We start from the raw sequence: 144,179 nt of genomic DNA, 5'->3' as shown, positions 1-144,179 counted from the left end.
AGCTACTAACTACGGACCCGTAGGTCTGAAGTGGACTACTCACGAGTCATTGGAGAAGCCTTTCAACTCCAAAGTCCCCTCCGGCAGGGCACCGGGAAGGATCTCCAGATGAGATCTCGCGGAAACGGAAGCTTGCGGCGGCGGAAAAGTGTTTTCGTGGATGCCCTGATTTTTTCTGGGATTTTAGGGAATTTATAGGCCAAAGAGCTAGGGCAAGGGAGCTCCAGGGAGGCCACAAGCCTAGTCGCTGCCCCCCCTGGCCGCGGCGTTAGGGCTTGTGGGCTCCTTGTGGGCCTCCTGCCTTGACCCTCAAGTCCCCCGATCTTCTTCTGTTCTAGAAAAATTTATTTCGGGGATTTTATTCCGTTTGGACTCCAGTCCAAAATCAGATCTGAAAAGAGTCAAAAACACAGAAAAAACAGGAACTGGCACTTGGCACTGAATTAATAAGTTAGTCCCAAAAAAGATATAAAAGGTATATAAAACATCCAAAGTTGACAAGATAACAGCATGAAACCATCAAAAATTATAGATACGTTTGAGACGTATCAATACCATTTGTTCGTACTACTTCATGATTGTTTTGATTGAAGTGTTGACGTTTGAGACTTATTATTATTTGCTCGCTAGTTGATTATGCCATTGATATGAGTTTACCGTGAGACCTAGATGTCTTTTGCTTATGTGGTTTGCTTGTGATCTTGCTGAAGTTCTGGATATGAGTTAGACATAGTTGCAACAACAAGATCAAACAGAGTTCGTAAAAGTTTTTCTTTTGTCTCTTTCAGTTTGTCAACTGAATTGCTTGAGGACAAGCAAGGCTTTAAGCTTGGTGGAGTTGATACGTCTCCGTCGTATCTACTTTTCCGAACTCTTTTGCCCTTGTTTTGGACTCTAATTTGCATGTTTTGAATGGAACTAACGTGGACTAACGCTATTTTCAGCAGAATTTCCATGGTGTTGTTTTTGCAGAAATAAAAGTTCTCGGAATGACCTAATAATTTACGGAGAATTTTTGTGGAATATATAAAAAATACTGGCGCAAGAATCAGCGAAGGAAGTGGAGTGTGGACCCCACAAGCCCACCAGGCGCGCCCCCCCTGGCCGCGCCTGGCAGGCTTGTGGGGCCCACAACGCTCCACCGCCTCCAAATCCAGCTCTATTTAGCCGCTTTCGTCCGGAAAAAAATCAAGGAGAAGAGTTCATCGCGTTTTACAATATGGAGGTGCCGCCACCTCCTGTTCTTCATCTGGAGGGCAGATCTGGAGTCCATTCTGGGCTCAGGAGAGGGGAGATCGTCGCCATCGTCATCACCAACCTTCCTTCATCACCAATTCCATGATGCTCTTCACTGTTCGTGAGTAATCTCATCGTGGGCTTACTGGACGGTGATGGGTTGGATGAGATCTATCATGTAATCGAGTTAGTTTTGACGGGGATTGATCCCTAGTATCCACTATGTTCTGAGATTGATGTTGCTACTACTTTGCCATGCTTAATGCTTGTCACTAGGGCTCGAGTGCCATGATTTTAGATCTGAACCTATTATGTTGTCGCCAATATATGTGTGTTCTTGATCCTATCTTGCAAGTTGTAGTCACCTACTATGTGTTATGACCCGGCAACCCCGGAGTGACAATAGCCGGAACCACTCCCGGAGATGACCATAGTATAAGGAGTTCATGTATTCACCAAGTGTTAATGCGTTGGTCCGGTTCTTTATTAAAAGGAGAACCTTAATATCCCGTAGTTTCCATTAGGACCCCGCTGCCACGGGAGGGATGGACAATATATGTCATGCAAGTTCTTTTCCCTAAGCACGTATGACTACATACAGAATACGTGCCTACATTAGATTAACGAACTGGAGCTAGTTACTTATCTTTCCGTGCTATAACTGTTGCATGATGAATAACATCTGGCATAATCATCCATCACCGATCCAATGCCTAGGAGTCTTTTCCTACTGGTCCTTGCTACGTTACTTTGCTGCTACTGTTGTCACTGCTGCTACTGTTACTCTGTTGCTACTAGTGTTACTTTGCTGCTACTGCTGTCACTTTGCTGCTACTGGTTACTGTTGCTACTATTGCTATCATACTACCTTGCTACTGATACTTTGCTGCAGATACTAAATCTTTCAGGTGTGGTTGAATTGACAACTCAACTGCTAATACTTGAGAATATTCTTTGTCTTCCCCTTGAGTCGAATCAATAAATTTGGGTTGAATACTCTACCCTCGAAAACTGTTGCGTTCCCCTATACTTTTGGGTTATCAACTATCAAATATAGACTGAAGACTTTGAATATATTCAGTGAGAATTTGAGTATGAGTCATTTCATCATTCAATAGATCATGGCTTTTGTATAGCAGTTTATGAAGCTTTTCAATAGCACTTTGTTGCTTAGTGGCAGTGTCGGCAAATTTATAGTAACTGGGTTTTTGATAATCATCAGGTTCACAGTCAAAAGAATCATAGGAGGAAGTGTGGTTTGGTACCTTCGAACCTTTTGACATGAAGCAATAGGTGGGAGAGAAGTCATCAGCATATCCATGAGTGAAGTTGACGTTGTCATTTTATTCAAGGTTGAAGATCGACTTGCTGACGAATGTTGTAGTAAGTGCAAGACTTGCCACACCAGACTCTGACTCCACTTCAGAACCTTCCTCTTCATCACATTCCTCTTATTCTTCTTCAAAATCCATTTCCTTGCTAATGAGTGCCCGAGCCTTTCTCAAACTCGTCTCCTTGTGCGATGAGGACTTTGAAGATTTCTTATTTTTCTTCGAGTCATCAGAACTTTCATACTTGTATTTCTTATTTATTGATTCCTTCACCCAGCGAGGACAATCAGCAATATAGTGACCAGATTTCTTGCATTTGTGACAGATTCGTTTCTTGTAGTCTTCTCATGAAGATTCTGATTTCCTCATATCTCTTCTTGATGACTTCCCGATCTGGCCATGCTTAGTGAACTTCTGGAATTTCCTCACGAGCGTAGCAAGTTCCTGCCCAAGTTCTTCAGGATCACCAAGGCTGCAGTCAGATTCTTCTTCTTCACATGAGGAAACATCCTTTGCCTTTAGTGCATGAGGTCTTGAATAGCTTGGTCCATATAGGTCTCTCTTTTCTTCTTGTTGGAATTCATGAGTATTGAGTCTCTCAAGAATATCAGCGGGATCAAGCATCTTGTAGCCTCTTTGTTCTCGAATCATCTCAACCAGTGTGTCAAATGATGGATCAAGAGATCGTAGCAGTTTCTTCACAACTTCATGGTCAGTGATGTCTCTTGCTCCCAGAGCTTGCAATTCATTTGAGATGTCAGTGAGGCGATCAAAGGTGTCATGGCAGCTTTCATTATCAAGCCTCTTGAAGCGGTTGAAGAGATTACGAAGAACATCGACACGAGAGTCACGCTGTGTTGAAACACCCTCATTGACTTTGGACAACCTATCCTACATAAGCTTAGTTGTGCCCAAAGCACTGACTCTTCCATACTGACCTTTGCTCAGGTGGCCACAAATGATATTCTTCGCTTGCGAGTCGAGTTGCTTGAACTTCTTCACATCAGCGCAGAGATAATACGAGTGATGGAGGGAATGCCATTTTCCACAATATACCAGAGGTCGTTGTCGATTGCTTGAAGATGTATTTGCATCTTGGTCTTCTAGTAGGGGAAATCCTTTCCTTTGAAGGTAGGACATCCTACAGTAACCTTGATCATACATGTGGTCGACATAACTAAAACTCCAGGCGGTTAAACCAAAATCACACAGAACAAGGGAGTACCTTGCTTTGATAGCAATTGAAAGTGTGTTACATCGACTAGAGGGGGTGAATAGGCGATTTTTACAATTTCATCACCGAGGAAAATTCTAGTGAGGAAAATCCTCAGCCATGAACTGAGTGCAGCAGAAATAGTACTAAGTCAGAAGTGCAAAAACGTCTACAACAAAGTACTCAGCGTGAATTAAGAGAATCGGTTTACACAGGTCAAGAGTACATGATAAGCAGGTGAAGAATTTGAGGTGAGGAATTCAAAGAAAGTCTTCAGTCAAATTCTTCAAACAGTACCCATGAAACTCTTCAACATGCAATTGAGGAAATGAAGAGAGTTTAGGAAATAGAACCAGTAGCTCGACGAAGACATGTGTTGATGACCCAGTTCCAACTGTTGTGACACTTGTACGTCTGGTTTGGAGCGGCTTTGTATTGAAACCAAAGGACACACAATCTCGGGACACACAGTCCCTACCGTATTCTCCTTAAGCTAAGGACACCTAGTCCTCGCCCAACACTCGTGGTAAGTCTTTAGGGAAGACTTCCAAACCCTCACAAACTCGGTCACCCGGCGATCCACAATTGACTGTTGGATGCTCCAGACCATGACGCCTATCCGTCTGGAGGATGAACAGTTCTCAAAGGTAACAAGTGTCGGTTCCACACAGGAATAACTTCTTCAGTGATGCTCAAACACTTGGGTTTTGGTTTGGGTGTTTGGGGTATTTCCTCACTTGATGATTTTTGCTCAAAGGCTTTCAGGAATTTGGGTTGCTCTAAATGACAAGTGTAAATTTCTCTCAGAGCAGCCAACCAGCTAGTGGTTGCGGGGGGTGGCTATTTATAGTGTGGGAGCATCCCGGCATGATTTGACATAAATGCCCTTAATGATATGACCGTTGGGTGGATAAGATATGGGACAGGTGGCGCGTGGCGCGGCAATGGTCAGAACTTTCAACTGTGAAAGTCCTCATGTCTCTCATGTTCCTCACTTTGAGGATTTGGTAGGTGTAGGTTTGGGTTGAGCATCATGAGGAAAAAATTTCCATAGTTTTACCTCGACCACCTTTAACAGTGCGGTGTTCCTATGACTCAAGAGTAAAGAAAATGAAATAGAAAGAGTAAATCTTCAAGCTGCAAAATCTTCAGAGTATTTTCTTTGGGAACCACCGAATTCCTTATCTTCAATATCTTAATGAGGAATATCATTTTCTTTGCAATTTCTTCGCGATCAAAGTCTTCAAGGAATGACCAAAGTCTTCACCCGAAGACATACAATTTTAGGGGTCGATATTCATCGAATAACTCAAACTCCTCAGCGACTTATAGAGCATGTGTACACTCACAAATGTATCAGTCTCTTAATCTATAAGTCTTCAAACGGCCAAAATCACTAAGGGGTCGTAGATGCACTTACAACACGGTAAGATTAAATGTTGTTAAACATGGCTAGAGGTGAAGCATAAGTAAACTACACTATCTAGGCATTTTAAATGAGGTCGGGAACAACATATAGCATTTCTGAAATGACCCCATATGTTAATTTCGAAATAGGTGCAGATCTGAACTACTCATATTTTATAATTATTAAACAAAAAAATAAAGTGGACCATGTGATTCTACATGATCGATTTACATATATAGATCATGATAAACAGAGTTACGCTCTAAAAGATATGAGCAATACAAGATGATATGGTATGGATGAAAAATGTATGCAAATGAAAGCCAGAAGCATGTTAATCATGGATACAACAAGATATTATGAAACTACATGAAATTCTAGGCAAGTTTAAATGAGGTCGGAACAATGGATAACAATTCCAAAAAGTCCCCATATGTAAATTAAGATTTTGGTATTGTTCTACCTATAACACAATTTTGGAGTCATTAAACACCAAAATAAATGCAACCGCGTTATTCTACACATTTTTCTAGCCAAGTTACATATGTGGATCATTTTAATCGGAATTATGGTTAATTAGTTATGAAATAAATCATTTTAATAGAACATTAATGCAAATTACATGAAAACAACAAGTTAAATAAATTTAACATGTGTGAATATTGGTTATTGTGAATCTACACAAAATTCTGAACATTTTACATGTTCAAATCATTTTAATTTGATGCATGAATATTTAGTTATTAGCATTTTAAGAACATGCATTTTTGTGTAATTACTAAATGTCTTGAAAATTAGAAAATTCGCAAACGAAAAAAACATGCAACGGGCCTAGACTAGTGGGCGCAACATAACAGTATGACGCCATGGGCGAGGGATAGGGCGGTAGCAGCTCACCTTGCAGCTCGATGGGCCTGTCGGTGGAGGGGGGCAGCTAGGCGATGGGCTCCTTCCGCTGGGCCTTCCGGAGGCGCGGGACGAGGCCCACGCTAGTGCTGGGGGAAGCTGTTGGGGAACGTCGCAAGGGAAACAAAAAATTTCTTACGCGCACGAAGACCTATCATGGTGATGTCCATCTATGAGAGGGGAAGACGTACCCTTGTAGATCGCACAGCAGAAGCGTTAGTGAACGCGGTTGATGTAGTCGAACGTCCTCACGTCCCTCGATCCACCCCTCGATCTGCCCCACGAACCGTCCCGCGATCCGTCCCACGATCCGCTCCGATCTAGTGCCGAACGGACGGCACCTCCGCGTTCAGCACACGTACAGCTCGACGATGATCTTGGCCTTCTTGATCCAGCAAAAGAGACGGAGAGGTAGATGAGTTCTCCGGCAGCGTGACGGAGCTCCGGAGGTTGGTAGAGATCTAATCTCAGCAGGGCTCCGCCCGAGCTCCGCAGAAACGTGATCTAGAGGTAAAACCGTGGAGGTATGTGGTCGGGCTGTCGTGGCAAAAGTTGTCTCAAATCAGCCCTAAAACCCCACTATATATAGGAGGGAGGGAGGAGAGGAGGCAGCCTCAAAACCTAAAGGTTTGGCCGAAATTGGATGTGGAGGAGTCCTACTCCAATCCTACTTGGAGTAGGATTCCACCTTCCCACTTGGAAACTCTTTCCACCTTGTGTTTTTTCCTTCTCAAACCTTATGGGCCTTAGTGGGAACTTATTCCAGCCCACTAGGGGCTGGTTTATCTCTTCCCATAGCCCATGAGACCCCTTGGGGCGTGACACCCCTCCTGATGGTGCCCGGCACCCCTCCCGACACTCCTAGTACACTACCGATGAGCCCGAAACTTTTCCGGTAATGCACGAAAACCTTCCGGTAACCAAATGAGGTCATCCTATATATCAATCTTCATTTCCGGACCATTCCGGAAACCCTCGTGACGTCCGTGATCTCATCCGGGACTCCGAACAACATTCGGTAACCAACCATATAACTCAAATACGCATAAAACAACGTCGAACCTTAAGTGTGCAGACCCTGCGGGTTCGAGAACTATGTAGACATGACCCGAGAGACTCCTCGGTCAATATCCAATAGCGGGACCTGGATGCCCATATTGGATCCCACATATTCTACGAAGATCTTATCATTTGAACCTCGGTGCCAGGGATTCATATAATCCCGTATGTCATTCCCTTTGTCCTTCGGTATGTTACTTGCCCGAGATTCAATCGTCAGTATCCGCATACCTATTTCAATCTCGTTTACTGGCAAGTCTCTTTACTTGTTCCATAATACAAGATCCCGCAACTTACACTAAGTTACATTGCGGCTTGCAAGGCTTGTGTGTGATGTTGTATTACCGAGTGGGCCCCGAGATACCTCTCCGTCACACGGAGTGACAAATCCCAGTCTCGATCCATACTAACTCAACGAACACCTTCGGAGATACCTGTAGAGCATATTCATAGTCACCCAGTTACGTTGTGACGTTTGATACACACAAAGCATTCCTCCGGTGTCAGTGAGTTATATGATCTCATGGTCATAGGAACAAATACTTGACACTTAGAAAACAGTAGCAACAAAATGACACGATCAACATGCTACGTCTATTAGTTTGGGTCTAGTCCATCACATGATTCTCCTAATGATGTGATCCCGTTATCAAGTAACAACACTTTCCTATGGCCAGGAATGATCAACGAGCTAGTCAACTAGAGGCTTACTAGGGACAGTGTTTTGTCTATGTGTCCACACAAGTATTGTGTTTCCAATCAATACAATTATAGCATGGATAATAAACGATTATCATGAACAAAGAAATATAATAATAACTAATTATTATTGCCTCTAGGGCATATTTCCAACAGTCTCCCACTTGCACTAGAGTCAATAATCTAGTTCACATCACCATGTGATTTCAACGAATCCAACACCCATATAGTTATGGGGTCTGATCACGTCTTGCTCGTGAGAGAGGTTTTAGTCAACGGTTCTGAAACTTTCAGATCCGTGTGTTCTTTACAAATATTTATGTCATCTTATAGATGCTGCTACTATGTGTTATTCGGAAATACTCCAAATATCTACTCTACTACACGAATCTGTTTCACTACTCATAGTTATTCGGATTAGTGTCAAAGCTTGCATCGACGTAACCCTTTACGACGAACTTTTTAACCACCTCCATAATCAAGAAAAATTCCTTAGTCCATCAGTTACTAAGGATAAATCTTGACCGCTGCTAGTGATTCAATCATGGATCACTCTCTGTACCTCTCAACAGACTTTGAGTCAAGGCACAAATCAGGTGCGGTACCCAGCATGGAAAACTTCAGATTCTACGGCCAAGTCATAGAAGACGACCTTCGTCCATTCTCTTTATTCTGCCAGGGTCGGGTGTTGAGTCTTACTCAAATTCACACCTTACAACGCAACCAAGAACTCCTTCTTTGCTGATCTATTTTGAACTCCTTCAAAAACTTGTCAAGGCATGCATCTTGTTGAAACTTCTATCAAGCGCTTTCGATCTATCTCCATAGATCTTTGATGCTCAACGTTCAAGTAGCACAATCCAGGTATTCCTTTGAAAACTCCTTTCAAACAACCTTGTATGCTTTACAGAAATTCTACATTACTTCTGATCCACAATATGTCAACCACATGTACTTATCAGAAATTCTATAGTGCTCCCACTCACTTCTTTGGAAATACAAGTTTCTCATAAACCTTGTACAAACCCAAAATCTTTGATCATCTCATCAAAGTGTATATTCCAACTCCGAGATGCTTGCACCAGTCCATTGAAGGATCGCTGGAGCTTGCATACTTGCTAGTATCTTTAGGATCGACAAAACCTCCTGGTTGTATCACATACAATGTTTTCTCAAGGAAACCGTTGAGGAAACAATGTTTTGACATCCTATGTGCAATATTTCATAAATAATGCATCAACTACCAACATAATTCTAACAGACTTTTAGCATCGCTACGAGTGAGAAAGTCTCATCATAGTCAATTGTTTGATCTTGTCGGAAACATCTTTGCGACAAGTCGAGCTTTTCTTAATAGTGACTTATCACCATCATCGTCTGTCTTCCTTTTAAAGATCCATCTTTACTCAATAGTCCTATGACCATCAAGTAGTTCTTCCAAAGTCTACACTTTGTTTTCGTACATGGATCCTCTCTCGGATTTCATGGCCTCCAGCCATTTGTCGGAACCCGGGCCGACCATTGCTTTCTTCATAACTCGTAGGTTCACTGTTGCTCAACAACATGACCTCCAAGACAGGGTTACTGTACAACTCTGCAGTAGTACGCGACCTTGTCAACCTATGAGGCTTGTAGTAACTTGATCCGATGCTCGATGATCACCATCATCAGCTTTCACTTCAATTGGTGTAGGCGCCACAGGAACAACTTCCTGCGCCCTGCTACACACTGGTTGAAGTGATGGTTCAATAACCTCATCAAGTTCTACCACCCTCCCACTCAATTCGTTCGAGAGAAGCCTTTCCTCGAGAAAGGATCCGTTTCTAGAAACAAACACTTTGCTTTTGGATCTGAGATAGGAGATGTACCCAACTGTTTTGGATATCCTATGAAGATGCATTTATCCGCTTTGGGTTCGAGCTTATCAGACTGAAACTTTTTCACATAAGTGTCGAAGCCCCAAACTTTCAAGAAACGACAGTTTAGATTTCTCTAAACCTCAGTCTATACTGTGTCATCTCAACGGAAATACGCGGTGCCCTATTTAAAGTGAATGCGGTTGTCTCTAATGCATAACCCATAAACGATAGTGGTAATTCGATAAGAGACATCATAGCATGCACCATACCAAATAGTGTGTGGCTATGACGTTCAGACACATCATCACACTATGATGTTCCAGGTGGCATGAACTGCGAAATAATTTCCACATTGTCTTAACTGCGTACCAAAACTCGTAACTCAGATATTCAGTTCTATGATCATATCGTAGACAGTTTATCCTATTGTTACGACGAACTTCACTCCGAAACAGAATTGAACTTTTCAATATTTCAGACTTGTGATTCATTAAGTAAATACTCTTGTATCTGCTCAAATCGTCATTGAAGTAAGAACATAATGATATCCACTACGTGCCTCAACACCCATTGGACTGCATACATCAAAATGTATCACTTCCAACAAGTTACTATCTTGTTTCATCTCAATGAAAACAAGGCCTTGCTCATGTGGTATGATTTGCATGTCACTAGTGATTCAAAATCAAGTGAGTATAAAGATCCATCAGCATGGAGCCTCTTCATGCAATTTATACCAACATGACTCAAGCGGCAGTGCCACAAGTAAGTGGTACTATCATCATTGCCTCGTATCTTTTGGCACCAATATCATGAACATGTGTAACACTACGATCGAGGTTCAATAAACCATTGAAGGTGATTATTCAAGCAAATAGAGTAACCATTATTCTCTTTAAATGAATAATCGTATTGCAAATAACACGATCCAATCATGTTCATGCTTAACGCAAGCACCAAATAACAATTATTTAGGTTTAACACCAATCCCGATGGTAGAGGGAGTGTGCGACGTTTGATCAAATCAACCTTGGAAACACTTCCAACACGTATCGTCACCTCGCCTTTAGCTAGTCTCCGTTTATGGCATAGCTTTCATTTCGTGTTACTAATCACTTAGCAACCGAACCGGTATCCAATACCCTCGTGCTACTAGGAGTACTAGTAAAGTACACATCAACATCATGTATATAAAATATACTTCTTTCGACTTTTGGCAGCCTTCTTATCTACCAAGTATCTAGAGTTGCTCCGCCTCAGTGACCGTTCCCCTCATAACAGAAGCACTTAGTCCCGGGCTTGGGTTTAATCTGGGGTCTCTTCATTAGTGCAGCAACTGTTTTGTCATTTCATGAAGTATCCCTTCTAGCCCATGCCTTTATCGAAACTTAGTGGTTTACTAACCATCAACTATTGATGCTCCTTCTTGATTCTACTTTCGCAGTGTCAAACATCACGAATCGCTCAAGGATCATTGTATCTATCCTTGATATGTTATAATTCATCACGAAGCTCTCACCGCTTGGTGGCAATGACTTTGGAGAACCATCACTATCTTATCTGGAAGATCAACTCCCACTTGATTCAGGCGATTGTCGTACTCAGATAATCTGAGCACACGCTCAACGATTGAGCTTTTCTCCTTTACTTCGTGGACAAAGAATCTTGTTGGAGCTCTCATACCTCTTAACAAGGGCACAACCATGAAATCACAATTTCATCTCTTTAGAACATTTCTTATGTTCCGTGATGTTTCAAAACGTCTTCGGCACCTTGCTTCTAAGCCATTAAGTATTTTGTACTGAACTATCATGTAGTCATCAGAAACGTGTATGTCGGATGTTTACAACATCTACAGACGACGCTCGAGGTGCAGCACACCGAGTGGTGCATTAAGGACATAAGCCTTCTGCGCAACAACGAGGACAATCCTTGGTTTTATAGACTCGGTCTGCAAAGTTTGCTACTATCAACTTTCAACTAAATTTTCTCTAGGAACATATAAAAAACAGTAGAGCTACAACGCAAGCTACATCGTAATTCGCAAAGACCATTAGACTATACTCATGACAATTAGTTCAATTAATCATATTACTTAAGAACTCCCACTCAAAAAGTACATCTCTCTAGTCATTTGAGTGGTACAAGATCCAAATCCACTATCTCAAGTCCGATCATCACGTGAGTCGAGAATAATTTCAGTGGTAAGCATCTCTATGCTAATCATATCAACTATACGATTCATGCTCGACCTTTCGGTCTCATGTGTTCTGAGGCCATGTCTGCACATGCTAGGCTCGTCAAGCATAACTCGGGTGTTCCGCGTGTGCAACTGTTTTGCACCCGTTGTATGTGAACGTTGAGTCTATCACACCCGATCATCACGTGGTGTCTCGAAACGAAGAACTGTCGCAACGGTGCATAGTCGAGGAGAACACAATTTCGTCTTGAAATTTTAGTGAGAGATCACCTCATAATGCTATCGTTGTTCTAAGCAAGATGAGGTGCATAAAGGATTAACATCATATGCAATTCATAAGTGACATGATATGGCCATCATCATGTGCTTCTTGATCTCCATCACCAAAGCACCGGCACGATCTTCTTGTCACCGGCGTCACACCATGATCTCCATCATCATGATCTCCATCAACGTGTCGCCATCGGGGTTGTCGTGCTACTCATGCTATTACTACTAAAGCTACGTCCTAGCAATATAGTAAACGCATCTGCAAGCACAAACGTTAGTTTAAAGACAACCCTATGGCTTCTGCCGGTTGCCGTACCATCGACGTGCAAGTCGATATTAACTATTACAACATGATCATCTCATACATCCAATATATCACATCACATCATTGGCCATATCACATCACAAGCATACCCTGCAAAAACAAGTTAGACGTCCTCTAATTGTTGTTGCATGTTTTACGTGGTGACCATGGGTATCTAGTAGGATCGCATCTTACTTACGCAAACACCACAACGGAGATATGTGAATTGCTATTTAACCTCATCCAAGGACCTCCTCGGTCAAATCCGATTCAACTAAAGTTGGAGAAACCGACACTCGCCGGTCATCTTTGAGCAACGGAGTTACTCGTAGCAATGAAACCAGTCGCTCGTAAGCGTACGAGTAATGTCGGTCCGAGCCGCTTCGATCCAACAATATCGCGGAATCAAGAAAAGACTAAGGAGGGAAGCAAGACGCACATCACCGCCCACAAAAAACTTTTGTGTTCTACTCGAGATTACATCTACGCATGAACCTAGCTCATGATGCCACTGTTGGGAACGTCGCATGGGAAACAAAAAATTTCTTACGCGCACGAAGACCTATCACGGTGATGTCCATCTACGAGAGGGGATTTCCGATCTACGTACCCTTGTAGATCGCACAGCAGAAGCGTTAGTGAACGCGGTTGATGTAGTCGAACGTCCTCACGTCCCTCGATCCGCCCCGCGAACCGTCCCGCGATCCGTCCCACGATCCGCTCCGATCTAGTGCCAAACGGACGGCACCTCCGCGTTCAGCACGCGTACAGCTCGACGATGATCTTGGCCTTCTTGATCCAGCAAGAGAGACGGAGAGGTAGATGAGTTCTCCGGCAGTGTGATGACGCTCCGGAGGTTGGTGGTGATCTAATCTCAGCAAGGCTCCGCCCGAGCTCCGCAGAAACGCGATCTAGAGGTAAAACCGTGGAGGTATGTGGTCGGGCTGCCGTGGCAAAATTAGTCTCAAATCAGCCCTAAAACCCCCACTATATATAGGAGGGAGGGAGGGGAGGAGGCAGCCTCAAAACCTAAAGGTTTGGCCAAAATTGGAGGTGGAGGAGTCCTACTCCAATCCTACTTGGAGTAGGATTCCACCTTCCCACTTGGAAACTCTTTCCACCTTGTGTTTTTTCCTTCTCAAACCTTATGGGCCTTAGTGGGAACTTATTCCAGCCCACTAGGGGCTGGTTTATCTCTTCCCATAGCCCATGAGACCTCTTGGGGCGTGACACCCCTCCTGATGGTCCCCGGCACCCCTCCCGGCACTCCTAGTACACTACCGATGAGCCCGAAACTTTTCCGGTAATGCACGAAAACCTTCCGGTAACCAAATGAGGTCATCCTATATATCAATCTTCGTTTCCGGACCATTCCGGAAACCCTCGTGACGTCCGTGATCTCATCCGGGACTCCGAACAACATTCGGTAACCAACCATATAACTCAAATACGCATAAAACAACGTCGAACCTTAAGTGTGCAGACCCTGCGGGTTCGAGAACTATGTAGACATGACCCGAGCGACTCCTCGGTCAATATACAATAGCGGGACCTGGATGCCCATATTGGATCCCACATATTCTATGAAGATCTTATCGTTTGAACCTCAGTGCCAGGGATTCATATAACCCCGTATGTCATTCCCTTTGTCCTTCGGTATGTTACTTGCCCGAGATTCGATCGTCAGTATCCGCATACCTATTTCAATCTCGTTTACCGGCAAGTCTCTTTACTCATTCCGTAATACAAGATCCCGCAACTTACACTAAGTTACATTGCTTGCAAGGCTTATGTGTGATGTTGTATTACCGAGTGGGCCCCGAGATACCTCTCCGTCACACGAAGTGACAAATCCCAGTCTCGATCCATACTAACTCAACGAACACCTTCGGAGATACCTGTAGAGCATCTTTATAGTCACCCAGTTACGTTGCGACGTTTGATACACACAAAGCATTCCTCCGGTGTCAGTGAGTTATATGATCTCATGGTCATAGGAACAAATACTTGACACACAGAAAACAGTAGCAACAAAATGACACGATCAACATGCTACGTCTATTAGTTTGGGTCTAGTCCATCACATGATTCTCCTAATGATGTGATCCCGTTATCAAGTAACAACACTTTCCTATGGCCAGGAAACCTTGACCATCTTTGATCAACGAGCTAGTCAACTAGAGGCTTACTAGGGACAGTGTTTTGTCTATGTATCCACACAAGTATTGTGTTTCCAATCAATACAATTATAGCATGGATAATAAACGATTATCATGAACAAAGAAATATAATAATAACTAATTATTATTGCCTCTAGGGCATATTTCCAACAGAAGCTAGGTCGGCCTAGCGCTGGCCCACAAGGGCATGAGCGCTTGTCCTCGTCGGGCAGAGGACTGGTGGCGCTCGGAGCAGGCATAAGGCTGACGGTGGTGTGAAATCCGGCGACATGGGCGGCTTGTGGCACGGATCCATGGGGTCCGGCTGGATCTGAGTAGATCCGGGCACGGGGGATCCATTCCCGGCAAGGTGGAACACAAGCCGGCGGCGGTCAACTCCGATGGAGATATCCTACGTGTCTTCGACCATGCTCCTGCAGAGAAAAGAAGGGAGAGATAGAGCGGGGTTAGAGAGAGGGGGGAGGAAGAACGTGAGGGGGAGGAGGAGGGTAGCGAGGTCGATGCCAGGTCGGGTCCGGCGGGCACGGACGATGGTCCGGTGAGGTGGCGGCTCGGTGAGGCACGGGTGCAACGGCGACGCCAAGGGCAGGCGGCAACGCGAGCAGGATCTATGGGACCAGCGCTCGAGGGCACGTGCGGGTGGCTTCGATAGGCAAAGCAAGGAGGCGACCAGGGGGCGGCGCACTGATTGGATCAGGGGATCCCGAGGTGGGTGGCGGCGCGCGGATGGGACACGAGGAGGATTTTTAGGGATTAGGTCTAGGTGGTCTACATTTCGTATATAAATAGTAGGGTTCGGCTAGGCTTGGACCCTTCAATCTCGATCAGGCGGTTTGGAAAAATAGGTTAGGGAGACTATTTGAAAAATCAATGACAGTTTGGGTATTACGGGTTTGACCTAGACCCAATGGTCACGATCGTACATTTCAGGTTCTAGGAGATTTTCGGGCGCGCACGAGGGGTTTGTGCATTGTGTAGAGGGGGATAGGCATAGAAGAGAGGGAAAGCACATGCAGCCCGACAACCGCTTTTTTATAAAACAAAAATATCCGACGATTGACCGACTATAGTGTTGCTATATGTTTAACGGTTCGGGTATTAAACGGTCTCCGAATGCGACGAAATTTGGCAGGCGGTATACCTACACTATATTGAGACCGCACGCCAACTTTCAACCCATTGCGAGAATGTTTATAGACACTTTTCAAAACCATATTTTCTTGATGTTGCGGGCGCGTGCATGTGTGGTTAATCTTGAAATGGTCAACCACAAAAATGGAGAGAACCGGACACTAACAATGGATGCAAATTTTGAAAACAAATGAGGACGGAGTGCCGATGCAATGCAGATGATGTGCATGATGTGATGATGAATGCGACCACTACGCAACTCACATGACGACAACGAGATAAAAAGGGAATCTTCTGGAGAGTCGGTTTCGGATTGTCACAAATATTGATCCCACAAGGAGCATAGGAAATGGACTTAGTCTCTTGTAATGGTTTTTGATATCGCGCATGCATGTTAGTTGTGATCCAAAGCAAAGTGGAAAACTGTTTGAAATATTGATTGGTTTTTGTGAACATGACAATAAATGAAAGAGTAAAATAAAATGAGTATGTCACGTAAAGTAATTGTTGCTCGAATCAAGAGGGCTAAAGCGATTTTGGGGAGTCCAGATTCCCCACTAGTATGTGTTTAATGTGACCTATGCCTAAGCATAATTCGAAGTTTGGATTCTTAAGCCACTTTATATGTTTCTATAAATGTGCACATCGATGTACAAATACACGCATACATGCAATAGGCGTGTATCCCATACCCAGTACCGTTCATCCCCGCTATGATTACTAACCGGTAATTAATGGTTTCCCCATGGGCGCAAGTAAAGCGGTCTTCGTTTATCAGCTACTGAAATTATCCATGAAGTGGAGAGACAAGCCTTGTCATTATCGACCTCCGCATACCACCTTCACACCAATAGTAATAACCTTTGGTCCAAGGAAGGCATATGTTGGATGGTCGACTTCAACCCATATCGAGAAGTTCATTAACATAACATATAAACAGGATATCAAATCCTATCAACATTCAATTCTAAACATATTAGGTTTCTCCATCTCGCCGAGAACTAGGGAAATTACTCGCACATCAAAATCATGTACATCGCAGAATAAATCATGGTAAAATGGATGAAGTATCAAAGTAATACGAGAATGGATCCACACCGAGTAGTGTATTACAAAGAGATGGAGATGGGATGTTGATGTGGACGGATGGTGATGATGCCCTCTCGATGCAGTGATGCAGCGGTGTAGTCCCTCTATCAACCCCCCTCACGATCCTTCTAGAGGCCCGGGTTCTTTGTTCTGGATGAGTTTCTAGTGGTTGTGTGTACCTGATTCATGATCCGATTGCATGGGGGAGTTGTTGACCGGGCGGAGGCGGCAGTGCGAAATATGGCCGACGGTACGAGCGAGCACTCGTACCATGTGTCGTCTTTCACTCTAGACGGATCTGTGTGACCTCTCCCTTGTTCCAAGTGCTTGATTCCTTTATGACAACATCCCATCATGTTAATTGAAGTGATTTTATGACCATACCTTTTGCATTCTTTCCATAAAATCCCAAATGCTCCCGCAAGTGGCAACTTGACAAAAACATATAAAAGAGATGTGTGTCCAAATTAAAATACAAACAATCGTAACACCATAGAATGAAATAAGAGGCGTAAATAAACACAAAATTTGGACTCATCGGTAGCTTATAAACCAAAATAGTTCATGTACAACATCAAAATACACCGAGCGTTCCACGTGAGCCAGCTCAAGAAGCACTTGGGTCCCAGAGAAATCCACGGTCCAAATCTATAGTGCTAAATGCACATGGCATGCTTCATGTACCCGGTGATGGTACTCTAGGTATGATAAACTCATGTTTAGCGTCCAACAACTACTACAATCATGTCAGACGATTGTGCTCACTCGGAGCTATCACTCCTTGCTCAACGACTAGGATCACTGTCACTTAAGTACCATTGGTTAAACAATTTTGCTGCCCATTAAAAGTTATTGTGCCTAAATATAAGCCATGGTGTGGTTGGGTGGGCTTTATGATATTTCCCAGTTTGTGCGTGTGGATGATGAAACCCTAAGTAGATACAATGAAATACATCATATCATCCCCTCAATTTGGCCTTCTTCATTGATTTCTCTACACACAAACTGCTCATACATAGCTTAGATCGGATAATGCAATGTTTGGGTCTGACATTCTCGTCAAATGCAATAGCCACACCGATAGACAATGGATGATTGTATTTGATTGAATGGTAGGTACTAAGCAACACAAAAACCTAGGTAGCCTCATATTAGTTAGTTGATTCACCCCCTTACACACAACACGGCCACATATAGTTTCGGCTTACCGATTCTTACTTTAATCGATAGCCGAGTGCTAGCTCACACACATGACACACGAAACACCTTGACGGCCACATCGTTGGACGAGTCAGGGGCGTTGTCGTTGGGGCGCATGTAGCACTGGGAGCAGCAACATCGTGGTGCGGCTCAATAGTCATAGGACGGATAAGCCCCAAGAGTATCAAGCTCGAGGTTCGTCTCGGACATGGCGCGTTGCCCGAAGCGGCGGGGTGGAGGTGGTGCTCTCAATGAAGAGATTCTCGGCTTAAGCGATCAAACAAGAGCAATGTACTCAAATCAGCAAAATCGCCGGCCAAAATAGTAGCATGATTGGTGCTTTGTCTTTTTTGAAAAATAATCCCTTTTTGAGTTGAGGGGGTAAAATGTATCCAGTTTTTGAGTTGGGGGGATGATCTGGCCTGAAAGTATAGGTGGCATGTCAGGACTATGTCAGTACAAGAAATGCTGCAATAATGTTTTAGTCATCTATTTGCATCTCATCCGTCGATCTCCGATCCTACGACGTCAGAGCAACGTAAAATTTCACGCTTAACCGGAGCATTGTCAGCCGCAGATCTCTAGATGGACGGTCTCCAGCAATGACAAACACTTCTAAAAGTTATTGTTTTCTACTTTAGCTCTCAACATGTCGTTGTCTGTACTTTATGCTTTTGGACAATACTTAAGCCGACAATCCACGTGTAGAGAGGCATCTATAGTTGTATTTGGGCTTAGCCCTTAAGTCGCCATGTTCCGGTTGGCGAACCCTAGCTATTCTTCACCAAAATTGCAATGAAATCCCCAAAAATCCTTCCCTAAGGTTGCCAAATTTTCTGTTTTTTCCTGAAGTTGTCGACAGTCCTAGCAAGGTCCTGTCAATTGGTATCACAGCCAGGTTGTAGTCCTCGGCGGCAAATTGAGCCCCAGATCACATCTGGGCTCATATCTTGTACGAGGGTGGTGTAGGCAGCGGCGTTAGGCGGCACACGATAGCGGTAGATCATTCGGTAGCAAGATAGGTTGGACTAGTGGTTTCTGAATAACAATTCTTCACTGCAAAATCCCACCCACCCCACCCATCTAGTGCTACTTGTTCTCTCCGACGGCAGGCGGTGTTGGGTCGGCGAGCGGCGCACTCGGACAACGAGGTTTGGTTCTCGGGTCTCCCGTGTAAAATCCCTCCATCCCTAACCCAGTATCTCTTCGGATATGCTTTCACCAGGTGATGACCAACACAGATCCTGAAGACTTGCCGCTATCATTTTGGGGATACGCATTAGAAATTGCAACATTCACTTTAAATAGGGCACCATCTAAATCCGTTGAGACGACACCGTATGAACTATGGTTTGGCAAGAAACCTAAGTTGTCGTTTCTTAAAGTTTGGGGATGCGATGCTTATGTGAAGAAACTTCAACCAGAAAAGCTCAAACCCAAAGCATAGAAATGCGTATTCATAGGATACCCTAAAGAAACTATTGGGTATACCTTCTATCTTAGATCCGAAGGTAAAACCTTTGTTGCCAAGAACGGATCCTTTCTAGAGAAAGAGTTTCTCTCGAAAGAAGTGGGAGGAAAGTAGAACTTGATGAGGTAATTACACCCCCTCTCGAACAGGAAAGTAGCGCAGCGTGGGAAATTGTTCATGTGGCGCCTGCATCAACTGAAGAGGAAGTTAATGATAATGATCATGAAGCTTCGGATCAAGTTACTACTGAACCGCGAAGGTCCACAAGGGTACGCTCCGCACCAGAGTGGTACGGCAACCCTGTAATGGAAATCATGTTGTTAGACAACGGTGAACCTTCGAACTATGAAGAAGCAATGGCGGGCCTGGACTCCAACAAATGGCTTGAAGCTATGAAATCCGAGATAGGATCCATGTATGAGAACAAAGTATGGACTTTGGTGGACTTGCCCGATGACCGGCGAGCCATAGAAAATAAATGGATCTTCAAGAAGAAGTCTGATGCAGACGGTAATGTAACCGTTTACAAAGCTCGACTTGTCGCAAAGGGTTTTTGACAAATTCAAGGAATTGACTACCAGGAGACTTTCTCTCCCGTAGCGAAGCTGAAATCAGTCTGAATCATGTTAGCAATTGCCGCCTTTTATGATTATGAAATTTGGCAAATGGACGACAAAACAACGTTCCTTAACGGGAATCTTAAGGAAGAGTTGTATATGATGCAACCAGAAGGTTTTGTCGACCCTAAGGGTGCTAACAAAGTGTGCAAGCTCCAGCGCTCCATCTATGGGCTGGTGCAAGCATCTCGGAGTTGGAACATTCGCTTTAATGAGGTGATTAAAGCGTTTGGGTTCATACAGGTTTATGGAGAAGCCTGTCTGTACAAGAAAGTGAGTGGGAGCTTTGTAGCTTTCCTCATACTGTATGTGGATGACGTATTATTGATGGGGAATAATATAGAGATATTGGAGATCATAAAGGCCTATTTGAACAAGTGTTTTTCAATGAAGGACCATGGAGAAGCTGCATACATATTAGGCATCAAGATCTATAGAGATAGATCGAGACGCCTCATAGGTCTTTCGCAAAGTACATACCTTGACAAGATATTGAAGAAGTTCAATGTGGAAAACTCAAAGAAAGGGTTCTTGCCAGTTTTGCAAGGTATGAGATTGAGTAAGACTCAGTCACCGACCACGGCAGCAGATAGAGAGAAGATGAGTATTGTCCCCTATGCTTTAGCCGTAGGCTCTCTAATGTATGCCATGTTGTGTACCAGACCTGATATAAACCTTGCCATAAGTTTGGTAGGGAGGTACCAAAGTGATCCCGGTATGGAACACTGGACAGCGGTCAAGAATATCCTTAAGTACCTGAAGAGGACTAACGAAATGTTTCTCGTTTATGGAGGTGACGAAGAGCTTGTCGTAAAGGGTTACGTCGACGCTAGCTTCGACACAGATCCGGATGACTCTAAGTCACAGACCAGATACATATATGTTTTGATTGGTGGGGCAGTGAGCTGGTGCAGCAGCAAGCAAGAAGTCGTGGCATCATCTACATGTGAAGCGGAGTACATAGCTTCTTCAGAAGCGGCTCATGAAGGAATTTGGATGAAGGAGCTCATCACCGACCTTGGAGTGGTTCCAAGCGCGTCGGGTCCAATGACACTCTTCTATGATAACACTAGGGCCATTGCCATAGCCAAGGAGCCCAGGTTTCACCGGAAGACGAAGCACATCAAACGCCGCTACAACTCCATCCAGGACCATGTTCAGAGTGGAGTAACAGAGATTTGTAAAGTACACACGGATCAGAATGTTGCAGACCCGTTGACTAAGCCTCTTCCACGAGAGAAACATGATCAACACCATAATGCTATGGGTGTTCGATACATCACAATGTAACTAGATTATTGACTCTAGTGCAGGTGGGAGACTGTTGGAAATATGCCCTAGAGGCAATAACAAAATGGTTATTATCATATTTCCTTGTTCATGATAATCATCTATTGTTCATGCTATAATTGTATTAACAGGAAACAGTAATACATGTGTGAATAAATAGATCACAATGTGTCCCTAGCAAGCCTCTAGTTGGCTAGCTCGTTGATCAATAGATGATCATGGTTTCCTGATCATGGGCATTAGATTTCATTCATAACGGGATCACATCATTGGGAGAGTGATGTGATGGACAAGAGCCAATCCTAAGCATAGCACTAGATCGTATTGTTCGTATGCTAAAGCTTTTCTAATGTCATGTGTCTTTTCCTTTGACCGTGAGATTGTGCAACTCCCAGATACCGTAGGAGTGCTTTGGGTGTATCAAATGTCACAACGTAACTGGGTGACTATAAAGGTGCACTACGGGTACCTCTGAAAGTGTTTGTTGGGTTGGTACGAATCGAGATCGGGATTTGTCACTCCGCGTGACGAAGAGGTATCTCTGGGCCCACTCGGTAGAATATCATCATGAGCTCAATGTGACTAAGGAGTTAGTCACACGATGACGTGCTACGGAACGAGTAAAGAGACTTACCGGTAACGAGATTGAACAAGGTAGAGGTATACCGACGACCGAATCTCGAGCAAGTTCTATACCGACAGACAAAGGGAATTGTATACGGGATTGATTGAATCCTTGACATCGTGGTTCATCCAATGAGATCATCGTGGAGCAAGTGGGAGCCACCATGGGTATCCAGACCCCGCTGATGGTTATTGGCCGGAGAGGTGTCTCGGTCATGTCTGCCTGTCTCCCGAACCTGTAGGGTCTACACACTTAAGGATCGATGACGCTAGGGTTATAGGGAATTGTTATACGAGGTTATGGAAAGTTGTTCGGAGTCCCGGATGAGATCCCGGACGTCACGAGGAGCTCCGGAATGGTCCGGAGGTAAAGAATGATATATAGGACAGATGGTTTTGGACACCGGAAGTGTTTCGGGCGTCGCCGGTAACGTATCGGGACCACCGGGACCACCGGAAGTGGCCCCGGGGGTCCACCAGAAGGGGGCCACCACCCCGGGAGGCTAGATGGGCCAAGTGCGGGAGAGAACCAGCCCCTAGGTGGGCTTGTCAACCCCCCACACTCAGCCCATGGCGCAAGAAGAGGGGAGAGGGGGGAAACCCTAGCGCGGGTGGGCCTAAGGCCCACGAGAAGGGTGCCCCAGCCCTCCTCCCCTCCTGGCCATCGCACCTCCTCCCATCTAGGGCTGCCGCCCCTCCCAGGAGAGGGAAACCATCAAGGGGGCGCAGCCCCTCCCTCCCCCTATATATAGGGCACTTTGGGCTGTTGGAGACACCAATCTGGCTCTCCCTCGGCGCAGCCCTGCTCTTCCTTCTCCTCCTCTCTGCCGGTGCTTGGCGAAGCCGTGCCGGGAGACCTCGTCTCTCCATCGACACCACGCCGTCGTGCTTCCGGAGATCTTCCCCAACCTCTCCCTCCTCCTTGCTGGATCAAGGTGCGGGAGACGTCATCGGGCTGCACGTGTGTTGAACGCGGAGGTGCCGTGGTTCGGCACTAGATCGGAATCACACCGCGATCTGAATCGCCGCGAGTACGACTCCATCAACCGCATTCTAGCAACGCTTCTACTTAGCGATCTTCAAAGGTATGAAGATGCACTCACCCCTGTCTCGTTGCTGGTCTCTCCATAGGAAGATCTGAATATGCGTAGGAATTTTTTTGAATTTATGCTACATTACCCAACATCCTCTTCCATAATCATCAGAACAAATCAACAAAGCTTGAAATACATCCAAGAGCAAAAGTTAACTCAAGGAATTCAACACAAATTCTTGATCAAGCTGTTGGGGTACAAGTTCAAGGTGGAATACAAGAAAGGCGAAGAAAACAAAGTGGTTGATGCATTATCCAGGGTAAAGTATGCACTACAAACACTCTCTACAACAGTTGCAGTTCGTGTGTGGATCAAGGAAGTTGTCAAGAGCTACAAAAATGACCCTAAGTGCTCCAAATTGCTGGAAAACTCTCCATTGCACCCACTGGACACCCTCATATATATACCTTAACCAGTGGTGTATTGAGATATAAAGGAAAAATCATCATTGGCAATAATACTGAACTCACGCGGTCCATACTGAACTCCTTTCGCACTTCTGAGCAAGGTGGTCACTCACGGGAAAGAGCCACTTACTACAGAATTAAGATACTATTCACTTAGCCTGGCCTAAGAGAAGCAGTTGAATCTTTTGTCCAACAATGCCCTATATGTCAGCTCAACAAAGCTCATCATTCCCCCTCTCGTGGGCTGCTCCAACCACTTCCGGTACCTGATTTTGCTTGGACCAACATTTCCATGGACTTTGTTGAGGGTTTGCCAGTTTCTGACAACAAGGACCTCATCCTCGTAGTGGTGGATGGGTTCACCAAATATGCTCATTTCATAGATCTCAAACACCCCATCTCTCTCAAGGTTGTGTCCCAAGCTTTTACTCGCCACATTTTCAAACTTCATGGTCTCCCAGTAGTAATTGTATCCAACAGAGACAGAATTTTCACAAGTCAGCTGTGGCAACAACTTTTCAATGGAATGGGAGTTAAATTACACTTGAGCACATCCTACCACCCACAGACTAATGGTCAAACTGAGAGAGTAAACCAATGCCTTGAAAATTACTCGAGGTGCATGGCTTTTGCACACCCAAAGAAATGGCAAAAGTGGTTTTCCATGACAGAGTGGTGGTACAACACTACTTTCCACACTTCCCTCAAAATGACATCTTTCCAAGCACTCTATGCTAAACCACCTCCCTTAATTGGTGAACTTATGCTACCTCCTGCTGAAGAGGAAACAATAGAAGCTGCATTGGACAGAGATACCATTGCCCAATAGATCAAAGCAAATTTAGTGAAAGCTCGGGAAAGAATGAAAATGTTTCTTAACCAGAAAAGACCCAACAAACAATTTCAAGTGGGAGATATGGTTTATGTTAAGATTCAGCCCTACAGAAACACCAGTCTTAGCATTCACAGACATCTCAAACTGCATTCCAAGTGCTATGGCCCTTTCCGAGTTATGCAGAAGATTGGCCAGGTGGCCTAGAAACTTCTCCTACCACCAGGCTGTCAGTTGCACCCCACCTTCCATGCCAGTCAACTCAAAAAGCACCTAGGCCCTGATGCAGTTCCTAACCCAAATCCTTCTTTACCGGATGACCAAGGCAGAATCCTCATACAACGTGAAGCCATACTTGAAAGAAAACTCCTACCAAGAGTCTAGGGAAACATCAGCATTCCGGTGGTACAATGGCACATCACGTGTGTTCAGTTGGGGGATCAACTGTCATGGAATGGAATGGTTCCATTCCAGAGGAATGGGTCTGTTCCATTCGTGTGTTTGGTATGAGCAAATGAGTAGAACGGTTCGGTTCCGTTCCGTTGTTTGGTTGGAAGCACGTAATGAAAAATGGAATGACATAAAATTCAAATTTTCGGCAGCATTTCGTTTGTAACTTGAAGAAAGACAACATAAAAATAGATATTGACAAGTTTATAACAAATAAATGACAACACATAACATAGTTTCCAACAAGGTGCACATATAACAAGGTTCACATATGAAATTCCGAAAAGCATCAAAGTGCAATAGTCATACATGTCAAGTTCGCCATTGGTTGACAGCCACATTTTGTCAAGTTCACGTACAAAACCTCCAAAAGTAGCCAAAGTGCACATCACTCATGTGTCAAGTTCACATACTTGTCAACCATACAACCATATCGAATTTAGAAGTTCTTCACATACCTACTCACCCGAACACACTTGTTGATTTGGGTTAGTTTCATGAAGGCTCTTGCTATCTTGGGATTGTCCACAAGATGAGCATGGTAGTGGGCTAGGCGCTCTTCATCAAAATCTGGCAATACAGAGACTACATCCCAAAGGTCATCGGGTATGTCATCATCATCTCCACTAGACTTCGCAAGCGCTTTAGCCACAAGTTTGAAACCCATCTTTGAGAGTGATTACTAGTGGATCATCAACAATGTTTTTTACCTTAACCTTATTTTTGGGTGGTGCTTTGGGGTCAGAAGACTCACCAACATTTGGTGACGTTTTCACCTCAGCATTCTCCTCATCTTCGATATCAATAGAAAGAAGATTATTGCCAGACCTAGCACCCAACCCCTTAGCCCCGATTGTCCCATAAATGGAAGCCAAGGCATAATAGTGTTCAATTGGGGTATTCAAGAAGGGGGCATCAACTTTGTGGGTCTACAAAAAATGTTCAAAATGATTAGCATGATACAAACATAAAATGGCATGAGATTTGTGGGTTGAGAAGCATACCATACAATGCCTTGTATAGTGCTCCTCACTGAGCCTATTGTGCAAGTATCTTCATCCCATAGAGCTCCACTTAAATTCTTCAAGTTGACCACCTTTCCCCAAATCTTCCTCCACTTCTTGAGATGGTTTTTGACTTGATCTCCAGTGACGGGAAAGCTTGAATTGCTCGTCCAGAACAACAACACATTGTCTATGATGCACATCTCTAAATCCACTTGGAGTCCTCTTCCCATCAGCAACAAGACCAGCCAAAAAACCCAGCATGGTTTTCGTCATGGAATTGGTCCACACAATGATCCCAACTCTTCCTAAGCTTGCACTTACAGTGGTGACTTCAACACTTTCCATTTCTGTCCAGCCAACAAAAAGAAGGCAAAACCATGGCTTAAATATGGTAAATGGTACAATCTGTCCAGCCATCAAATAATTTCAAATATAATTTGATAAACATCACAAATACATGGTTTAAATATGGTAAATGGTACAATCTGTCCAACCATCAAATAATTTAAAATATAATTCCATAAACATCACAAATAAATGGTTTAAATATGTAAATGGTACAATATGTTCAGCCATCAAATAATTTGAGATATAATTCCATAAACATCACAAATACATGTTTAAATATGGTAAATGGTACAATTAGTCCATCCATCAAATAATTTCAAATATAATTCCATAAACATCACAAATACATGGTTCAAATATGGTAAATAGTACAATATGTCCAACCATCAAGTAGCTACATAGACATCACAAATACACGGAGTGTGCCACACTCATAGATTAACATACATGAGTTGCCTATCCTCCTACATTTGGGCTACCATTTGAAGCCTACGGTCTATCACAACACTAGTGTCACTTGCTTGTTGTCTTGATGTTCGAATTGGTTGGATGGTCCATATCACTTCCGGTATAATAAATTCATGAATCCCTTGTGATATTTCATAATTGTGAAGAACACAACAGGCTATAACAATGTCAACTTGTATCGGGAAAGTAAAGAATGGTTTGGCATCATCTAAAATTTTGAAACGCCTCTTGAGAGATCCAAAAGCCCTCTCTATCATCACCGGTAGAGATGAGTGCATAAGATTGAATAGCTCCTTATCATTTTGGATTGGATTGTTGCCCCACTCATTCAAATGGTATCTCACACCATCAAAAGGTGGTAAAAACCCGGGCTTGGCTCCATAACCGGCATTAACTAGGTAAAACTTTCCTAAAAAGTGAAAACAAAATCTGGTGACAATGGTTTCTAGAGGCAATAAGATATGGACAATAACTATCCAAGGCAACTTCTTACCTGGTGGTACTTGTAAGCCGCTCTCGCACGTTAATGCATCAGCTAAAGCGGTCGCATCGTGGGCTTACCCCTCCCAACCAGCCAACACATATGCGAAGTGGAGATCAAAATCTACCGCTGCCATCACATTTGAGTTGTAAAGGCCTTCCTACCACGAAAAGAATGTTTGACATCTCTGGTAACACCTGCTTACACATGTGTACCACCGATAGCTCCAATACAATCCTATATAGTGATAAGTATTAAATGTCATATCATATAACCAACATACCTAAGAAATAGTTTCTGAAATTACCTTAAAATATGGGTCAAATCGATGATTTCCTTCAATTTTTGCGGGGGTCTCCAATGATGGCGACTCTATATAATCATTACGAAGCTCGCCTATGGCATGAAGAGCCTTTCTAAAGTATATGCTGGTTGTACCATATGATCTACAAAAACTGGCTGACACCACCCTATTTTGAAGGTTATGCCCAATTGTATGCAAAAACATTGTTAATTGTTGCTCCACGCTAACATGTGGACTATCCTTTAGCAACTTGTGATCCATCATTTTGGCACACAATTTGAAAAACGCAGCTCTTTCAAACCTTAGCATGTTTTTACAGAAGACATATCATTTTGGCACACAATTTGAAAAACGCAGCTCTTTCAAACCTTAGCATGTTTTTACATAAGACATCGCTTTGACATTTTTTGGTTTAGATAATCGTATCTAATTTGATCTCTTTCATTGATTGGGCCATAGGTAATACGTGGTCTTCTCTTCCTTACTATAGCTCGAAAAATTACTGCCATTGCAGCTAGTGCAACAAAAACAACAACTCCTCTAACCAGCCTTTCTCTTTTGTTCATCTGCTTGGCCATCTACAAATTATGTAGACTATCAACATATATATTGCACTGGACAACAAATAAACATGAGCACTAGCATCATATACAGGAGCATCGGGTTATTTTATTTTCAAAACGGGAGAGTCTTCCCTCTGTCCAGCTGTTGTCGAGCTTCCTTCTATCAAGCTGCTGCAAAACGAGAGAGAAAAAGAGTTAGCAGAGTTAGCAGGCAATGGGGAAAGGAGGAAGAGGCCAACAGGGATGTGAGGAACCCGCTGGTGGGGAGAGGAGGGACCGACTGACGGGGAGAGGAGGGACCGACCGACGGGGATGGGAGGGACCGGCTGCCGGGGATGGGGCGAAACGACCGTCGCTGCCGCCGGGGAAGGAGAGGAGAGGAGGGAAGGGGGGAGGAGGTGAAAGGATCGATATGGTTGACTAGAGGGGGGGTGAATAGGCAACGACCACTTTTTAATTAATCTTAGCAAATTAGGGTAAACAACATATGGGTTCACAAGAATAGCAACAATGGGGTGAACCGTAATAAAGCTAACAACAAGAGCTACTAAGACAAGTAAGAGATAGACAAAAACATAAGCATACACAAAGTAAAGGTTAGAGATAACCACAAGTGGAACCAATGAAGACGAGGATGTGTTACCGAAGTTCCTTCCCTTTGACAGGAAGTACGTCTCCGTTGGAGCGGTGTGGAGGCACAATGCTCCCCAATAAGCCACTAAGGCCACCGTATTCTCCTCACGCCCTCACACGATGCAAGGTACTGTGATTCCACTATAGGTGCCCTTGAAGGCAGCGACCGAACCTTTACAAACAAGGTTGGGGCAAACTCCACACAAAGCTTGGAGGCTCCCATAAAGACCACGAAGCTTCACCACAATGGAATGTGGCTCCAAGGTGACCTCAACCGTCTAGGATGCTCAAACACCCAAGAGTAACAAGATCCGCAAGGGATTGGTGGGGGAATCAACTTTTCTCTTGGTGGAAGTGTAGATCTAGGCCTTCTCAACCAATCCCTAAAGAATCAACAAGTTTGATTGGCTAGGGAGAGAGATCGGGCACTTCTGATCTTAGGGAGCAACAATGGAGCTTGGGAGGGTAAGAGGTAGGGTTCCACAGCTAGAAGAACCCCTTATATAGTGGGGGGGAAACTCCAACCGTTTTCCCACTCACAGCCTGTGCCTAGCGGTACTACAGCTCGATGCAGCGGTACTACCGCTGGCACTCTAGCGGTACTACCGCTGGCTGCAGCGGTACTACCGTTGGGCCCATGGTAGTGCATAAGCACTACCGGGCCAACCACCGCCAAGAAAGTCTTCGCAAAAAGGTCCGTCGAAGTACAACCGCTAGGAAGGCGCTACTAAGCTTCTGGAGCGGTACTACCGCTGACCAGGGGTGGTACTACCGCCAGCTAGCGCTACTACCGTTGGCTGCAGCGGTACTACCGCTAGCACTCCAGTGGTACGACCGCTCGGGCTAGCGGTACGACCGCTAGGCACAGCGGTACTACCGCTGAGGGACCATTTGCTTAGACGAGATAAGCACAGAGGCGGGAGCCACTCCAAAGTTGCAGGTAAGGGGAAGGAAGATAAAGTGAGTGCGTGCAAAATTGATTCCACCCAAACCTTTCCACTACGGGTCCCCTCTTAATAGTATGGCGTTCCTATGACTCAAAAAAAGAGAATCGTAGAGTACACCGTGCTTCTGTTCCATGGAGAGAGGGGGCAAGTCGTCTTGTGCCGTTGACATGTGTTATCTGAAATCTTAACACACACGGTTAGTCCTTTGCGGTACTGTCATCAATCATCAAAATTACTTAGGCATAAACTATGCCCTAACAATCTCCCCCTTTTTGGTGGATTGATGACAATACCGGATTTGCACAGTGAATAGCATGTGGGCATAAAGATAGAGATATATAAAAACAAGGAGCATATGAATCACAGCATATGATGGAAATAAATCTCACACTAGTTCAAGTCTCACATCACCCAAAGCAAAGAGAGCAAATAAAAGCAAACCAAGTTCAAAGCAAACACGAAAGATAAGCAAAGCTAAGCAAAGTTCAACTCTCAAATCCAGCTCCTAGACTCTCTCCCCCTTAGGCACAAGACACCAAAAAGGGGCACGCCTAATGACACAGGTGGTCACTCCTCATCCTCATCATCCCCAGACCCGTCCGTGGCATCCGGATCGTCCTGCTCCTCCTCATGGTCCTCCTCAGACGCCTCCTCCTCTGCATCAGACCACTGATAACCTTGAGCCCGCATCCAAGTAGACTCTCGAGTGATGTCGTCCTCTGAGCCGCTGGAGATATGAACATCAAGTTTCCCTAGGACATGCTTGTGCCTCTGACGGTTCTCCTTCTGGGCCACATGAGTCTGATACTGTCCCTTGGCCTGCATATAGAAGAGAGTCTTCATTTTATCCTTCAGTTTCACTGCCCAAGATGGCATAGCAGAAGAGCGGGACTGAGAAGCGGTGCCTCTGTCAGCAGCAGTCTCTGTGTGAGTGTCCATGTGTTGAGATGAAGTTGATGGGTTGGCCCATTTGTCCTTGATGCGGAGCCTGATAGGATCGTGCAGAAAGTAATCAGCCTGAAGGTGGAACTCCTCAAGCAAATAGGTGTCGTGCCACTTCTTGCGAATATAGGCAAACAAGTAGGGCCCGTAGATGGGAACCTTGCACATCATGATGCAGTTCCAGAGCTCAGTGAACATCACGTCAGAAATATCGAGAGGGGCAGACTCCTTAGTCATAGCCTCCACACACAGCAGAAGCATCTCAGCCAGAGAACCATGCACCTCGTAGAAGTTGCCAATCCGAGGAAAGAGGGTGTTGTGGAAGATCTGATGCATGATATCCAGATGCTTGGGGAGCACACCTTTCTTCACATAAAGTTGTTGCAGCCTGTCCTTGGCGGGGGCCCTATCAGTGGAAGCTGGAGCATGAGGACGCGACCCAATAGGATTGTCAGCGCCCTGAAAGTCAACCTTGAGAAACTCCATGAATTCATGCCAGGAACCTGTCATCTTGTGAATACCAGTCATCCAAATCATGGTGCGCTCGTCATGAGGCGAGAAGTGAACGGTGACATAGAATTGGGCGACAACGTCTGGATCAAAGTCTTTCTTGAAGGAGATGATCTCCTTAATGCCAAGCTTGTCAATCAAAGAGAGAGCATCACCAAAGTAATCCGGGTTTCGCTGAAGGTGAGCCAAGTCAATCCACTGAACTGGAACAAAACTCTTCTTGAAGTTCTTGATGATGTCGCGATAGATCCTGCAGTGATCCGTTGCCCAAACATGCTCGACATCCGTGATCACAGCCTTCTCTTGGAGATAGTGATTTTTGGTGCGGAACCGCAGAAAATCCTTAGGGGGCATAGTGCGAACGTTGACCCCCTTGTCCTTGTGTGCTGCCTTCTTGAAGGACTTCTTTTTGGGTTGCAGACCGGAAGTGGCGGAGCCCTCTAGAGCCTCTTGATTGCGATATTGTTTTGACTCGGTGTCCCGTGGGGGGTTCGAGCAGCGAGCACCACCTGTGACACACAAGATACACAGTGAAAAAGAGCGACATAAGGAGTCAAGGCAATGAACAAAAAGAGGCATAAAAGTAAACTCACATTGCCAAGCAAATGAAAAGAAGAAAAAGAAAGTCCTCCTAGCGGTAGTACCGCTACCCTTGGCGGTAGTACCGCTACCCCTGGCGGTAGTACCGCTGGGGTCCTAGCGGTAGTACCGCTACCCCTGGCGGTAGTACCACTGGGGTCCTAGCGTATCACGCCCAAGATGCGACCCTATCCTCAATTTGGCACGAAGGCCTCGTCAGGGATAGAAGCGCATCTCATCGTGTCGCAAGAATGGATATCGTTACAAGTACATGTACTGAAAAGAAGAGATATATATATAGAATTGGCTTACACTCGCCACAAGCTACATCAGAGTCACATCAGTACATTACATAATCATCAAGAGTAAGAGCAGGGTCTGACTACGGACGAAAACAAACGAGAAAAGAAGAACAACGTCCATCCTTGCTATCCCAGGCTGCCGGCCTGGAACCCATCCTAGATCGATGAAGAAGAAGAAGAAGAGGCAACTCCAAATGAACAATCAACGCGCTCCCCCCAGCGTCGTCCTCCCCTCGCGCCGTCGTCTCCTCCCCTGCAATCCCCTTCTCTCCCTCCCAATTCCCCTCTTCCTGCCAGGTCGCCGCCCCCAGCCCCATGCCGTCGCCGCCATGCTACAGCCCCGTCGCCCGAGCAGCCACGCCGCCTCCCCGTCCCCGCGCAACCGCGCCATGGCTGTCGCCTCCCTGCCTTTCCTCCCTCGAACTGAGCGCGCCGCCGGCCGCCGTCTACTGCAGGAGACCTGCCGTCGCTGATCCTCCCTCGGCCGCGCCGCGTCCCCAGCCCCGCGTGCCCGACCTCGACATGGCGTCAACTCGCCGCGCCTCCCCCGCCGGTTTGCATCCTGCTGCTTCTGCCATGGCCGGCCTCCTCCTCCCCATGGAGCTGAGGAGCTGCGTCTCGCCGATGCCCGCCCCTGCTGCCGTCGCCATGTCGCCGACCCATGCCGGCCTCCTCCTCCTGATGTGCATGTTGTTGCCGTTGTTCTGCTGCTCCTGCTGTCGAGTGGTGTTGCGTTAGCGTGCCTGTAGCTGTTGTTGTCGTGTGCTTGCCTTGCCGCGGCTGCCTTGTTGCTGCTTGCGTTTGCCGCTGCCTTGCTTGCTGACCCATATCGCGATGCATTTTGCTGCCGAATGTTGCTAGCTATCTGATGCGTGTTGCTGCTGCTTGTAGTTTCCTACTAGGTTGTTAGTAGATGTTGCTTGCTAGCTGTTGTGCCGAGTGTTGCTACTAGTGATACACTCCGTAGCTCGATGTTAGTTGCTGCCGCTTATAGCCGTGGCCTCCGTCGCTTGCTTGTGGGGTTGTTTGCCGCCGCCGCGTGCGCCATTCCCTCCTTCATGGTTCCGACGAGACCCGAGTACCACGACGACAACTACGTCCTCGACTACCGACGCCGAAGACCCGAGAACCACGACGTCGAGCGAACGACTACCATGGACGAGACCGGTACCACGACTTCCATGACGTCCACGACGACCGCTGTTCCCCTTCACCGAACCGAACCGCTCCGATTCGCACGTGTCGAAGGTATACCGATGAGACGTGGCCGAGAACCGTATGCATGTGTTGTATGAGTTGAATGTATGTATGCACCGTATGTTGCCCGTTGCACGTTGTCCCTCTTATGTTGTGCCTCGACACATGGGAACCCGGTATCGGGATCACCCCATCTTTATTTAGTGTTCCCGCACGCGCACCCTATACGTTGGCACGATATCCCGACGAGTATCGGGATAGGAACGTTGCCGTGGCATCGTTTCCGTTTTGCCTCCATGGTTCCCTCTCGCTAGCCGTGGCGACACCTGTTTCTTTCTCTTCTTGCCCGTGATGTTTGAACTTGCATGCATGACGCATTCATGGCATATATCGTGTGTTGCATGCCTCTTGTGTCGTAGCTCCGTTCTATGTTTCGCGTGTTAACCGACTAGTATGACAGGTAGAATCATCGCTTCACCCTTGCCATGTTAACAACAATTTAATATTGTCGTGTAAATAATCGGGAGTGAACTAAGTAATTAATCGTGGAGTTTCAACGATATGTAACCCGTTGCATATCGAGCTTCACTTAATGTGTAGTGTTGTGTGTGGTGAATTGCCATGCCATCCCTTGCATCATTGAACTGATCATGCATCATATTAGGTTGTGCATCATGTGTGCATCGTGTGGTGAATATCTGCGTTGATGTTTGTTTCCGGTTTGCTTCACCCGATAGAGCTCCACAAGCGTGTCGGAATGTGAGGACCCGTTCGACTACGTTGGTTCGCCGACTTCTCAGAGTTGTTCTTCTTCCAAGCGGGATCTCAGGCAAGATGACCATTTCCCCAGATACCATTACTATCATTGCCATGCTAGTTATTTTGATGCTATCAATTATGTCTCGTTGCCTACTACAAGTTAAATCTCAGCCTCTCAACAATGCCATGATTACCTTCAACCTGTTCGACCTAGCAAACCACTGATTGGCTATCTTACTGCTTGCTTAATCCTGTTGTTAGCGTTGCTAGTTGCAGGTGTAGTTGCTTCCATGTGATAACATGGGTTCCTTGTCATATCACCATATTTAAATGCTATTTCATTTAATGGACCTATATACTTGGTAAAAGGTGGAAGGCTCGGCCTTTCTAGCCTGGTGTTTTGTCCAACTTTGCCCCCTTAGTTTTCGGCTACCGGTGTTATGTTCCATAAACGAGCGCTCCTAACACAATCGGGTTGTTATGGGGACCCCCTTGATAATTCGTTTCAGATTAAAGCTGGTCTGGCAAGGCCCAACTTTGGTACTACATTTTCCTAATAACTAATGAACTGCATAGGGAGTAATTAATCCGAGGATAATTTAATCAACCCCCGGGCCAGTGCTCCTCATGAGTGTTGATCCAAAATAGAGCAGCTTATTAATGCTACCCGGGGCAACTCGGCGTTTGGCGTGGTAACCATCGCTCATCCGTCGTGTCCTGAGAAGGAGGTACGTGACTCCTATCGGGATCGTTGACACGTCGGGCGGCCTTGCTGGATTAGTTTTACCTTTGACGAGATATATTGTGCATCAGGATTCCGGTGATGCTTTGGGTAATCTCAGAGTTGAGGTTTTCCACTAGGGAATCTGACGAGATCGCGAGCTTCGTGATTGAGGATTTCTATGCGGCTTGTGGTAACTTGTGATGGACTAGTTGGAGCACCCCTGCAGGGTTAAAATATTTTCGGAAAGCCATGCCCGCGGTTATGTGGCAACGTGGAAACTTTGTTTAACACTGGTTCTAGATAACTTGAAGTTAATTAATTAAAATATGCCAACTGTGTGCGTAACCATGACTGTCTCTTTCGTGAGTTCCTTCTCCGATCGAGGACACTGTGGAGTTATGTCTGACATAGGTAGGTGTTCAGGATCATTCATTTGATCATCAGTAGACACATCCGTTATGCGTAGATCTTCCCCCTCTTATTTCTTGTACTCGTAAGATAGCCACCAAATATATGCTTAGCCGCTGCTGCAACCTCACCGCTTAACCATGCCTCACCCATTAAGCTTTTCTAGTCTTGATACCTTTGGAAATGAGATTGCTCAGTCCCGTGTGGCTCACAGATTACTACAACACCAGTTGCAGGTACAGGTAAAGGTTACTTGACGTGAGCGTGTAGATTGTTCATTTGGAGTTGCTTCTTCTTCTTCTTCTTCATCGATCTAGGATGGGTTCTTGACCGACAGCGTGGGATAGCAAGGATGGACGTCGTTCTTCTTTTCTCGTTTGTTTTCGTCCGTGGTCGGACCCTGCTCTTCTTCATGATGATTATGTACTGTACTGTTGTGACTCTTATGTAGCTTGTGGCGAGTGTAAGCCAACTCTATTCATATATCTCTTCTTTTCAGTACATGTACTTGTAACAATATCCATTCTTGTGACACGACGAGATGCGCTTCTATCCTTGAAGAGGCCTTCGTGCCAAATTGAGGATAGGGTCGCATCTTGGGCGTGATAAGTTGGTATCAGAGCAGTACCGACCTAGGAGCCCCCTTGATTGATCGAACTTGGCCGAGTCGAGGCTAGTGAAAAACTACTTTGATTCTAGTTATATATCGGAGAGTAGGATTCTTTTTTCTCCTCTTCTATGCTCTGGTGAGGAATCTTGACGTAATTTAATTCTAATCCTCTTCTCACTCAAAAAAAATTTAGGATCACGCGGATATTCTTGGAATCTATATGATGTCGATGTGACGGAGTTCTGTCTTGGTGCCTCCTATCTGCTTTGAGTTTCAGGGGAGTTGAGCTCCAGGGGATTCTTGAGCACATCGTTATCATTTAGATTTCTTAGTATCTCAGAACGAAGGATGTTCGTAATTGCTTCAATACTAGTAGTGGCGAGATAACCCCGATGTCCCCAGTACTGGTGCAGATTGTTCTGGAGTACTGCCATACTTTGTATCGTTGTGATCACGAGGGTCTGTTTTAGATGAAGGTCCGAGATTCTGGTTGTGTGTTGGCGGATGTGATACAGGTGACGGGTTAGTATAGGAGTTGTGTGATTATTACTCCTTGTATCCGTGTACCAGATTGCATGACCAGTTATTTCGGGAATTCTTAGGTGGGAATTCAAGTAGTTACTTATAGGACGATCTTCCAACAAATTCGTGTTGCTTCGATGTCAAGTGGTGATTTCAGATCTTTTCTAAGAGGTGTTCTCATATTTTTATGAGAGTATTAATTCTTTTGCTATATCAATTATCATGTCAATTCCTTTTCAACCGGAGTCATCGTATCAATTCTTTTCAACCGGTGTGCTTCTCTTCAATGAATTCATTCCTCTCAAATTTTTGCAGATCATTCTCTCAATTCTTTCTGGAGTTGTCTCATCTGTCTCAAGTTGTATTTGTTTTTCCCCGCCCTCCCACCCTTTTTCTCAGGATTCAATTTTCATCCAAGAGTTTTCTCTTCTTTGTGCTTCCGTTGTCTGTTCTTTTCTCTCTTACCCGGTGATTCATTGTGAAGATTCTCACGAGATTCGTGTCATATTTGTTCATTCTTATCATCCTTACCGGTGAATTTAATTCAGCTATCCGTGTTCATCATATCCTAATTATCCTTGTAATTCTTTTTCATGTTGGAGATTCTTTTCAGCCTATATCTTGGTTATTCATTCCTCTCTTTTCTATCCGGAGTATTGAAGATATCTCGGAAGTTTCGTCTTATCAATTCTTTTAATTATTTCGAGGTTCTCAACCTCATTTAGTTCTCTTCATACCGGTGCAATGTCTCTCTTCTAAGGAATCTTTTCTAACGGTGGTTTCTTCGAGTGGGCCCATAACCCACATGTTCTTTCCGAGGATCTTATCTGGCTTTTGTAATCTTTCCCTGAGATCTCTAATTCTTTCAACTATGACGTAAGTATGATTTCCATCAGTCATATTTAATTCTTCAAGTTATATCCGAATTAATTCTCATATTTGGCTCAACCTTGCATTCTTCTTTATTCCGGAATGTCTCAATTACTCTTGGTGAGGTTCTTCTCGTCATTTTCTCCATTGAAGATTAGAAGGAGTGTTTCTCTCAAATCTTGGTCCGTTCTTTTGAAGATTCATCATTTCAGCTTTGTGCCATCATCTTATTTGTTCCAATCATGAGTGATTCATTTCTTGCTCTCCGGTGCATTTCTGAGTTGTTTTTATTTCTCGATCCTCCGAAGGCCGTCATTTTAGAAGACTCTTCGTTCTCAGCTTTCAGCTTTCATCCTCAATTCTTCTCCATTGTTGTCTCTCCGTTCGTCTCTCGATTATCCGGTGCCTTGTTCAAGTTTTCTCTCAGGTGGCTCATGAGCTCTTCATTCTCATGTTTCTCCATTAATTCGTGGTGTTCCCATTCAATTGTGAATTATTACCGGTGTTTCTTGCAACATTTCTTCTAGTTTGTGCTTTATCTATCTCTCTTTAATCTTTTCAAGAGGAATAAGTGCTATGCTAAATCCGTTGATTGTCGTCAATTTAACTTGATGAAGGATTAGCATAACATAATTCTTATTCTTGTTTCATCAAATGATTTCAATTCTTCTTCCGGAGTGGCTCATGATATCAATTCCTTTTTTCTCAGCTGTTATTATATTTTCTTTTCCGAAGTTCCAAGTTTTCTCAAGAATCTCTTTGTGAGGTTTCATCTAAATATTCGCAAGGTCATAATCTTATTCTTTTCTACCTTCTTATCTTTGCATCATCCTTTTGTTACGCAGGCTCGTCATGTTGGTTCTTCAAGGATGTGATTATTTTTTCTCAAAGTGTTCTTCAAGATTCTTGTTGGAGAACCTCAACTATCCTTTATCTTGCATTTATATGTGCAATTTTTCATTCTTTATCCTTTGAGGTGGTATTATAGCATTCTTGTTAGTGTAGGAGCCTCGAAGAGTTTTCCTTTAAAGAATGAGTTAATTAAATCCACCAATTCTATGTTCATGGGATATTTTCAACCCATGATTTCTTCATTGAGCTATTTTGGGATGGATTTCACCTAAAGCTTTTCCTATGGATTGTGCTATCATGGTGCTTGTCATTAATCCCAGTTCTCAATGTATCCTCTTGGTGTAAGAATTGTTCATATCTTGTTCTCCCAATCAATCCTTGTTTCTGTTAGTGGCTGGTTGTCACTTCATTAGTTTGAAAGGTTTCCATAAGCCCACTACTATCTTGTTCTTTTCGTTGTTGTTTTTCCAACAACTCCGTCCAATTCTTCTTCCAAGGATGCTTGTCAAGTTCATTGGAGTTAGTAGTTGTCATTCTCTCTTCATTCTCTTCTTCCGCTTGAGTTAGTTCCTATTCTATAGTTCTGGAGGCATTGTGATGTTGCTCTTTTGGGTCAATCTTGTTGCTCTATCAAGATCATGGTGTTCCCTTGATCTATTTAGTTGTTTGTTATGTATATTGTCTAATTGTCTCTTCTTATCGAATTTTTTGGCCCACACTACTGGAATCAGAGAATTTGCCATCTGCTATTTCTTTGTCGTCTGCTGCCTGATGGCAAAGACACTCTTTGCCATCAGCTACCCAAAACCTGACGGCAAAGAGCAGGATGATGGCAAAGAGTGTATTTGCCATCTGCTGCCTCTTTGCCGTCTACCAGCTGACGGCAAAGCACATGCAGGCGGACGGCAAAGAACCCACCCCACACCGCCCTCTAACCCATAACGGTCCACCTCTTTGCCGTCAGCCTGTTACCCCTTTGCCGTCGGGGGCAGACGGCAAAGCACCCACTAGACCTAACGTCGTCAACCCCCACCCCACCCCCTCCCCCCCCCCCCCCCGTAACAGCTCACCATAGCCCCTGACTCTCTCCCTGCACCGCCGCCGGAGCTCGTCCTCCCTCCTCCCTCCTCCCCGCGACCCGCCGCCGGAGCTCGCCCCTCCTCCTCCCTACGACCCCCTCCTCCACCATCGTGCCCCTGCTCCACCACCACCCCCCTCCTCTCCGTTCCCCTGCTCCACCACCGCCCCCGACTCTCTCCCTGCACCGCCGCCAGAGCTCGTCCTCCCTCCTCCCCGCGACCCGCCGTCGGAGCTCGCCCCTCCTCCTCCCTGCGACCCCCTCGTCCACCATCGTGCCCCTGCTCCACCACCGCCCCCTCCTCTCCGTTCCCCTGCTCCACCAGCGCCCCCTCTTCCCTGCGACCCCCTGCTCCACCACCGCCCCCTCCTCTCCGTGCCCCTGCTCCACCTTGCCGCCGGCATTTCCCCCAAGCTCCATCTCGTCGCTGACGTCTCCCCTAGCCACTTGTAAGTCCTCCGGCCCTCCTTTCCTCTCTTTGCCTCTTTGCTAAGGGTAATTTAGTTAAGTTCAGTGACTTAGGTTAATTTAGTTAGGTTCTTGTTGTTGTTAGGTTCTTACTTTAAGTTGTTTAGGTTAATTTAGTTAAGTTACTTAGGTTAATTTACTTAGGTTAATTTTTAATAGATTCTTAGGTTAAGTTACTTAGGTTAATTCTTATAAGGTTGCAAATTTTTCTTCAAGTTTCATATAGGCTATTTAAAGAAAAAAAACAGAATTGATTACAACTAGTTCCAAATATTGCGAAGAAAAAAGACCCTTGCATTTTGCTTCAAGTTCTATATTGTTCTTCCTATTATATGAAAAATTGAAGTGGACATGTCATATGTGGACATGTGATTTGGACACGTGATATTTCGAACTGGGACATGACATGCCGAAATTTCCCGTGAAAGGAGAAGAAAAGGAGAGGAGGAGGAGAAAAGGAGAGGAGGAGGAGGAGGAGGAGAGGAGAGGAGGAGGAGGAGAAGAAGAAGAGGAGAGGAGGAGGAGGAGGAGAAAAGGAGAGGAGGAGGAGGAGAAAAGGAGAGGAGGAGGAGGAGGAGAAGAGGAGAGGAGGAGGAGAAGGAGGAGGAGGAGGAGGCCAAGGACCTTCTAGTCCTTCTCCTCCTCCTCCTTCTCCTCCTTCTCCTTGATTTCTTCTTCTTCTCCTCCTCCTCCTCTTTCTTCTCCTCTTTCATATTATCCTTGCTTTAAATAACCCAACAATGACATAATTAGCCCATTTAGCTCCAAAATACCATAATAAGCTCAAAATGGCATAAGAACCTTGGTTAGCTCATGAATATTATATACTTAGCTTGTTTTCCTCTAAAATGGGATAATTAACCCATTTAGCTCCAGAAAGACATAATTAGGTAATTTAGCTCCAACAAGAGGAGAATAGGAGAAGAAATAGGCAAAATGAAAAGAAAGAAGAAGAAGAAGAAGAAGAAGAGAAGAAGGAGAAGGAGGAGGAGGAGGAGAAGGCCAAGGACCTTCTAGTCCTTCTCCTCCTCCTCCTTCTCCTCCTTCTCCTCCTTCTTCTTGATTTCTTCTTCTTCTCCTCCTCCTCCTCTTTATTCTCCTCTTTCATATTATCCTTGCTTTAATTAACCCAACAATGACATAATTAGCCCATTTATCACCAAAATACCATAATAAGCTCAAAATGGCATAAGAACCTTGGTTAGCTCATGAATATTATATACTTAGCTTGTTTTCCTCTAAAATGGGATAATAAGCCCATTTAGCTCCAAAAAGACATAATTAGATAATTTAGCTCCAACAAGAGGAGAAGAGGAGAAGAAATAGGCAAAAGAAAAGAAAGAAGAAGAAGAAGAAGAAGAAGAAGAAGAAGAGAAGAAAGAGAAGGAGGAGGAGGAGGAGGAGAAGGCCAAGGACCTTCTAGTCCTTCTCCTCCTCCTCCTTCTCCTCCTTCTCCTCCTTCTTCTTGATTTCTTCTTCTTCTCCTCCTCCTCCTCTTTCTTCTCCTCTTTCATATTATCATTGCTTTAATTAACCCAACAATGACATAATTAGCCCATTTAGCTCCAAAATATCATAATAAGCTCAAAATGGCATAAGAACCTTGGTTAGCTCATGAATATTATATACTTAGCTTGTTTTCCTCTAAAATGGGATAATTAACCCATTTAGCTCCAAAAAGACATAATTAGGTAATTTAGCTCCAAAAAGAGGAGAAGAGGAGAAGAAATAGGCAAAATGAAAAGAAAGAAGAAGAAGAAGAAGAAGAAGAAGAAGAAGAGAAGAAGGAGAAGGAGGAGAAGGAGGAGGAGGAGAAGGAGAGGAGGAGGAGGAGGAGGAGAAGGAGAAGGCCAAGGACCTTCTAGTCCTTCTCCTCCTCCTCCTTCTCCTCCTTCTCCTCCTTCTTCTTGATTTCTTCTTCTTCTCCTCCTCCTCCTCTTTCTTCTCCTCTTTCATATTATCCTTGCTTTAATTTCCACAACAATGACATAATTAGCCCATTTAGCTCCAAAATACCATAATAAGCTCAAAATGGCATAAGAACCTTGGTTAACTCATGAATATTATATACTTAGCTTGTTTTCCTCTAAAATGGGATAATTAACCCATTTAGCTCCAAAAAGACATAATTAGGTAATTTAGCTCCAACAAGAGGAGAAGAGGAGAAGAAATAGGCAAAATGAAAAGAAAGAAGAAGAAGAAGAAGAAGAAGAGAAGAAGGAGAAGGAGGCGGAGGAGGAGGAGAAGGCCAAGGACCTTCTAGTCCTTCTCCTCCTTCTTCTTGATTTCTTCTTCTTATCCTCCCCCTCCTATTTATTCTCCTCTTTCATCTTATCCTTGCTTTAGTTAACCCAAAAATGACATAATTAGCCCATTTAGCTCCAAAATGCCATAATAAGCTCAAAATGGCATAAGAACCTTGGTTAGCTCATGAATATTATATTCTTAGCTTTTTTCCTCTAAAATGGGATAATTAGCCCATATAGATCCAAAAAGACATAATTAGATAATTTAGCTCCAACAAGAGGAGAAGAGGAGAATAAATAGGAAAAATGAAAAGAAAGAAAGAAGAAGAAGAAGAAGAAGAAGAGAAGAAGAGAAGAAAAATACCTTCTCCTCCTTCTCCTTCTTCTCCTCCTCCTACTTCTCCTCCTTCTCCTCCTTTTTGATTTCTTCTTCTTCTCCTCCTCCTCCTCTTTCTTCTCCTCTTTCATATTATCCTTGCTTTAATTTCCCCAACAATGACATAATTAGCCCATTTAGCTCCAAAATGCCATAATAACCTCAAAATGGCATAAGAACCTTGGTTAGCTCATGAATATTATATACTTAGCTTGTTTTCCTCTAAAATGACATAATTGGAATATTTGTGTTGATCGGGTGGATTTACATGTGATAGTTGTCTCGTCGCTGTGAGGTATGCTGTGCGAAGACTTGCCCGTGCGTTATACGAGCACCGCCCCTGCATTCGTGGGTCAGTACAAATTTCATTTCCTCCCCGCCCCTTCATTTACTGTGGCTCGGTTTCTGGATGAAACTTTCTAGATTTAGGTAATTCAATTAATTTATCAGTATGCGTGACCAGTATGCGTCTCCCGTTCGAAAGGGCGACATCTATAAATATGCATGTCTTTGCATATTTATAACCGCCATCCTTTCGAATTGTCTAACATTATCCATGGACAGCCCGAGTATGTGTAGATTGGGTTCATTTTCTCGTATGTTGTGCTCTGGATCTGATGCGGAATTTCGTCAGTGCCTCCCCCGTTGTTCTCCGGATGCACATCCTCTCTGTTTATTGCGGAGACGTGTATCAGGAGAACAACGGGGAGGTGCTGCCGAAATTTTGCGTTGGATCCGGAGCAGAGCATGGGAAAACGAACCTAATCTACACATACTCGGGTGGGATTAGGACCTATCTTTACCTATTAGCGTGTAGGTTGCGTGGACGTAATAAAAATGGCGAACCTGATTAACAGATGAATATAAATGCTAAATTATATATAAATATATTTCTTCTGTCTTTAGTAGCTACGCAAGATGAGTGATCGTGCGTGGATGTATACCGGTCACCCTAGTCACAAAGAGATGGCGAAAGAATGGTTTGTAAAAACAAAGGAATTTGTGAAAGCCGCATTCGCAAATGGCCAAGAAAGAAACTATTGCCCCTGTCCTGGATGCGACAACTATAAAAAGACGACAGAGGCTGTAATGATTAAACACCTGCAGAGGAGGAGTTTTAAGCCTAATTATACGGTGTGGACATTTCATGGTGAGTCTATACAACGCACAAGAGCTGAGGTGGTCCGTCGTCGCACGGACGAGCATGGTACCGGGATCGAAGACATGGTGCAAGACTTTGATGATGCTCGGGATTCAGAAGATGAGATGGAGGAATCTGCAAAGGCCTTTTATGAAATGTTGGAGTCTTCAAAACTTGCTCTCCATGAGTACACTGAGCTCTGTCAGCTGGATGCAATTGCACAAGTAATAACTCTGAAGGCTCAGTTCAACTTGGGAAGAGAATGCTATGACGCGATGATGACACTATTTGGACGTTTCCTACCCAAAGGCCATGTCATGCCTGCAAACCTGTACCAGTCGGACAAAATACTTCGTGTACTTAAGATGCCCTATGAGAAGATAGATGCATGTGAGAAAGGATGTGTCTTATTTAGGAAGGAGTATGCACACTTGGACTATTGTCCCAATTGCGAGTATTGCAGGTATCTTGTGGTAGACAACGGTATGGGTGATAAGAGGCAGACCAAAATCGCAGTTAGTGTTCTTCGGTATATGCCAATCGTACCAAGACTTCAACGTCTTTTCATGGTCGAAGAGACAGCCAGACAGATGACATGGCACAAATTGGTCAAAAGAACCAAACTAGATGCGGATGGAAATAAGATGATGGTACACACATCGGATGGGGAAGCGTGGAAACATTTCGATGGATTGCATCAGGATAAAGCGGCAGATCCAAGGAATCCTCGAGTCTGCGCCGCCACGGATGGTTTTAATCCCTTCGGCATGACGGCAACCCAATACAGTTGTTGGCCTGTATTTGTCATTCCACTCAATCTCCCCCCGGGCAGATTATGCAAAGAAAGAACATATTTTTGACGTTGATAATTCCAGGGCCCAATTATCCGGGGAAGAATGTGAATGTGTACCTACAACCGCTTAAGGATGAATTGGAAGAAGCTTGGGAAAATGGGGTCAAGACATACGATGCCGCTAGAAAAGAAAACTTCAAAATGCATGTGTGGTACATGTACTCTATGCATGACTTGCCAGCGTATGCGCTATTCTCTGGATGGTGTGTGCATGGAAGGTTCCCGTGCCCCCAATGCAAGGCAGCTCTTCAGTTTCATTGGTTGCATGAGGGTCGGAAGTATTCTTGCTTTGACTTGCATAGACAGTTCCTGGATCCTGACCATCAGTTCAGAAAAGACAAGAAGAACTTTACCAAAGGTAAAGTTGTCAAAAACTTGGCACCACGTGCGTTCACAGGCCAACAGATCCTGGATCAGTTAAACGCCCTCGAGCCTGATCCAGAGCGTCCAAGGTATTTCAAGGGGTATAATTCAAAACACGCCTGGACTCACAAGCCATGCTTCTGGGATCTGCCTTACTTCAAAGACCTCCTTCTTCCACACAATATCGACATGATGCACACAGAAAAGAATATCGGAGAGGCTATTTTTGGTACATTGTTTGACATAGATGGGAAGACAAATATTAATATTAAGGCTACAGTCGATCAAGAGACACTATGTCATAGACCGTTACAAAACATGCGAGAAGGCAAAGGAAAGCATAAGTGGTCGAAGCCAAAGGCCTGGTTCAATCTTGGAAGGCCAGCTATGAGGGAAATTATCTTGTGGGTCAAAATGCACTTGATGTTCCCCGATGGGTATGCAGCGAATCTAAGAGGGGAGCGAGTCTTGAAAAATTAAAAATCTTTGGTCTCAAGAGTCATGATTGGCACATATGGCTAGAGCGGGTAATGCCGGTGATGTTACGTGGCTTTATTCCAGAGGATGAATGGCTAGTACTGGCGGAGCTGAGCTATTTCTTCCGTGTTCTTTGTGCGAAAGAATTGTCGCCTGGCGTGGTAGAAGACATGGAGGAGTTTGCACCGGAGTTGTTGTGCAAGTTAGAGAAGATCTTTCCACCGAGCTTCTTTAATCCAATGCAGCATTTGATTTTACATCTACCGACCGAGGCAAGATTGGGTGGGCCCGTGCAAGATCGTTGGTGCTATGCAACTGAGAGGATGCAGAAGACCCTTCGAGCTAAATGTAAAAATAAGCGTAGAATTGAAGCATCGATGGCTGAGGCATTCATTACTGAGGAGGTGGCAAACTTTGTGACAACACACTACGAAGCCAAAAATCATCATTTGCATAATCCGACGCCTCGGCACAATGATGCAGACCCTAAAAAGGTGGGTCCAACCTCAGCCTATTCAAAGGGAAGCTCGCACCAGCCGGTGCTTCGAAACCAATAACGTTGGATGTCAAAGAATGGCGGAACATTTCGTTGTATATCTTCAACAACCTAACAGAAGTGCGGCCGTACATCGAGTGAGTTCTCGGCACATTTTCCCGTAACTTCTAATTCATTTGAACTGCTCTTATTCCCGGATATTTCAAACAGCCGTTACGTCGTCAAATTCTCGGATGGAGTGGTGATCGAAAATGATTCCGTCAAAGAGTATGAGCTTCTGTCAAAGACAGGAGGCGGCTATCCCGGTTTCATCTCTTGGTTCAAACAAACAGTAATTATCAATAATGGACCATTTCATTCTTGGTCTAACTTGCGGCTAATGCAACAACCGTTTCGTATTAAACTTGTAGGCTAATTCAGAGTCTATGGACGCCGAATTGAGACAAGTCGCTAATGGTTTTGACTATAAGGTCCGTTCATTTGAGAAATACAACATCAACGGGTATCTCTTTCGTACCTTTGGCAAAGAGCTATCTATGCCTGACCGGAAATCTACACATTGTGGTGTCTCTGCTATCGGCGAAGGTGTTATCGAGTATTATGGAAGAGTTGAAGCAATTTATGAACTTCAATTCCATGGTGAAAACCCACTGAACGTCGTAGTCTTCAAATGTTATTGGTTCCAGCCGAAAAAGACTAGAAGGACTCATGAACATATAGGACTAGTCGAAATCAATCCAAACACCCATTTAGATGTTCCCGATGTCTATATTACGGCTCAACAGGCGACCCAAGTTTTCTATCTAACGTGGGCATGCCAAACGGATAAGAATCTGGAAGGTTGGTATGTTGTTTATGAAGTGCCGCCACATGTCAGACCACCTCTCCCAAATGAACAGGATTATGAACCTCTCATTAACCCAGACACATATGATGGAGAATTCTTCCAAGAAACACGTCTTTCCAAGAAACGTTTAAAGAACCGCCGTGCTTCACCCAAGAACATGGAAGTAGACAGCGACAATGAATCCGACTCCAGCCGTGAGCCAGAACCAGAAGACCTGGAACTCGTAGAGGTTACTGATGCGGATGACCTATCAATGCTTCAACGATTAAAGGAAGGCCTTTCACAACTTCACGCCGTTGAACCGGACGAGCACGTCATTCATGAAGACATGCGTGATAGTGATGATGATGATGCATTTATGTATGATGATTATTAGTTTGTAAGATTCACAACTTAAATTATATATATTTTAATCTTTATTATTCATGTACATATTATTATTCATGTCAATTATTCAATTTTTTTATCTTGTACTAATTTATTTTAATCTTTATCATGGCAGGTCACCAGGTGTGGAAAGATGGTGGGCGCTGGTCCAGATCGCTCGACGGGTTCTTCCTAGGCGCCCCGCACGAGGGGTGGTACTTCCCTTCCACCCCTATCTCTCCGTAGAGCCTTGGCAGACAGTCTGTCGACACCACCCGTGGGTTCTTCTTCGTCGGCGGCATGCCCACTGGGAGAGGTGCTGGTCGGGTAGGGAAGAAGGGGAAGGGTACAGGGAGAGGTGGTTGCCGCGGAAGATCCAGGAGGATTGTTGAGCCGTCCTCGCCACCACCACCAGCTCATTCACCCGAGCATAGGACTAGTATGGTCGACCCGTTTGCGAAGGAGGCTACGGGGACTCCGTTCCAGGAGCCTGTTGTTGACGGGCATTCATCCCATGAGACTCCGGTCCAGGAGCAGCCTCGGGTCGAGGTGCATTCGGCCCAGGAGCAGCCGGAGGAGACTACGGTTCCGGAGGCTTCACCCGACGTGGAGAGGCCCAGATGGGAGACCTGGCCGAATTGTACCGAGTTGCCGGATTGGACCGAGGGTCCGGGTGGCTCAAGGGGCGGGGATGGTGGGAATGAGCTTCCGAATAGTGAGGGCGATGTGCAGGTGGACGGGGCCACCGTGTACAAGCGTGGTAGTACACGTCTCCCGGTCGCCCCGGCTACCCGCGAGCAAAGGCCGGTGATTAAACCCGAAGGAGATAGGTAAGTACATTTACCCTTTTTTTAGCTTTTGCCTTCAAGTTTGTTCAAATATCTAATGTGTTGACCTTATCATACTGTAGGGGATGGGTACACCCTCTTGGAGTCCGCAGGCCGAACTCCGTCCTTGGTGTGCTTTGCCGGACAAATTTCCCGGGGTTTGTCACGTTGCCTGGTGAGGGTCAGGTTCCTACACTAGGATTTACCTGGGAGCACTACCAGGCTGCGTAGGCCCCGTCGGAGGAGATTATAGATGGTGTCTTGTGCCACACGAGCGCCGAGATGGTGATCAAGAGCTTTTGGGTAAATTATCCTTTTACAGAATCTAAAATTAACAATATAGCTAATTATTGTACTAATCGGTGTTTTCACGTTTGATTGCAGACCTTCTATAGGTGTGAGGATGGATATGAGGAGGAGGCGGCCAGGGTTCTCGAGGCCGAGTGTAGGCGGTTACTACAGAACTTGCGCCACGAGGCTCGACCGCAGGCTATTCGAGATTACTACGCCACGCGTGGTATTAAGAAGCAGAAGAAGGATTGCCGCGGAAAGTTTCTGAAGAAGGAGCAATACATGAAGGTAATTACCTATTCTTAAGTCCTTCTACGTAGTTTTCTTGATTTCATTCATAGGCGTAGCGTTGAAAATTCTTTCTAATAACTTACAGGTGCCCCCGAGATGTGTGCGGATAAGATGGATTGTTGGGAGGCGTTGGTTGATGAGTGGTGCACAGGCCGCTGGCGAGCCGTCCACGAGAATGCGAAGGATCGGCTTAGCCAAATGGTTGGTGTGCTACACCATCAAGGCAGCGCCAACTTACTTCAGTTTGGACGAAAGTGGGTATGTGATTTGCTTCATGATTCATGCAATTCATTCTTGATGCTAATATTTTGTTCCTCTCTTTTAGGCGCATCACAATAAGACTGAGATGCCACACTTGTACGACCTTTATGGCATGGCCCATACTGCCTCGTACAAGAAGGCGAAGGCATTCTCTGAGTCTGACCTAGATGATCCCAATAACTTCACCAACATATCATCCCACCAGAAGCTCGTGGCATACAGGGACGCGGGGAAGGCTACGAAAGGGGATGACTTTAACCCTAGCCAGGAACCTTTGGATCCAGAGCCGGTGATGATATCTGGTGGCGGGAGGCCCCATGGCTCGATAGCCATTGGAGATGGGATAATACGTTGTCCACTCACTCTTCCGGAGATCTAGGCGCGCCAGTCGAGCAGCTGTCCTGAGATAACGCGTCGTCCACGGCCAGTCGAACTTGCCATCGAGGTTAGTTGTACGGACTAAGAACACTTTCATCCATTTCATTATGTGTGTCACCATAGATCATTACTGTGGTAACGAGGAATGGTGTTTCAGGCTGCTCTTCAGAAAGAGAGAGTGGCAAACCAGGCTGCTCTTGAGAAAGAGAGATTGGCAAGCCAGGCTGCTCTTCAGGCTGCTCTTGATGAGAGGGACCAGACCACGGCACGATTGCTTGAGGAGGAGAGGGCCCGAAATGAGGCGGGTCAACGGGCCCTGTACGAGCTTTTTGTGGTATGTTTTTTTTCACATTAGCCAAATCATGTGTGTAATATCTGTTTCATTACTAACTAATACGACCCACTCTTCAGGGTCAGTGCGAGAAGAGCGGTCAAGTCCCTCCGCCGATGCCCGTCTTCTCTTCGATTGGCACGGTGAGTTTCATTATAAACTAGTATAAATAATTGAGTGTCATCATGCTAACTGAGACATTGAAAAATATCTTTTCTACAGAATAACTCCCGAGCGGCATCGCACGACCCTTATCTAGGGCAACCGTCTCCAAACGAAGCCGCCGCGAGCAACCGTGGTGTTTCTCTTCCTTGATGACCACTACAGTAAGTTTCTCCTCCAAAATTAGCTTGTTTTCCTCCAAAATGAGATAATTAGCCCATTTAGCTCCAAGAATACATAATTAGGTAATTTAGCTCCAACAAGAGGAGAAGAAATAGGAAAAATGAAAAGAAAGAAGAAGAAGACGAAGAGAAGAAGGAGAAGGAGGAGAAGAGGAGGAGGAGGAGGAGAAGGCCAAGGACCTTCTAGTCCTTCTCCTCCTCCTCCTTCTCCTTCTTGATTTCTTCTTCTTCTCCTCCTTCTCCTCTTTCTTCTCCTCTTTCATATTATCCTTGCTTTAATTTCCCCAACAATGACATAATTAGCCCATTTAGCTCCAAAATACCATAATAAGCTCAAAATGGCATAAGAACCTTGGTTAGCTCATGAATATTATATACTTAGCTTGTTTTCCTCTAAAATGGGATAATTAGCCCATTTAGCTCCAAAAAGACATAATTAGGTAATTTAGCTCCAACAAGAGGAGAAGAGGAGAAGAAATAGGCAAAATGAAAATAAAGAAGAAGAAGAAGAAGAAGAAGAGAAGGAGAAGGAGGAGGAGGAGGAGGAGGAGGAGAAGGCCAAGGACCTTCTAGTCCTTCTCCTCCTCCTCCTTCTCCTCCTTCTTCTTGATTTCTTCTTCTTCTCCTCATCCTCCTATTTCATATTATCCTTGCTTTAATTAACCCAACAATGACATAATTAGCCCATTTAGACCATAATAAGCTCAAAATGGCATAAGAACCTTGGTTAGCTCATGAATATTATATACTTAGCTTGTTTTCTTCTAAAATGGGATAATAAGCCCATTTAGCTCCAAAAAGACATAATTAGGTAATATAGCTCCAACAAGAGGAGAAGAGGAGAAGAAATAGGCAAAATGAAAAGAAAGAAGAAGAAGACGAAGAGAAGAAGGAGGAGGAGGAGAAGGCCAAGGACCTTCTAGTCCTTCTCCTCCTCCTCCTTCTCCTCCTTCTTCTTGATTTCTTCTTCTCCTCCTCCTCCTCCTCTTTCTTCTCCTCTTTCATATTATCCTTGCTTTAATTAACCCAACAATGACATAATTAGCCCATTTAGCTCCAAAATACCATAATAAGCTCAAAATGGCATAAGAACCTTGGTTAGCTCATCAATATTATATACTTAGCTTGTTTTCCTCTAAAATGGGATAATTAGCCCATTTAGCTCCAAAAAGACATAATTAGGTAATTTAGCTCCAACAAGAGGAGAAGAGGAGAAGAAATAGGCAAAATGAAAAGAAAGAAGAAGAAGAAGAAGAGAAGAAGGAGAAGGAGGAGAAGGGGGAGGAGGAGGAGGAGAAGGCCAAGGACCTTCTAGTCCTTCTCCTCCTCCTCCTTCTCCTCCTTCTCCTCCTTCTTCTTGATTTCTTCTTATTCTCCTCCTCCTCCTCTTTATTATCCTATTTCATATTATACTTGCTTTAATTAACCCAACAATGACATAATTATCCCATTTAGCTCTGAAATACCATAATAAGCTCAAAATGGCATAAGAACCTTGGTTAGCTCATGAATATTATATCCGTAGCTTGTTTTCCTCTAAAATGGGATAATTAGCCCATTTAGCTCCAAAAAGACATAATTAGGTAATTTAGCTCCAACAAGAGGAGAAGAGGAGAAGAAATAGGCAAAATGAAAAGAAAGAAGAAGAAGAAGAAGAAGAAGAGAAGAAGGAGATGGAGGAGGAGGAGGAGGAGAAGGAGAAGGCCAGGGACCTTCTAGTCCTTCTCCTCCTCCTTCTTCTTGATTTCTTATTCTCCTCCTCCTCCTCCTCTTTCTTCTCCTCTTTCATATTATCCTTGCTTTAATTTCCCCAACAATGACATAATTAGCCCATTTAGCTCCAAATTACCATAATAAGCTCAAAATGGCATAAGAACCTTGGTTAGCTCATGAATATTATATACTTAGCTTGTTTTCCTCTAAAATGGGATAATTAACCCATTTAGCTCCAAAAAGACATAATTAGGTAATTTAGCTCCAACAAGAGGAGAAGAGGAGAAGAAATAGGCAAAATGAAAAGAAAGAAGAAGAAGAGAAGAAGAAGAAGGAGGAGGAGGAGAAGGCCAAGGACCTTCTAGTACTTCTCCTCCTCCTCCTTCTCCTCCTTCTTCTTGATTTCTTTTTCTTCTCCTCCTCCTCCTCTTTCTTCTCCTCTTTCATATTATCCTTGCTTTAATTAACCCATTTAGCTCCAAAATGCCATAATAAGCTAAAAATGGCATAAGAACCTTGGTTAGCTCATGAATATTATATTCTTAGCTTGTTTTCCGCTAAAAATGACATAATTAGCTGAAAAACATCATATTTTGTTCTTCTTCTGACTTTCTTATTCACATTTTTGCAGATTGGATATACTACATGCATGGAAGCTGGCATTCATGGAGTTTAACAATGTCGATGGATGAACATTATATGTATATCATCTAGTTTTCATTTGAGTTGATGAACAATGTCGAACTATATGTATATCTATATATGGATAAACAGTGCAATACTTTGTATGTTGGTTCTTTCGATATATGAGGATGTACATTGATTTATATGTATATCATATATGTGTGGTGAATTATATATATGTGTTGGCAAGTATATGTGTGGTGAACTATATATCATATATGTGTGGTGAATTATATAAATGTGCTGTCAAATATATATATATATATATATGTGCTGTGAAATAATATATATATATATATCATATATGGGCTCTTTGCCGTCTGCCAGCTGATGGCAAAGACCTGTGCCATCAGCTGGCAGATGGCAAAGGTGCCACATGGCACCCAGCTGTGCATCCTGGGGTGTCTATATAGGCTCTTTGCCGTCAGCCTCCAGGGTGGGCAGACGGCAAAGAAGAGGGCACAGAGGAGGGGGAGGAGGAGGCAGACGGCAAAGAGTGGAGGGGGGGAGGAGGAGGAGGCAGACGGCAAAGATAAAGGGGTAGGCATACGGCAAAGATAAAGGGAGAGGGAGACGGCAAAGCCTCCGTTAACCCCTGTCGGCTGCCGTCTCGAGCACTTTGCCGACTGCTCCTAAGGAAAGCTGGCGGCAAAGAGCTTTGTCGTCTGCTTTGGGGGGAAGACGGCAAAGAAGGTCCTATGCCGTCGTAGGCTGTCGTAGAAATTTTGCCGGCCGTGAGAATCTTTGCTGTACGGGATTTTGTCTTTGCCGTGTGTGATGGCACACGGCAAAGAAGCTGATTCCTGTAGTGCCATTTTCCTACCGAAGTGCTGCCGAAATTTTCTGTGAATTCTTGCTTGTTTCTCTTATCAGTCCTCATCTCTTTGCAACCTTCAAGGATTGTTGGTTTCACTCGTTTGTCAAAGAAGCGACTAAGTTTTACCTCTTGTTCTTTCTCATCCTCTCCCCTTTCATTCTTGGATCTCGAGGCGAGATCCTCTTGTAGTGTAGGAGAGTTGTGACAGCCCGAGACCGACGCTCCAGAAGATTCTCCCTTCTTTTCCGTTTCCGTCGTGTGATTAGTTTTATTTGTTGCATCATCATTTAGTTTGCATCATCGCATCATGCATGGCATCTTGCATCGTCTGTCATGTGTGGTGTTTTGAGCGTTGCGCTTCGAGTGATCACCGAGTCGTAGAGCGATAGTAGTTCCCCCTCTCTCCCCTCTTATTTCATTTTTGAGGTTTGCTAAAGATTTCAGACTAACCCCCCTTTTAAAAGATTCGTCTTCTTTTAAAGAAAATCATTTTATTAAATGTGGGGGCAACCCCTAGGTTTTTTTTGTTATTTTTAAAAAAACTAGAGATCCTTTTATTTATAAAAGGGGTTTGAATTTTATTCTTTTGTAAACGGGTTTTCATTTTATTTCTTCAAAAGATTTTATTTTATTTCTTTTAAAAATGCCCAATTGTTTCTAATAGTTGGGAATATATTTTTTCAAAGGGGTAAAAAGCATTTATTTTATTTTATTTTTGTTAAAAGCCTTTTCTATATTTGAAAATTTCTGTTTTAAAAGTTTTTTTTTAAAACCCAAAGGGGTAGGACCCCAGGCCAAGGCCCAGGCCTCCCATCCCCTGCCCTAGCGCACGCGCTCCCCCAGTGTCGTCCTCCCCTCGCGTCGTCGTCTCCTCCCGTGCGATCCCCTTCTCTCCCTCCCGATTCCCCTCTTCCTGCTAGGTCGCCGCCCACAGCCCCATGCCGTCGCCGCCATGCTACAACCCCGTCACCCGAGCAGCCGCGTCGCCTCCCCGTCCCCGCGCAATCGCGCCATGGCTGTCGCCTCCATGCCTTTCATCCCTCGAACCGAGCGCGCCACCGGCCGCCGTCTGTTGCAAGAGACCTGTCGTCGCCGATCCTCCCTCGGTCGCGCCACGTCCCCAGCCCCGCGTGCCCAACCTCGCCATGGCGTCAACTCGCCGCGCCTCCCCCGCTGGTTTGCATCTTGCTGCTTCTGCCATGGCCGGCCTCCTCCTTCCCATGGAGCCGAGGAGCTGTGTCTCGCCGGTGCGCGCCCCTGCTGTCGTCGTCGTGCCGCCGACCCATGCCGACCTCCTCCTCCTGTTGTGCAAGTTGTTGCCGCTGTCCTGCTGCTCCTGCTGCCGAGTGGTGTTGCGTTAGCGTGCCTGTAGCTGCTGTTGCCGTGTGCTTGCCTTGCCGCTGCTGCCTTGTTGCTGCTTGCGTTTGTCGCTGCCTTGCTTGCTGACCCATGTCGCGATGCATTTTGCTGCCGAATGTTCCTAGCTATCTGATGCGTGTTGCTCCTGCTTGTAGTTTGCTACTAGGTTGTTAGTAGATGTTGCTTGCTAGCTGCTGTGCCGAGTGTTGCTACTAGTGCTAGACGCCGTAGCTCGATATTAGTTGCTGCCGCTTGTAGCTGTGGCCTCCGTCGCTTGCTTGTGCTGCTGTTTGCCTCCACCACGTGCGCCATTCCCTCCTTCATGGTTCCGATGAGACCCGAGTACCACGATGACAACCACGTCCTCGACGACCCCGACGACCCCGGAAACGAGTTCAACTACCAACGCCGAAGACCCGAGAACCACGACACCGAGTGAACGACTACCGTCGACGAGAACGGTACCACGACTTCCACGACGTCCACGACGACCGTTGTTCCCCTTCACCGAACCGAACCGCTCCGATTCGCACGCGTCGAAGGTATATCGATGAGACGTGGCCGAGAACCGTATGCATGTGTTGTATGAGTTGAATGTATGTATGCACTGTATGTTGCCCGTTGCACGTTGTCCCTCTTATGTTGTGCCTCAACACATGGGAACCCGATATCGGGATCACCCCATCTTTATTTAGTGTTTCCGCACGCGCACCCTATACGTTGGCACGATATCCCGACGAGTATCGGGATAGGAACGTTGCCATGGCATCGTTTCCGTTTTGCCGCCATGGTTCCCTCTCACTCGTCGTGGCGACACTTGTTTCTTTCTCTTCTTGCCCGTGATGTTTGTGTTGGGGAACGTCACATGGGAAACAAAAATTTTCCTACGCACACGAAGACCTATCATGGTGATGTCCATCTACGAGAGGGGATGAGTGATCTACGTACCCTTGTAGATCGTACAGCAGAAGCGTTAGAGAACACGGTTGATGTAGTGGAACGTCCTCACGTCCCTCGATCCGCCCCGCGAACAATCCCGCGATCAGTCCCACGATCTAGTACCGAACGGACGGCACCTCCGCGTTCAGCACACGTACAGCTCGACGATGATCTCGGCCTTCTTGATCCAGCAAGAGAGACGGAGAGGTAGAAGAGTTCTCCGGCAGCGTGACGGCGCTCCGGAGGTTGGTGATGACCTTGTCTCAGCAGGGCTCCGCCCGAGCTCCGCAGAAACGCGATCTAGAGGAAAAACCGTGGAGGTATGTGGTCGGGCTGCCGTGGAAAAGTCGTCTCAAATCAGCCCTAAAACCTCCGTATATATAGGTGGGAGGGAGGGGACCTTGCCTTGGGGCTCAAGGAGCCCCAAGGGGGTCGGACGAGTCCAAAGGGGGAGGATCCCCCCCCAAACCGAGTTGGACTTGGTTTGGTGGGAGGGAGTCCCCCTTCCTTCCCACCTCCTCCTTTTTTTTCTTTCCTCTTGATTTTCTTTCCCTTGGCGCATAGAGCCCTTTTGGGCTATCCCACAAGCCCACTAAGGGCTGGTGTGCCACCCTCAAGGCCTATGGGCTTCCCCGGGGTGGGTTTCCCCCCCCCCCCCGGTGAACTCTCGGAACCCATTCGTCATTCCCGCTACATTCCCGGTAACTCCGAAAACCTTCCGGTAATCAAATGAGGTCATCCTATATATCAATCTTCGTTTCCGGACCATTTCGGAAACCCTCGTGACGTCCGTGATCTCATCCGGGACTCCGAACAACATTCGGTAACCAACCATATAACTCAAATACGCATAAAACAACGTCGAACCTTAAGTGTGCATACCCTGCGGGTTCGAGAACTATGTAGACATGACCCGAGAGACTCCTCGGTCAATATCCAACAGCGGGACCTGGATGCCCATATTGGATCCTACATATTCTACGAAGATCTTATCGTTTGAACCTCAGTGCCAAGGATTCATATAATCCCGTATGCCATTCCCTTTGTCCTTCGGTATGTTACTTGCCCGAAATTCGATCGTCAGTATCCGCATACCTATTTCAATCTCGTTTGCCGGCAAGTCTCTTTACTCGTTCCGTAATACAAGATCCCGTAACTTACACTAAGTCACATTTCTTGCAAGGCTTGTGTGTGATGTTGTATTACCGAGTGGGCCCCGAGATACCTCTCCGTCACACGGAGTGACAAATCCCAGTCTCGATCCATACTAACTCAACTAACACCTTCGGAGATACCTGTAGAGCATCTTTATAGTCACCCAGTTACGTTGCGACGTTTGATACACACAAAGCATTCCTCCGGTGTCAGTGAGTTATATGATCTCATGGTCATAGGAACAAATACTTGACACGCAGAAAACAGTAGCAACAAAATGACACGATCAACATGCTACGTCTATTAGTTTGGGTCTAGTCCATCACATGATTCTCCTAATGATGTGATCCCGTTATAAAGTAACAACACTTGCCTATGGCCAGGAAACCTTGGCCATCTTTGATCAACGAGCTAGTCAACTAGAGGCTTACTAGGGACAGTGTTTTGTCTATGTATCCACACAAGTATTGTGTTTCCAATCAATACAATTATAGCATGGATAATAAACGATCATCATGAACAAAGAAATATAATAATAACTAATTTATTATTGCCTCTAGGGCATATTTCCAACAGTCTCCCACTTGCGCTAGAGTCAATAATCTAGTTCACATCACCATGTGATTCCAACGAATCCAACACCCATGGGGTCTGATCACGTCTTGCTCGTGAGAGAGGTTTTAGTCAACGGTTCTGAAACTTTTCAGATCCGTGCGTTCTTTACAAATCTTTATGTCATCTTATAGATGCTGCTACTACGTGCTATTCGGAAATGCTCCAAATATCTACTCTACTATACGAATCCGTTTCACTACTCATAGTTATTCGGATTAGTGTCAAAGCTTGCATCGACGTAACCCTTTACGACGAACTCTTTAACCACCTCCATAATCGAGAAAAATTCCTTAGGCCTTTAGTTACTAAGGATAATTTTTTGACCGCTGCTAGTGATTCAATCATGGATCACTCTCTGTACCTCTCAACGAACTTTGAGTCAAGACACATATCAGGTGCGGTACACAGCATGGCATACTTCAGATTCTACTGCTAAGGCATAGAAGATGACCTTCATCTATTCTCTTTATTCTGCCGGGGTCGGGTTTTGAGTCTTACTCAAATTCACACCTCACAACGCAACCAATAACTCCTTCTTTGCTGATCTTATTTTGAACTCTTTCAAAACCTGTCAAGGCATGCATCTTATTGAAACTTTCATTAAGCGCTTTTGATCTATCTCCATAGATCTTTGATGCTCAACGTTCAAGTAGCACAATCCAGGTATTCCTTTGAAAACTCCTTTCAAACAACCTTGTATGCTTTACAGAAATTCTACATTACTTCTGATCCACAATATGTCAACCACATATACTTATCAAAAATTCTATGGTGCTCCCACTCACTTCTTTGGAAATACAAGTTTCTCATAAACCTTGTACAAACCCAAAATCTTTGATCATCTCATCAAAGTGTATATTCCAACTCCGAGATGCTTGCACCAGTCCATTGAAGGATCACTGGAGCTTGCATACTTGCTAGTATCTTTAGGAACGACAAAACCTTCTGGTTGTATCACATACAATGTTTGCTCAAGGAAACCGTCGAGAAAACAATGTTTTGACATCCTACGTGCAATATTTCATAAATAATGCATCAACAACTAACATAATTCTAACAGACCTTTAGCATCGCTACGAGTGAGAAAGTCTCATCATAGTCAACTGTTTGATCTTGTCGAAAACATCTTTGCGACAAGTCGAGCTTTTCTTAATAGTGACTTATCACCATCATCGTTTGTCTTCTTTTAAAGATCCATCTTTACTCAATAGTCTTATGACCATCAAGTAGTTCTTTCAAAGTCTACACTTTGTTTTCATACATGGATCCTCTCTCGGATTTTATGGCTTCCAGCCATTTGTCAGAATCTGGGCCCACCATCGCTTTCTCCATAACTCGTAGGTTCATTGTTGCTCAACAACATGACCTGCAAGACAGGGTTACCGTACCACTCTGTAGTAGTATGCGACCTTGTCAACCTATGAGGCTTGTAGTAACTTGATCCGATGCTTGATGATCACCATCATCAGCTTCCACTTCAATTGGTGTAGGCGCCACAGGAACAACTTCCTGCGCCCTGCTACACACTGGTTGAAGTGATGGTTCAATAACCTCATCAAGTTCTACTACCCTCCCACTCAATTCTTTCGAGAGAAACCTTTCCTCGAGAAAGGATCCGTTTCTAGAAACAAAGACTTTGCTTTCGGATCTGAGATAGGAGATGTACCCAACTGTTTTGGATATCCTATGAAGATGCATTTATCCGTTTTGGGTTCGAGCTTATCAGACTGAAACTTTTTCACATAAGTGTCGAACCCCCAAACTTTCAAGAAACGACAGTTTAGATTTCTCTAAACCTCAGTCTATACTGTGTCATCTCAACGGAAATACGTGGTGCCCTATTTAAAGTGAATGCGGTTGTCTCTAATGCATAACCCATAAACGATAGTGGTAATTCGATAAGAGACATCACAGCATGCACCATACTAAATAGTGCGTGGCTATGACGGTTAGACACATCATCACACTATGATGTTCCAAGTGGCATGAACTGTGAAACAATTTCCACATTGTCTTAACTGTGTACCAAAAACTCGTAACTCAGATATTCATTTCTATGATCATATCGTAGACACTTCATCCTCTTGTTACGACGAACTTCACTCTGAAACGGTATTTGAACTTTTCAATATTTCAGACTTGTGATTCATTAAGTAAATACTCTTGTATCTACTCAAGTCGTCAGTGAAGTAAGAACATAATGATATCCACTGCGTGCCTCAGCACTCATTGGACTGCATACATCAAAATGTATCACTTCCAACAAGTTACTATCTTGTTTCATCTCAATGAAAACAAGGCCTTGCTCATGTGGTATGATTCGCATGTCACTAGTGATTCGAAATCAGGTGAGTACAAAGATCCATCAGCATGGAGCCTCTTCATGCAATTTATACTAACATGACTCAAGCGGAAGTGCCACAAGTAAGTGGTACTATCATCATTAACTCGTATCTTTTGGCACCAATATTATGAACATGTCTAACACTACAATAGAGATTCAATAAACCATTGAAGGTGAATATTCAAGAAAATAGAGTAACCATTATTCTCCTTAAATGAATAATCGTATTGCAATAAACACGATCCAATCATGCTCATGCTTAACGCAAGCACCAAATAACAATTATTTAGGTTTAACACCAATCCGGATGGTAGAGGGAGCGTGCGACGTTTGATCACATCAACCTTGGAAACACTTCCAACACGTATCGTCACCTCGCCTTTAGCTAGTCTCCGTTTATGCCGTAGCTTTCATTTCGTGTTACTAATCACTTAGCAACCGAACCGGTATCCAATACCCTCATGCTACTAGGAGTACTGGTAAAGTACACATCAACATCATGTATATCAAATACACTTCTTTCGACTTTCGCCAGCCTTCTTATCTACCAAGTATCTAGAGTTGCTCCGCCTCAGTGACTGTTCCCCTCATTACAGAAGCACTTAGTCTCGGGTTTGGGTTTAATCTTGGGTCTCTTTATTAGTGCAGCAACTGTTTTGCCGTTTCATGAAGTATCCCTTCTAGCCCTTGCCTTTCTTGAAACTTAGTGGTTTTACAAACCATCAACTATTGACGCTCCTTCTTGATCTCTACTTTCGCAGTGTCAAACATCGCGAATCGCTCAAGGATCATTGTATCTATCCTTGATATGTTATAGTTCATCACGAAGCTCTCACAGCTTGGTGGCGGTGACTTTGGAGAACCATCACTATCTCATCTGGAAGATTAACTCCCACTTGATTCAAGTGATTGTCGTACTCAGACAATCTGAGCACACGCTCAATGATTGAGCTTTTCTCCTTTACTTTGTGGACAAAGAATCTTGTTGGAGGTCTCGTACCTTTTAACAAGGGCACAAGCATGAAATCACAATTTCATCTCTTTAGAGCATCACTTATGTTTCGTGACGTTTTACAACGTTTTCGGCGCCTTGCTTCTAAGCCATTAAGTATTTTGCACTGAACTATCGTGTAGTCATCAGAAACGTGTATGTCGGATGTTCATAGCATCCACAGACGACGCTCAAGGTGCAGCACACCGAGTGGTGCGTTAAGGACATAAGCCTTCTGCGTAGCAACGAGGACAATCCTCGGTTTTACAGACTCAGTCTGTAAAGTTTGCTACTATCAATTTTCAACTAAATTTTCTCTAGGAACATATAAAAACAGTAGAGCTATAGCGCAAGCTACATCGTAATTCGCAAAGACCATTAGACTATGTTCATGACAATTAGTTCAATTAATCATATTACTTAAGAACTCCCACTCAAAAAGTACATCTCTCCAGTCATTTGAGTGGTACATGATCCAAATCCACTATCTCAAGTCCGATCATCACGTGAGTCGAGAATAGTTTCAGTGGTAAGCATCTCTATGCTAATCATATCAACTATATGATTCATGCTCGACCTTTCGGTCTCATGTGTTCCGAGGCCATGTCTGCACATGCTAGGCTCGTCAAGCTTAACCCGAGTGTTCCGCGTGCGCAACTGTTTTGCACCCGTTGTATGTGAACGTTGAGTCTATCACACCCGATCATCACGTGGTGTCTCGAAACGACGAACTGTAGCAACGGTGCACAGTCGGGGAGAACACAATTTCGTCTTGAAATTTTAGTGAGAGATCACCTCATAATGCTACCGTCGTTCTAAGCAAAATAAGGTGCATAAAAGGATTAACATCACATGCAATTCATAAGTGACATGATATGGCCATCATCATGCGCTTCTTGATCTCCATCACCAAAGCACCGGCACGATCTTCTTGTCACCGGCGTCACACCATGATCTCCATCATCATGATCTCCATCAACGTGTCGCCATCGGGGTTGTCGTGCTACTCATGCTATTACTACTAAAGCTACGTTCTAGCAAAATAGTAAACGCATCTGCAAGCACAAACGTTAGTTATAAAGACAACCCTATGGCTCCTGCCGGTTGCCGTACCATCGACGTGCAAGTCGATATTAACTATTACAACATGATCATCTCATACATCCAATATATCACATCACATCGTTGGCCATATCACATCACAAGCATACCCTGCAAAAACAAGTTAGACGTCCTCTAATTTTGTTGTTGCATGTTTTACGTGGTGACCATGGGTATCTAGTAGGATCGCATCTTACTTACGCAAACACCACAACGGAGATATATGAATTGCTATTTAACCTCATCCAAGGACCTCCTCGGTCAAATCCGATTCAACTAAAGTTGGAGAAACTGACACCCGCCAGTCATCTTTGAGCAACGGAGTTACTCGTAGCGATGAAACCAGTCTCTCGTAAGCGTACGAGTAATGTCGGTCCGAGCCGCTTCGATCCAACAATACCGCGGAATCAAGAAAAGACTAAGGAGGGCAGCAAAATGCACATCACCGCCCACAAAAACTTTTGTGTTCTACTCGAGAAGACATCTACGCATGAACCTAGCTCATGATGCCACTATTGGGGAACGTCACATGGGAAACAAAAAATTTCCTACGCGCACGAAGACCTATCATGGTGATGTCCATCTACGAGAGGGGATGAGTGATCTACGTACCCTTGTAGATCATACAGCAGAAGCGTTAGAGAACGCGGTTGATGTAGTGGAACGTCCTCACGTCCCTCGATCCGCCCCGCAAACAATCCCGCGATCAGTCCCACGATCTAGTACCGAACGGACGGCACCTCCGCGTTTAGCACACGTACAGCTCGACGATGATCTCGGCCTTCTTGATCCAGCAAGAGAGACGGAGAGGTAGAAGAGTTCTCCGGCAGCGTGACGGCGCTCCGGAGGTTGGTGATGACCATGTCTCAGCAAGGCTCCGCCCGAGCTCCGCAGAAACGCAATCTAGAGGAAAAACCGTGGAGGTATGTGGTCGGGCTGCCACGGAAAAGTCGTCTCAAATCAGCCCTAAAACCTCCGTATATATAGGTGGGAGGGAGGGGACCTTGCCTTGGGGCTCAAGGAGCCCCAAGGGGGTCGGCCGAGTCCAAGGGGGGAGGATTCCCCCCCCCCAAACCGAGTTGGACTTGGTTTGGTGGGAGGGAGTCCCCCTTCCTTCCCACCTCCTCCTTTTTTTTTCTTTCCTCTTGATTTTATTTCCCTTGGCGCATAGAGCCCTTTTGGGCTGTCCCACCAGCCCACTAAGGGCTGGTGTGCCACCCTCAAGGCCTATGGGCTTCCCCGGGGTGGGTTGCCCCCCCCCCCCCCCCGGTGAACTCCCGGAACCCATTCGTCATTCCCGCTACATTCCCGGTAACTCCGAAAACCTTCCGGTAATCAAATGAGGTCATCCTATATATCAATCTTCGTTTCCGGACCATTCCGGAAACCCTCGTGACGTCCGTGATCTCATCCGGGACTCCAAACAACATTCGGTAACCAACCATATAACTCAAATACGCATAAAACAACGTCGAACCTTAAGTTTGCAGACCCTGCGGGTTCGCGAACTATGTAGACATGACCCGAGAGACTCCTCGGTCAATATCCAACAGCGGGACCTGGATGCCCATATTGGATCCTACATATTCTACGAAGATCTTATCGTTTGAACCTCAGTGCCAAGGATTCATATAATCCCGTATGTCATTCCCTTTGTCCTTCGGTATGTTACTTGCCCGAAATTCGATCGTCAGTATCCGCATACCTATTTCAATCTCGTTTGCCGGCAAGTCTCTTTACTCGTTCCGTAATACAAGATCCCGTAACTTACACTAAGTCACATTGCTTGCAAGGCTTGTGTGTGATGTTGTATTACCGAGTGGGCCCCGAGATACCTCTCCGTCACACGGAGTGACAAATCCCAGTCTCGATCCATACTAACTCAACTAACACCTTCGGAGATACCTGTAGAGCATCTTTATAGTCACCCAGTTACGTTGCGACGTTTGATACACACAAAGCATTCCTCCGGTGTCAGTGAGTTATATGATCTCATGGTCATAGGAACAAATACTTGACACGCAGAAAACAGTAGCAACAAAATGACACGATCAACATGCTACGTCTATTAGTTTGGGTCTAGTCCATCACATGATTCTCCTAATGATGTGATCCCGTTATAAAGTAACAACACTTGCCTATGGCCAGGAAACCTTGGCCATCTTTGATCAACGAGCTAGTCAACTAGAGGCTTACTAGGGACAGTGTTTTGTCTATGTATCCACACAAGTATTGTGTTTCCAATCAATACAATTATAGCATGGATAATAAACGATCATCATGAACAAAGAAATATAATAATAACTAATTTATTATTGCCTCTAGGGCATATTTCCAACAGTTTGAACTTGCATGCATGACGCGTTCATGGCATATATCGTGTGTTGCATGCCTCTTGTGCCGTAGCTCCGTTCTATGTTTCGCGTGTTAATCGACTAGTATGACAGGTAGAATCATTGCTTCACCCTTGCCATGTTAACAACAATTTAATATTGTCGTGTAAATAACCGGGAGTGAACTAAGTAATTAATCGTGGAGTTTAGACGATATGTAACCCGTTGCATATCGAGCTTCACTTAATGTGTAGTGTTGTGTGTGGTGAATTGCCATGCCATCCCTTGCATCATTGAACTGATCATGCATCATATTAGGTTGTGCATCATGTGTGCATTGTGTGGTGAATATCTGTGTTGATGTTTGTTTCCGGTTTGCTTCGTCTCGATAGAGCTCCACAAGCGTGTCGGAATGCGAGGACCCGTTCGACTACGTTGGTTCGCCGACTTCTCAGAGTTGTTCTTCTTCCAAGCGGGATCTCAGGCAAGATGACCATTTCCCCAGATACCATTACTATCATTGCCATGCTAGTTATTTCGATGCTATCGATTATGTCTCATTGCCTACTACAAGTTAAATCTCAGCCTCTCAACAATGCCATGATTACCTTCAACCTGTTCAACCTAGCAAACCACTGATTGGCTATGTTACTGCTTGCTTAATCCTGTTGTTAGCGTTGCTAGTTGCAGGTGTAGTTGCTTCCATGTGATAACATGGGTTCCTTGTCATATCACCATATTTAAATGCTATTTAATTTAATGGACATATATACTTGGTAAAAGGTGGAAGGCTCGGCCTTTCTAGCCTGGTGTTTTGTTCCACCTTTACCCCCTTAGTTTTCGGCTACCGGTGTTATGTTCCATAAATGAGCGCTCCTAACACGATCTGGGTTGTTATGGGGACCCCCTTGATAATTCATTTTAGATTAAAGCTGGTCTGGCAAGGCCCAACTTTGGTACTACATTTGCCTAATAACTAATGAACTGCATAGGGAGTAATTAACCCGAGGATAATTTAATCAACCCCCGGGCCAGTGCTCCTCATGAGTGTTGGTCCAAAACAGAGCAGCTTATTAACGCTACCCGGGGCAACTCGGTGTTTGGCGTGGTAACCATCGCTCATCCGTCGTGTCCTGAGAACGAGGTACGCGACTCCTATCGGGATCGTCGACACGTCGGGCGGCCTTGCTGGATTAGTTTTACCTTTGACGAGATATCTTGTGCATCGGGATTCCGGTGATGCTTTGGGTAATCTTAGAGTTGAGGTTTTCCACTAGGGAATCTGACGAGATCGCGAGCTTCGTGATTGAGGATTTCTATGCGGCTTGTGGTAATTTGTGATGGACTAGTTGGAGCACCCCTGCAGGGTTAAAATCTTTTCGGAAAGCCGTGCCCGCGGTTATGTGGCAACGTGGAAACTTTGTTTAACACTGGTTCTAGATAACTTGAAGTTAATTAATTAAAATATGCCAACTGTGTGCATAACCGTGACTGTCTCTTTCGTGAGTTCCTTCTCCGATTGAGGACACGGTGGAGTTATGTCTGACGTAGGTAGGTGTTCAGGATCATTCATTTGATCATCAGTAGACACGTCCGTTATGCGTAGATCTTCCCCCTCTTATTTCTTGTACTCGTAAGATAGCCACCAAATATATGCTTAGCCGGTGCTGCAACCTCACCACTTAACCATGCCTCACCCATTAAGCTTTGCTAGTCTTGATACCTTTGGAAATGAGATTGCTGAGTCCCCTGTGGCTCACAGATTACTACAACACCAGTTGCAGGTACAGGTAAAGGTTACTTGACGCGAGCGCGTAGATTGTTCATTTGGAGTTGCTTCTTCTTCTTCTTCATCATCGATCTAGGATGGGTTCCAGGCCGGCAGCCTGGGATAGCAAGGATGGACGTCGTTCTTCTTTTCTCGTTTGTTTTCGTCCATAGTCGGACCCTGCTCTTCTTCATGATGATTATGTACTATACTGTTGTGACTCTGATGTAGCTTGTGGCGAGTGTAAGCCAACTCTATTTATATATCTCTTCTTTTCAGTACATGTACTTGTAACGATATCCATTCTTGCGAGACGACGAGATGCGCTTCTATCCCTGAAGAGGCCTTCGTGCCAAATTGAGGATAGGGTCGCATCTTGGGCATGACATAGCGGTAGTACCGCTAGGGGGTTGACTTTCATATCTGAATATGAAAAAGGACCCATAGAAACGGCTAGATTGGATTTACGAGGGCCATGAGTACTGTATATAATCACTACAAACACCACCATAGCCCTAAACACATGAGGATTTCAAGAATCCTCTAAATAGAGACATGCCTAGTCAAGAGGATTCAAGTTTTAGATCTAATCCAAAATAAGAGAAGAAGTGCTTGATCTAAAACATGAAGAACCTAGAGCATGGCAAGATAAACGCAATAAATCATAGGACCTACACTCCCCTAGAATATCTCCTTCATGCCACCCAAGAACAAAGCACAATACCATAGGCACGGATCCAAATCACCAATGCTCCTAACCCTAGAACAAGAAAACATCAACCAAGAGAATAATGGGAGGAGCTTTACCGGATTCCATGGCACTTGGTGGAGGAAGGAGAAGTGGAGCAAACCCTCAAACTCAACGGAGAGAAGGGGCTCCACGGGCAGAGATCCAAATAGCAGGAGTTCGGGGTTGGGGAGGGAAGAGCCACGAGGAAGAAGAAAGAGGCAGGAAACGGGCTCCCCCTCCTTTATATATCCCAAGGGGTACGGGCCAGCGGTAGTACTGCTGGGGTCCTGGCGGTAGTACCGCTACCCTGGCGGTAGTACCGCTGGCTGCAGCGGTAGTACCGCTGGGGTCCTGGCGGTAGTACCGCTCCCCCTGGGGGTAGTACCGCTCCCCCTTGAGACAGCCCTAAAAGGTCCTAGTCAGGTCGTGGTAGATTGGGGTCCTGGCGGTAGTACCGCTATCCCTAGCGGTAGTACCGCTGGGGTCCTGGCGGTAGTACCGCTACCCCTGGCGGTAGTACCGCTGCAAATGACACAACGAGACATAGGAGATGAGAAAGACGTGGGAAAACGACAAGTCAGTAAAAATAAGAAGATAGCACCAGCAAGATATACTGACTTGTCATTTTGTATCCTTTCTTCCATATGAGAGAAAGGTGGGGGCGGTGGCCGAGGCCACCTATGTTTGAGGCAAAGGTATGACACCGCGAAGAATTATCCTTGGGTTCATGACCAACACTCGTCTTTGAAGCACAAGTGCCATTTGGTAATGGCTAAAGTGAAAGACTGGATCAATTTATGCATAATGGGGGGGAGGAAGAGTTCATTGAGAGAACAACACTCCCCCTATGTCCATGCCTACATCTAGACCAAGATCGAATGTATAGTGAGGTGCAAGGTGCCTAGCTTCAATCCACATTAATTGAATCAATGATATTTAGCTCATGCCTTAACTCCCGGAACCTTGCTTCATCTAGGGGCTTAGTGAAAATATCTGCAAGTTGCTCTTCAGTGTGGATAAAGTGAACCTCAATATCACCAAGCTTGATATGTTCACGAATGAAGTGATGGCGAATATCGATATGCTTGGTCTTGCTGTGTTGCACTGGGTTGAGGGAAATCTTGATAGCACTTTGATTGTCACATAGAAGAGGCACTTTGTCACAAGTGACACTGTAATCCTTTAAAGTTTGCCTCATCCATAGCAATTATGCACAACAACTTGCAGCTGCCACATACTCAGCTTCGGTGGATGATAGTGAGACACAATTCTGCTTCTTTGAAGACGAACTTACCAGGGAACGACCAAGGAATTGGCATCCTCCAGAAGTTGACTTTCTCTCCACACAATCTCCTGCCCAATCTGAGTCAGAATAGCCAACTAGGTTGAAGTTTGCTCCTTTGGGATACCATAGACCAAAGTTTGGGGTATGAGCCAAATATCGAAAGATTCGCTTAACAGCCATATAATGACTTTATTTTGGTGCGGATTGAAATCGTGCACATATCCCTACACTCAACATAATATCTGGTCTAGATGCACAAAGGTAAAGGAGGGATCCAATCATGGAGCGATATACCTTTTGATCCACTGCTTTACCATTGGGATCACTGTCAAGCTTGCATCTTGTTGGCATGGGGAACTTGACTGGCTTGACATCTTCAAGCTCGAACCGTTTGAGCATGTCTTGACTGTATTTGGCTTGTTTGATGAAGGTCCCTTCTAGGCCTTGTTTAATCTCGAAGCCGAGGAAGAACTTCAACTCTCCCATCATGGACATCTCAAATTTCTCGGTCATTAGTGCAGCAAATTCTTCTTTGAAGGAAATGTTAGGAGAACCAAAGATAATATCATCAACATATAGTTGGCATATGAACAAATCCCCTTTAACCCTCTTAGTAAAAAGAGTGGGATCTATCTTCCCAATTTCAAACCCACGATCTTGTAACAACTCAGTAAGATACTCATACCACACACGTGGGGCTTGTTTAAGGCCATAGAGTGCCTTATTAAGTTTGTACACATGATTGGGGAGCTTGGGATGTTCGAATCCCGGGGGTTGTTTGACATAGACCAACTCATTTAACGGACCATTAAGAAAGGCACTTTTCACATCCATTTGTTGTAATTTGAAATTATGTTGAGAAGCAAATGCAAGCAACATGCGAATAGATTCTAGACGAGCAACAAGGTCAAAGGTTTCACCGTAGTCGATACCCTCGACTTGGGAGTAGCCTTGAGCCACCAATCTTGCCTTGTTTCGAATCACAATCCCATTGGCATCTTGCTTGTTTTTGAATATTCATTTGGTCCCGATGACATTATGTTCCTCCTCTGGTCTTGGCACTAAATCCCAGACTTGGTTACGCTCGAAGTTGTTAAGTTCTTCATGCATGGCCATAAGCCAATCCTCATCATCGAGCGCTTCCTGTACCTGTTGAGGTTCACAATACGAAACAAATGCGTGATGCTCACAGTAATTCCAAATCTGTTGACAGGTGGATACTCCCCTTTTTAGACTGCCAAGTACATTCTTCATAAGATGTGACTTGACTCTCAGCTTGTTCGCAATCTTGGTTGCTCAACGCTCCAAGAGTTCTTCATTGGATAACTTGGGAGCATCGACTTGTTTACTTTGCTTGCCCTTGCGTCTTGAGCCTCCCTTGGCACCGGTTGTTGGTGTTGTAGAAGGGAATTGCGAGACAGTATCCTGATCATCTTGACTTTCGACTTGAGCAGGTTCACTTGTTTGTCCTTGTACTTGTAGTTGCTCTTGATCTTCGTCTTGTGCTTCTACTTGGTCTGGATCTTGTGGTTGCACTTGATCTTGATCATGAGCAGGTTCGGAGTCTTGGGTGAGTGCTTGAATCTCATGGGACACATCATCATTGTTGGGCAATTTATCTTGACCTTGAGCTTGTTCATCTTGTTGAGAGTCTTGCCTTTGTTCATCGGAAGCGTGTGGGGCTTGTGGGGGTGATGGCTCCACTTGAGTAGAGCATTGTCCTTCTCCTTCGGCCACAAGGGGTTCCTCAATGGGGAGTATTTGACCAATCCCCATTCTTCTTATGGCTTGGGGAGGAATTTCATCACCTACATCACAAAGACCACTTTGCTCCACTTGGGAGCCATTATTTTCATCAAACTCCACGTTACACGTCTCCTCAATGAGTCCGGTGGACTTGCTGAGGACACGGTAAGCATGAGAGTTTGTAGCATAACCAACAAAGATGCCCTCATGTGCTCTAGAATCAAATTTGGCTAAACGTGCACCTTTCTTGAGAATGAAACACTTACAACCGAATACCCGGAAGTACTTGAGATTGGGTTTGTTTCCAGTGAGAATCTCATATGGAGTCTTGTTCAAGCCTTTGTGGATATAGAGCCGATTGGACGCATGAAATGCTGTGTTGATGGCCTCTGCCCAAAAGTTATATGGAGATTTGAATTCCGCCATCATTGTTCTTGCAGCGTCCATCAAGGTCCGGTTCTTCCTTTCTGCCACGCCATTTTGTTGAGGGGTATATGGTGCTGAATATTGATGTTTTATTCCCTCATCACCTAGAAACTCATCCAAGGTGTAGTTCTTGAACTCGGTGCCGTTGTCACTTCTAATCATCAAGATCTTTGCTTCATGTTGGCGTTGAGCTTCATTAGCAAAGTTGATGACAGTTTGTTGAGTCTCAGTCTTCCTTTTGAAGAAATATACCCAGGTGTATCTTGAGTAGTCATCAACAATCACCAAGCAGTACTTTCTGCCTCCAAGACTATCAAATGATGGAGGGCCGAAAAGACCATATGGAGGAGCTCCAATGGCCTCTTAGTGTAAATGAGAGTCGTTGGACGATGAGCAGTTTCATGAATCTTTCCTTCAATGCAGGCACTGCAAGCACGATCTCTCGCAAAACTCACATTTGTTAGTCCACGAATATGGTCCCCTGTTAAAAGACTTTGCAAAGATATCATATTGACATGAGCTAGTCGGCGATGCCAAAGCCAGCCCACATCAACTTTAGCCATTAAACACGTCGCAGTCTTAGTGGGTCGCTTTGAGAAGTTCACCACATAAAGACCATTTTCGACATATCCAACATAGGCTACTTTAAGAGTCTTGCTCCACAGGAGGACCACAATATCAAGATTAAAGAATGTGGAAAAACCCATAATTGCAAGTTGACGAACCGAAAGTAAATTGTAGGCAAGAGACTCAACAAGCATGACCTTCTCAATAGATAACTCTTGAGAGATGACCACCTTACCAAATCCCAATACCTTTGATGAGGATGCATCGGCGAATTGGACATGGGTGGGCATAGATGGAGAAGGATGCACATCCACCACTAAGTCCTTGCTTCCGGTCATATGATTTGTTGCTCCACTTACGAGCAACCATGACACCCCACCGGAAGCAAACTCCTGCAATAGATCAAGGCTTGGTTTTAGGTACCCATTTTTTAATGGGTCCTTTCATGTTAGAGACAAGGGTCTTAGGAACCCAGATAGCCCATTCAATGGACTCATAGTAGGAACCAACAAATCTGGCATAAACATGCCCATCACTAGCACGACATAGGACATAGGAAGAATTGAGTTTGTCGGTTGTGTTAGTAGGAATGGTTTTGCCCTTCTTGACGTTACCATCGTCCACCTTGTTCCTGTTCACCTCCTGAGTCCCTTCGCCCTCTTTGACAAAGATGTCCATGAGGGTAGTGGATCTTTTGTTCCCGTTCCTCCTTTTTTCCTTTTGACTTGGAGGTAAGTCCAAGTCCCTCCTTTCCTACAACACCCTTTTGAGTGCTCAAGAGGTCGTTCAGGCTCTTCTCACCTTGTATGCATGTCACAAGGCCCTTCTCAAGTTTCTCCTTTAACTTGGCATTTTCCTCCACAAGATGTACATGCTCACAACAAGGATTAGTTGTACAAGCATTATCAATTAACACAAAGGGAGGACAAGTAGAGATCTCCTTGGTAAGCTTTGCTTGGAGTTGATCATGAGACTCTTTCAGAGAGAAATGAACACCTTTCAAGACCTTGTGAGCCTTGTCAAGTGTGTCAAACTCCATTTTGAGTCTGTCATGGCCAACCCCAAGAGCATACTTCTCAGACTTAAGCATACGAGTAAGAACAATATCATGATCTAGTTTCTTTTGCATTTTAGCGCATTCATCGTTGTATGACTCCTCAAGAGCCAAACAAAGAGTGCGCTCTTTTTCTAGAGCAATAGATAATTCAGCAATTTCATCGGCATATTCACGACTGTGTCCCTGAAGCTCGGAGATGGTCTCCTCATGAGACTCGATGAGGTCATTGGCCTCACCCAGTTGTTCCAAGAGAGCAACAAAGTGCTTCTTGGATTCTCCCTTAATAGTGCACAGAAACTTGTCAAGATCATGCTCATTAAGTTCCCAACATCGCTATCATCAACACAATTTAACAATGAAGGAGCAGTAGCGATGTTGGTCTTAATGATGGGGGTTACCTGATTGATACCTTTTGCCATGAGGCACTTGGTGATGTGGTTCTCGTTGGGGGCGTTGAAGAGAGACACCTTCTGGGGAGAGGGAGTGGCAATAGCATCAGTTGCCGTTGCCACTGTATCATCATCATCATCATCACCGGAAGGGTACTCTTCAAGGGCCACCATCCCCTTTGGGTGAGGTTTCTTCACAAAGTTGTTCTTGATTGGAAATGACTTGGTTTTGTCTTTGCGAATGAGCTTGCCCCCGTTGTCTTCCCTTTTCTCATAGGGACATTCGGCCATGAAGTGACTCACGTTACCACAGTTATAGCATGTCCTCACTCGTTGCTTGGGTTTGAACCCACTCGAGTTGTTCTTGGTGAAGGTCGGTCTTGAGTTCCTCTTGTTCCCCCAGAATTGCCTTGATGCAAGAGCCATGTGCTCATGATAGGTATACTTCGTGTCTTCAGGGCAGCTCTCTTCTTCCTCATCCTCTTCTTCTTCTTCAAACGTTGCTTTTGCCTTTAACGCAAGGTTGGGAGAAGCTGTCTTTGAGCGAACACGAGCAAGTGCATTGTCAGCAGTTTCGTTCATGATTGACATTGCAATGAATTCATCCAACACCTCACTGGAAGACAAGGAGTGGAAGTCTGGTCGCTGACGAATGACAGATGACATGGCTTTATTGAAAGGCATGATGGCTTTGAGAAACTTGCGCTTGACCCATGTATCATCCACATCCTTGCTCCCATGGTCCTTGAGTGCCACAGCAATAGCAGTCACCCTCCGATAGAGATCACGAGGGTCCTCGTCTTCCTTCATCACAAACTCATCGGCCTTATCAAGTATCACTTCATAGTTGGACCGTTGAATGCTTGAGCTTCCCTTGTACAACACCATAATGTGCTCCCAACAATCCTTGGCCAAAGTGAAGGGACGCAAGTGAGGAAGATCTTCAGGTGGCACTGCAGACTGGAGAATAAACAGAGCAGAGTGATTGTATTGATTGTCCGCATCTTCTCTTGGAGTGAGGTTGCTTGGATCATGGGGATAATATCCTTGCTCGATGATTCTCCACAAATTTGTTGAGCTGTGATTCAAATGAGACTTAATAGAAAATACCCAGTTAGCAAAATCACCTTTTACAAGTTTAGGAGGAGGACCAACAGGATTAAGACGCGGTGTGGGAACCGGTCCTCCATAGACCAAGGGTGGTGGAACAGATGCATACGTCCCATTCCCATTATTTTCGAGAGGTTGGGAAGGTTGCATACCTTTAGCCGCTTCCCTGACGGAATCGGCCTCCGAATCCATGGTGGTGGGTTTAACCACCAATGCCGGTTCGGGAGAGTTTCTAATTCCCTCAATTAACTCTTTAAGCATGGTCTTGACCTCGTTCGTCATGGACGTCTTGAGAGCGGCCATAGCCGTATTCAAGTCGTCCCTTGTGATCGAAGTCAAGTCCATGCCCTTGGTTTGTGCACAGGGAACTCCCTCATCATCTTCCATACTCTTCGGGTGGTTAAACCCTTAATAAAGAGACGTGGCTCTGATACCAATTGAAAGGATCGATATGGTTGACTAGAGGGGGGGGGAATAGGCAACGACAACTTTTTAATTAATCTTAGCAAGTTAGGGTAAACAACATATGTGTTCACAAGAATAGCAACAATGGGGTGAACCGTAATGAAGCTAACAAGAAGAGCTACTAAGACAAGTAAGAGATAGACAACAACATAAGCATACACAAAGTAAAGGTTAGAGATAACCACAAGTGGAATCAATGAAGACGAGGATGTGTTACCGAAGTTCCTTCCCTTTGACAGGAAGTACGTCTCCGTTGGAGCGGTGTGGAGGCACAATGCTCCCCAATAAACCACTAAGGCCACCGTATTCTCCTCACGCCCTCACACGATGCAAGGTACCGTGATTCCACTATAGGTGCCCTTGAAGGCGGCGACCGAACCTTTACAAACAAGGTTGGGGCAAACTCCACACAAAGCTTGGAGGCTCCCAACAAGACCACGAAGCTTCACCACAATGGAATGTGGCTCCGAGGTGACCTCAACCGTCTAGGATGCTCAAACACCCAAGAGTAACAAGATCCGCAAGGGATTGGTGGGGGAATCAACTTTTCTCTTGGTTGAAGTGTAGATCTAGGCCTTCTCAACCAATCCCTAAAGAATCAACAAGTTTGATTGGCTAGGGAGAGAGATCGGGCACTTTTGAGCTTAGGGAGCAACAATGGAGCTTGGGAGGGTAAGAGGTAGGGTTTCACAGCTAGAAGAACCCCTTATATAGTGGGGGAAAAATCCAACCGTTTTCCCACTCACAACCCATGCCTAGCGGTACTACCGCTAGCACACCAGCGGTACTACCGCTGGCTGCAGGGGTACTACCGCTAGCACTCCAGCGGTACTACCGCTGGCTGCAGCGGTACTACCGTTGGGCCCATGGTGGTGCATAAGCACTACCGGGCCAACCACCGCCAAGAAAGTCTTCGCAAAAAGGTCCGTCGAAGTACAACCGCTAGGAAGGCGGTACTAAGCTCCTGGAGCGGTACTACCGGCGGTAGTACGGCTAGCACTCCAGCGGTACTACCGCTCGGGCTAGCGGTACTACCGCTAGGCACAGCGGTACTACCGCTGAGGGACCATTTGCTTAGACGAGATAAGCACAGAGGCGGGAGCCACCCCAAAGTTGCAGGTAAGGGGAAGGAAGATAAAGTGAGTGCGTGCAAAATTGATTCCACCCAAACCTTTCCACCACGGGTCCCCTCTTAATAGTACGGCGTTCCTATGACTCAAAGAAAGAGAATCGTAGAGTACACCGTGCTTCTGTTCCATGGAGAGAGGGGGCGAGTCGTCTTGTGCCGTTGACATGTGTTATCTAAAATCTTAACACACACGGTTAGTCCTTTGCGGTACTGTCATCAATCACCAAAATTATTTAGGCATAAACTGTGCCCTAACAGGAGGGAATGGGGAGGGAGGAGAGGGAGGCAGCCGCCAACCGACGGGCGCAACTCAGGTCCATGGAGGGACGGATGAGGGGGAGGGAGGAGCGGGAGGTGGTGCACCTCGGAGCGAAGCGAGTGCGAGGGAGGGCGAGTGCGAGGGTAACCGTTTCGTGTAGTCCGACCGTTTTCGAGTTATGACCTCGTTCCGCATCTCGACCGAGGAACCACTCTGTGCCGGTTCCAGATCCAACTGAACGCGTGAACGTGGGCTCGGATGGGTCGGACCCGCGCCATTCCATGCCATCCCTCCAACTGAACACACCCTAACTGGACCAACCTCCCGATTGAAAAAGCTACACGGAAAGACACCGCGTTCATAAAAATGTGTTTTCAGATTTCCATCCTTGAGGGCAAGTCTGTTCTCAGTCACGGGGAATTGTAAGGACTGTATCAGTACAAGGAATGTTGCAACAACGTTTCAGTCATCTATTTACATCTCACCCGTCGATCTTCGATCCTACGACATCAGAGCAACGTACCGCTTCGCGCTTAACCGAAGCATCGTCAGCCGCCGACCTCGAGATGGACGGTCTCCAGCTATGCAATGGACACTTTTAAAAGTTACTATTTTTGCCGTAGCTATGAACATGTCGTTGTCTCTACTTTATGCTTTTGGACAATACTTAAGCCGACGATCCATATGTAGAGAGGCATCTATAGTTGTATTTGGGTTTGGCTTTTAAGCCGCCATGTTCTCGGTGGCGAACCCTATGTGCTCTTCTTCAAAATTACAATGAAATCTCCGAAAATCCTTGCTTGAAGTCCCCAATTTTTCTGTTTTTCCCTGAAGCTGTCGACAGTCGTAGCCAGGTCCTGTCATGGCATTGTACAATTCTGTCGATAGGATTTGCAGACCCTGTGGTCGCCGGCTGGAAAAGGGCAAATCAGCCGTGGCAACCGGTGAGGATCCAAACTCTACACTACCACCACCAGCGCCGACGCTCATGCAGTAGCCTGCACGATGGGGGAGCAAGACCCGCTGCCGCAACTCCCGCTCGCCCTCCATCCACCGCATCTGATCCCTCCGGCGCCCACCACCGATCACCGCGCCCTCTCTTTCCTCCCTGATTTCGGCGGCCTCCCCTGGGTCGCCTACGCCGCGGGCTCCCTCCTCGTCGTCTCCCACCTCCCCTCCCCTCCCGGTACCAGCGGAAGCGAGACCGTTGAAGACGAATCCCCATTCTTCTGCCAAGTCATCGACCTCCACACCCCCGTGTCCGCCGTCGCTTGGTGCGGCCGCGGGAGAGGCGAGCTCGCCGCCGCGTCCGGCAACTCCGTCTCCGTTTTCCAGCCCGCACCTTCCTCAGGTTTGTTCATCTGTCTCGTGTCCAGTTCTCGCCGTTGACTAACTTAGGTGATTGCCACACGGCTCATTTTTTGGAGATTGGAACTGGCAGGTTCATTCAGTTGGCTCCTGAGATGGGCCATCACCGAGACGTTCACGGTCAGCTCCATCGCCTGGACGGGTTCTGGCGACGGCATCGTGGTCGTCGGTGGTGGCGTTGCCATGTGGGCCAGGGCGCACTCCTCCTGGCAGCTCGCTTGGAGGTCCACACCACAAGTGCCGCAGTCCCTCGTCTCTGCTACCCACTTCGTCCACGCCCCTGTCGTGGCGGCGTCAGCTGCTGCTCCTGTGGAGGGCAATGTGCCTGTCCTGGTATTTCTGAATGATGCAAAATTGGGTCTGGAGACTGCTGAGCTCCTGCATCCTCAGCCCGTTTCCATGATCCAGTGGAGGCCTTTGCCGTTATGTGTGGGTGATCTGTCTGAAGTAAGGAGAGAGATCCTCATGACCTGCTGCTTGGATGGAACTGCCCGGCTATGGGCTGGGACTGAGGTGACCAGGTCGAAGAAGAAGCCTACTTCGCGAAGATCTTTCAGCGTCATTGCAGTGATCGAGTTGGAGAACATTCTAAATGGAGTGCTTGGAGTTGACATATCTGTGAGATGGGCAGTAGAAACAGGCAGCATCGTATCACAAGATGAAGAAGCTAAGTTCAAGTTGTTTTCAGGTCATTCCTGGCAGAACCAGGTTGGCAAATGTGAGTGGCTGGTTAGTGTTGGCCCTGGGCGTTGTACCAATTTTTGGGCTGCTCATTGTCTTGATGATGTATCTCCACCAAGGTGCCCACGGATTACACTATGGAAGCAGAACGAACCACAGGCTTGGGAAGAATCTGCTATTAACCCAAAATCTACTGTACAACCAATTTTTGTTGAGGTTGTAATATCACGAAGTATATGTTCTGGCCCACCCACAAGATGCTCTTTGCTTCATTTGCTGCCTGATAATTCATTCAGTTGGTCTCGCCTGGCTTTTGGTCTATCATCAGATTCTGGGAGTCATGTTTCAAGTGATTCTTCTAAGAGCATCTCATGCTGTTCAACCAAGACTATTAATCAAGTTGGACATAAGGGTAGTATCATAGAGGTGTCTGTCCATCCATATAGCTGCGAAATAGAGCTAGCTGTTTCTATGGATTCTAGCAGAATGCTATTTGTCTGGTCTCTTTCAACCTTATCAACTCTCATATCGACCTTGCATGCACCCACCCATCCTTTATGGAAGCTACTGTGCAAATTTGATCTGCGTGACATTTCTGCAGATGCGCAATATTCATGTCTTTGTTGGGTTCCTTCAGTTTTCCATGATAACAGGTTTCTTGTCCTGGGAGGGGAAAAAGGAGCAGATTTTGTTGTTGCCAGAATTCCTAATGGAGGTGTTGTTTCATGTCACAAGATGTTCACACTTCCTTTCCTTGGAGGGAGCAATGCAGAAGAACCACCTGATAGCATTCATACCATACCTTTAGCTTGTAACTGTAACAAGTCATTTTTAAACAACAGTTTCCTAGTTGTGTGCGTATGGAGGAAGAGCTTTCAAGTTTTATCATGGAAAGTAGTCCTGCATTCAGAAAATCATCATGAAGGAAGGGGGTGTTCATGTGAATTTTCTGCCAACTCACTTTCCACTGCAGATCAAGGGAGACATGTTACTTACGTCCATCGTGAAATGTTTGCAGCTGCTATTTATGAATGTTCTACGGTTTTCCCTACTGACGCGGATGGAGAATATCCCACTTGCATTTCGGTTAAGTCTCTGGACAATACTGTATTACCTCTACAACAGAATGTACCTTCTGCAACTTCCCCAGGTTATCATATTGCTACTGGGCACTCTGATGGCACTGTGAAACTTTGGAAGATGTCTGGTGCAGATAACCCTTTGCAGACTAGGAGAGGGAGCAACAGCTGGGAGCTAGTTGGCATGTTTGGTGCTCATCCAGGACCAATTACTGCAATTTCACTATCCAGATGTGGTAGAGTTGCTACTGTTGGCAGAAATGTTCAGAAGAATAGTACATCCATTCATATCTGGGAAGCAGTAAAACTCATGGGAGATGGGTGCTTTCTCCTGGAGGATGCTCTAATGATTCAAAGCGCTGTTGTTGGTTTAGATTGGCTATCTTTAGGCAATGGTAGATTTTTACTTGCGGTCTGTTTTCGTAATAAGTTGCATATATATTCCCATAAGCATCCTTCCTTTCAGAATGTGCTGCACACTGCAAATTTGGAAGAGAAGCATCTTTGGAGTTGTATTGCATTAGCTCATTCTCATCATGATGTTGCCAGCTTCTGCTGGGGGCCAAAGGCGTCAATAGTGCTTGTTCATAACAATCATCTTTCACTCTTCAGTTCATGGTTAGTAAGAGGAGCAAATGAATGTATTACCCAGAAAGGCGTTTGTTCTGCCACAGATGTGCATGATAAGTTGCCATGTACTGTGCATGTTAATGAAACTAGCTTTGGTAAATCTGGGTTATCTGAAAATTACAGCAACACGGAGGCCATTGAGAACAATAGCACGCTGTTACCAGGCCAACACAATAGTCACTGTTCTAATGGTTTGTGGAGCTTGTTGGATATATCTAGTAATCTGAGTGGACCTTTGGCGCCATATCACCCGAGAGCACTTATCCAGCATCTTTATTCAGGTGTCGACTATTCTGAATTTGCCTCTAATGTTTTTCTCTGGATTCTACATTTGTTGCACAAGGCCTTGCTATGTTAACCATTACTGGCCTCCATTGTTAACTTTAACTGTCCTCAGTGTCCTGTGAGAGTTAGAGTGAGATTGTATAAGTGGAAATATGCTACATGCTCTTATGCTTACTATGCCTCGTAGGTTCCAAGATGTTAAACTTTGACTGCAGTTATTTATGATTTAGGCCATTTAATGTGTGGTGTGGTACGGAATATAGTTAGTCAAGAGAACTTTACCATTTCTATTAAAGCATTCGTGCTATGACTCTTAAAAATGGCTATGCATTAGTTAGTGTACCAAAATGCTGAAATAAAACTGCACACTGAAAGCCACTGCAATGATAAACTCAGTGTTCAGGATATCGGTAACTGGTAGCTGCTCGGTCAGGTGCTGAGTGGGGATTAATTGGTGGATCGGCGTGTTAACTGAATTTTATCAGTGACCCATTTATCGGTAGTTAACTAGGGCCATAGTATATATCCTAGGTCAGGTGCTGAGTAGGGATTAATTGGCGGATCGGCCTATTAAAGAATTTTATCAGTGACCCATTTATCGGTTGTTAACTAGGGCCATAGCTATATATCCTAGGCTACATAGCAACATGTAATGTACTAAATGTCGAAATATTCCAATGTACACGTTAATGTAACAAGGAAAAGTTTTACGTATCTATATATCCTAGGCCACCCCATATCACCCGAATTTCTTTTCAAAGATGGAGCACTTGCAGTGTTAGAAGCCTATACAGAGGAGAGGACAGCAGCAATGCAGGTATATCCAATCAGTGGCAGGGAGCCCTAAACCTAGAACACCGAGAGAAGGAGCAGGAGGCTGAGAGAAGGGAGGGAAACAGGCTAGATTTTAGGCCAAAATAAGCATTGTCTCCTCTGCAAGTTAATCGGCCCCACCTGAAATTTCGGCCTTTTATCAGCTGTCAGACCGATTAATCGGCTGGCCTAGTTAATTGGCCGAATAGGGGGTATTTGATTTGGTTAGGTGCCGAGTAGCAGTTAACTTGAATGTCGGCCGATATTTGAAACAATGGATAAACTTGGCCAACTTCATGTGCATCAATTCCACCCATGGTTAGAACACCATTCAGTTAAAAACTGGTCCACTCTGGTTTGCCAAAATGACCTTGGTGAGAATAGTTGGTTCCCTGAAATGCATGCCTAACAGTCTTTTGAACCCTTCCATCTGCAAACCTATTGTAGTTACATTTTTGATATTGTGATAAAATGGTGCCATTTACGACGGAACTGCTGTTTGTGTAAGTGCGTAACACGATTTGGGTGAATTTCTGTTTCAGTATTGTAGACTTAGAGAATTTATGTTTGTATAAAAGCCCTGACCGGCCTTCTTCTTCTTCGCCTTGTGGTGGCGGGCGTTACGTTCCCTGGGCGCGGCCTTGCGGGCGGCAACCACCCTTGAGTCCTCTGGCTCAGGCGAGACGTCTATCGTCTCCGTCAACTCCTCCGGTGGCGGCGGACGACCGAACGGTGGGGAGGGAGGCGGAGATCGGGGCGGAAGCAGTTGGAGAGGGCGGGCTTTGACACGGAAACTGTTGTGGGAAACTGGGAATACCCAAATGCGCGGGCTTCGCCTTGGTTTTAGGTGGGTCGGGTGTGTCAGAGTTTGACGTGGCGGACGTCCGAATTCCTGCTAGTCTCCCCTTCGTTTGGTGCCGGTCTGTGGGATTTCGGCCATCCGGACTGGTCCGGATATTTTTGGTGACTGCCGTTGGATGGGAAAAAATGTCTGGTAAGTCTTGTCTGGACATTTGCGGGTGATTTGGTGATTTGCATTGGAGATGTGCTGGTAGAAGTCCACGTTCATTCCTGATTTCTGTTCACAGTATTTTCAGTAAACTTGCAGAATTTTATTTTTCAATTGAACCATTTTAATTTTATGAAAATTAGGCAATGGAATTAACTCTTTATTGTTGTTTGTGCACAGGTGAATGGAAACGTGCAGATGGGATCCTGCAGCATCTTGCTGAATCGATGAAAGCAAGTACAACATTAAACACCTTGTTGGACTGCGGTTCATGCAGTAAATCATGCCATAATATCCCTGAACTTCCTTTGTCGCAGTACTTTACGGATACACCCTCAAGCGATATTTCTAGCAAAGGGTTACTGTGGGGTGACAATGGAAATAGCGCAGCCTTCAACTTGCTGTCACCATCAAATTCATTTTCTTACATGACGAATAATTTAGGTATCAATACCACCACTAGTACATCTCAAAGGTCAGAGATAAGTCAGCTCCTTGATAAGAACTTTGGCATGTTTGCAATAAGTGACACTGAAAAAATACAGATACATGCAGTTTCTGATCTTTTAGGCGAAATTACTGATCAGAACCGTGCTTCTCCCTATAAAACCCTTGATGAAGCAGGGCGAAGGTAAGATAACTTCTAGCTTGTAAAATTGTGTTGGTATATTTTTCTATTTACTAGGACAATCTAGGAATTGTCAAAAGTCAGACAAAAAAAATGGTGCTCCCATTTTTTCGCTTTTGTTGTTGAGAAGTCATGTTAATTGATGCTTGCATTTCTCTTAAGGTTCTGGATTGCTGTGCAGTTCCAACGCCTATATATGCTTAGGGGATTTGGAGATTTATCTAGTGCTGAAGGATGCCATGTTGATTCTGCTTCCATTGCATGGGCCTTCCAATCTGATTGTCAGGATGATCTACTTGATTATGTTCTTCCTGCAGAATCGACTTGGTTAGAGATGCAAAACCTTGGTATGGGATTATGGTATACCAATATGTCCCAGCTAAGGACCAGGGTATGGAAATATCTTTCTCAGCAATCAGATATTTCAGAACTACTCCCTCCGTTCCTAAATATAAGTCTTTCTAGAGATTTCAGTAGGGGACTACATACGGAACAAAATGAGTGAATCTACACTCTAAAGTATGTCTATATACATCTGTATGTAGTTCCCTAGTGAAACCTCTAAAAAGACTTATTTTTAGGAACGGAGGAAGTAGTATTTAGGTTCTCATAAGTTTCACTAATAGCAAATGTCACAGTCAACTAACACGGCCATGATAGGATGTAGTTACGATATCGTGTTGTCAACAACAACAACAACAACAAAGCCTTTTAGTCCCAAACAAGTTGGGCTAGGCTAGATGTGAAACCCATAAGATCTCGCGATCAACTCATGGTTCTGGCACATGGATAGCAAGCTTCCAGGCACCCCTGTCCATGGCTAGTTCTCTGTATCGTGCTGTCAATCACTGAAAATTTTGTTTACCAGTTTGTAGTGTATCTCCCTCTCACATCCCTAAAAATCCTCTGTCAAGAAAACAAACAGTTTGGATTTAAATAGAGACAATCCAAATAAAATGGATACTAAATATAAATAACTTAATTTTTTGAAGGGGTGCATGGGGGATTTGGCTATGGCATCAGGAATCAAGGAGAAGATGTCTTAAGCTTTGCGCTAGCCTACAACATGGTCGTAGCTAACACCCTCTTTATGAAGAGAGAATCACATCTAGTCACTTGTAGTAGTGGGCAACACTCTAGCCAGATTGATTTCATCCTCTCGAGAAGAGAAGACATACATGCATGCCTAGACTGTAAGGTGATACCTGGAGAGAGTTGTCCCTCAGCATAAGCTTTGGTTGCTGACTTCCGCTTTTGGATTCATGTCCAGCGGGACAAGCGTGCCAAAGTCGCTAGAACGAAGTGGTGGAAGCTCAAGGGGGAGGTGGCTAAGGCGTTCAAGGAGAGGGTCGTTAAGGAGGGCCCTTGGGAGGAAGGAGGTGATGCAGACAACATGCGGATGAAGATGGCGACTTGCATTCATAAGGTGGCCTCAGAGGAGTTTGGAGTGTCCAGGGGAAGTAGAAGAGAAGCTAAAGATACCTGGTGGTGGAACGATGATGTCCATAAGGCAATTAAGGAGAAGAAAGATTGTTTCAGACGCCTATATCTGGATAGGAGTGCAGACAACATAGAGAAGTACAAGATGGCAAAGAAGGCCGCAAAGCGAGCTGTGAGTGAAGTAAGGGGTCGGGCGTATGAGGACCTCTACCAACGGTTAGACACGAAGGAAGGCGAAAGGGACATCTATAAGATGGCCAAGATCCGAGAGAGGAAGATGAGGGATGTTGACCAAATCAAGTGCATCATGGACGGAGTAGATCAACTCCTGTTGAAGAGCGAGGAGATTAAGCATAGATGGCGGGAGAACTTTGACAAGCTGTTCAATGGGGAGAGTGAGAGCTCGACCATTGATCTGGACGACTCCTTTGATGATACTAGCGGACGTTTTGTGCGGCGAATCCAGGAGTCGGAGGTCAAGGAGGCTTTAAAGAGGATGAAAGGAGGCAAGGCGATGCCCCCTGATTGCATCCCCATTAAGGTGTGGAGAGGCCTCGGGGACATAGCGATAGTATGGCTAACCAAACTTCTCAACCTCATTTTTCGGGCAAACAAGATGCTAGAAGAATGGAGATAGAGTATATTAGTACCAATCTTGAAGAACAAGGGGGATGTTTAGAGTTGTACTAATTACCGTGAAATTAAATTGATGAACCATACAATGAAGCTATGGGATAGAGTCATTGAGCACCGCTTAAGAAGAATGACAAGCGTGACCAAAAATCAGTTTGGTTTCATGCCTGGGAGGTCGACCATGGAAGCCATTTTCTTGGTACGACAACTTATGGAGAGATATAGGGAGCAAAAGGACCTACATATGGTGTTCATTGACTTGGAGAAGGCCTATGACAAGATACCGTGGAATGTTATGTGGTGGGCCTTGGAGAAACACAAAGTCCTAGCAAAGTACATTACCCTCATCAAGGACATGTACGATAATGTTGTGACAAGTGTTCGAACAAGTGATGGCGACACTAATGACTTCCCGATTAAGATAGGACTGCATCACGGGTTAGCTTTGAGCCCTTATCTTTTTGCCTTGGTGATGGATGAGGTCACAAGGGCTATATAAGGAGTTATCCCATGGTGTATGCTCTTTGCGAACGATGTGGTGCTAGTCGATGATAGTCGGACGGGGTCAACAGGAAGTTGGAGTTATGGAGGCAAACCTTGGAATCGAAAGGTTTTAGACGCCTTGATGGTCAGGTGGTGCCTCAGAAGGACACCTTCCGATATTTGGGGTCAATGTTGCAGAAGGATGGGGATATCGATGAAGATGTGAACCATCGAATTAAAGCTGGATGGATGAAGTGGCGCCAAGCTTCTGGCATTCTCTGTGACAAGAGGGTGCCACAAAAGCTAAAAGGCAAGTTCTATAGGACGGCGGTTCGACCGCAATGTTGTATTGCGCTGAGTGTTGGCCGACTAAAAGGCGGCATCTGCATCAGTTAGGTGTGGCGGAGATGCGCATGTTGAGATGGATGTGTGGCCACACAAGGAAGGACCGAATCTGGAATGATGATATACGAGTTAAGAGTTGTGGTAGCGTCAATTGAAGAGAAGCTTGTCCAACATCGTCTGAGATGGTTTGGGCATATTCAGCGCATAGCGGACGGCTAAAGCATGCGGATAATGTCAAAAGAGGCCGGGGTAGACTGAACTTGACATGGGAATAGTCCGTAAAGAGAGATCTGGAGGATTGGAGCATCACCAAAGAACTAGCTATGGACAGGGGTGCGTGGAAGCTTGCTATCCATGTGCCTGAACCATGAGTTGGTCGCGAGATCTTATATGGGTTTCACCTCTGGCCTACCCCAACTTGTTTGGGACTAAAGGTTTTGTTGTTGTTGTTGTAAGAACGGAATATGCCGAGCTCAGGCTGCAGGCTGATCACGACCACATGGAGGTGTCACACTCACACATGCTTGGAAGGAGCTCAACCGAGAGCATCAAATGGTTGATCCCAGGATGATGACACTTGACTTTCTAGGGCATCATGTTTTTAGCAAAGCACTGCTCAGCTAGAACCGATTACAGTTACAAAGTTTGAAACTTTGAGTTAACATAGGATCTTTTTTTGACCAGTAGTAGTATCCTACACAAGGTGATTCCCTATGTGTTTTCAAAAGAATATATTCAGTTTTGCGGTTTATATTTAAACCCGATGTTCTTTTTAGGGCAGCATCAAATGGTTGATCCCAGGATGATGACAACTTGACTTTCTAGGGCAGCATGTTTTTAGCAAAGCACTACTCAGCTAGAACTGATTTCAGTTACAAAGTTTGAAACTTTGAGTTAACATAGGTTCTTTTTTTGACCAATAGTAGTATCCTACACAAGATGGTTCCCTATGTTTTTCCAAAAGAATATATTCAGTTTTGCGGTTTATATTTAAACCCGATATTCTTTTTTAATAAGGCATCAAATGTGGCACATTTGATGCCTGATGTTCTCTACTGCTGAAACATTGTCATTGTTGTAGTGTTCTGCGTCCAGATTCTAGGTATGAAGTATTAACGGATCTTCTGTCTATTTTTTTTCTGCCATATGTATGGACACTATAATGAACATTGTTTACATTTGCAGTTATCTTGATAATCACCTGTGCTTATTAGGTAATGTGATATGTCTGAAATTGTAGATGGAGAAGCTGGCAAGGTTGCAGTATCTTAAAAGCAAGGACCCCAAGGATTGTGCTCTGCTCTATATAGCATTAAATAGAATAAAAGTATTAGTTGGCCTTTTCAAGGTCAGCAGAAATGAGAAGGATAAACGTCTGTATGAGTTTCTCTGCAGGAACTTCCAGGTACATCGGTGTGTAGTATGGTTCAATGTATTGACAGCTTCAACTATGCGGTCATGCCTATTAATACAATAGTTGCAAATGTGAACTTGCACATACTGAAGTCTTTCAGAAAGTAATACTCCAACATGTAAGGCATATGTTGATTCAGTATCATAAGGTTTTGATCAATGATTACTCTATTAATATATGGTTTATGAGATTCAAAATCACATCATAAGTATTTTAATACAATTCTAGTGGTGCCAATTTCATGTCACATAAACCACATATAACAAAGTACTCCCTCCGTTCCATAATTCTTGTCGTCGTTTTAGTTCAATAGTTCAAATTTGTGTAACGAATCAAAATATGCCTTGAATTTTAGGACTGATGGAGTAGTTGCTAGTCCTGACATCTCAAATGATCAGTTTTTGCCACACTTCATATCTGTATCACTATACTGGCAGTGCCATATTTTTAAGAGAAATGCGTATCATTCACGCCCAGAAGGAATTTCATGCATTTCACAGTAATGCTTTGTTCTGCGAAGTGAATTATATCACTACATCGTACTTATTCAGATAAATCTATCTAGGAAGAAAAAAACAAAGCCGCTGCTCTTAAAAATGCTTACGTACTACTGGGAAGGCATCAATGGGAGCTTGCTATAGCATTTTTCCTGCTTGGAGGTGATACTTCCTCTGCCATCAATGTTTGCGCGAAGAACCTTCAAGATGAACAGCTTGCTATGGTAATTTGTCGGCTTGTTGAGGGATCTGGAGGACCCTTGGAGCGTAACCTCATTTCAAATGTGCTGCTCCCTGATGCAGTTGAGAAAGGAGACCACTGGCTTTCAAGCCTACTTGAAGTATGTTATATGTCTGCCTTCTTCTTTTCCCTTCTCTATTTTGAAAATCAAAATAGTTTATGACGAGTTCAGAATGGACCCTTAAGCTTGTTAACTAAATTTCATTTAAATCTTCAGTGGATGCTAGGGAATTACTCCCAGTCTGTCAGTAAATTATTTGGCTGCCATCCCAAGTTACTGTTTGATGAATCCGACACTCAGGGTGGTCAGAATGTGTTTGCAGACCCAGAATTGGGTCAATATTGTGCAATCCTATCAACGAAAAATAGTTTCAGAAACTGTGCTGGTGAAGCTCTATCTGCCAAATTATCTAAGCTTTCATCTGCACTGGCTGCATGTGCCTTAAACAGATGTGGACTACCTGTAAGTATAATCTCTTAGCAGCTGAGCTGTTCTTGCTGCTGTTTTGCATTACCCTTAATCTTATTCTTTTTTTTTTTGCTAATTAGCTTGAAGCACTTGAATGCCTATCTTGTAAATCGAGCATAGTTGAGAAGGACGGCACCAGCTCACAACATGGTGCAGATGACAAGATTCTTGATGGAATACTAAACCCTTTCAATGCTTCTTCCAATTGGCTTTCATCATCTGTCGTTAATGACGTTGAATCAGAACTCAAAGTAACCATGGCTTCAAATTATTTGTCACGCATGCTAAGAAATCACTTTCTCTGTGCAAATTGTGGCCTACCATTAGCTAAAGATAAGGTCCTTAAAGAGCACAACAGCCATGGCATTGAGGAACTTACACGTGATGTTAGTGCTGCAATATCAATATTTGATAAAAGGTTCTCACTTCAATTTTATGATATAGCTGAGAAGGTAACATCAGGAGATAGCAGTTCCTTTTACTTTGCTATTTTTACTGAGGCTTTCATACAAACCATCCTAAATTCGGCTTCTGTTACATTGCAGATCCTTGCCTCCTGTTGCCATGATGGTTTATTATTTCTTGCATATGTTCTACTATCAGTTTGTAGATCACCAGATGGTGGAACTAATAGTCATTGTCTTGAAGGTTGTGCTTCCCGTTCAATTGACTATCTGTTGTTGGTGTCATGCAAGGAGAGTTTTAAATTTCTTACTCGATATGTTGTCTCCTGCTGCTTCATCTCTTCTGTTCTTAATACAGACCTCACCAATATTACTGCATGCACACCTATGGAGAACATGAAATACATTATAGCAACTTTATCACATTTTCTGAGTACTAGCAGGCTACTCCTCAAACATGACCTCAGTAGAACTTCTGCATTGGACAAGACATCCGCCATATCTACTGTTATTGATCTCCTTGAATACAACATAGGCTTTTCTGTTTCCTGGCTATGCCATGACATAAAGGCATTACTTATCATGAGCAATCCAGTGGTAGGTGCTTCTGCGAATGATGAGTCATTTCAAGTATTATTAGACCGATTGATGCAAGCTGCGCACCATAGAAGTCATGGTATATCAATGAACACAGAGGTGGTCATGCTCAATGGTTCATTGGACAAGAGACAACCAGGAGGAAGTGAAGATTCAAGTCTTTCAATTGATGAAAAGTGGCATTTGATAGGTTCTTCCTTGTGGATTGGATTGTCATCCTTTATGAAACATCATTTAAAAGAGTTCATTGGAAAAGAGAAACTTGAACTTGAAGCTTGTACAAGTGACGTGAAGGAATTTAAGGGTTTCGTCCCTTCAGTTGCTGCAAAGTTTGTTATTGATTCCCTGCAATTTGTGTCATCTTCATTAGTAAGACTTCATGCATCATTTTTAAGAGAGAAATTATCAAATAATTTACATCCAAGTGTACTTTTCTGGTTAGAATATATGTTGTCTCAGCCAAGGTCCAACAAGACTAGCCATGATCAGCTCGCATATACAGTTCAGGGCACAAACACTGAGAACATGGAGGTGTTGTTTCATGTTTTGTGGGAAATATCCGCTAACCCCATGGATGTCTGTGCAGCATTTGTGAATGAAGACGTGAATTGCTTTCCATTAAACAACACAAAGCTCGGTAGATCTTGGAAGAATATGGTTGAAAGTACAAAAGTCGAGCGTGAAAACGATTCTACTCAAAGTAATGGAGGAGAAAATAAATGCAGTGTTAGCTCCCAGGACAATGAGAAAGGGCGTGCATTTGTTGACAAGGCTTCTTCTGATGTGGAAACCTCTCTTGAACCTAAAAGAAAATGCCTGATCGAACAAAAAAGCTTTCAAAGCCCAAAGGAACTTCTAAGGAGAAATGGGGAACTTCTTGAGGTATTCATTATCAAGCCTAATGCCTTCTTTTTCTTGAGATGACTCATTCTTTGCTTTCTTTCGTGCACTGCATTTTATTCTTTTGGAGTGGTGCAGGCAATATGTCTCAATTCAACCAATGAGCAACATGCTGCTATTGCTACCAACCGAAAGGTATTGTTTTTGAACCATTCACTACTCCACCTGTTTCATATTAGTTGAAGTTCTAGGTTTGTCCTAGTCAAACTTGTTTAAGTTTGAGCAACTCTATATAAAAATGCTAGATCTATACAACACCAAGCTTCTGGCATTCTCTGTGACAAGAGGGTGCCACAAAAGCTAAAAGGCAAGTTCTATAGGACGGCGGTTCGACCCGCAATGTTGTATGGCGCCGAGTGTTGGCCGACTAAAAGGCGACATGTGCATCAGTTAGGTGTGGTGGAGATGCGCATGTTGAGATGGATGTGTGGCCACACAAGGAAGGACCGAATCCGGAATGATGATATACGAGATAGAGTTGGGGTAGCGCCAATTGAAGAGAAGCTTGTCCAACATCGTCTGAGATGGTTTGGGCATATTCAGCGCAGGCCTCCAGAAGTCCCAGTGCATAGCGGACGGTTAAAGCATGCTGATAATGTCAAGAGAGGTCGGGGTAGACTGAACTTGACATGGGAAGAGTCCGTAAAGAGAGATATGAAGGATTGGAGCATCACCAAAGAACTAGCCATGGACAGGGGTGCGTGGAAGCTTGCTATCCATGTGCCAGAACCATGAGTTGGTTGCGAGATCTTATGGGTTTCACCTCTAGCCTACCCCAACTTGTTTGGGACTAAAGGCGTTGTTGTTGTTGTTGTATACAACACCAAATACACAGTATGAACATACATTCTTTTTTGAGAAAACACAAAAGTTTCTTTGCGTTTCGTTTCATTGAAAAGGTGGAAAGTACAATCCTCCTAAGAGGCTGGTTACACATGGGTCATGCGCCCGGTCAGTGTACATCCCAGAATGTGGGTAGGACAACCCGTAGTCCTTGTGCCCCAGCGAGTGCTCAACATTTGGCCTCATCTCTGATCTTATCCACTAATGTGTCTACTGAGGGTCGCGCATTGTCGAAGGCGCATTCGTTCCGGTGTTTCCAAATCATCCAGGGGACGAGCATGGCGATCGATTGCAGGGCTTTGCGCTGCGCCGAGGGTGTCTGTTCCTTGGCCCTCTGCCACCAGTCAATGAGTGTAGGTTCGCTGGTGGGTGTGTGTGTGTTGGTATGCGTGTCCAGGCCAGGATGTCGTGCCAAGTTTGCCGGGCAAACGGGCATCCCAACAGTAGGTGCTGCATAGTCTCCGGGGCTTGGTCACACAATAGGCATCGGGGGTGGTGTGGTAAGCCGCGCCGAGCAAGCCGTTCCGCCGTCCAACATCGATCCTTGCCTGCCAACCAGTTGAAGAACTTGACGCGAGGCGGCGCCCAACTCTTCCACGTGAGTTTCCATGCGGGGCAACACATGGAGCCTTGGAACGTCGCGACGTAGCAGGATTGTGCCGAGTATGTGCTGCTTGCTGTCCATCTCCATATCATTCGGTCTGGCTCGTGTGTGAGGGTGATGTGTTGCACGGCCCGCCAAAGCTGCAAATACTGTCCAATCTCGTGCATCCCGATGACAACTTGGATGTCACGCGTCCATGAGTTGCCGGCGAGCTCCTCCGCCACTGTTCTCGTTTTGCAGCGCCGTTTGGGTATGCAATTCTATAACGCCGGTGCAAATTCGCGCACAGACTGTCCATGTAGCCATCAGTCATCCCAAACCGTCCATCCCCAATGATCATGTAGGTGGATGCGAAGAATGGCGCTTGCTCCTCACGGGAGAATTGTAGGTCTAGGCCTTGCCATGCGCGGTTTCCATCGGTGCGGGCGTACCACAACCATCAGAGTCGGAGTGCCAGCCCGGCGCGCTCTAGGTCTCGGATCCCCAGACCACCGTACTCAATCGGGCGACATACTTGGCGCTAATTGACATGGCAGTGTCCGCCATTGGTCGCGGCACGACCAGCCCACATGAAGCCTCTTTGAATCTTCTCCAGTTGCCTGAGAGTTTTCTTAGGGGGGGCAAATGCCAGCATTTGGTGAACCGGGATAGCGATGCGTACCGATTTGACCAATGCGAGTCTTCTGGCCTTGTTCATGAGCCATGCCTTCCATGTTGGCAGCCTCGCAGCCACCGAGTCGACAAGTGGCTAGAGTTGAGCGGCCGTGGGGCGTCTCAACATCAGAGGGATGCCCAGGTAGTTGGTGGGGAGATCTGCCACCGTGCATCCTATTAGGTTGATCATCGTGGTCGCACTAGGGTCTCCATGCATGATGGTGGCCGAGCTCTTTGCATAGTTAACTCATAGGCCCCTGGAGTTGCCAAACAGGGTGAGGATGCCCTTGATGGCCTCCATGTCATCCGATGTGGCGTGGCAGAATAGCATGACGTCGTCGGTGTACAATGAGATAGCCTGGATGTTCCGTCGTGGGTGCAACTGTCGTATGATGCCACAGTCGTGGGCGCGGCGGACGAGGCGGCCAAGGATGTCCAGGGCGAGCACGAAGAGTTGCGGTGAGACGGGGTCCCCTTGGCGTAGCCCGCATCGGTGCCATATAGGCGGCCCTGGCTCTCCATTGAGCATAATCCTGGTGCTCGAGTTGGTGAGTAAGATTGCGATCCACTCCCGAAATCGAGGCCCAAAACCGTATTGGCGGAGCACTACAAACAGGAAGGTCCATGATAGGGAGTCGAAAGCCCGCGTTAGGTGCAGTTTAAGCATGACTCGCGAGGCCGCGAGCTGGTGCAGCTGCTTCATGGATTGCCTGACGAGGACGAAGTTGTCATGGAGACTCTGCCCTGGGATGAATGCATTCTGGTTGCGGCTTACCAATTCTCCAAGTCTTGGGGCGAGACACATCGAGATCACCTTCGCGAAGATCTTCGCCACAATGTGTATGAGGCAGATCGACCGGTAGTCGCGAAGCTGGCAGGCGTCAGCGCGCTTCGGGAGCAGGGTCAGGAGGGCCTGATTTAGCTTGCTGAAGCCGCGGCCGTGTAGCTCGAAGAGCTGCTGGAAGGCATCCAGAAAATCCTGCCGTACTATGTCCCAACATGCCCCTAGGAACTCAGTTGTAAACCCGTCCGGTCCGGGTGCTTTTCGGGCTGGGAGGCGTTTGACGGCGTCCCAAATCTCCTCGTGGCTGAATGGTGTGTCGAGGCTGGTCAGGTCGCAAGGCGCAATAAGCTGCAACAAGTCCATCGAGTGGTCGCGGGGGACGTTGGAGCCGAGCAGCTCGTCGAAGTGTGAGAAGGCTGCATGTGCCATCCCCTCCTGGTCTGTGATCTAGTTGCCATCCACGGTGAGGCTGAATATGTGGTTCTTTTGCCGGCGAAAAGAGCATTGCCGGTGGAAGAACGCTGTGTTGGCGTCACCGTCCTTAAGGGAAGTGATTCTTGCGCGTTGCCTTGCAATGGTCCGCTCCAAGGAAGCAAGCCCAAGGTAGGTGATCTTGAGTTGCTTGCGCAACCAACATTCAGCAGGGAGAGGACGCGATCCTTGTGGGCCTTGTCAAAGCGTGAGATCAGCTCCATGGAGATGGCCATCTTGTCCCGGATATTCCCGTTGGATTTGGCACTCCAGCTCGTCAGTTTGCGGGTTGTGGCTTGGAGCCGTAGCATTAGCCGCCGGAAGGGGTCCGTGTCATGTACCGAGCCCCAAGCGGTGGCCACCGTGTCGTGAAACCCATCCAACCTGAGCTAATAATCCTCGAAGTGGAAGCGCTGTCACGCCGCGTGCGTGGGCGAGCAGTCAAGTAGGAGGGGCTGTGATCCGACACGACGGAGGCGAGGCATCGCAGATGGCAGCTTCCATGTGCATCCTCCCAGTCTGAGGTGCAAAGCACGCGGTCTAGGTGCACCAGGGTTGGTGGAGACTGTTCGTTCGACCACGTGAATCGTCGACCGTTGAGGTATATTTCCTTCAGGGCGAGGTCATTGACGACGCGGCGAAATCTGCCCATCGTGCGGTGGTGCAAGTTTCCGCAGCTTTTATCTTCATCGCACATTATCAGGTTAAAGTCCCCGCATAACATCCAAGGTCCTGGGCAGTCTGTGCGTATATCGCGAAGCTCTTGTAGGAAGGCGATCTTGTCGGCATCTTCCTGAGGGCCGTATACCATAGCAAGCCACCAGGGCGTGCCGGAGGACGTTGCAACCTTGGCTGTGAGGGCGTTTGTGGTGAACATCGGGTCCGTGATGGTCATAACCCGGCTCTTCCAGGCCAGCAATATGCCACCCCGTGTACCTTGCGCCGGGAGATACGTATAATCATCGAACTCTCAGCCTAGCGTCTCGAGGACAACAGACGAGCAGATCAAACGCCATTTTTGTTTCCTGTAGGCATACGATGGATGCAGAGGTGGTGTCCAGCAGCGATCATATGGCTGTGCGCCGAACGCGCGCGTTGAGACCACACACATTCCAGACCGCAATTCTAAGGTTGTGATCCACGAACATGAGTTCGACAGAGGGTGTAGCGGGTGCGGCCTATGACGCGGCGGTCATTTCTACAGCGGTCGAGGCATGCAAGCCGGCAGGGATCTCTTGACCAACCAGGGCTGCAATGGCCGAGAGCACCGGTAATGGAATTGGCGCCGCGAACAGTCCATCGTATGCCTTCATCTCAGCGGATGTGATCCGCTGGTTAGTTCCAACGATCCCTAGTGTGCGTAGGACTTGGATCTGCGCTCTTCTTTCTGTGGTGGGCGGCGCCGGCATCGGTGATGTAGTGGCAGAGCGGCCGCGTCGAGGGGTGAAGTTGAGCGGGCGGCGCGGTCTTCTCCCTGGGGTTTGCAAGACTGCCGTGATGTGTTTTGTGGCAGCCGCGAGGAACTCGCCCAGAGTCCATGTCGTTGGTGCAGCGACACGTCCGTGAGATCGACGCTTCGTGATCGGCGGAGAAGTGAACCGTCCCGCAGACGCTGGGAGTGCGCCATGCATGGGCCTCTCCGTTGTGGGTTCAGTAGAGCCCTCGACCGGCCTTGGCGTGATGGGCTAGTGGGCAGTTGCCTCGGGTGTGGTTGGTTGGGCCCTGGGCCTTTGAAGAATTGTCACGGGCGTGCATGGTTCCGGCTGTCTCGTGGGGTGTTTCGCCAGCGGTGGAAAGCGCTTCCCTGCCTATAGCGACGCGTGCGCGGGGCTCGGGCGACTGGTCAGCGGGCGCGTTTGTCCCCGTTGTGGTCGCTGGCGTCGGCGAGGCGTCACTTTGTCCCGACAAAGCTACAGGCCGATCCGGTGGGGCTGGCTGCGAGTCTGGAACCTCGCTCAGAGCAGCTAGGTCCTGACCAAGCATCGGGCCGGACGACCCACAGGTGCCCCCCTCGCAATCGTCCTGGGGTGTGTGGCGTGCGGCTTGATTCAAATCCCGATCCGCTTCTGGAGTGTTCTCCGCGAATGGCGGGTCGCCACCTGTCGTAGTGCTGGGGCCAGCGCCCGAGACCGTCGCAGCACTGGTGATGCGGCCAACTGGCGGTGTCGTCATGGCGCTGGTGCCCACTGCTTTTGCTCCAGCTTTGCATAGTTGATCCACCTGCAAAGCACCTTTTCCCTTTCCTTTTCTGGCATGGCGACGAGGGTGACGGGGCTCATGTAGACCTGACCATGGGGCCATACTGCATCGATCATGCAGTACGGGCGGCGGCGGCCGCGCTGCCATCCCGGCGGGGGCTGGCCAGTTGGGTGCGACGACGACTCCATCGGCGCGGTGGGCGTGGCTGCTTGAGCACCAAAGGGAGTTGTCCATGGCCATGCCATCCGCCCGACCAGTCGGTGGCGCGTCAGTGCGCCAGTGTTTGTGTCCCCGGCGGCGTGCCCGCCCAGGGCCGGGGCTAGGCGCGTGTTCGCGACCATTTCCATCCCGGTTGCCGTCGCCATCATCCCCGGGGCTATGGCGGGCGCGGAGAGACGTTGCCCCGGTTGCCACAATGCGGGCAACGACAATGGCGGTTGGGTATGTGAGAGTCCGGATGGCGGGCGCGTCGAAGCTCAAGCGTGCCGGAACTTGCTCAACAATCTCCAAGGTGGCGGCGCGGCGAATGCTGTCGGGGTCGTGCGTGCGCCCAGCCAGCCGGAAGGTGGCCAGGTCGGCCCTGGAGCGCGTGTTGGGGTGGAGGCGCTCAATCCAACAGCTTCCCCGAGGATGTGCTCCGCCGTGGACATCAACGGCGGACACGCGCGGACGGTTGCCCGTGACGGTGGCCACCATGGCTCGGCCTAGTACCTCCTCGGCTTCTTCCATAGCGACGGAGTGCACCGTGATAACCCGTACTGGTTCTGTCGCGCGTGGTGCGGGGGTCGCGGCCGCAGGGACGACGTGAGGCGGGGGTGGCGGCGGGGGAGGAGCCTGGCGTTGGCCATGCCCTGCGGTGGCGGGCTCTGTGTGACCAGCGGTGGCGTGGGCCTGCCCAGCGGCTTTCCGGCGCTTGGGGCAGGAGCGCGAGTCGTCGCCGGACACGAGGCAGCGGCGGGAACAGATGTCGTTGCTGCAGTCCCGTACCCGGTGGCTTTGGTTGAGGCAGCGAAAGCACAACCCCGCGATTTCCTCCAGAGAAGGGCTGCGACGGCGCGGCAACGGAGGGGGACTTGGTTCTCCTGTCGAGCGAGGACGGCGGCGGTGGTTCCTGTGTCACGGCTGCTGGTATCCATCGGCGTCGACCTCGGCCCCGCCCGACACGCGGTGCACCTCGGAGCGGGGGCCGAGGCGAGTGGAGACGGGCGGCCGGCGGGGCAGGATGGGCCAGCGGTGCCGGTGCCGGCGGGGTGCGGGCGACCTCACAGTACGAGTGCGCCGAGGACTCGCTCTTCGAGTCGTACCAACGGTCACCAGAGGACACGCGGTTGCTGGAGAAGATTGCTCGGTGCTCGGCGGGGTCGGCCGCGGGGGGAGCCATGGCAGCGTGTGGGGGTTGGGGTTGGGGTGGGTGGAGGGGTGCCGATGAGTCGTCGTCGGCGGTGGGCTTACCGGCTGGGGCTAGGGGAGCTAGGAGCGGGGCGAAGCTAGGAGCGGAGCCATCCCACGTTCGAACATACATTTTCTGAAGAATGTCATGAGACTAATTTGATTTTCTAGATGTTACTAATTTTTCTAAAGACTTGGTCAAACTTAAAGAAGCTCGACTTAGGACAAAACTAGAACTTCAGTTAATTTGGAACCGAGGGAGTATTTTCCTTATTATCTGTGAATATTTTGATTTCTTTCTCTATGCTTAATTGTCAAACATGCTAATATTGCAACATAATCAAAACAGGCCATGCCTAGCTTTTGTGCTTTGAACTGAATGAGCCAAACTGGCAGGTGTTTCTTTTATTTTGTGGATGTGGGCTACGATTTTTTACAGATGATGCAGAAAACATGTTCTTGATGATGCTTTTATCTCCATGATCTCCTTAGACTGCAATTAATGAGTACTCTTTAATATCTGTATTCTTATACCAATAAAAAATATGAGTCAGGTTTGACACAAACCATCTTAGCCATCCGATCTAATCTGATGACACATAAATTAAGTTGAATATATAACAATTGCGTTGCACATTTAGTCCCTTAATTATACATTGCTAATTACCCTTTACAACCCCTCTTTTAAAATTACGAGGAATTGCTCAACCTTTTTCTCATTCCTTAGTCATGATACTATGATTGGTGACTTTATTTGCCTCCCCCATATGATGTATCGTTATAAAATAATATTTTGGTTTTGTATTATTTTTCTAGTATTGTTTGAACTAAATGTATATCTTCAAACTCATTGTAAGAGGTGTGCTGCAAGTAACAACTGGTCTCATGATGTTCGACATTATTGTTTGTAATGTTGTATGTGGACTTTTTGTCTCTTTAAGTCGTGTGTAGTTGCGCCGCCGCATCATTTTTGTTTAACTAAGGTCATCCATTTTTCAGGGTCTTGTTTTTTTCAACTGGCATGGCAATCAACAGGACAAGAAATCAGCAGAGTATATTTGGTCAGGATCTGAGTGGCCATCAGATGGTTGGGCTTGTTTTGAATCTACACCTGCTGCAACTCCTATTTCACCTAGTGTTGGTCCTGGCAGAAGAAGAGGATCTCATCTTGGTTCAGATGGGGCAAATATTGGTGTAGGTTCTTTGGCGAAACCTGGAAGAGACTTAACTGGGGGTGGAGCATTTGGAATTCCAGGTTATGCTGGTATTGGGGCATCAGGGTTTGGGTGGGGTGAACCAGACGAATTTGAGGATTTTGTTGATCCTCCAACAACCCTTGAGAATATCCATTCAAGAGCACTATCACGCCATCCCTCTTTGCCATTGTTGCTAGTGGGGTCAAGCAATACACATGTGTATTTATGGGAGGTAAGTATTACACAGAAGTGTCAATTATGCCACGATTGATTGGTTATTACTTGTCAGTGTGGGTCTATGGATGATTGGTTATTATTTATCCACACGTAATCAGCGATTTTATATTTCTCTTTTTTCTTTATATGATGTAAGTCTTATGGGCCAAGGATCATGAAAGTAAATAGCTAACACAACTACAAATGACCATTCAAGAATCTATATTATCTTGGAGGGTTGTGGAGTCTTGATTTGGAGGTGCTTGGATGAGCAATGAAAATGAGGTGGCTATGGCTTAAAAAGACAACCCGATCGTCCATGGGCTTATCTTGAACTCAAGTACATCCTAATTCGGTTGCAATGATCTCCATTTTGGTCATTTCTATGGTTGGTGATAGCAGCATAACATTCATTTCTATTGTTGGTGATAGCAGCATAACATTCTTTTGGTGTGACAAATGGTTGCATGGGCAATCCCTATCAGATCTTGCACCACACTATAGTAATAAGTAGAAGAACAATGCATGAAGCACTAACCGATAGTACTAGAATCCATGACATTAGAGGTGGTCTGTCACCGGAGGCGTCGTTGGAATATCTTATCTGATGTTAATCTCACTTATGGGGTGGAGGATCAACATATTTGGCCGCCATCTTCGGGAAAACTCACAACCAAATCAGCCTATCGTTTCCTCTTAGGGAATGCTGATTTTGAGCCATGGATGGAAATTCCAAAAACTTGGGCTCCATTCGCTGCAGATTCTTTATTTGGTTGGCCTTGTTAGAGTTATATCCTAGCTTGTATATTTTTCCCGTTGTATGAGGGGTTTCCTGCATATTTATCACCTGCACATGTATATATATTGGCCATTGGCCCTCCGGGAATACTGTTAGTTGTTTCAGCCTGAGCATTGATAGTGGTGGATGACACTGTGAGAGTTGGGACAATTTTCGTTGGTTTATTTCTCACACAATGTCATCCACAACTATCAATGCTCAAGCTGAAAGGACTAACAAGTGGTATCAGAGCCAGTGTTTCTTGTAGCCTGAGCATCTCCTGCTCACCTCTCTCCCCGGGAGCTGAGCAGCCCTAGCCGGTAGCAACAGTTGCTCCCACTTCCCCTGATTACCTCCCTCCCTCCGAACTATCGAGCAGCAGCCCGTCAGAAGCAACTTCTTCTCCATGCAACAGCCCCCCAGCGGTGAGCCATGTTTGCAGATTGCTCTCAACACACGGTTACCTAGAGCACACGACGTCGGCAGGAGGCTGAGCACGCCGTGGCAGAGGAGCGTGAGCGAGTGACTACAACATCAAGGGCGTCGAGGCTGGCAGCGGCGGAACTGGCAGCAGCCAGAGCGGAGGTAGAAGCAGTCAGGGCGGAGGTAGAAGCAGCAACAACAGTATAGGCAACACGTGAGGCTACGTCGGATGCCAAGGCACTCCGCGGCGGCTCCGCGCCTGCGGACGACGGCACCGACGAAGACCGCGCCACTATGGCGCGAAAGCGAACGGCGCAGTGGGCAGCTGAGCATGCCCGCGCACATCATGATGGCGCTCCAGGTGGAGGTGTGCATGGCGACGGCGGCTGCGACGACCAGGACCGCGGCCTCTACGAGGTCCGGACTGTGGTCGGGGATGTTGGTCCCGGTGTTGGGCTGCGACGACCAGGACCGCGGCCTCTACGAGGTCCGGACTGTGGCCTACCCTCACCAAAACCAACTACGTCGAGTGGACCGCGATCATGAAGATCAGGCTCCAAGTGCGGCACCTGTGGGAGGCGGTCCAGGACGGCAGCGTCGACCACCATGAGGATCGACGGGCGCTGGACGCCCTCATCACCGCAGTCCCGCCCGAGATGCAATTCTCGCTTTTCATCTCGCTTTCCAACAAGCAGACTGCCAAGGAGGCTTGGGACGCCATCGCCGCGGCACGCATCGGCAACGACCGTGCTCGCAAGTCCACACTGCAGGCATTTCGTAAGGAGTGGGAGAGCCTGGCCTTCAAGCCAGGTGAGGACGTTGATGACTTTGCTCTCCGTCTCAACACTCTACTGTAGAAGATGGTGAAGTTCGGCGATGCCACCTACACCGAGGAGAGAGCTGTCGAGAAGCTTTTTCGGTGCATTCCCGAGAAGTATAAGCAGATGGCTCGCTCGATCGAGTCTTTGCTGGACCTCGGTGATAGGAAGAAGGGGGAGCCCTCTTCCACGGCGGGCGGCCGCAGGCGCGGCAAGCAGCGCAAGGCGCGAAGAGGCGCCCCAGGCAGGGCACAAGGACGTGTCGAAGGTGACGCCTGCGGAGGCGCCAAAGACGGCGCCGCTGGCAAGCCCACGCCGGCACAGGACAACAGTTGCCACAACTGTGGCCGGGTTGGCCATTGGGCCAATGAGTGTCGACAGCCACGACATGGCCGGGCTCACGTCGCACAGGCGGAGGAGGAGACAGCTCTATTCATGGCGCATGCAAGCATCGAGCTACCTTCAGCGACACCAGTCGCAAAGGCTCTCCTCTACCTCGACGAGCCAAAAGCGCACGATCTTCTCGGCGATGGCTCCGGGAAGGACAAGGCTGCGGGGTGGTGCCTCGATACCGGCGCCACCCACCACATGACCGGTCGAAAGGAATTCTTCCTCGAGCTCGACTCCGACGCATGAGGCTCCGTCAAGTTTGGGGATGCCTCTGCCGTGGAAATTAAGGGCGTCGGCTCCGTCATCTTCACCGCCAAGACGGAAGAGCATCGACTGCTCACCGGTGTCTACTACATCCCCGTGCTAAGGAACTCCATCTTCAACTTGGGACAGCTGGATGGGAACGGCTCATGCGTGCTGATCGAGCATGGGGTCCTACGCATCTGGGATCGCCAGCGTCGCCTTCTCGCCAAGGTACCTAGAGGTGAAAATCGACTCTACGTCCTCGACGTGCATGTGGCATAACCCGTCTGTCTCGCTGCCTGTCGGGACAACGAGGCATGGCAATGGCATGAGCGCTTTGGGCACCTTCATTTCGAGGCCCTGAAGCGTCTAAGTGCCAAGGAGATGGTGCGAGGCCTGCCGTGCCTCAACCATGTGGAGTAGTTCTGCGACATCTGCGTGTTGACGAAGCAGAGGCGACTCCCCTTTCCCCAGCAGGCGAGTTTTCGGGCCAAGGAGAGGCTTGAGCTCGTGCACGGGGACCTGTGCGGCCCGGTGACGCCAGCCATACCAGGAGGTCGATGTTACTTCGTGCTGCTTGTCGGCAACCTCTCTCGCTACATGTGGGCGATGGTCCTCGGCAGCAAGGAAGAGGTTGCGGACGCCATCAGGCGCGCGCAGGTTGCTGCGGAGGCGGAGAGCGGCCGCAAACTGCGCGTGCTGCGCACTGACAACGGCGGTGAATTCACGTTGGCTGAATTTGCGTCGTACTGCGCCGATGAGGGCATCCAGCGCCACTACTCCGCGCCGTACAACCCGCAGCAGAACGACGTTGTCGAGCGGCGCAACCAGACGGTTGTGGGGATGGCTCGGGCTCTTCTTAAGCAGAGAGGGATGCCGATTGTTTTCTGGGGAGAGGCGGTGCTGACAACCATATACATCCTCAACCGCTCGCCTACTAAGGAGCTCGATGGCAGGATGTCGTAGGAGGCCTGGCATGGGCGGAAGCCGGTGGTCTCCCACTTGCGGGTCTTTGGTTGCCTCGCGTTCGCCAAGGAGCTCGGCCACATCGGCAAGCTCGACGACAGGAGCACTCCTGGAGTTTTCATCGGCTACGCGGAGGGCTCGAAGGCCTACCGCATCTCGACCCAAAGACGTAGCGCACGGCGCGAGACGTCATGTTCAACGAAGGGCGGGGGTGGGCATGGGACAAGGCGATGGACGACGGCTCGACTCCGACGTATGATGACTTCACTATCGAGTATGTCCACTTCAAGGAAGAAGGGGGAGTAAGCAACTCCTCTTCGCCGAGCACGTCTACCTCAGTTCCCAAAACTACATCGACCTCGGGGTTTGCTACGCCGACGGCACCACAACCGGCGACCTCACGTACTCCAACACCGGCAGTCACCCCTTCGGGCTCGTCTTCATCAGCACCGGCTCACGCCGAGCACAACCCGGTGGAGTTCGCTTCCCCGCTCACCCACGACGAGGAGCGCATCGGTGCGTATCATGGCGGCGAACCGCTGCGGTGTCGTACGATGGAAAATCTACTCGGCGACCAACCGGTGCCTGGGCTGGTGCCAAGCGACCTGGAGGCGCAGCTAAAACTCGCGTGTGAGGACGGCGAACCTCGGTCTGTCGGATTTCTGGCTTCGCAAAACCCTAAAGATTCGAACTCAGGGGCGTGTACGAAGATCTCTCGCGGGCTCGCCTCACCTAACTTGCTACTCGATGAGGTAGGCATAGAACACGACAGTTTACCTAGGTTCGGGCCGCTGGGAAGCGTAATACCCTACTCCTGCTTTGGTGGATTGCCTCTCGTGGAGTTTGGTGGATGAATTAGTACAGTGTTCGAGGGCCTCCGGAGGCTGGGTGGCCTTTGTGTGGTGTCGGCGTGCGAATGAATGGATCTCATCTACGGAGTAACCTATCCTCTATATATACTGGCGGCCCCGGTCCTCTTCCCTTATCGTTTCGGCGGGAAGGGATCCCACAGTGGCCAATTTTGAAAGGGAACAGGGGAACATGCTCTCTTGCCCAAAGGTGGTCTTCGCCTGCAAAGTGGTTACCAGCGCTGCAAGTGTTAGAGTTATAATATAAGTCATGTACCCTTTTGTATTTATCCTGATATATAAGGGGTTTCCTGCATATAGTCCACCACCTGTACATGTATATATACTGGCCTATGGCCTCATGGGAATCCAAGTTGGTTATTCCTAACATGGTATTAGAGCTAGGTTAACTTTTGCACGCGGCAACTCGTGCTATTGATCCGCTCCACGCCGCCGCCCTCCTCTCTGGCTCGTTCTCGTCAGGCAGCGGCTCCTCCTCATCAGCTCGTGCCAACGCTTGCCTCCTGCTCCTGATCGAAGTCTTCCTCGACCTCCTTCTCCTTCCCGTTCCGCTGCAGATCGAAGCCATCTCCAAACCGCTGCTGGTTCCCGTGGGATAGAAGCGCTGCAGGCCCCGCTCCTGATCGAAGCCGTCTCCAACTGCTGCTGGTTCCCGTGGGATAGAAGCCCCGCTCCAGATAGGTTGTTCCGATCTAAGCGCTCCAGAACCCGCTCCAGATCGAAGACCACGACCTCCCGTGATCGAAGCGCTCCAGGCCCACCGAAATCTCGCGCTCCAGGCCCACCGAAATCTCCTCCATCGAGCCTTCCAGATCCCGTCGCCAGACCTCCAGTCGTCCCGGCTGTGACGAGGCGGCCGATCCGCTTGACCCGAGTTACAGTTGCGTGCTTGACTTCCAGGACGAATCCTGCTGACAAGCTGCTCCTCTTCCTGCTCGCCTCAGCCTTCCAGATCGGATCCCGCCGCTCAGCTGCTCGATTCTGCCATCCAGATCGGATCGGGCTTACACGCAGTCGTTGACAAAAAAAGAAGAGAAAAAAAATGGTCTACACCAGCATGCAACATTGCAGTCCCTTGCTTCCCGTGACTCCTGACGGCTGTGCTGGTAGTTCTTCTGTTGCTCCTGCGAGCTGTACATATGGTGATTGTCGCTCTACACCGACTCCTCTCGCGATTTTCATCGGTGCATGTCGCTCTTCCCCGACACCTCTCGCGACTTTCACCGGTTGTCCTGGTGCCTATGACTCCATGGACTACTCTTCGTCCACGCGTCTTCCCTTGGCGCTTGGTGCTTGTCTGCACACGGCCTCGTCTTCTCCACCGGTCTTTTCAGACGATACTGGACATGCTACACCGCCATATTTAGCGGCTTCCACAGGTGGTGGTGGTCGTTTCTCTCCTCATGCCATTACGCCGCCTACTTCAGCTGTGTACTTCACCGAGGACGAGATTGCGCGACTTCGCGCCCTGCTGCTTGCCTTCGACATCTTCAGTTGCGCCCCTGACTGAGCAGGAGATTGGACGATTTCAATGTCTGCTAGCTCCATCTGTTGTTTCTTCCTCGACAGGTCCTGTTGGTTCTGCTACGGACTTCTGGCATTGTGAGACCACCTTCTACACACGCAGGTACATCTCCGTGGGTTCTTGATACTGGAGCATCTTTTCATATGACTCCTGATTCATCCACTCTGTCATCTACTCGACCTCTTGATTCTCCTGTTCATGTTCTTACTGCTGATGGTACTTCTCTCCCGGTTACTGGCTGAGGCACTCTTAGCACTTCATCTTTTCATGTTCCCGATGTTGCTCATGTTCCCGGCTTACCATGCAGCTCCTTTCTTGTGGCCAGATTGTTGACTCTGATTGTCGGGTCATCTTTGACTTCGACTCATGTTCAGTTCTGGACCGTCAAACTGGTGCTCTTCTTGGTGCTGGCCCCCGGCGCCGTGACTCTCAGGGTCTCTCGGAGCTTGACTGGCTTCACCTTCCATCCGCTGCCACCGCAGCTAGTCTCTCCTCTTCTGTTGCCTTGTCTACCAGCTCTTTTCAAGAGTGGCATCATCGTCTGGGTCATTTATGTGGCTCTCGTCTCTCATCCTTAGTTCGGTGTGGTCTTCTTGGATCCGTTTTTGGTGGTGTGTCTTTAGACTGTCAGGGCTGCCGGCTTGGTAAACAGGTTCAGTTACCTTATCCTCATAGCGAGACTGTGTCTCAGCGTCCTTTTGACCTTGTCCACTCGGATGTTTGGGGTCCAGCTCCCTTTTCCTCGAAGGGATGCCATCACTACTATATTATCTTTATAGATGATTTCTCTCGATACACGTGGATCTATTTTTTGTCTTCTCGTAGTGAGGTATTATCTATCTATAAGCGTTTTGCTGCCATGATTCACACTCAGTTCTCTACGCCTATTCGTGTGTTCCGTGCTGACTCTGTTGGAGAGTATATCTCCAAGATGTTGCGTGGATTTCTCGCTGAGCAGGGTACACTTGCTCAGTTCTATTGTCCTGGTGCTCATGCTCAGAATGGTGTAGCTGAGCGCAAGCATCGTCACTTTCTTGAGACGGCTCGTGCGATGATGATTGCTGCCTCTCTCCCGCCTCATTTCTGGGCTGAGGCCGTCTCCACCTCCACCTATCTCACCAATCTACAACCTTCCACTGCTCTACAAGGTGGTGTTCCTTTTGAGCGTCTTTTTCATCGTTCTCCCGATTATTCAATGCTTCGCCTATTTGGTTGTGTTTGCTATGTTCTTCTTGCCCCTCGCGAACGCACCAAACTGACCGCTCAGTCTGTTGAGTGTGTCTTCTTAGGCTACAGTGATGAACATAAGGGCTATCGTTTTTGGGATCCTATCCGTCGTCGGATGCGTATCTCTCGGGATGTGACTTTTGACGAGTCTAGTCCCTTCTACCCACGCCCATCTTCCTCGACCTTTTCAGTGGAGGATATCTCTTTCCTCACTTTTCCTGATACACCTCTCACCCCCATCGAGCCTTTACCTATTCGTTCCGCTCCCTCTGCTTCTCCACCTCTTGGCGATTTGCTACCACCATCTCCCACGGTTTCCTCTCCTGGCATGTCACCGGATTCTGCACCCTCATCTCCGGTGACTTCTACGTCTTCACCCCCCGATTCTACCTTGGCGATTCCCCCTTGCATTGTTCCATCTTTTCCTTAGTGTTACACTCGTCGTTCACGTCACGTGGATGCCTCTGCGGATGTGTCGTCATCCTCATCTTAGCCTCCCTATGCCTTGCGTTCTCGCCCTCGTCCGCCTGTTGATCGCCTTGGATTTCCCACCGTTGGTGCTGCTGTTCTTGAGCCGACTTCCTATCGTGAGGCTGTTGTTCATCCTGAATGGCAGTTTGCGATGGCAGAGGAGATTGCTACTCTTGAACGCACTGGTACGTGGGATCTTGTTGCCCTTCCTCCCGGAGTCCGTCCCATCACTTGTAAGTGGATTTACAAGGTTAAGACTCGCTCTGATGGTTCTCTTGAGCGTCACAAAGCTCGTCTTGTGGCTCGTGGTTTTCAGCAGGAGCATGGTCGTGATTATGACGAGCCTTTTGCTCCTGTGGCCCATATGACCACTGTACGTACATTTCTTGCCGTGGCCTCTGCACGCCACTGGTCTATATCTCAGCTTGATGTTAAGAATGTCTTTCTTAATGGTGAGCTGCGTGAGGAGGTGTACATGCAGCCATCACCTGGGTATTCTGTTCCTGATGGCATGGTATGTCGTCTTCGTCGCTCTCTCTATGGCCTTAAGCAAGCCCTCGTGCCTGGTTTGAGCGTTTTGCCTCTGTGGTGACTGCCGCTGGTTTTTCAGCGAGTGCTCATGATCCAACATTGTTTATTCACCTTTCTCCTGATTGTCGGACTCTTCTTCTTCTCTATGTTGATGACATGATCATCACTGGGGATGACCCCGAGTATATTGCCTTTGTAAAGGCCCGTCTTAGTGAGCAGTTTCTTATGTCTGATCTTGGACCTCTTCGCTACTTTCTTGGGATTGAAGTCTCTTCTACCTCTGATGGCTTTTTTATATCCCAGGAAAAGTATATCCATGATCTTCTTGCTCGTGCTGCTCTTACTGATGAGCGCATTGTTGGGACTCCTATGGAGCTCAATGTTCACATCCGTGCTACTGATGGTGATCCCCTGCCTAACCCGATGCGTTATCGTCATCTTGTTGTCAGTCTTGTCTATCTAGGTGTCACTCGTCCGGATATCTCTTATCCGGTTCATATTCTGAGTCAGTTCGTCTCCGCTCCCACATCGGTTCACTATAGTCATCTCCTTCGTGTTGTCCGATATCTTCGGGGCATGATCTCTCACCGTCTATTCTTTCCTCGCTCTAGTTCTTTACAGCTTCAGGCCTATTCGGATGCTACGTGGGGTAGTGATCCTTCTGATCGCCGTTCACTTTCTGCTTACTGTGTTTTTCTTGGTGGTTCTCTCATTGCCTGGAAGACGAAGAAACAGATCGCAGTTTCCCGTTCGAGTGTAGAGGCTGAGTTGCGAGCGATGGCTCTTTTAACGGCAGAGGTGACTTGGTTATGGTGGTTACTTCAGGATTTCGGTGTTTCTGTCACTACACCGACTCTGCTCTTATCTGACAGTACATGTGCTATTAGCATTGCGCGCGATCCTGTGAAGCATGAGCTCACCAAACATATTGGTGTTGATGCTTTCTATGTGCGGGCTGGTGTGCAGGATCAGGTCATTGCTCTTCAGTATGTGCCTTCCGAGTTACAGTTGGCGGATTTCCTGACGAAGGCCCAGACTAGAGCACAACATGGCTTTTATCTCTCCAAACTCAGTGTTGTTCATCCACCATGAGTTTGAGGGGGGGGGGTGTTAGGGTTATAATATAAGTCATGTACCCTTTTGTATTTATCCCGATATATAAGGGGTTTCCTGTATATATACTGGCCTATGGCCTCATGGGAATACAAGTTGCTTATTCCTAACAACAGGGACGGGTCTAGGGATGATGTCTGTCCTGCTGGCGGGCGGCAACGGCTTTGTTGCACCAGAAGGGAAACCTTTGGAAGATGCCTTGGGAACCCCGGTACGTCCTTGCCCCTTTGCCCTAAAGGGGAAACTGCTCCGCGCTACTGTCTGCTGCGCGCCTATCCTTCCTACACGTCATCCTTTACTCCTGAGGTTGGGCCCTTCCTCGGAATATCCGCCGCTTCGGAGGGGTCCTGATGAGGCCCCCTACGGGTCTTGATGTTGTTCCTCCTCGCTAGGCTTGGCCTCTCGCGAGGGCCTTGCCTTGAGTGGTACCGCGCCCGATCGTGCTTGCTTGATGAAGTGGGCTAGCCCTGGGCCACAGGCAGGCAGGTCTGGGTACCCCATTCCCAGAACGCCGACAGTAGCCCCCGGGCCCATGACGCGATCGGGTTGGCTTCTGGGCGAAGCCTTGGGGGGCGGCCTGAGGCGCCGCGGGCCCTAAATGCCTGTGGGCCAGGCCGGTGCGCGTCACGCGGCTGATGTCGGGTCTCCCTTGCCTTCTGTCTTCACTCGAGTTATTAGGGACCTGACTCGCTGCGTTGGTCCATTATTGCTTTCCCTTCTCCTGCACTCGCTCTTCCTTCTTGGTCTCCAACTCCAATCGGCGCCTCCTAGATCTAGCACCGCGCCGCTCCCTTGTCGGTCCAGCGATGGCGCCTGCCAGCAAGCAGAAGCCCGAGACGGAAGGACCCGCACCGGCTCCTCCGCAGCAAAGCGGCCGAGTCCAACGAGCACAGGCTTGATGTTATCTTGCCCGACGCCGCAGCAAAGCGGCCCGCGTCGAAGGCGGTATACCCCTTCTTCCTCCATAGCGTCTTCGCCAGGCTGGTGCCGCCTTTCTCCTCGTTCTTCACTGCCATCCTGGACCACTACGGGATCCAGGCCCTTCACCTCCAGCCCAACTCCATTTTGCTCCTCTCCATCTTTGCTTTCTACTACGAGGCCTTCGTAGGCGTGCGACCTTCAGCAGCCCTCTTCCGCCATTTCTTCAGCCTGCGCCTGCACGACGGCGCCCATTTGTCGGCATGCGTCTCCTTCGTAGCGGCCTAGAGTGGCAATTTGCTCCTGAAGGCCGGGAAGAAGGTGGAAAACCTCAGGCATCGTTGGGTTCTCATGAGCTTCAAGGATGCAACCCTCGGCTGGAGGAGCCGAAGGGGCTATCGGAGAAGACTTTTGCGTGGATCTCAGCGAAGCTCTCCGACCCTCGGGCCGTGCCCATCCTGTAGTGCTTCTCCCGCGACATCAGCACCAGGAGGCTGACTGGTGGAATGATAGTGAAGGAATTCTTGGCGCAGCGCTGACGCCCCTCCAGGCCCACTCCAGGCCCCTGTGGGACTACCAGGCTGGTGACGACGAGCTCAGGCCCCGGTCCCAGGGACCTTCACACTGAGGAGCTGAACAGAGTCGTGGCGATCTTGCTGGGTGGTGACCCTGGTGACCTGCCCGAGGCTCTGGGTCCGCTGTACCGCCTCGACGACCAGACCGATCTGATTGCCGCGCTGCCTGTCTTCGATGAGCGGGGGCTCTTCCCGGCCGAGGGCTCTGGTCCGGTAGAGGTGTTATCGGACGACACCTCCGATGGGGAGGACTCGGAGAATGCGCCGCGAGCGCGTCTCCCCAGTCACAGGCCATCCTTCTGCGCGAGCTTGAAGATGATGATGCCACCGGCGAGGTCTCCGCGGTGATCTCCTCGCGCCCGACCAGGACCTCCAGGGGACCCGCGTCGGCCCCGCGCGCCACGCGTTCCGCGTGCGTGCTCGCCCCCCAGAAGCACGAGGCTGAGCCACCCTCGGCGTGTCCTGCCTCTGTCGGCGGGAAATCTGAGGCGCCGGGCTCGGCCCCCTCCATGAGGGGCCCTGCCGCCCCTGCCGTCGCCGGGGCGGAGAGGAGGAAGAGATGGTGCGATGTCGAAGAGTAAGTGGCTCGTCTTGGTACGCTCCACGCGTTCATTGTCCGCGCACGACTGATTCTCATTTTGCCTGATGTCCAGGGGCGTTGCTTCGTCAGGGGTGAAGAAGAAGAAGGCGGGCGTCAAACCGAAGGCGACTCCTGACGCACCGCTGGCTCTCCCCAACGCGTCGCAGCCTGCCGATGAAGAAGAGGAGGCTCGCGGGACGACCTCTCTGGCCTTGGTCGCCGAGCCCCCCGAAGCGTCCTGAGGTGGTCGTGGTAGCGCCGTTGCCCGAGGGCCAGGCTCTTGAGGGTCCTCAGTCCGCCGATGCGCCAATGCTCGCAACCTCCGAGCAACCTTCGGAGTCCCCTGTCCCTCATGACGCTGCATCCCCGACGGCACCGCTCGGGACAACACTAGAGGCTCCTTAGGGGGAGGTCCAGAGGGCCTCGGTATACGTCCAGGGCGTCCTGAACCAGGCCTTCGCTGCCCTGGATAGGGTCACGGTTGTGATGGCGAAAGGCGAGGAGGAGGCCAAGGCCGCTCGCGCTGCGTGCGAGTGCGAGGAGGCGTTAGAGGAAGCCGCGACAGCTGCCAAACGCTGCGAAGAGGCGGAGCCTCGCCTGAAGGCCTTCCAGGCAGAACAAGCCAAGCTATCCGAGCAGCTTCGCCTGCGGGAGGAGGAACTCGCGGCCCGCAAGGCCAAGCTCGCCGCACGGGAAGAAGAGCTGTCCTAGGGGGAAAATCGCCTGGGCGCGAAGCAGGCGCGCTTGGACGAGCAGGAGAAGGAGATCACCTCGAGGAAGACCATTCTCGATGCCAAGGGGGAAGCCCTCTCAGCGGCCGAGAAGAAGAAGGCCGTGGAGCTGGTCAGCTTCCCTGATGTTGAACTTAGGCTTCGCATGACGCTCCGCACCCTCTGCCGGGATGGGTTCGACGAGCCTCTGGCCACCCCAGAGAGCGGCTTCGCCGTGCTCGCGTCGGAGCTCGCCGTGGCGTTGAAGAACACCGTCGTCCAGGTGGACAAGATCTTGGACAACGAGTGCCGCGACCTCTTCTTTGAGGCCGCGACACGCGTCTTCAGTCACCTTCATCTTCGCGAGCCGGGATTTGACTTCGGCTCCGTGATCCTGCCGGTCCACACTGAAGCCCGCCACAGCGCCGCGGAGGCGGTGAAGTGCCTCGTGGAGGCGCTGGTGAAGAGGTTCGCCCGCGTCGCAGTTCCCTCGTCTCCGGATGCCGCTGAAGCCGACGATGGGGAAGACGGTGCCACTGACGCCGACGGCAAGCCCCTTGCGGATGGAGCGATCGGCGGAGGCGGCTTCGCCTGATTTCTTCCCCCTAATTTTTTCCTGTAATGCACATCGTGCCTCGTGGAGGCGTCAAACTTATTTGCATTTTCAAGGACCTATTAAGGCTTGTAATAACCGGCTGACTGCTTGAATGGTCTCTTCGCCTCGTTTCTTTCATGTTTGCTGTGATACTATGCGTCGGCAGGGCCCGCGCCGCGCGTACCTCCGCCGTCGTTGGACCGCCTGGGCGGCCCAAGAGGGAAGGGGCTACGGGCGCAGTTAGGCTCCTGAGTCGCGATGCTCAGGAGTCCCACTTGATGTGCGAGCAGCCCCCATGAGGGGAACGCGGCGATTATTTTGAAACTTCGGAACACCTTCAACACCCTGCGTCGGCAGGGCCCGCCCCGCGCGTATCTCCGTCGCGATTGAACCGACCGGAAGCCAGGACGACCCAAAGGGGGAAGGGGCTACGAGCGCAGTTAGGCCCCTGAGTCGCGATGCTCAGGGGTCCCCCTTGACGTGCGAGCGACTCCGATGTCCCTCCTAAGAAACTAACAATTTGAGACTCCCGAACTCCTTCAGCACTCTGCGTCGGCAGGACCCGCCCCGCGCGTACCTCCGCCGCGATTGAGCCGACCGGAAACCAAGACGACCCGTAGGGGGAAGGGGCTACGAGCACAGTTAGGCCCCTGAGTCGCGATGCTCAGGAGTCCCCCTTGACGTACGAGCGACTTCGGCGTTCTCCCTAAGAGACTGACAATTTGAGACTCCCAAACTCCTTCAGCACTCTGCGTCGGCAGGGCCCGCCCCGCGCATACCTACGCCGCGATTGAACCGACCGAAAACCAGGACGACCCAAAGGGGGAAGGGGCTACGGGCGCAGTTAGGCCCTGAGTCGCGATGCTCAGGGGTCCCCCTTGACGTACGAGCGGCTCCGTACCTCCAGTTGTGTGTCCCCCGCACTGGGCGTGGGCGTAGTCGTAGGTGGACTGGGTTGATTTCCTTGCCAGCAGCGGGCATAGTCATTGGTGGACTGAGTTGATTTCCTTGCCAGCTGCGGACGGAGTCATTGGCGGACTGAGTTGATTGCCTTCGTCTTCACCCCAGCGCGGAGCGTAGGGCTTCCACTAGGCGTGGGAGGGACCGCTCCGCGTCCTCGGGGGCCCCGGGCGTGTACATCTTCGGCTCGTTATTATGTGAGAGTGTCACGGTGGGGGTGTATCTGGGAGGTCGTGAGGACGCTTTGGCCGCGCGAGTGTCCCTACCCCCGAGGCATAGGCGCCTGATTCCTTTGAGTCTTCTCCCCAGCGCGGAGCATAGGGCTTCCACTAGGCGTGGCATGGACCCCTCCGCGTCCTCGGGGGGCCCTGCGCGTATACAGCCTCGGCTGGTTATTACGTGAGAGTGTCACGGTGGGGGTGTATCTGGGAGGTCGCGAGGACGCTTTGGCCTCGCGAGTGTCCCTACCCCCGAGGTATAGGCGCCTGATTCCTTTTGGGTCATTGGTAACCCTGCTGACTTCTTCTTTGGGAGTGAGACAGGGTGTCTGCTGCCTCAGGAGGCCTGCAAGGATAAGCTTCGACCGGAGCCCCCAAGCGGGGGTCGACCGCCCAAAGACGCAAGCAAGGTAGAATGTTAGGGTTTGAAGTGGGTGCGACAGAAACAACTTAAATGAAAGTGGCGGCTAGGGAATGCCCTAAACTCCTGGAGGTCACGCTGCCCTGTGGGCGCCCTCGGACGGAGTGAGCCAAAAAGTTACCCGCCAGCAGCCAATAAAAAGTCACCTGGCGGCAATGCCGCTGAAGGGCCGAGGCGCCGCCGTCGCCCGATCTCCGGCTTCCACGGTCGTGACCCTCACAGATCCGCCGTCTCCCGAGGCTCGGGACCTTCGCACGGCCCGAGCATCTCCTCCTCTTCCTTGCCACGCCCCAGCAGGCAAGGCATGAGCATGGCCAGCTGGAGCCGCTGGTAGGTGGCAGCCGCGTTCCCCAGCCAGAAGGGCATGAGGGTGCCAGCGCTCGGGCACACCCACCGATGGTCAGCTCGCGCGGGCCAGAAGGGGCTTTGGGCCGCGGCTCTTCCGATGGCGAGCGCGTTGATGCAGATGCAGGGCCGATCGACCGTGCCGAGGACGGCGACTGCGATTGGTGGTGCTGGGCGGTCCCCTCCCCGCACGGCCTGGGCCTCTCGAAGTTCTTGGATTGCTCTGATGACGGGCTCACGGGAGCTGGGCGGACGCGCGCCGGAGCTCGCCCTCGGGTTGTGCTTGAGCGCCACCCTCGCCTCACTTGTCAGGCCCGGAGCCTCCCCGGTGGGAGCCCCCAGCCCTGAGCCAAGGGGGGCGCCGAGCGCGCCTTCCTATGCGATGAGAGACATGACCCTGTCCTCGGGCACGGAGCCCGAAGCCCCAGGGCGCTCCGTGGGGAGGGAGCTGCTTCTTCTTCTTGCGTGGGTCCTCGTGAGGTGGCTCGTCTTCTTCGTCGTCTGAGTGTTCCGCCGCCGCTGCGCGGTAGGCGCGCTCGAGTGTACAGACGACATCCTTCTCGTCGCAGGTGATGTTGATGACGCCGCCGCTCCCTGGCATCTGGAGGACGTTGTAGTCATGGTGGGTCACTGCCATGAACTTGGCGAGAGCCGGGTACCCAAGGATCGCGTTGTACGACAGGTGGATGTGCGCGACGTCGAAGATGATGATCTCAGTGTGGTAGTTCTTGCGCTCATCGAATGTGACTGGCAGATGCACCTGCCCGATGGGCAGGGTGGACCCCTCCGTAACTCCTGAGAAGGGCTTGGTCGGCATGTGCTGTTCGTACGGCAGCTGGAGTTTCTTGAAGGTCTCGATCGAGAGGACGTTGAGCCCCGCTCCATTGTCCATAAGGGTCTTGATGACGAGGACGTTGCTGATGGTCGGGGTGCACATCATGGGGAGTTTGCCGACCATGAACGAGCACCTGAGCTGATCACTTGGGTCGAAGGTGATGGTGGTTCGAGACCAGTTGAGGGGGCGCATCGCTTCAGGCTTCGAGAGAGCGACATTCACCTCTCGTGCGAACTGCTTGAAGGTGTGGTGGGAGGCCGGGATCTGGGCACCGCCTAGGATGGAGGCCACCGCCCTGACCTCCTGGAAGCCCCCAGCCCCATCGTCCTGCCTGTCTTCATCCCTCCTTCTGGGTGGCGGAGGCAGTCCAGCCTCACGAGGCTGACCGCGTCGTTGCCCCCCCTGAGGGTCGTCGCGCCAGCGGTCGTCCCGAGCCTGGTCGCGCCAGCGGTCCTCGCGAGGTTGGCCGCGCCAACGGCCTTCATGAGGCTGTTCACGCCACCCTTGGCGCGGCTCCCGGTCGTCCCAGCGGCTCCCGGTCGTCCCAACGGCCTCCACAGCGACCACCGCCGCGCGCGGGGCCTCTGTCTCCCGGTCCAGGGCGCCTGCTGAAGTGCTCGGCACGGACCAGTCAGAGCTCTTGGCACTCGGAGGTATCATGGCCGCTGGTGCGATGGAAGATGCACGTTGGCCCCCCTCCTGACGGACGCTCTCCCCCTTGGCCGTACTTCGTCTCAGGCTCGGCTGTGAGCACCGCAGGAGCCTTGCGCTTCGTCTCCTTGGCCTTGGTCTTCTCTTCTGGTTCCGCCGCCTGAGGCCCGAGGAGTGATAGGCGACCTTCTTCAGCCCTGGCGCACTTGTTTGCCAAGTTGAACATCTGCAGTGCAGTGCTCTTTTCATCACTCATGGCGAGCTCCTCCTTCATCTTGAGGTCGGTGACTCCGTCGGAGAAGGCCGAGATGACGGCCTCGTCCGACGCCTTGGGGATCTTGAGGCGATGACCGTGAAGCGTTGTATGAACTTGTGCAAGGTCTCCTCCTCCTGCTGCTTGATGCGCCGCAGGTCGTTCACGGTGGGGGCGCGGTCACGAGTGCCCTGGAAGTTGACGATGAAGTGTTCGAAATGAGCAGGAGAGCGGTGAAGCGTTCACGGTGGGGGCGTGGTCGCGAGTGCCCTGGAAGTTGGCGATGAACCGTTCACGGTGGGGGTGCGGTCACGAGTGCCCTGAAAGTTGGGGTCGAAATGAGCAGGAGAGCGCCGCGGAATCACCGGCAGCGGCGCCGAGCTCCTAGATTCGCTGGAGCCAGTCGTTGTGGCGGTCAGGGGCGGGTCGGTAGCGGAGCAGCTCGGTGGCCATGGCAAGCGCGCGCCGGTCGTGTGGCATCTCCGGCCGGGCGCGCGAGGCCGACCCGGAAGCCCGGACGAGCGACGGAGTGGCGGTGCGGCCGTCCGGGTGCTTGGTAGCCGGCTGGGAGGAACCTTGCTGTTCTTGAGCGTCGGGGCCCGTGGCGGCGTTCACCACGGGCGACGGTGACCGGCGCGCGCTGGCGGGGCCTGCGGGCGTCGTTTGAGCAACGCGGGTGGCGCGGCGCTCGGCGCTCGCCCGGCGAGCGTCGGCCATCGGAGCGGCGAAGCTTGGTGAAGGCGGAGCTTGAGGAAACCTTGACACGCCCCCTACCTGGCGCGCCAAATGTCGGATTTCGGGCTCCGCAAAACCCTAAAGATTCAAACTCAGGGGCGTGTACGACGATCTCTCGTGGGCTCGTCTCACGTAACTCGCTACTCGATGAGGTAGGCAGAGAACTCACCCGATGATGAGGAAGACAAAGAACACGACAGTTTACCCAGGTTCGGGCCGCTGGGAAGCATAATACCCTACTCCTGCTTTGGTGGATTGCCTCTCGTGGAGGTTGGTGGATGAACTAGTACAATGTTCGAGGGCCTCCGGAGGCTGGGTGGCCTTTGTGTGGTGTCGGCGTGTGAATGAATGGATCTCTTCTACGGAGTAACCTATCCTCTATATATAGTGGCGGCCCCGGTCCTCTTCCCTTATCGTTTCGGCGGGAAGGTATCCCACAATGGCCAATTTTGAAGGGGAACAGGGGAACATGCTTTCCTGCCCAAAGGTGGTCTTCGCCTGCAAAGTGGCTGCCAGCGCTGCAGGGACGGGCCCAGGGATGACGTCTGTCCTGCTGGCGGGCGGCGACGGCTTTGTTGCACCAGAAGGGAAACCTTTGGAAGATGCCTTGGGAACCCCGGTATGTCCTTGCCCCCTTTGCACTAAAGGGAAAAATGCTCCGCGCTGCTGTCTGCTGCTCGCCTGTCCTTCCTACACGTCATCCTTGACTCCTGAGGCTGGGCCTTGCCTCGGAATATCCGCCGCTCCGGAGGGGTCCTAATGAGCCCCCCTGCGGGTCTTGATGTTGTTCCTCCTCGTGAGGCTTGGCCCCTCGCAGGTCTGGGTACCCCCATTCCCAGAACGTCGACACGGTCCTTTGCAGAGGCTGAGTGAGACGCGGCATGGCGCGCCGCGATGCACTTGGAGATGGATGCGGTCGAGCAGAACCACACCTGGGAGCTCGCTGACCTCCCTCGTGGTCAACTCCGATCACCCTTAAGTGGGTGTTCAAGCTGAAGAGGGATGAAGCCGGCGCCATCATCAAGCACAAGTCTCGCTTGGTGGCCCGAGGCTTCTTGCAGCAGGAAGGAGTCGACTTCGACGATGCTTTCGCTCCCGTGGCACAGATGGAGTCCGTGTGACTTCTCCTTGCGCTAGCTGCCTAAGAGGCTGGCATGTCCATCACATGGATGTGAAGTCGGTGTTCCTCAAGGGCGACTTGAAGGAGGAAGTCTACGTGCATCAGCCGCCGGTATTTGCGATCCCCGGCCAGGAGGGCAAGGTACTTGCGATCACATGGATGTAGAGGTGGCGGCGTTCAAGAAAGAAATGAAGGCCATCTTCCAGATGAGTGATCTGGGCCGCCACCTCTACATCCTTGATGCCGGTGATCACCAAGTCGTCAACATAGACACCCACCAGCAGGGCATTTCCTCCACTGCCCCGTCGGTAGACGGCCGCCTCATGCGGGCTTTACTCGAAGCCCATCTTCTTAGCGTGGAGTCCAGCTTGGGGTTCCACGCCCTAGGTGCCTGTCGTAGGCCATAGAGAGCCTTACGCAGGCGGAGTACCTTGCCCTCCTGGCCGGGGATCGCAAATAGATGTTCTTGAAGATTGGTACTAATATACTACTCCCTCCGTCACGGTTTAGAAGGCACAGTTAAACTTGCGTGCGTTTTTAAAATAGACAAGGTTTAAGGCGCGAAAGCAATTACTCTTATTAATTAGTACTAGTACTACTCATGCATGCGCCCTCCCAATTTGCTGCTCACGCATTAGTACTAGTATTTTCTCAGTTGATTAGGCGCATTAGCATCTACACCTGCTACATCTCACAACCAATCGGTGACTACCTTGGTCCCAGAGATTTTCCAAGCGTGCCTTCTAAACCGTGACGGAGGGAGTATGGCATCTTGTTTTCCCGAAAAATGGGGTTGAAAAGCTTGGTTAGCCATACTATCGCTATGTCCCTGAGGCCTCTCCACACCTCAATGGGGATACAATTAGGGCCCATCGTCTTGCCTCCTTTCATCCTTTTTAGAGCCTCCTTGACCTCCGACTCCTGAATTCGCCGCACAAAACGCCCTGCTAGTATCATCAAAGGAGTCGTCCAGTTCAATGGTAGAGCTCTCATTCTCCCATTGAACAGCTTGTCGAAGTACTTCAGCCATCTATGCTTAATCTCCTCGCCCTTCACGAGGAGCTGGACTGCTCCGTCCTTGATGCATTTGACTTGGTCAACATCCCTCGTCTTCTTCTCCCGGATCTTGGCCATCTTATGGATTTCCATTTTGTCTTCCTTTGTGTCTAACCGCTGGTAGAGGTCCTTATACGCCCGACCCTTTGCTTCACTCACAGCTCGCTTTGTGGCCTTCTTTGCCATCTTGCACTTCTCTATGTTGTCCGCACTCCTATCCAAGTATAGGCGTCTAATACAATCTTTCTTCTCGTTAATAGCCTTCTGGACATCATCGTTCCACCGCCAGGTATCTTTAGCTTCACTTCTACTTTCCCTAGACACTCCAAACTCCTCCGAGGCCACCTTGCGAATGCAAGTCACCATCTTCATCCACATATTGTCTGCATCGCTTCCTTCCTCCCAAGGGCCCTCCCTAATGACTCTCTCCTTGAACGCCTGAGCTACCTCCCCCTTGAGTTTCCACCACTTCATTCTAGCGACTTTGGCATGCTTGTCTTGCTGGACATGAATCCGAAAGCGGAAGTCAGCAACCACAAGCTTATGCCGAGGGACAACACTCTCTTCAGGTATCACCTTACAGTCTAGGCATGCACGTCTGTCTTCTCTTCTCGAGAGGATGAAAGCAATCTGGCTAGAGTGTTGCCCACTACTGTAAGTTACTAGATGTGATTCTCTCTTCTTAAAGAGGGTGTTAGCTACGATCATGTCGTAGGCTAGCGCAAAGCTTAAGACATCTTCTCTTTCTTGATTCCTGATGCCATAGCCAAATCCCCCATGCACCCCTTCAAAACCTGTGTTAGATGTGCCCACGTGGCCATTGAGGTCTCTTCCTATGAAGAGCCTCTCGCCAATCGGCACACTCGTAACCATGTCCTCCAAGTCTTCCCAGAACTCCCTCTTGGTGTTCTCATTGTGGCCTACTTGCGGGGCATACGTGCTGATAACGTTGAGAACTAAGTCCCCAACTACCAGCTTGACCAAGATAATCCGGTCCCCACGTCTCCTGACGTCTACCACTCCATACTTGAGGCTCCTGTTGATCAAGATGCCTACTCCATTTCTGTTTGCAACCGTCCCCGTGTACCACAGCTTGAAGCCGGTACCCTCCACCTCCTTCGCCTTCTGTCCCCTCCATCTGGTCTCTTGGACGCAAAGGATATCAACGCCTCTCCTCACTGTTGTATCAACTACCTCCGCAAAGGATATCAACGCCTCTCCTCACTGCTGTATCAACTACCTCCCGAAGCTTACATGTCAGAGACCCTACGTTCCAACTACCTAAGCGAATCCTCCTAGGCTCGGCTAGCTTCCTTACCCTTCACATTCGTCGAGTCAAATGCGAAGACCCTTGCTCATTTTCCACTACACACAGACGTCGATGTAGTGCGCCACTAAGGATCCAACGACCCGATCCTTGCTCACTTGCCACCGTATCCGGATCAAGATACGGCACGCCACCATGGGGGTGACGGCCCGACCCTTGCCCATCTGACACCACACCCGGGTTTTGATGTGACGCGTCGCTAAGAGGGTTACGCCCCCAACGAAAATCTTTTGGGTTTCGTCTCCATAAGAGTGGCTGAGTTTTGACGTTGGCTCACCAAGCCTATCACAACCCTCCTCCTTTACCCGGGCTTGGGACCGGCCAGGTTGAGATAACATAGGCGGAGTTTTTATTTGTCCACAAAGGAACAAATAATTTACAAGGTAAAATGGGAGGGTACAGATGGAGAATTTTCTATGAAGACTTTCTGTAGAATGTAAAAACATATATTTACTACATTGCAAGCACTGTACCTTTGGAGATTGTGCCCACTACGCATTTTTTCTGCTATTTTGCTATATAAGTTTTCAGATCTTTAATGTATACCCACCCTTATATTATACATAAAGAGATCTCGCTTGATGAATATAATTTTGTTTTCAAACATGAGGATAAAGAAACAAAATGGTTGACTTTTCTGAATAGCTAGTATTTCACTATTTTGCTGGGTCGATCGAAAGGGTTATCATATCATTACCTGTAGTGGTTTGAACTAGATATGGTCCCATGTTTAATTATCCACTGATAACTTTGGTGCTTTGGCTGTTACAGTTTGGTAAAGATAGTGCAAGAGCTACATATGGTGTTCTCCCTGCTGCTAATATTCCACCACCTTATGCACTTGCTTCCATATCGGCTGTTCAATTTGATTATTACGGGCAGCGGTTTGCAACTGCTGCATTCGATGGTACAATTTGTACATGGCAAGTTGAGGTGGGTGGAAGAAGCAATGTCCATCCTACAGAGTCATCCTTGTGCTTTAACAGCCATGCTTCGTATGTGGACTGAACTTGTTCATGTAACTACTTGCAATGACGATACAGTTATGCTGTATCTTATTTTTTTATTGATGACAGGGATGTTGCATATGTGGATGCAAGTGGATCTGTTCTTACTGCAGCTGGATGCAATTCAAATGGCGCAAATGTTGTTATCTTGGATATGCTAGCTCCACCAGCTACTTGTCAAACTTCTATTGTGTGTCATGAAGGTGAATTAAAAAAAGTCCATTCTAGCTTTTTACTTGGAATATTTTATAGTAGAAGAATACTAATATCTATAGCAGCCTAAGTTTTAAAAAAAATGACATCTGTCCTAAGTGTTGAAGTGAATAATATTAATAGGCTATTATAAAAAGTAGAAATGGAGCACATACTAAGAAATGACCGTCTACAAAAATAGCAGTATTGATCTCGTAAACATGTAAAAAGAACCGCTGAACTGGACGTCATTAATTTTTTATATTGAGAATGTACCATAATCCATGTCATTTTAAATTAAAAAAACGCTGAGAAGGCACAAAAGTGCACAGCACCACAAAGGGTGAAAACAAGCAAAACACCAACAAAAGAAAAAGAGAACGACAAAATGATAAAAATCTTTCTTGACATAACAAACCTTTTTTTTTACTGTAAAGTAGATAAAAGTAGACGACAATATTCTTCTCTGCTTTATTGAGAGGGGTTGGCCCCTATACATAGTAGACAAGACTTGACCGACAAGCCAGTAAGTCTATTCGAACTCTAATACGATCTCTAAATTGGCTGGACCCTTTCCTAACAAACTTACTTAATCAACTAGGATTCCGAAGCCATAACACTCCACGTTTGATGGGTTGGCCCACATAACATCTCTCCCCTTCTTGAAAAACAGCTTATGCAAGCTGTAACTGTCTTCGAGGAACTGGCAGGAGCGCTGCCTTTTCATTAATAGTGTGGCATGTTTTGAAAGGGGACATGCCGGAAACCCCAAGATCTGAAAGATCACACTAAGTGCCGCATGCTAACTACTCATGAATTTGGATCGCTCTTGGCCGGAAGGCTAGATTGCGCCGCATGATCTCCTCGAAGGTGAGGTGCGCCACCTCGATGTAAGTCAATCTTGTGCCTTTGAAGATTCGCCGGTTCCTCCCCTTCCAGGCATTCCACATAACATAGATGAGGCAGCCGCTGCGTCGCCTTCCCAAATTGTTGTCGGTATTCTTGAGGCCAACATCCCACCAGGCGTCATTTGAGGGGGAACTGGCAGGAGCGCTGCCTTTTCATTAATAGTGTGGCATGTTTTGAAAGGGGACATGCCGGAAACCCCAAGATCTGAAAGATCACACTAAGTGCCGCATGCTAACTACTCATGAATTTGGATCGCTCTTGGCCGGAAGGCCAGATTGCGCCGCATGATCTCCTCGAAGGTGAGGTGCGCCACCTCGATGTAAGTCAATCTTGTGCCTTTGAAGATTCGCCGGTTCCTCCCCTTCCAGGCATTCCACATAACATAGATGAGACAGCCGCTGCGTCGCCTTCCCAAATTGTTGTCGGTATTCTTGAGGCCAACATCCCACCAGGCGTCATTTGAGGGGGAAGCTGCAGTCGGTGCAAAAGGCCTATCCCACCCAAGTCTGGACAAGGTTGCGGACTGCTGAAGTGAACGGGCAGGTCTTGCATAGTGTTCTGCATTCTCGTGGGCGCGGAGGCGAAGTTGGCAGACGGAGTCATGTGCCCAGCCACGCGTGGCGAGCCGGTTAGCTATAAGGATCGTGTTGTTAGCAGTTTAATTAACCTGTCCTGGTCGAAGTCGCCAGCATCAATGAAGAAGAGTTGCGCGCACCGGTGACCCCGGACATAAATCTTGTCGTAGTTGAAGCAAAGGCCCCAACGATGGGTTGAGGGGATGAACACGCTGTGGCGGGGTTGGCGCTGAGGTGCCCGATGGCAGAACAGTTGCTAGTGCTGCCGTGGAAGGTGCCGGAGTTGTGTTGACCACATGAGGCTCGTGTCCAGATGTCGTTGGAAGGAAATGCCGCTGCTCTTGAGGTCAGACGATCGTTGAAGCTTGATGCCAACACGAAGACCCTTGAGCAGCCTTGCTATGCAGAGAAACTGGGACATTGTTAACGGCTCATTGTTGTGGCACATGAGGGCTAGAAATCTGCTGCTGTGGTCAACAACCGAGGAAGTGAACAGCAGATGCGCGAACTGCCCAAGTTGAACCCCTAACAGCATGCCGAAGTTGTGCTCAAGCTAAGTACCAGAATTGAGTGTAATCGGTGAGGTGGTAGGCTGCGGTCCAGACCTTGTCACCCTTGTCCGTACGCAGCCCACGAAAAAATTGCTCGCACCTGTTGAGACAAGCGAGAGGGTCGACCAAGCCATCACATGTTGGGAAGTCTTGTGGAAGCGAGGCACGACGGAACTGTAACCTGAGCTGAGGTGATGGTTGGGCAGGGGCTGAAGGGAGGTGATGGGCAGGGTGGATCCATAAATGGGTTGCGAGGGTGGTGCGGTCATAACGGTGTGTAAAATTGGTTGGCAGGTGGGGTCGTGAAGACGACAAAGGGGTGGTGAACTGTGGTTGCTGCTGCTGGTAGGCGGGTGGGTGGCGATCCGCCTGTATGGTTGGGGTGCGAAGTAGCCTAGGTTGATGCTAGCAGGTGGCTGCGGCGAGTAAGGAGATGGCTGGAGGTGGTGGTGGTGGTTGGGGCGGGGGGTGTTGGCCATGGTGCGACGACAGTTAGGCGATGGAAGACAGGAAAGCTAGTGGGGGTGGTGGAGCACGCTGTCGCTGGGAAGGAAGGCCCGAGACACGGGGGTTGCGTCATGGGTGATGAGGAATAATACAGAAATCAAGTCAAATTTGTTTTGAGTTATTCTACACACCTCTACTCCATTCTAGATAAGTTGGTCCTCAATTCATAGGTTGCATTTGCTTTCTTATCCTATAGATAATGTTTCTAGAGTCTTCTAGCTGTTTTCTAGAATCTTCGAGCGATAAGTAGAAGTTGAGATGTGGCGGTTTGCCAAAGCCCTATAAAAAGAGGTCTGCACCTCTAAGATCTTGGATTGAACTCCTGCTGCCATGTTGGCCTATTTTCGCCCCTAGAGTGATATCTCACGCAACACGTTGAAATAGTTCCTTCAACGCCAGTGTCGTACACTTTGTAGCAGCAGGATGGAATTGTTCCTCCACAACCTTGTGCTATTTCAGTAACCCTGGGACCCAAAGATGGGTGACACCCCTAATTACAACACCACGCCAATAAAAGTTAGGTACCGCCCCTGCCCCAACGGTAGCAACACCGCAAGACCCCTCACACCTGCCGTTGCCCATTGCGTAGTCTCTGCCTTGATAGTGTCAACGAGGCGGGCTATGCTGGGCTGAGTGTTTTTGAAGATGACCACCATCATAATGCTTGCAGACGCACCATGCCAACGACATGATGATCGAGGATGTGCCATTCCTACCTGTCGCATGCTTGTTGCCACCAGTCCACAAAATCATAACCTAATTCCACATGGTGCGTCAGAAAGAGCAACCGGTGAGAAGGTGCGCCATCATCTCCTCCGACTGGTCGCAAACAAACAGCTAGGTGCACCTTGCAAATCTTGTCTTACCAGTCCCTCAGCGGTCCAGCAATGATCTTGACAGGCAACCCATGGGAGGGAGGCTGTCTGTCTGCCATGCCGCATTCGTGTCAGCACCAAACCACCTGAGGAGGGATCAAGAGGGTAAGTGACTAGGAGGAAGGATCATGTGGATAAGTTGTGTTGTCTGCCACGAGGCAGTCAGGTCAGCAAGAAACCACCTAAGGTTGGATCAAGAGGGTGAAGTGACTAGATTTCATAGGTTAGGGTTTAAAATAAACGGTTTATGAGTTAAAGGTTGAATGTGAACTTGCAATAGTTAAAGGTTGTGAAGTGGACTTCTTTCTATAGATATAGTAGGGATGGCTGACCATGGACTTCATCTTGTAGGAGGAGCCCGTTCTCTTTCTGTGTTCGACAACAACATAGGCTGTGGATCCATCTCACCGCTGATTGTAACTGGTGGGAAAAGTGGAGATGTGGCATTGCATGATTTCCGGTTCGTTTCTACTGGAAAGAGTAAGCATTACAAAACTTCTGCCGGGGGTAGCTCCCGTGGAATGATTTGGCATATACCAAAGGCTCATTTAGGTAAGCTCTCACATTGCCATGACACTCATCAATTCTAAAGTTGAATTTCTGTCTTATCACTTGTCTTGTATCTGCAGGGAGTGTCACCAGTCTATCGACCATTCGAGATACCACTTTATTCTTGACCGGAGGCAAAGATGGAGATGTAAAGCTTTGGGATGCTAGAAATTTCCAGCTAGTCTTTCATTGGCCGAAGTTGCATGAGCGGCACACATTTTTTCAACCAACCTCCAGGGGCTTTGGTGGTGTTGTTAGGGTATGCTATATCAATAGAGTAGATAATTTTTAACAACATTGTTGTTGACTTTCGGTCATGTTATGACATAATTTTCTTTTTAATACATATGCATGTTTATTGCAGGCTGCTGTAACGGATATCAATGTCTTGTCTAATGGTTTCGTTTCGTGTGGTGGCGATGGTTCTGTGAAGCTTGTGCAGATAAAGAATGAGTTTGCCACAGTACATCAGGACTAGAACAAGCAAGACAGGAGATGTGTTGCTGTGCATGGTTTGTCCTGGTGAAAGTGCTTGTTGATTTAATCTCGTCATGCGATTGTCTGTTTCATGAGATGTTAAGCTCTTGTGAGAGATGGCACATCAACATGATGCCATAATTAAAAGCTGGGAAAAATATGAATTTAGTGGAAGGAAGCTATATGAACCTCAAGTAGTCCTCAGTTCCTCGTTACCTGCCTGGCCGGGGGCAATTCTCAAGCTGTATATATAGCGGGTCACTTTGGTGTTTGTTATCACTGTTTGTACGTTGCATCCGATATTGCAAGCAGAGTTTCTGTATACCAGGGCAGCAGAGTTGTCTTGATTTATACCATGGTGAACTCTCTGTGAGTGAAGCACAACAGGAAGGTTGTAAAATTGTGAAGTGTAGTGACATCCAACTACAAAATCTTCTGTTTGGTTGTTTGTTCGCTCAGGCCCTGTTTGGTTTCAATAAGTCAGGTGACTTAAAACCAGTGACTTATAAGTCACGCCTGTTTGATTGTCATCTGACTTATAAGTCACCTTTCCATGCAAAAGTGAATAACTTATAAGTTTTAAGTTGGGGTGGAGCAACTTATGACTTATAAGTTGGGGTGACTTATAAGTTGAGTCTGTTTGGCAAAATAAGTCATTTTTTGCATTTTTCAATTTATAAGTTGGTGACTTATTTGGAACCAAACAGAGCCTCAATATAGAAGTGCTGAATTCTCTGCATGATTGATGACATACATCAATGTGGCAACTGGACATCAGGTCAACTCTGTATATTTTATACCATCACGCTTCTACAATTTTCAGATAATTATCATGTTATATTGCTGGATGCGTTTTTTGGTGCTATATTCAAGTAATTTGGTGCTAAATGTACCGAGGAATTGATGATGTGATAATAAATCAAGCCATAGTTGATTACTAGAAGGACAGTGTGCGCTACCGTGCCGCTTATGTTCTTGGGGTTGCACGTGGTAAGTTTTTTGAAGTTGTGAAAAATATTTAAGTGTTAGTTGGTTTGGCGTGTGGGGTTACAATGCAATGTTTTCTTAATTAGATATGCTACTCCTACGGATAGACTTTACGAAATCATGGTTACAGATGGATGTGTCAATTTATGGTTAAAGTTTAGGGAAAAAGTGGGTCAATGATGAAAACCAAAAAAGTTATTGGTGGGAGAATGTTTGGTATTGACCAATACGCAGTGAATTGTTCGTGAGTGTATATTTTTCTTTTTTTATAATGGTGTTTGGGTGGATCTTTTTGATCATGTGATTGGACCTCTTTTAGTTACATGAGAAAGTTACTTTGTTGGACGTCATGTGTTATGCGGTACTAACGTGTCATGGGCAACATTTCCGTTTGTCAACCAAGGCCACACCATCTAGGTACTTACCAAGGGACACATTCATCAAGAGATCTCACAATGAAGTCTGTGTCAACGACCCAATCAATTGTGCATCCAATTCAAATTGAAGACACTCAAATGAGATCCAAATCAATTGTGCATCCAATTCAAATTGAAGACACTCAAATGAGATCCAAATTGAAGACGGTTGAATGAGGGGGCTTTAAAATGGGAGAGGTTAACGAAGTTTCATTGCTACAACCAAGGATTGACCGAGGCAAAACCAAGGCATTAGAATTGTATACCTCGATCGAAAGGGAAAGCTTAAGATTAGGGAGCATAGTGTATTAAAAAATGAATGAGAGATCTTGTGAACTTGTTGATTCGGTCAAAAATGGATGACCCAATTCTAAATTGAAGACCTCAATTGATTGTGAGGCCTTAAAACCCAGGGAGCTTAATGTTATAGAGGATGTTGCTGCTCAGTTCTTGCTAAAGCGGTACTCTTGATTGTTGCACGACTCTACATATTCAAGTGTTGGCATGTTGCTAGATTTTGAAAATGCTGTTGTAAGCTGTGTGAAAACTGCTGTAAACTGAAGCCGATGTAAACTTCGAGCTCTGCAAAAGTTGAAAACAGTGATTGAAATAACTGTGTAGATTTGGATATGAATTATTTGTAATGCCCTCGGGCCCTAAGTGAATAAGTTTATGTGCTAATTGACTATAAAGAGGTGGCATATGAAGTGATATGTACATTGTTTGGCAATTGAATGGCTATTTTGCAAAGGAAAGTTATGACAATGTAAACTATTCATAGCTAACACATACTCGATTCAACGACTATGCAAAATACATGTAAATAGATAGTGACTGTAATATTACCATAGTAGATATGGACTACAAAAGCACATATGGTCCACGTGATGATGACCTCAACATAACTAGCCTATGTTGTTATGCAAGACAAACATCAACCATTGTACTGTAAGTTTTGTTCATGGTATGTTCGTTCTCCTCCTCTTCAACGAGAACCGCTTGTGTTGGCGCTACCCCTCGTCGTGCCACTGGAGGTACATACTCATCATCGCCATCATATTTAAAAAAATTATGATTCAACTTGCTATCATGAATGAAATTATGCAATGGCATGCAAACAGTGATGATACACTTCTCCGCACAAGTGAGAGGATTGGGACCCCTTTCATATGCACCACTTCTGCTTGAGCACCCCAAAAGCACGCTCAACGAAAGTTGAACAACTCATACTTCCGTTGAGGTGGACAATAACGACGAAGACAAAATTCTGGTATATGGTATGCACTCCCCTTTTTTCCAATTTATTTCATACATAGCAAGAAGTTAATCGAAACCAATATGCAAGAGCATAGAACTGGACATTATCTAATCACAAAGTCAAACAACAATTTGCAATCATTTGCGCGTAGAAGCATTATAACAAACACATATGAAGAAAAATTCATTGAAATAGTTAAACATGCACTGGACACTAGCAATATGTAGCCATGAAGAAAACACTAGGAATATGCAGCCATGAAGAAAACACTAGCAAGAAATCATCATCATCACCATACTCTCAACATATACTCTGTACAACAAGTACTCATCCCAAAACAACTCGATGATTTTTTTAACAAACACAATATGCTAGTTCTTTGTACAACAAGAACACGAAGGAGGGGGTGAGGTAAGAGGGAAGAAGGAGCGTGACAGCGCGTATTATTGACCAATGGGGGTGAATGTGAGTTTTTTTTAACAAATTCTTCGAAATAAGCTATTTACTAGAAGAAATAAAGATTAGGCGGTATGAAAAAATACTTGCAAGAAGAAAACTAAGCTAAACATGTGTTCAATGAAACGACAGAGTCATCAAAATGATGGAAATCATGCATACTGCTATGCCCTCGTCCTCGACCCCACCATCGCCTCCAAGAGGCTCACGTGAAGGTTCTCGCGGGTGCTGGTCGGCGGTGGCAGCAGCATCAACATCCTATACCGCGACACGCTGCTCAAGTCGGGGCTCGGAGAGAAAGACTTGCAGCTGACCTAGACAGTTTTCCATGGCATTGTAGCAGGGCAGTCCCGCTCCCCCGTTGGCAAATCCAGCTCGACGTCCTCTTCGGCGACAAGGCCCACTTCCGCCGTGAGTTGATATGGTTCGAGGTAGTGGACCTCGACAGCCCCTACCACACACTTCTGGGCAGGCCGACACTCGCCAAGTTCATGGCGATCCCCCATTACGCCTACCACAAGATGAAAATGCCAGGTCCTAAGGGCATCATCGTCCTTGCCAACGACTACAAAAAATCGATTGAGTGCGCGCGTGATAGTAGCCGGCTGGCCGAGGCGCTGGTGATCGTAGAGGAGAAGCGTCAGCTCGACCGGCTCGTGGCCCAGGCGACCGAGCAGCTGGCCAGCAAGGCGACGTTCCAGCCATCCAAGGACACCAAGCAGGTGCCTCTTGACTCGTCTAACCCCAAGCAGTGCATCACCATTGGCGCCACCCTCAGCAACAAATAGGAAGGCGAGCTCATCAACTTCCTTCATAAGAATCAAGACATCTTTGCATGGTCGCCCAAGGACATGCCCAGTGTTTCGAGGAAGTACGTCGAGCACAAGCTTCATGTACGGCCGGATGCGAAGCCGGTCAAGCAACCCCTGCGCCGTTTTTCTGAGGAGAAGCGATGTACTATAGGAGAAGAAATCGTCTGGCTGCTTGCAACCGGTTTCATCATGGAAGTTTTCCACCCGGACTGGCTGGCCAACCCAGTCCTGGTGCTAAAGAAGAACAAAACCTGGTGCATGTGCATCGACTACACCAACCTAAACAAGGCGTGTCCCAAGGATCATTTCACCCTGCCCCGGATCGATCAAGTAATCGACTCCACTGTCGGCTGCGATTTGGTGTTCTTCCTGGACGCCTACTCCGGCTATCACCAGATCAAGATGGACCCGGCCGACCGGCTAAAGACCTCCTTCATCACCCCATTTGGGGCCTACTACTATGTCACCAAGTCATTCGGCCTGAAGAACGCATGCGTCACCTTCCAACGCTGCATGTAGAAATGCATCCTGCCCCAAATAGACAGGAACGTGCACGTCTACGTCAATGACATCGTCTTCAAATCCAAGAAGCACTTCAGCCTCCTCGACGATCTCTGGGAGACCTTCGCCAACCTGTGCGAGTACAAGGTCCGGCTCAACCCGGAGAAGTGTGTCTTCGGTGTACCAGACAGCCAGCTCGTGGGATTTTTCATGTCTGCGCGCGGCATCGAAGCCAACCCGAAGAAGATGAAGGCCATCGAGCGTATGCACAAGCCAACCAAGCTTCGCAACGTCCAAAAGGTTGCAGGTTGCCTGGCGTCAGTCAACCGGCTAGGCGAGAAGGCGCTTCCCCTCTACCAGCTCATGAACAAGACGACCAAGTTCGAATGGACCGACCAGGTGGACGAATCATTCCGCGACCTCAAATGCGCCCTCTCTAGCGCCCGTCTTGGCCACGCCGACTAAGATGGAGCCTATGCTCGCATACATCACGGCGACCACACGTGTGGTCAGTGTCATCCTCGTGGTGGAGCGATCGGAGGAAGGCAGAGCGCTGACGGTTCAGCGCCCTGTTTACTATCTGAGTAGGTCCTCTCCGCCGCCAAACAAAACTACCGCCACTACCAGAAGATGTCATACGACATATACTTTGCGGCGAAGAAGTTGAAGCAATACTTCCAGGAGCTTGTGATCACCATGGTGATCACGGCTCCACTTTCAGAGATCATGGGCAACCGGGAAGCCACCGCCCGGATCGCCAAGCGGATCATCGCCATGGCCGACCACGACATCGAGTATGAGCCGCGTATGACCATCAAGTCCCAGACGATGGCCGACTTCCTCATCGACTGGGCCGAGACCCAGTTTGTGCCGCCGCCTCCGGACTCCATGCACTGGCGCATGCACTTCGACGGCTCCAAGATGCGGACCGGCTTGGGAGCCGGCATCATCCCGTCGTCCCCAAAAGGGGACCAGCTCAAGTACGCTCTCCAGATCCACTTTACCGCCTCCAACAACGTGGCCGAGTACGAGGCGCTCTTCCACGGCCTCCGACACGCCAAGGAAATCAACATCTGGCAAATTCTCTGCTTCTGCGACTCACACCTAGTGGTGCAGCAGGTTTGTGGCGAATGGGACGCGAGGGATGCCAACATGGCCATCTACTGCTTCTTTGTCCAACAGCTCACTAGCTCATTTGAGGGCTGTGAGTTTCACCACGTCCCCCGGGCAGAAAACGAGGCGGCGGATGCGTTGGATAAAGTTGGCTCCACCCGCTAGGCCATCCCAATCGGTGTCTCCCTCGAGCAACTGCACAAGCCGTCGATCAAGCCGGTGTCCATCTTCATGCCCGCGGACCCCTCCGGCTCCTCCTCGGGCTCGAGGGCTCCGACGGCTCCTCCCGCGTTGCCGGCTGCTGGACCGATGAGTTGCTGGCCGTCGTGTGGAGCCTCCGAACCACTACCAACCGGTCAACTGACTTCACCCCTTTCTTCCTTGTGTACGGGTCCGAGGCGGTCATCCCCACGAACATTGAGTTCAAATCGTCTCGTGTCACCTTGTACATGGAGGCAGACGCAAGAGAAGCAAGAGAAGACGGCGTCGACCTACTCGAGGAGGCATGCGAGCTGGACCTGAACCGCGCGGCCATCTACCAGCAGAAGCTGCGACACTACCACAACAAACGAATCAGGCCCCTCTCCTTCCATGAGGGGTACCTAGTGCTCTGGCGGATCCAACAAACCGCCGACCAGCACAAGCTATCCTCCCCATGGGAGGGTCTGTTCATCATCAGCAAGGCATGCACAACAACGCGTACTATTTGATAGACGCCCAAAAGCAATAGAAGCACAAGAGGGACGCCTCCGGCGAGGAGCGCCCGTGGAACGCGAAGCTCCTTCGTCCGTTTTACTGTTAGAAAGAACCAGTGTATGTATGTATCCTCCACCCTTTTGGGCCTAATGAATGCAACAGGTGTCCCAAGCCGATGCTCGGGGCATACCTTCTCTTTCCTTTAAGAACACATCGTTTCTTGGGCGAGCCCCTGGTCCGGCTCCCCGGACCCTGGTGCTCGTTGGCTGTCCCAAGCTCTTTCTCTCTTCGAAGCCGGTTAAGTGATGTAGGCCAAGCAAACCACCCCTACCACCCCGCCTAGCTACAGAACGACTCCCGACTATCTGGCTTGTGGGACTCTAGGACGGGAATCTCGCCGCACACAAACACTGCTTGCGAAGGAGCATCCGGTTCGGGCTAACCAAACCTTTTACAATTTCCAACCATACACACCCTAACTAAAACATCTCCGCGGCTCCAGAAAACCCACGGACGACTCCCCCAGAAGCAGATGCCCCGTCGCAGTCATAGACCGGCCCTCAGCTGTTCGGCTGGCGGGTCTGAAGCCGAAGAGATGAGGTCTTGGGTAACGGAAACCAAAAGGAGAAAAAGGAAAAGGATGAGTCGGCACGCATAAAATTTTTGGGAAAATTTCAAAGCATGCATTTATACACAAAAGCATAAAGGCCCACGGCCGCAAGTTCATTACATCACACCCCTAGTGGGTGGAACCATGGACTAACTAATGCAGGAAGAAAATAAAAAAAATCCCAGCCGATGGAGGGTCCATACTTCACTCGAGCGCCTCCGCAACGGTCGAGGTGGAGGCCCCATCCTTTGCTCGGGCGCATCCCGTAGCAGCCGAGGTAGAAGCCCCGTCTCCGACATCAGCGCACCCTGCATCGGCCTTCACGCCCGTGTCCTCCTGTGACATGAGGTCGACGTAGGCGTCATCGCTCGAGTCGGCGCCCTCGGTGTCCGTTTCGACGGTGCTGTCGTTCAGGTCGTCCAGGGCCAGTAAATACCGGTCCTCCAGGATCACCGCGCCGTCGGCTACCCACTTTGTGAAGAATTCATCCAACGGGGCAAATGACGCAAGGTCGCTTGCCCGCACAACCAGCTTGTCGGCGATCGCCTCCAGCTCCACGTCCGTACCGGTGCGCTGGGACACGAGCAACTCCAAGTTCAGACCTGAGTACCACGACTTGGCAACTCGGAGCGCCATGAACGCCGGCTCGTGCCACCGAGGCGTGGCAGGCGCTCACTCGCGACAGCCGGCTCATGGAGCCTGGCTCCACTGCGTTTGGCCAAAGGGTGCGAACCAGCGCCAGCCTCGCCTTCTGGAGCCACACCATGGCCCCAAACCACCTCGGTCAGGCGGGCCTTGGCGGCGATTCCCACGTCGTCCACCGTCCAAGGGGCGAACGCCTCGACATGGACGCCCAACGCTCGCTGCTCCTCACGATGGGCCTCCTCCCAATGTGGCGCAAGAAGGAAAAATCAAGACAAAGAAAACTTACCGGTCAGAAGCCGGTCCACCTCGTGTGCCTCCTCCTGCAACTCCTTCTCTCTTGTCGACTAGGCCTGGACCCGGCGGGTGTGCTCCTATTGCGCCGCCTGCGCCGCCTCAACCGCCTTCGCTAGCTCATCATCCTTGGCATTCAAGGCCTCGCGGTGTCTCGCCTTCCGCTGCTCCATCTCCACCCGATGGGCTGCCTCGCGGTCCCTCTTCTCCGCTTGAAGGCAGTTCACCTCCGGCGCAGCCGGCCACACTTGTCCCGCAGGAGATCTCATTGCTGGCCGGCTAGGGCCAGCCGGCACGGGACGTCAGCCAACTGGCTTTCGGCCGCCCGGTATTGACCCAGCTACACGTTGAACGCGACCACGTGATGATCGTGGTGGGCGTGCAAAAACAAGGATAGAAGCCGTCGCGGTTAAGACTCGGCCCGACTACTTCCCAACCAGCCCAACTCTCGGGGCTACACCTAGTGGGTGCTCTTGGGCGCCCCCACTTGAAAGATTGTGAAGAAAAAACAAAATGAAAAGAACAAAGGGGCAGAATGCCTACAACGGACCGCTCGAGGTGGGCCAGCCGATCCTGAGCCGTCTGGGCTGCCCGCTACTCCTGCTCGCGGCACTCGGCGAACTCCACGATGAGTGCACGCACCCCGGCTCCCAGCGAGCCAGGTGCTCTTCCACCAGAAGTCCCGCCGGCCACGGCCCAACTCTCCACCGGCCAAGTCCTGGAGCCGGTGCCGGCTCCGACTGTGGCCGGGCCTCACGCCGTCACGATAATGGACCTCGCTGGTGAAGGTGTGCTCCCAGCCAACTCCTTTGACGAGTAGGCCCCGCGTGGTTCCTTCGTTGTGAGGGCTTCGGCCTCCGGTACCCAGCCTCCTACTTCGCGCCCAAACCGGACCCCTCGCCAGCCAGGTCGCTGACATCGTCTGCCTTGTCGTCCAGAGCCTTTGTCCTTGGCGACGGGACCTCGGCCTCCGACGGCGTGACGACGGGCCCCTCCGCGTGTCGTCTGGCCCCTACTCTGGTCCCTTGGCAGCACCTGCTGCACTCGCATCTGCGCGCGCCTCCTCGACAGCCCAGGCATCCGCCTCCGCGTACTGCGCACGGTCGTGCGTTCCCTTGGACTGCTTATCTCTAGTCGGCGGATCCGGAGCCGACCCATCCGGTTGCGGCACCCAACCCGCCGACTCCATGCGGGTCTCTTCGGGTGCCTGCTTCTGGACGGCCTCCTCTCACGGACGTCACTCCTGTTCGCCAAGTGCCTTCTGCGCTGCCTCTAGCTTGGCCCATGCGGAGCGCTCCTTCTCGGTGCTCCCGCCGGCCTCCGCCGCCGCTGTCGGAGTTGTCCTCCCGAGGGTGCACGGGGCCTTGCTCGACGCATTCCGATGGATGTAAACAATGACGAAGAAAACAAAGATAAAAGGGAATAAGCCGATCGAAGGCCTTACCCGGTGCTGACAGGGATCGCCTGCCTGACGGGTCCCATTGGCGCGACCCGCTGCTTCTTCCCGCCGCCGGTCGAATGCCCGTCGGCTGCTCGCTTGGGAGCCAGGCGGGAGCTCGCCGGTTGCTTCCCTCGCCCTCCTGGTTTGCCTTGTCTCCGACGGAGCCGCGGTCGGTTGTGCAAAGTCGCTTCCTCGGCACACTAGCGTCCTCCTCCATGGCCTCCGGGTCCTCCACGACGGCTACATCACGCGACGTCGGCGGCTCAACATCATCATCGGACCAACCCCATAGCATAGATTTAAAGAACTCACTAGCTGACCCGGACTCCTACGACTCCGTTGCGTCATCTCCCGACGCCTCGCCTCTAGCTCGGGCCGCGTCCCCCGGCTGCACTTCATCGGCGTCCTTGATCTCCTCTGCGTCTGACCCTGGCAAGTCGGCTATCGGCTCGCTTAGACTTGCAGTCAGGTAAACAACTGCTACCGCGAGGGGCACCCGACGTAAGGCACGATGAGGTGGCATGAACAACAGAGAAAAAAGAAAGGGCAACACGTTGCTTACCACGGGGGCCAAATGCTGCCGATCAGAGGGAGCCTTGCCCCATTGCCACTCCCCCTCGTCCATCCTGGCTGCGGAGATCAGGTTCACCCTTCTCGTCATGTGCACCGCCCTCAACTCCTTCGTGGAGAGCCGACACGGGTTGCGTCGACCGCCCATTTAGCAGATGAGGTGCAGGCGATGCTGCAACGGTTGCACCCGGCGCGCCACCATGGTGGTAAGAAGGTCCACGCCCGTGAGGCCCTCCGAATCGGTCAGCTAGGCCAACCGGGCGCAGAGCTGGTCCACCTCCTTGACCAACTGCGGCAGGATCGTCTTCAAGTTTAGCATGGCGATCGGAGGCGCGTTGACGAAGTTGGGCAGGTTGATGAGGTTCAGATTCAGCTCGACGTTCTTCACATAGAAGAACCCCTTCCACGAGTTCTTCACCTAATCCTGCAGTGGGAGCTTGGGGAAGATGGCTCCCGTGCGGTGGTAGAAAAAGGCCGCCCCGCAGGTGGTCATCTCCTTCAGGTTGGTGCTTTTATTCAGCACCATGTGCTGCTTGAGGAAGAAGAGACGACACGAGAGGTCCAGTCGCGGCTCGATCCCCAGATAGCCCTTGCACACGGAGACGAAGGCCGCTAGCTGCAGAATGTCGTTGGTGTTGAGGTGGTAGGGTTGCAGGCTGAAATGCGCGAAAACCGGTGAAAGAAGCTGCTCGCCGGCTGCGTGAACCCCTAGGCGAAGCGCTCCGCGAAGACCACCACCTCGTCATCCCGCAGGGCCGGGGCATATTCTGCCCCCATGATGCACGCTTCCACAAGCCCTATTGGTGGCAGCTTGTGGCGATGGCAGAGGCACTCGATGAACTCCCCGTCGACGTCACTGCCGTCCCAGGCAACCTTGGTCGTCATCGTGCTCGGTGGAAGCTCGGTGCGCGGGGCCGAAGGCAGTGGAGGCCAACAGACCTCGGCGAGTCTCGACGGCGTGCAGCAGCACGGTGGGCATGCGACCTCTCTCTCTCTCTCTCTCTCTCTCTCTGCAGGAGGGGGAGTGACGAGGATGACAAAGGACGGGGGCAGGGGAGCGAATGGCTCTCTCCGCCCCTCCCCTTGCCCATTTAAACCTCGCTTGGGGTAGTGGGGGAGGGGATCCGACACGCACGATCCCCACTACCCCGCATCACACGGGAGGCATTACTGTGCATTGGGGAAGTAAACCGTCGGCCTTGACCCACAGAAGATCCACACGCGTGGGCTGAGACCGCGGTCCAGCGGGCCCCGCCTCGCGGCCCGGTCTTGTCAACCCGCGTGGCATGTCAGGCCACGACCCATGTCATGCCACACGTGGCGCCCTCTCTCTGCTCCTTGAAGAGCCCGATGCAGCCCGCGGGGCGCCAACTGGCCGCAACCTCGACCCATGAGCTAGTGAACGGTCCGGCTACGGGTCCGCGGGCCTCTCCTGCTTCGGGGACTACTGACAGGGAGGGGGGGGGGGTTAACCCGGGGTAGGCTCATTTGGGGCACTCCCCCCTTTTTAGAAAACAATGTGGGAGTGGACCCTTCCCCCGCAAGCCGACAACCCCGTGCCGGCTCCCGTGGCCGGCTGAGCCACATGGGTCCGCTCGGGGCGGAGCCGCTCGCCATACGGCTCATGGGCAACCCGCCAGCCGGATGGTCATGTCCTGTCACCTCACTTCGACTGACGCGACAGGAGTGCATCATCACATGCATGGCTACAACAACCCAGGTATCATTGACCATCATCGAGTGCGACCAATCGAGGCGGCACAGTGACGGCACGCCTCCAACCTCTCCATTATCTGCCCCCGCGTGGCTACAATGCGACTACCCGTACTGCTGAGTACAGCCGGCTGCCACAAGACGACGCCACATAGTGCGTCCCATGCCGCGGCGTGACACACACGCACCAATAGTAGCGACCGGCTGGCGGGCCCAGCTCCCGATGGGACCCTGTAGTCGGCGGGCCCTACAAGCGACAAGACTCCTTGACTGGTCGGTCCCCTGGCCGGCCAGAGAGGCTACTAGCCGGGTCCCCCAGTACCATATATGCTTATTGCAAGCCACGAGGTTGGCATATAAAACCCCCTAGCGCTAGCCGATGCAAGAGGTTGGCCAACTCCACCACACACATGCACCCACATAGGAGAAGTAGAGAGAGCAAGCCAGCTCCTTCTTCCTCCTCCATCGAACATCTCAAGGAGAAACATTGTAACTCACGTGATTCATCAACCAAACTAGCATGACTAGGGGTGTTACCTCCCACATAGGGCCCCGAACCTGGTTACATCGTGTGTCTCGCACCTCTTGTCCATAGTCCCGTTTTTGGAGCCCGCCGACGTCCTTTCGGCCCCAACCACTCTGGATAAGCCACCCAATGGCATCAGTCATGAGAAAACGATGACATTTCCCAGTCAGAATGCTTGTAGGTTAAGGAAGATGGCATGGGTTCACGCTTTTGTCCAAGATTTCCGCTACTAGTTATGTTTGGTGTGTCGGCCTTTGAGGCCCTATCTATGTAAGACTTGACCTTAATGGTCTCTATTTGTATCAAACGATATGTATGGATGTAAGACTCTTGTAATCTAGCTTATGTGTGTTCAATGAGCATTGATCTCTGGGATCACTTTACACGTGCATTTGGTGATCACGACTTATGAGTCGGGGTCCCCATAGAGCTTGTATCAGAGCGATCCTGACTGTAGGAAGCCTTAGTTAGCATGGACGTTAGTTAGGATAAACCCCTTTCCAAAAGCTAAACCTAGCATCTGCACTTAGGAGTTCCTGCCCTTCTTACCTCTTCCACTCTACTTCAAAAGCATTACTGACACCCTCCCCTTAAACCTTGTAGATGACCGTCGTACCCGAAGACCTCCTAGCATCCGGATTTCCCCTACTCCTTGATGACAACCTGGAGAAGTGCGAGTTTCATCGTCGTCCATTTTCCTCTACCACGAGAACTGGGTCGATGCCACCATGAAGGAGTACCATGTTTATGTGGTCATGAAGGCAAATGACTCCCTGACGAGTTGGTTCTTTGAAGGGCCATACATGGAGACTATAGCGTTAGTAGTTGAGACAGCCGCACGGAAGACACTCATCCACCTTAGAGACATATTCCCAGAGATGGCTGATGAGCCGGCTACTCGCCACTTTCCTTTTGGGAAAGATGATATTGGCGAGAGTTGGACGTTGATTCCATCCCCGAAGGATGGAACACCACTCAGATTCCAGACCTACTTCAGCCTCTCTACCGACAGTCTAGCACACAACCTTATTAAGGAGTTCGTGAAGCTCCGCTAGGAAATTCACCACACTCGTGAGCTACTCTGAATAGCTAAGGCGAAGCTAGACAAGATCAAGAAGGATGGACCCTCGATGGACGACTAGCTATCGATTAAAGAGGAGGAGTACCCCTAGCTAGAGATGCACCCACATGTCGTCATCGCATGAGTGGGAAGGAGTATCACGCGCTCTTCACCGATCCACCGACAAAGCATCGTCGGGATGGAACTCCTCGTCCCCCGACGCCCATGACGAGAGACGATGCCCATGCAGATGATGACCAGGAGGAAAACCTAGAGGAGCGTGAGTATGAGACTGAGAACTCCACCACTTGAGTCCGAGAACCCCCAGGGTAGGATAAGTTATGTATCCCTCATGCCAAGTCGAGTCCGTGTAATGGTTCATATGAAAGCATGCGTGCTTGTCGTTTGTTTTAATGCTTGTGTTTTGATGCAAGTCGCGCTTTTGCCTTAGGCGACATGTAAGTGATTGCATCACCTATCTTATCTTAATGTTATGTGTTGGGTATTTCGACCTTTGTTTGTCACACTTGCACTATACCAACCCCCTTAGGCGCGTTTTCCTCTTGTTGCTATTTCTTTTGTCTATTCCAGTTGTTTGACTTGGATGCTCCAAAGAGGATGGTGACTGCTACCCACACCAGTAATTTTGGCAACCCCAACACCGACAACTCTACAAGCAGCCGGAGGCTAGTGGGTCTGCTCAAGTTGGAGGTCACGAGGAGCACCCACAAGGCAAGATTGCCCGCCATCACATCCACTAAAGAACATGACCATATCTCAGTTTCTCCAAGTTCTCCCGGAGTAACATCAAGCCAACACCGCCGCTATCGAGAAGATGGCTCAAGTTCTTGTGAATAACCAGCAGCAAGGCGGGAATGACAATGGTCGTTCCACTCTGTCGGAGTTCATGAAAAATTCGCCCCCGACCATCACTGAGACAGCTGAACCTTTGGATGCTGATGAATGGATCCACACCATAAAGGACCTCCTTACACTAATCAACTGCAATGAGGACCGTGAGAAGGTTCTCTATGCCTCCCACTGCCTCGTAGGTACTACCAGAGCTTGGTGGGATGGATTCATGGTCATGCAAGGCGAACGTGTGATCACCTGGGCTGATTTCAAGCAAGGATTTCGAACTGCCCACATTCCTTCTCGGATTATGGCCATCAAGAAATGGGAATTCCGAGCGCTGAAGCAAGGAAGTGGCTCCGTGAAGGAGTAGCTGAAGAAGTTCAACCTCGTGTCAAGGTATGCGCCTGATGATGTCAGCACTAAGGCAACCAAGATTGAATGCTTCATGGAAGGACTTCAACAAACACTACAGTATCAACTCGTTGTCTATGATTGCCAGACTTTCCTCGAGCTGGTGAACAAGGCCCCCATGCTTGAAGACAAGCGTCATGCCATGGAAGACACTCGCAAACGCAAGATGATCAACAACAATAGTTACAACAACCAGAAGACTCGTCCCTAGCAACCAGCCTCAGCAACGCCAAGCTATCAGCCTCAGTAGGCCAGGACTCTTGCACCTCTTCCGAGCTACCAGCCTTAGTAGTATGCCAACCCCAGGCTAGCGTACAACAACCCCAATAACAACACTTGTGGAAAGACCAACAACTTCGGGAAGGTCACGTGCTTTGGGTGTGGTCAGCCTGGACACATCTCGAAGCAGTGCCCCAACAAGAAGCCTGATGCACCGTGCCCCAATCCGCCAAACCAAGGACAAGGCCGTGGAGTGCCACCCAGGAACCAAGCTCCCCGCAACCTGCCAAACAATGGCAAAGGCCGTGTGAACCATGTCACTGCTGAAGGAGCCCAGGAAGACCCGGATGTTATACTGGGTATGTTCCTTGTCAACTCAACCCCAACAATAATTCTGTTTGGTTGTGGTGCTTCGCATTCTTTTGTTACCCAAAATTTTGCGCTAGAAAGTGGTATGAAACCTACACCTTTGGGTAGTCATACGATGGTACAAACCCCGGGTGCACTATTAAGGACCAAGATAGGGTGTAAAGGAGTTGAGGTTAACATCAACGGGGTAGACTTCTTAGCAGATCTCATCATCCTGAAGTCATAATGCTTGGATGTGATCCTGGCATGGATTGGTTAACCAAGCACCAAGGCTTGTTGGACTGTGCCAAGAGACTGTTACCATGACCAATAGCCAAGGAGTTGAAGTCAAGTATGTTCCCTACCCTACCTCCGCTCAAGCCCCTTAGGTTAATTGTCTGTTGGGAATTGAGTTGGATCAAGTGCCAGTGGTATGTGAATACCCGGATGTCTTTCCTGATGAGCTGCCCAAGATGCCTTCTAACCATGACATTGAGTTCATCATTGAGCTGATGCCCGGACCAGGACCCATCTATAAGAATCCCTATAGAATGGGATCCGAAGAGTTGGCTGAATTGAAGAAGAAACTAGCTGAGCAACTCAAAAAAGGATTTATTAGCCCTAGTGCCTCTCCTTGGGGATCACCTATTCTATTTGTGTTAAAAAGGGACGGGACTATCCAACTTTGCATCGATTACCGTTTTCTCAATGAAGTGACAATAAAGAACAAGTAACCACTCCCCAAGATAGAAAACCTGTTCGATTAGCTGAATGGTGCCAAGGTGTTCTCCAAGATCGATCTCATGTCTGGGTACTACGAGTTGAAGATCAGACCCTAGGATATCCCAGAGACATCATTTGTAACCAGGTATGGCCTGTATGAGTACACGGTCATATCATTTGGGTTAACCAATGCCCGAGCCTACTCATGTACCTCATGAACAAAGTCTTCATGGAGTATCTGGACAAGTTTATCATTGTGTTCATGAACGACATACTCGTCTTCTCCAAGTCTGAACAAGAACATGAGCAACACTGGAGGATGGTCCTGTACAAGCTTTGGGAGCACCATCTCTATGCCAAATTCAGCAAGTGCGAATTCTGGCTGCATGAAGTTGAATTCTTTGGTCATATGTTGACAACAGATTGATTGTTAGTGGATCCTGCCAACATTGAAGCCATGACGAAGTGGAAATCTCCGACCAATGTGAAGGAAGTCAGAAGCTTCCTTAGACTCGCCAGATACTACCGCAAGTTTGTTGAAGGGCTCAAGCATCACCCGACCAATGACTCAACTCTTGAATAAGGACAAGAAGTTCGAATGGATGCCAAAGTGTGAGGAAAGTTTCGAGGACCTCAAGAAGAGATTGACAACGATCCCAGTTTTGGCCACTCCTGAGGAGTTTGTGATATATTGTGATGCATCGAGGACTGACCTTGGTGATTTCCTGATGCAAGAAGGTAGAGTCGTGGCATATCTATCTAGACAGCTACACCCGTATGAAGAGAACTACGCCACTCACGATCTTGAGTTGGTAGGCGTAGTTCATGCCTCGAAGACATGGCGTCATTACCTTCTGGGGAAGCGATGTGAGATATACATGGACCACAAGAGTTTGAAGTATATTTTCACTCAAAAGGAATTGAACATGAGGCAGCGAAGATGGTTGGAGTTAATCAGGGACTACGACCTCAGTGTTCAATACCACCCAGGAAAGGCCAATGTGGTAGATGATGCCTTGAGCGGAAAGGCTTGTTCCTTGAATTCTATGATCAAGGAAAGGCTACCTGCCTTGTATGAGGAATTTGAAAGCTTCCGGTTGGATCTAGGTGCACTAGGATTTTTGGCCAACCTCGAAGCGAAGCCTACACTGATGGAGGATATCAATGAAGCTTAGAAGGGACACGAGAGCATGAAGGCATCAAGAAGAAGATCAAGAATGGCAAGGCCCAAAGATTCTCAGTGGATGAAGAAGGAGTTGTATGGTTCGGGAATCACATTTGCGTACCCAACAAAGTTGAGCTCAAGAACCTGATCTTGTAGGAAGCACATCACACTCCATATTACATCCATCCTGGTGGAACCAAGATGTACCAAGACCTCAAGGAAAGATTCTGGTGGCATGACATGAAGAGAGAGACAACTTCTTATGTCACTAAGTGTGACATATGCCAGAGGGTCAAAGCTGAGCATCAGCTACCCGCTGGGTTGCTACAACTTCTCAAAGTGCCTGAATGGAAGTGGGACAAAGTCCAGATGGACTTCATCACCGGTCTGCCCAGATCAAGCAAAGGACATGATTCCATTTGGGTCATTGTCGATCACCTAACCAAGGTGTCCCACCTCATGCCTGCCAAGACAACCTACACTGGGAACCAGTTGGAAAATCTCTACATCAACCGGATTGGAAGCCTCCATGGAGTCCCTAAAGAAATTGTGTCAGATTGAGGTACCCAGTTTACCTCGAGGTTCTGGAATAGATTTCAACAAGCCTTGGGAACCAAGCTATCCTTTAGCACCGCTTTTCACCCTCAGACAGGCGAACAAACAGAACGAGTACATAAAATACTCGAGGACATGCTCCGTACCTATGTTTTGGCACATGGAGCCAAGTCGGAAGACTGTTTTCCCTTTGCCAAGTTCTCCTACAACAACATCTATTAGTCCAGTCTTCAGATGACGCCATTTGAAGTGATGTATGGGCGCAAGTGCTGCACTCCCATCAACTGACCAGAAACCGGAGAAGGGCTGGTCTTTGGACCGGATGTTCTCCGTGAAGCAGAGGAACAAGTTCAACTCGTCAAAGAACGTCTAGAGACAACCATGTCTAGACAGAATAACTACACCAACTCACATCGTCGAGACATGAGTTTCCGTGTTGGGGACTATGTCTATCTTCAAGTCACACCTCTCAAGGGCACAAAGCGCTTCCACGTCAAGGGAAAACTAGTGCCAAGGTACATCGCCCCTTCAAGATCACTGACACGCAAGGAGAAGTTGCCTACCAGCTAGAGCTCACTTCCAAGCTTTTTGATGCGCACAATGTTTTCCACGTGTCACAACTCCGGAAGTGCCTCCAAGTCCCCAACGGCCCTGATCTCTACTAGGACATCAATCATCAAGCCATCGACCTTCATCCATACCTCACTTATCGTGAGAGACCAATCCACATCCTGGATGAAGCTGAGCATTGCACCAGAAGCCACACCATCGAGTACTTCAAGTTCCAGTGGAGCAACCACACCGAAGGACAAGCAACATGGGAGTGTGAAGACTACCTTAGATCAGAGTTTCCTTATATTTTTAGCGTCTAGCCTAGGAATCTTGAGGACAAGATTTTGGTAAGGGGGTAGGTCTGTCACACCCCATGTTTGTACGACCTTGCCACATTATGTGTTTAAAAATATTAGAGCCATTCAAAACTTTTTGCATGCTTGTGATGTTTGATCTGGTTGTTACTTGCTTGCGTGGTTGACTGTGTTTTTAATCACAAGAATTATTCTCCTCTCAAGAACTCATCTCCTTGACCCCAAACCTTTTCCCAATGATAATGCCATGTGTATAGGACCAGAAAATATTTTTATAAATTATTATTTCAACAAAATGCATTTATTTATTTTAAGCTTTCAAAACCCCCTGAGTTGAGATTTGTACTACAAGTCCTCAATTTAGGAGGTATGTTTTAGCCCAAAGATTTTACTTCGATCCTATTATCAAAAACACTTCCCAAAACCATCAAATAATTATTTTAAAACTTTTTGTCCTATTTTATTTAAATACATCTTTTTGAGACAAAAAATGGTATTTCATAGAAAAAATATATTTTCTTACTTCAAAAATGTTTGAGAAAATTTAGGGAAACTTAGAGGATATATATTTTTAGTATATAAGAGTTTCAACACATGGTCATGTTCAAAATATTGAACAAAACCCCTCAAAACCCTTTGTGCCTATTTCAAGCTTTTGAAATATTTCCATAGGAAATATTCTCAATAAATTCAAGGAAATTCTAGCAAGTCTCACATGATATATGTGGTGATCTTGCCAAGTTTCATCCCAATCCAAGTTGATTTGATCCACCACAATATTCCAAAACCATCTTTGTTGAGAACCAAATTGGAGCAACTTTACATTGCCAAGTTTATCCAGTTGATCTCATACTTTGGTGGAGTAATCTAGGCCCCAAATAAGGATGCTACACCAAGTTGTGCATTTGTAGGAATAGATTAGCCTAGCTTAGCCTTCAGAAATCTGATTCCGCCCATTTCTAGGGTTTTTCAAGATTGCATTGCCAATTTTTCTCAAATGAGCTCAAATTTGATGGTCCGCTTGTTTTTACATACCATCCAGTCCTGTTAAGTATCACAGTAATTGGGTAAAGTTTCCTTGCTCAAAACAACATCAAGCACCTTGCGGTAGTTTGGTAAAAGCTGCACTTTTACCCCTTCCACTATTCTCCTTCACTCCAAATTTCTACCATAGCTGCTCTAAGACTCCAAGCACCCCCACGAGCCACCCGAGCGTCTAGGTGCATGGTTGGAGGGGTAAAACCCCCCATTTCCCCCCTTTGGACATCACTTTTCCCCCTCTCTCTTAGTTCCCTCTCTCTAGGCCATCATCCAGAGCATTCAAGGCCTAATTCCCCTTTGTTTACTCCTCCTACAGCCGGATGACACTAGTGGCCACGCCAAAGTACATCAGGGGCATCATCAAGCTGGCCATACACGCGCTCTCGAGCATGATATAGGACAACCGATGTGCTCCATGGATTCGACCTCACGCTCCCATCCTCATCAAGCGCCTCACACATGCGAGGAGCAGTGCCCCGACGCCCACAAGACGTGTGGGGACCCCGACTTACGAGTCGAGATCGCCGAATGAACGTGCTCAGTGATCCGAGATATCAATGCTCATCGAACACACAGATACTGAATATTAAGAGTCTTACATCCAACATACCGAAATAATACATCAAATGACCAGCAAGGTCAAGTTCACATAGGTAGGGCCTATAAGGACAAATCACACCGATACATCTACTAGCGGAAATCTTGGGGCTAAGAGGGTACCCATGCCATCAGCCTACACCAACAGGCATTCTGACTGGGAAGTGTCCTAGTTCGCAAGTTCGTCTCCGACGACGAATCCTTCTCCCAACTCTGGTCCTTCCATGTATGGTCAATAACATAACCAATGTCAAGCCAGTGAGTACTTTGAATGTACTCACAAACAGCCCATGATATGGATAATGTAGTATGTATGATAACAAGTAATATGCAGTATTGGTGGGTAGCAACTTATTTGTAAATAAACATGATTATAGATGGGTGTGCAACATAAGCTAGATGGTATTTAGAAGAACAGGTTACAGATAGCAACATATCTGTTGTGGGATGAACTCTTCGTGTTCACCCAATATGCCAAGTCACCAAACTTGGTCATATCATCTCTTATTCAAATAACTCCTTGAATACACACACACACACACACACACACACACACACACTTGGTTTATGCGGAAACGAGTAGACGTAGTTTAAGCAGCACCACCCAACTGTCCTTGACCATGGACACGGCGATTCGAATAGTTTGACACTCTGCAAAGGATGTACGCTGTACCCACGAGATCCGGGAAACTTCCGCGTCATCCACGACTCGCCGTATATAACATACCCGAGGTAAGTACCCGATCAATGCCTTTCCCCTGACGATACTAGAAAAAGAGTTCCACTCGATTGGTACCCAACCCACATGATGTACGTCTTACGAGCACCAACTGTGGACAATATCATCCATGCTAGGACCAATGGTGTGCCGGAATACGTAAAAACGACATAGTCGACCTACCTGGTACGACCCCGTCACGAGAGTGACCACAGATCACTCCCGCCACTAGTAATGTGGCTCTTTGCTAGAGCCAACCAAAGTAGTCAACAAAGCTCCGTCCCATAAAGGGGTAACGTGGTCGTACATGTAAGGTTGGGATGGTCGATACATCATAAATCTATTTCTGTTTTCAAAACCACTCACACCAAATAAACCCGGTGCACCACTGCTTCACAAGTGGCCACCTAACTCATCATCACCCGCGGGCATTAGTGGCACCTAGGGATGAAAACGGAGCGGAAACGGACGGAACTGAGTGCTATCACATTTGTTTTCATATATTTTTGTAGAAGTGGAAACGAATACAAAAACCCCGGAAATGAATACGAAAACAGATACTATCGGAAACAAACACGGAGCGAATACAAAACTGATACAAAAATAGAAGTGGGTGTTGACCGAAACTTTAAAACCCCTGGAATCATAGAGTAATACACACAACATTTTTTTTTAATAAATTGCTAACATGTCTACAGAATAATTTC

General features: G+C 48.1%; 1 protein-coding gene across 2 annotated transcripts; it reads left to right on the top strand.

Annotated features, from left to right (window-relative positions):
• Window positions 1-75,042: 75,042 nt before the first annotated feature.
• On the top strand, window positions 75,043-123,374 carry LOC123443688. 2 transcript variants are annotated; one of them, XM_045120190.1, is made up of 17 exons: window positions 75,043-75,663; window positions 75,754-78,351; window positions 80,358-80,808; window positions 80,968-81,196; window positions 84,947-85,111; window positions 85,686-85,958; window positions 86,076-86,321; window positions 86,408-86,779; window positions 86,873-86,975; window positions 87,090-88,210; window positions 88,307-88,363; window positions 96,172-96,600; window positions 118,009-118,232; window positions 118,314-118,447; window positions 122,205-122,405; window positions 122,483-122,661; window positions 122,767-123,374. In XM_045120190.1, the coding sequence occupies exons 1-17, from the start codon at window positions 75,318-75,320 to the stop codon at window positions 122,878-122,880; spliced, it is 7,242 nt and encodes a 2,413-aa protein (XP_044976125.1). In that variant the 5' UTR covers window positions 75,043-75,317; the 3' UTR covers window positions 122,881-123,374. The 2 variants fall into 2 exon arrangements, with proteins under 2 accessions (XP_044976125.1, XP_044976124.1); XM_045120189.1 differs by having other exon boundaries at window positions 86,873-88,210.
• Window positions 123,375-144,179: the final 20,805 nt, after the last annotated feature.

Source organism: Hordeum vulgare, chromosome 3H (genome assembly GCF_904849725.1).
Source record: "Hordeum vulgare subsp. vulgare chromosome 3H, MorexV3_pseudomolecules_assembly, whole genome shotgun sequence".
NCBI classification, from domain to species: Eukaryota; Viridiplantae; Streptophyta; class Magnoliopsida; order Poales; family Poaceae; genus Hordeum; species Hordeum vulgare.
This window is presented reverse-complemented; position numbering and strand designations above follow the sequence as displayed.

Coding starts and splice junctions, on each gene's coding strand:
- LOC123443688 (XM_045120189.1), top strand. CDS start 75,318: ATGGGGGAGCAAGACCCGCTGCCGCAACTCCCGCTCGCCCTCCATCCA. Junction 88,211..88,306: donor GAAATGGGGAACTTCTTGAG/GTATTCATTATC, acceptor GGAGTGGTGCAG/GCAATATGTCTCAATTCAAC. Junction 88,364..96,171: donor CTATTGCTACCAACCGAAAG/GTATTGTTTTTG, acceptor TCCATTTTTCAG/GGTCTTGTTTTTTTCAACTG.